This window comes from Gorilla gorilla, chromosome 17 (assembly GCF_029281585.2).
Source record: "Gorilla gorilla gorilla isolate KB3781 chromosome 17, NHGRI_mGorGor1-v2.1_pri, whole genome shotgun sequence".
NCBI classification, from domain to species: Eukaryota; Metazoa; Chordata; class Mammalia; order Primates; family Hominidae; genus Gorilla; species Gorilla gorilla.
The window spans coordinates 60,174,029-60,304,838 of record NC_073241.2 but is presented as its reverse complement, the minus strand read 5'-3'; the positions used below and the strand labels follow the sequence as shown (position 1 = coordinate 60,304,838).

The 130,810-nt window shown below is 36.7% G+C and overlaps 1 protein-coding gene and 1 non-coding gene across 3 annotated transcripts; one reads left to right on the top strand and one right to left on the bottom strand.

Moving 5' to 3' along the window:
- Positions 1–13,149: 13,149 nt before the first annotated feature.
- Positions 13,150–65,722, top strand: DSC3 (desmocollin 3). Of its 2 annotated transcripts, XM_031003704.3 has the most exons (17): positions 13,150–13,765; positions 24,082–24,166; positions 25,186–25,385; positions 26,731–26,850; positions 29,832–29,987; positions 31,254–31,398; positions 33,248–33,414; positions 36,971–37,105; positions 37,512–37,697; positions 47,253–47,509; positions 47,620–47,762; positions 48,648–48,872; positions 51,406–51,630; positions 54,033–54,154; positions 59,050–59,307; positions 61,595–61,637; positions 61,719–61,825. In XM_031003704.3, the coding sequence occupies exons 1-16, from the start codon at positions 13,697–13,699 to the stop codon at positions 61,619–61,621; spliced, it is 2,520 nt and encodes an 839-aa protein (XP_030859564.1). In that variant the 5' UTR covers positions 13,150–13,696; the 3' UTR covers positions 61,622–61,637; positions 61,719–61,825. The 2 variants fall into 2 exon arrangements, with proteins under 2 accessions (XP_030859564.1, XP_030859563.1); XM_031003703.3 differs by lacking the exon at positions 61,595–61,637 and having other exon boundaries at positions 13,151–13,765; positions 61,719–65,722.
- A 6,215-nt stretch (positions 65,723–71,937) lies between these two features.
- LOC115931544 (U6 spliceosomal RNA) lies at positions 71,938–72,047 on the bottom strand. The gene has a single exon (XR_004068011.1). It is a non-coding gene; the product is annotated as a U6 spliceosomal RNA (small nuclear RNA).
- Between the last annotated feature and the right edge of the window lie 58,763 nt (positions 72,048–130,810).

The window sequence follows — 130,810 nt, the reverse complement described above, 5'->3', positions numbered from 1 at the left end:
ATTCTCTCGGGTATGGTGATTATATAATTTAACTTCCAAGGTAGAACACTTTTTAGAATGAAACAAGGTGCTATTAAGAAACAGATACCTTGGAATGACATTAATAAGCCATGACCGTGCAGGACAAACTGAGATTTATGATCTAATCTGTCATCCATTTCTGTGCCCTCATATGCTTCCTTCTGCCTTCTGAAATTCATAGTCCGAATCCAAAAAAGTCACCCTAGACCCTTAATCTCTTTTCTGACCATTTTCTTCACCTTGCTACTCTTATTCTTGAGTGAAAAAAAAAACCCTCAGGCCACCCACTTTCCCCAGAGACCTATCAAGTGGTGGCCAATTTTTCCTTCCCACATTCCTGGGACAGGTAGATGTCTTCCTCCCTCATCATTGTCACTGGCAATGAGGACCATTGCTCCTCCCTCCTCTCCAAAAAAGAAGTCTCACATTCTTTGGTGTGAGTGCCACTAGACCACAACACCCATCATACTTTCTTGCAGACACCTATTGGTGTCTAGAAATTAATAGACATTTAGATACTCCTCCTCATTCATTAAATATTTCAGCACCTAGTGCACTATTTTTTATGTAATTCACCAATCCGCTCTGTTTTCTTCAAAACGTAACCATCCAAATCCTCTGATAGCTCAACTCCAAGACCTTTTTGCACCATCTCCCTTCATTTATCTATTCTCATGCCTGTATTTTTGGATTTCCAATAGCCTCTAACTGTACCACATCCAAAACTGAAATTTCAAGCATCATAATCTCTAAAAACTTCCTGTTAGCTTTCTAGTTCTCTTACTCTAGCACTCCTATTCCAAATATTTAGCAAAACTGGAAAGCTCTATCACTTCATAGGCTCATTGATCTCATTTTCTTCCTTTCTCAGCTTAAATTTACTTATTCATTGTTTTCATCTATTGTCCCATAGCTCTCAATTCCCTCCGCTTTCTCCCCTCCTTTGTAATCACTTGGCAAGACCCCATTACTTGATAAACACCATTTTCTACCTACTTTGTGATTTTTACTTGAGCCCTGGAACATGGGGCACTGGAACTCTCATTCTTGACCCACAATTGTACCCTGTTACCCAAGTTCAGGGATTTTGCAAACAGTGAGACACAACCCAGTGGAGGGACATAAGATTAATTTCAGAGGTGACAACATGCATTATCAATGAATTAGAAGACAAGAACAGAAATTGTCAGAGTATATTAGACGTAGGAATGGTAAGTATTGTTCACAAAACATTTGGTCCAGATTGTATATATGAATTGCAGAAGAGTTCACAATATTAGAAATATTAGAAATATTTCTTATAGTGGATTAGAGTCAACAATTCAAAACACTGACCTAGTCAATTTTCTATTTTACACCTACCCTTTTCTCAAATCTCTAACCTGCCTTCCTCACTTTACTCCTGATTTCACATACAAAATAGGAGAAGAAAACTCCCTTAACTTTCCACCACCAACAATACTAGACTAGCAACATCTGTACCATATACACTGACTTATATCCTTATTGGATAAACTTGCTTCCTATTTAAGGCAGCCACTCTATTACTACATTGGTTCCTATGAACTTTTGCTTCCTCTGTCTCCTACATCTTTAATTATTCACTTTTGCTTAGTTCATTCTTATTAATAAACAGAAATGTCTAATAAAAATAATAGGTATCATGTACATTAGTAGTTATTATGTGCCATATCCTGTTGTAAAATTTTACATTTGTTACTTATTTTTATTCTTACCCAAATCAGGAATTACTTTTCTTATTATTTTATGGACTGAGGCACAGAGGGTTAGATAACTAGCTCAGAGTGACAGTACAATGTGACAGAATCAATATTTGAACTAGGCAGTCTGGCTCCTGAGTCTGAATTCTTAATCACTATGCAGTTTGCTTCTTTCATGTGAATAAAACTTCTTTACTAAGTTGCACTTCAGCTCTTTTTTTATTTTCTCCAGTTCCCTTTATGACACTGTAGCAAATCTCTTTTGTGTGGCACACCACAACCCCTCTTCACCGGGTGGTGGCATAGCTGAGGCTGATGGCTCCTTTTATGCTGCCAGTGCCCACCTGCAGCACCTGTGACGTGTCTCTTGGTCTGTGTGTGGGTACGGCTCCAGAGGTCAGAAGACTTATTGTTCCTCAGGGCCCACTCTCAAACAAAGGGGAACAGGAGTCAATGAATATGTGTCCTAGTTTCCAGTTTGTTGAGCAGACCCCCCCAGTGGTTTCCTGCTTTCTAGTATCCATGCTTTTGTGTAATTTTCTTTCTCTGGAACGTTGGTAGGACTTATGAGTCGCTTTTCGTCAATAGAACATGGCAAAGTAAGAGGATATCATTCCTGTGACTACGTTATATAAGACTCTATTTTAGAAGACTGGAGAAGAAGTTTTCCTTGCTAGCTTGGAAGTAACAGCCATGTTAAGAAAGTCCAAGTGGTAAAATCCTCTAGAAACTCCAGGTGGCCTGCAGGGCTAAACAGTGGCCTCCAGCCAATAGCCAGCAGAAAGCAGGCCTTTGGTTATACAGCAAGAGGAAATCTGCCAAGAACATGACTGGGCTTGAAAGTGAGTCCTTTCCCAGTTGAGCCTCCTGATGAAAACACAGCCCAGCCAATGCCTGGTGAGATTCTCAAGCAGAAGACCCAGCTCTGTCATCCCTAGACTTCTGATATACAAAAACTGTGGACAATAAATATGTGCTGTTTTAAACATATAAGATTTGGGCAGCTTAGGGTTACTTAGTAATAAATTTTTTTTTCAGAATACAACTCTGAGGTGCATTCTACATCATATCTTAGAGGATATTACCCACAGGATTATACCCATGGCATAAATCAGCTCAGTAACACACTTCTTATTGATTTTTATATTTTCCCATTCTCTGCCTCTGCCTCTGGGTTTATATCCCAATAGACTAGCATCACTCACACCTGTGTTTTAGGTTCTGCTCACAGGAGAACCAAGATGTGACAGGCGTGAGGGAACAAAGATCTGAGAAACATCTGCCTCTGTCTTGTTTTCTTCATTCTTTTACCTAGTCTATCTTTGGCTCTCCACAATCATATTTTTCTCATCACCACTCCAGTAAAACTTAATTTCTTGTTATCACCAATGACTTTATACATGTCAAATTGAACAGTGTTTAGCTCTAATCTCACTTGACTCCTCAAAAGACTGTGCCAGAGTTAATTACTCCCTCTTGTTGACCAACTGTCCTCTGGCTTGTGGGACACCATGTTCATAGGATGCTCCTCCTCAATCAGTGGCTGCTCTTCTTAGTCTGGGGAAGCTGGTTCCTCTTGTCCTCCGGACTCTAGGAGTTGGAGTACCAAAGACCTCTGTCTGTATTCATTCCCTAGCTTTTCTCTTCCACTCCCAAAGTTTTAAATAATACATCCCAACTGGGATCTATAATAAGCATCTCAAATTTCATGTGTTCAAATAAAACCCCTTGATTCTTAGCCCAAATTATTTTCACTCACAATATTCCCCATTTATTCATTCTATTCACACAATTAGTCCAAGACCCTTGAAAGGCACCCTTTAGTTTTAGTCTTTTCTTTTTCTCACAATCCATCTCCAATCTATAATCCAGTCCTGTGAGGTCTAACTTCACGTTATATTACAAATCCAAGTTTTACTTCATCTGCCATTTGTTGCCCTCTATAACCTGTGTTCTTGCAACAACCATAAGTGATTTTAAAAATGTATAAATCAGATCATGCCACCCTCTAAATCCTTCAGTGGCTTTTAAGAACAGATGAGATTAAAACAAAACCTAACCTCTTTAGGCCATTGAGTTGTTTTTTATCTTTTTTTTTTCTACTTCTTGTTCTAGTACCCCTCATTACTTCATTCTGCTCCAGCACTTGTGGGCTTCTCTAAGTTCTCTGAACATACCCAGCTATTTGGACAGGGCTTTTACACTTGCAGTTCTTTCAGGCTAGAATGCTTTTACTCCAGATCATCAATCTCTTCTATCATTCAAGTCTCCAACCGAAGTTGGTATCTCAGCAAATCTTTCCCAGGAAACCTCTCTAAAATACCCATTTCTCAGGCTATTTAAACTAGCTCGGTTGTCAGGGCTGTTTGGTCTTCCTAAAAGAGGTGTGTCAGAAAATTGTTGTTTCAGGCATTATGCAGTCATCATTGTTAATTACATGTGGCCCGATAACATTATTAATGTTCCAGTTGAGAGTGTGAGCTAGAAAGACAAAAAAGTAATCAAAGTGTGAGCTAAAAAAAGAAATTAGGGCAAATCAAAACAAAAACAAAATCCATAACCTCTAAGTAGAGATGAACAGAACTATTTCAAAGAGAAGTAGGGTTTGATTTCAAGACTGGCATAAACCCTTGACTAATAAGGTATTGTATCGCCCCATTTAGTATGAAGACAGTCGAAACACCTTCTTTGTTCCACGTTTACTAAAGCCTTAGATAATTATTTTGGCTATCCAAGTACGAAAAGAATACCAAAATAATGTGGGGACTTTTTTTTCCAGCTAATGACTGTGGACATCAAAGTAAATTGTGAGAGTTTTGTCTATTGCAAGCAGAGGAAAATCTTAATGGCAAGTATAGTCTATGTGGAAGCCAGATAAAACATCAAGATCCAGGGGTTAGAATAAATACTCTTTTCCTTCACATGGGAAAAAGAACCATTAGATGCTTTCTAGCCATAAATATTTCACTAAAGATAGAAAAGATCTGGACATGAATGGGTATGTGGGATAAATACTTTCTTGACGTAGGTTTCTACTGAAACTTGTTTGAATCAAAGGAGAGATGTTGCGAGTGAGAATAATGGAGTACAGATAACAACAGTCCAGGCAATACAAGGGGTAGAACTACAGTACATTTTGTTATGCCTACCATGAAAGGACCTCATTAAGTATGCAAAAGTAGATCTAAGCCTTTCTTGTTAAAACACAGATTAGACAGATTATATAAGTGCTGCAAAGAAGGCTAAGAAATGGTGAATGGAGACCTTGCTTCTAAATCAAAATAAAACAATTCTTTAAAAAGGGTTATTTAAGAAACTTCTTCTTACAAAAAACCCAGAGACCAGAATTCTTCGAAAATTGGTCTCATCATTTCATGGGTCTTATATCTCTGTCATCATATTTGAGTCAGTAAAGAACATTCAGGTTCCCAGTGGTGCACATGCTAATGGTTATGGAAACACATTTTGAGAATAATTTATCTAGAACAAGAATTGCCTCCCTGACCTGCACATTAGAGTATCCAGGGAAGCTTTTAAATAACATAAAACATACAATATAGAGCTCCCATCCCCAAAGATTCTGATGTAATTGGTTTGAGGTGGATTCTGAGGTGGGGCCTGGTGGTTGGTGTTTGTTAAAAGCTCCCCAAGAGACACCAACATGCAGCCAGAGTTCAAAACGATTCCTCTTGATGATAACGCTCCTAAATGTGTAACGTCACTTGTGGACGTAACAGGCCTTAGTCAATTCTGGCCCAGGTGCAGCTGAAACTTCCCACAACTTTGAGTCATTTGCAGAGCTGGGCCTTTGTCTTTCATGACAATAAATTTTATCTTGGCAACCACAACAAAAGTTTAAAGGGTCCTTTGGTTTAAAAGTTTAGATAGTAATGCTCTAGAGAAGACAATTTTGCCTTCTTCTTTCTACCTATAAATTCAGCCTGTGAAACAAGGACTTTCACAGTTCTTATGAAAAGGAGGAATAGAAAGGAAAATTCAAGTTGTGTTTTTAACAAATAAAACATAACTCCATTCAAAGTGCACAAAATTTAATTTTTTTTGTTTGTTTGTTTGAGATGGAGTTTCACTCTTGTTGCCCAGGCTGGAGTGCAGTGGCGCATTCTCAGCTCACTGCAACCTCCGCCCCCTAGGTTCAAGTGATTCTCCTGCCTCAGCCTCCCAAGTAGCTGGGATTACAGGTGCCCACCACCATGCCTGCTAATTTTTTGTACTTTTAGTAGAGATGGGGTTTCACCATGTTGGCCAGGCTGAAATTTCTTTTAATAAACATTTAAATAATGTATATAGTATACATAATAAATAACTTTTCATTAACATTTAGTAAATATTATTGTTACAAAACAATAAAGAACAAACAAACAACCCAATTGTACTTACAAATGGCAAATAAGCATAGGAAAAATTACTCAACATCGATAGCCATCAGAGAAAATTCCAAACACAATGAAACATAATGTCACCAGGGAAATGCAAATTTAAACCACAATGAGATACCCACAATGGCTAAAACTATAAGACTGACAAAAATGTGTTGGCAAGTTTGTAGAACAACTGAAATTCACATATATTACTAAGCAAGAAGTAAGAAATTGGTCTGGTAGTTTTTAATAAAGTTGAGGACAGCATCTATCCTATGACCAGGTAATTCTACAAGTAGATACAAATACAAAAGAAATGAAAACTGATATCTCGCTAATATATTCAAACACTTTGTATTAATTTAAAATATGTTGAATGAAAGAAACCAGACACAGAAGCATTGATACCATGTGGCATTCAGCCTTGAAGATGGTGTCCAACGATCTCTGCCTCCTGGATGTCACTTCCCTGTGTAATACTCTTTCCTTAACTGTGGACTGTTCCTGGTGATTTACTTCTACCAATAGAATTCAGCAGAGGTGAAAGGGTGTCACTTCTGATACTGAGTTAAAAAAGACTGTGACTTCCATTTTTGGAACTCTATTTTTCTCACATGTTTTGAGGGAAGCCAGGTACCCGTGTTGTTTGATCCCCTAGAGAGGCCCTTGTGACAAGCAACTGATGTCTCTGGTCAACAATCATCAAGAACTGGACGTCTGCCAACTGCTACATGAGTGAACTTAGAAACAGATCCTCCCTCATCCAGCCTTGAGATGAGTGCAGCCCCAGCTAACCATCTTGATTGCAGCCTGTATGATAGCCTTTGAGCCAGATATGGTTTGCTAAGCCATGCCTGGATTCCACAGAAACTGTGAGATAAGTCCCTCCTCTAAGCCACTGAATTTTGGAGTAATGCACAAGTGATGTCTAGTAGATAAAAACTGAGTCAGCAATAGATAACTAATGCAACGTGTGATTCCATTTATGTGAAATTCTAGAGAAGTCAAAACTATTCTTTTGTGACAGAAAGCAGAACACTGGTTGCCCCAGGGTAGGGATGAGTATGAACTGGGGTGAAGGAAATATTTTAACCTGAATGATGGTAACATAGGCATATATGTTTGTCAAAACTCATTGAACTGTACATTTATGGCCTATGAATTTTACTATATATAAATTATTACTAAAGAAAGAAAGGTCAGGAATATGATTCTTTGGCCAACTGGCTGGGAATAAGTGTATGGATCACAATAATTGAATCAAATGGAAAAGGAAAAATAATTTTCAAAATTATCCAGTTTTACAAGATTAAGAGGCCAGAGACTTGAAAAACACGTGGACCTATCCCAAGGCGACTACATCAAACAAGTTAACAAATAATTCAAAACTTCAGTTAGTCTCTAAGCAGAAGGGGTTAGAGTCCCTATGTTGAGCTGCCTTGGAACCTTGTGATTCTTGGAACAAATCTTGCCATTTTTATAGTATTATGTTGCTGCTGAAATAATTTCATTTTTTTGCCTTGATAATAGCCCAATACAAATATTTATTGTGAATTAAAGATCATTTCCCTCATTTGTTCAAAATTTAAACAAAGAGCCCAAGGGAGGAGTAGGATAGAAGCCCTTAGAGAATCTTGGGAGAAAAAAAAAATCTGGCCTACTTCTGGCCAATGGCCATAATACAATACTTAATTCTATGAATTGATGAGTTTGGAAAACTGCCACTGGGAAAGCCTGGCAGAGCAAGGCTCAGACCACCTTATTGTAAGAATAATTTATATGTTGTAATAAAGAATGTGGTAGAAAATAAGATATTCTTTATCTTATGTCTTAAGAACATGTGTGTGCTAATCACTTTCCAATCTCTCTGAAGAGTAAAAGCCCAACTCTCAGTGTGGCAAGTGAGAAAGGAGACGTTAAGACTGGCCAAAATTGATGTCAATTATCTTGGGACTATCACAGAAAGGCAGCTCATGGTAACAGGGAAAAGATGTCTTGATCATATTCATGGTGCTTGTCTGTTTGCAACTTCTTTTTTTCCACCCATCCTAGGATATGAGGAGTGGGGTACAGGTCAAGGTCTCTAATTTCTTCTTAGATCTTTGGGACAGTGCAGCAATTTAGCACAAAATTCATTATTAGGGGGCCCAGATAATAATCTGATCACTACTTAATATTGTCTCGAGCAGGAAATAAAGCAGTTCTTCTGGCAGATGTCTTTTATCCAATATATGTATTCTGAAACTTTAAAAAATATTATTACTTCAGGGACACAGCAGGACAATTTTTGTCAGAGAGTCTCATTTGAAAAGTGAAGGATTATAGTAAGTTCATGGCTTTCCTTGGCCATTGTCTAAACAGAACTTGGAAACAGGGATAAATAACCAATTTTATTGAACTTGTCAAGAACGCTGCAATCTTACTAGGAGGGGGAACAAAACAACCTTTTCGATACATGCCTACACACCTGCTAGGATTATTACTAGCTACTCAGTTTTTAAATGTTCAGGCAAGACCTCTGTATTAGAGTTGTTTAGGGAAACAGAGATCTGGTATAACCCGTCATAGATGTGTGTAAGTCAAGACTAGTGCTTATCAGTTAGGGAGGGGTGTAGCTTATAACATTTGAAAGACAGATGCAGATATGAGCCTTGAAAGCAATGCAAGAAAAGAACTGGTTATTGTTGTGGGATTGCGCCTACTCAATGAACACTAAATAGCTAATTAGTAGAAAGCTACCCCTCATCTAGAGACAAAAGGCTTGGGAAACTGGGCAGGCTGAAAAGAAAAGACAAATCAAGATGAACAAATCTTGAGGTAAATAGCATTAATTAATATGTAATTATGAACTAATAAAATAATAAATGACTGTTGAGTTAAACAATTTGCTAGCCTATGGGGAGCTGGTGGCAAAAGCTGCCTCTCTGCTCCAGAGCTAGTTAATAGGCATCTAAGCTGGGGGATACACCACTTCTCCAGGCTGATGTTAAGGAATGGTCATCCTGAACTTCTGAGTAAAAAGAAGACTGATGGGGCAATGAATCAGGGAATGACTCTGGGATCAATGACACATGAGGTCTGGCAGTCAGCCCATTCACACCTGTAACCTTCACTCTTGAGCAATGCCTTTTGAACAGACAGATGCATAGAGTGGGTTCCTGGAGACATGTGAACATGCAGGAGAAACTGCAGTCTCATCCAGTGGAAAGAGATTTTTCACACTAGAGGAAATCAAAGTGAAGAATTATGTGATGATTCTGAGATGAGGTGGACGAAAAGTTCACCCTGTATCAGGGCTTTATTACATGGCTTTAGTTTAGTTGCTATAAGAAGTTATCACTCACACAATAGGGTTTTGTCTTTTGTGTGGAAATTACCATTCCTTCCAGCCAGTGGGAAGTTACTGGAAGATTGCTCCTCCCTCCTTAAAAGGACTGGTTGAAGAAGAGGATATTTGTAAAGGAGTCTGAAGATTTTAGTGGAGGAAGAGTAACCCCATTGTAAGAGATCTTGACTCATTAATTAACAAGGAGATACTGCAAGGGAACTTTTCTGAGCTTGGCACGCCCTATTTGGATTAAACTATTGTAATAGTGTTACTTAGACTGGATAATGCTGAATTTGAGAAACGTACAAATGTCCGACTTTTGAATGATTGTTGCCAAGGTTATAGTGAAAGGTCACATTTCTGTGGATGGGCGTGAGCTTTCTCCTGAGAGGAAGGGATAGTCCTACTGTCAGTCATTCTGGGGAGATATGAATCCTAGGATGAGAAGTGAGGACGTGAGGAGACCCACAGCAGAATAGGGGGGAGGGGAAATGTCCTTGGAGGCCAAGGGTCGTTTGGATCTAGAGTTGAGGTCCTCGTTGCTGTGTGGAGTAGCATTCTCATTGGATTGAAATTAGCACCAACTGCTAATTAGGTGCTTGCCATGGGTCAATAGGTGAGAAGGAGGCACATAGGGATTCTGGGATGGCTCTGGTAGTGGGCAGCAATGCGATATTTATAATTGACTTTTGACTTTTGACTTAAACCTTCTGTTATCCTCAAGGCCCCAGCAGTCTTTTGAAATGACCAAAATGTGGTGGCTGTTCTCAATAGCGCTCTGGGAAATCTGCAGAACCTCTAGTCACACTGCGGCTATTTATCCTAAATAATATTCCAAACATGCTTCTGAGTTCATGTCCCACGGTGGAACTCATTTTTGTGCCACAGGTGTAAACAAATCTTTTACTTGTTTTTAATTCAAGCTTTTTTTTTCATAAATTCCTCTGCTCTTTCTCATAAGTTTGTCTCAAACATTGTACAGTTGTCCTGGCGGTGTTTTGTAGGAGTGTTTGAGGAAAACTACAGTTGCCATGTCACCGTCCAGGTAAGCCACCGAGATGAGTAGGTGTGTTAGACTAGCACCTGTTGGTGCTGAGTTGTGCAAGGAAGCCTGGCTCGTGGGCCAGAGGTCAGGTCCCACCTCCTAAGACTAGTTAGCTCTTCCATAGTCAGAGATTTCTCATAGGTCCAGAGTAAGAGTACTCTTCTTCATTATCTTGTTTGCTTTCTGCTGAAAATGTTGAAATTCACCTGAATTTCTGAAGTTTTGTTCTTTAGTCTAAAGTCAATTCCCATTTTTGATCCTTTGTTATTGCTGCTCTTACCCCTCAAACTAAGAACATAACAAGGGAAAATAATAAATTATTTTCCCATTTTGGCTCATTATCCTTTTAGCAGTGACTTCCAACTGACTTTGCAGTTTGAGGGATAGGGTATTAAGATAAAGACAGTTCAGAAAACTCTTTATGCTTTATGATACCTCATGATGATTTAAAATTAATTTTATAATAGAAAGCATCCAGTTCTAACTATATCTAAACTGAAGCTCATATTTGAAAAAAAAATCAACAAACTATTTTAAATCATAATTTATATGGGAAAATATAAGCAAAAAATATAAGCAATTTAATTTATCCTCAAGTCATATTTATGTTGTAATCTGTAAAGATTCTTCTTTATATGACAAAAATGCATTGCTTTTTATTAGGACTTAGATTAATATACTCATGGTGGACAAACAGGAAATTCCAAAATCATTACTAATACTACATTCAGTTATTAATGTTCGTATTGCACCTAGAATTTTGCAATACAAGTTAAAAATATCCATAATATGTTTTCTTCGAGTTTTTCTAAAGCAGATTCCTACAACTTTTATTTTGCGGAAGCTAAAGATGGAAGCTCACAGCAATTGTCATATTAGTCAGTAGGCTTAACGATGAATATCCTCTATTACACAGCACAGTCAAAACAATCAGAGGATAGCAATTTTAGAGTTTTAGTCTTTCAAAGGACAGTCCTAACCAGGCCAGACTCTCATAAATCTGAAGATAAAGTTGAAATCATAGAAAAACTAAGAATAGTTAGAATAAAGACAAACACTTCAAAGTCTTTCATTCCCTAGGTATTAAAGAAAGCCATATTACAGCACAAATGGGTTCATATGTGCAAACTCACCAAAAGTGACAATTTTGTAACAGTAGTTACTAACCCTTTTCACACATTGAATGGATGGTTCTCCATTTCTGTCAGGATGAAATTAAATTCCTCAGCATGGTTTGTCATGAACCATCTTTCTAACCGAATTCCCAGCCATTCCATGTAACCATTCTGAACCAACCCCTTTCTGCTTTCTTACCCTGGGGCACTCTCACAAGGCTCTCCAGAGCTTCTCATGTCCTGTTGATGTTGTGTTATCTTGAAGCATTCTCCTACCCTTTCCCTTTTCTTTGCTGGGCTTATCGCAACATTTTGCTTCTTCAAAGCTTTCTTCAGCTAAGTTAGATCCTCTCCTCTAAAATGACTTAACACCTCAACCCTTCACTCTAACAGTGAATTCAAAGTGGTGAGGGAGGGAGATTGGTGCTAGCCATCTCCTTTACTCATCTAAGTTCAAGAAAACCATTCTACTTGAGTTTCTGAGGGCTGGGGGGCTGGAAGTGACTTTGAGAAGCTTTCTCTGAGGTCATGCTGGAGGCACGTGGAGGATGGGAGGTGAAAACGCTGGAGTGGAGAGAAGTTTGGAGAACTTTCTCTGAGACTGGAAGAGCTCTTCCATACAGAGACCTCCACTGACGGGTGCCTGGGAGATTCACACTGGGAAGCTCAACTTAAGAGTGTCTGAGCCCTTAAAGCTGAGCCTCATGAATTTCAGGGAAGCCCCAGACTTCAGGGAATACATGGCTTAGACGACGAGGAGTCTATTAGACTTGAGCCAGAGTGAGATGAATGAAGGTCATAACACCCTTTCATGATTAATTGGCTGTCTGAAATTCCCGACCTTGGAACTTTTGAATGGACTTCGAGGAGTAGCATCTCATGTCTGAGAGGGATTTCCTCCTGAATCCAGTAGATGGGAACTCGGGGAACATAAAATTCAGTTTAGGGAGAAATAACAGAATGTCCCCCTGGTGTTACAAACGACATCTCTATTAAAAAGTGTAGCCTACTGGGCTAGGAACGATTGTCTTTCGTCCCTTTCTGACTTTGAATTATTTCCGACAGGAACTGGATTTTCTGCATTTCCTTTCTTCCATGCCCTCACACAAAGCTTGGCCGACTTTGGGCCCTGATAAATAGTCGTTGCATGATGTAGAATCTGTAAGCCTCGTTTTAGAAGGTTTTGTGTGGTAGATATTCCTTTGACCACCTGAAAAATTTCATTTTGGTACCAGTAAGTAGTAAACCAATAATTTACATCTAAGAACAAAGTCGTTTTTAGAAGGTTCATATGAGTCCCCCAAAGTGACAGTTAATAGAGCGCGGAGTGTAATCGCTCATATTTTGGGTGCGTAAAAATGGTTAGATTAGAATTTCTTAAATTTGGTTTTAATTTCTGACATGCCAAAAACTGTTTATCATGCCATTTGGGATAAATTCCTTCTGTCGTGTATTTTGTCATGTTAGTCAAATCTGGAGAGAATACAGTACATGTATTTTGCTTTAATCTGAAAACATTGGCAGAATTTGTTCAGACGTCGAAGGGGAGATCCGCTGATCCAATGACAAGGCTGTTCCTGGCATCCAGCAGAGCCCGTGTCCAGGCAGGGAATCCCTGCGGGCGGATTGGGGTTCTGCATTGAGATGCACCGCGCAGCGTCGGCGATGGGGCCGCCCTGGGACGATCTGGGCTGCCAGGGCCTCTCTGCGGGCCGGGCGGGGCGGCAGCGCCGCGGGGCAGACGAGGGGCGTGGGAGAACTGGCAGAGGGTGCGCCAGAGACCGCTTTCCCGAGCGCGAACGCACGGGTGGCTGCTGGGGAGCAGAGGGGCAGGCTCGGGCAGCTCCTCAGCCGCGCCGGCGATGATAAAACTTGAGAAATAACAAGGAGTGGCCTCTCCGCGTCCTCTGGGTCCAATCCGGTTTCAGAAGTGAAGTTGCTCCCGGGCAGGCAAGCCTGAGAGAGGCCAAATACACTTAAAAACAAGCAGCAGCGAGAAAAGCACCTCCCGCGCCCTGCACCTCTGCAGGTCTCGCTCTCGGCACCCTCCCGGCGCCCGCGTTCTCCTGGCCCTGCCCGGCATCCTGATGGCCGCCGCTGGGCCCCGGCGCTCCGTGCGCGGAGCCGTCTGCCTGCATCTGCTGCTAACCCTCGTGGTAAGCCAGATCTCGCCGGATAGGGCTGGGGTGGGGACGGGGGTGGATCCGCCCTGGACCCTGCACGGAGCTGGGGACGAAGCGGGCCGAAACGTGACAACCGCGGCTCAGATCAATGCTGCGGGTCTGGTAGCAGCCCCAAGTTCGGGCCTGCAGGAGTGAGGAGAGAAAACGTGTGCTTGCGGGTCGACTCTGGACTGAGCTTTTTGTTTTGAGACACGGTGTTCGATTGTTGGAATTCTGAGTCGCGCTCAGGCTTCGCTGCGCTCTGGCGGGCGCCGTCGCGGGTTGGGCAGGGGGTTGGGATTCACGCTTCTCCCCAGGTGGTGGAGCTGGTGGTGATGGTGGTTGGAGGGCGCCTTTGGGTGGAGAGGATCCCTGAGAGCTCAAAGCACAGACTTGAAATGGGATTTAGGGGCTGCCCCCTCCCCCGCTCCGGGTCCCAGTTGACCCGGATGGGTTCGTTAGTGAGTGGAGCCGGGGCTGTGTCCCTGGGTCCCTTGGTGGGGCTGCCCCTGAGAAGTGGGTTTCTCGGTATCTCCCCTAAAGGGTATTCAGAAGCTCACCCAAGCGGTCCACCCCCGCCAGCCACCCAGCCGGGGGCGGGATGTGCCGGGGGCGCGAAGGTGTGGGAAGACCGGGCCAGAATGGGGGTTGGGGTCGTGTTGTGTTTTGGGGATGCTGCCGAGGTGTGGAGGCGGGTAGAGGGTGACAGTGGTGGGGGATGATGGATGCGGTGGGGTTACGTCGTACTTACTCCGGTTCCGGGGAGGACTGCGCGGCCCGAGCACAGCCTGGGGTTTCGAGTCTACGGAAACCTGCCGCCCAGGACGAAATCCTCTAGCAGAGGAAGTTAGAGACGATGCTCTGAGAACACGGGAGACTTGAAGTGTTCGGAACTCTGGCGGCGCGGTTACACGCGAAGCTTCAGGCTTCAAGAGAGTTTCATTCCGCACGCCCAGAAAGGAGCCGCGGACCCGCGACTTCCCCGCATCCATGGATGCGCATGGGGTCCGATGGGAGCGAGGTCTATACCCGCGTCGGCAGTGAGCCGAATCTGGTCTCGCGGATTCTTACTGCTTCCTGGCCCTCCACCCTGGCAAGTGGGAGTGGGTCCGAGGGTTGTCCTCCCTTTAGGTCAGCGAGATATGAATATGGGATTGGTAGTTATGATCTGCGATATGTTTATGGAGAAGGAATTGGACAAATAAGCGCATCCATTTGCCCGGGAACTGTTCCAACAAAGTATCTGAGCTTATGAAATGACTACAAATGGAAACGGCTTACAGAATGTGTTCTTTTGTAATATATTTAAAAGCGTTTTCAGCTTTTCAGTTTACAAGCATGCATTTGGGGTTTTGTGTTTCCTTTACGAAGGGATTGAGGATGGGGAACGAAACTAGGGGTGCTGCTCTCAGAATTTCTCGCATTCGCTCGAGGCTCCCAGAGGCCATGGAAGACCAGGAGCTTTCCCGGCAAGGCATGGGTGGGGGTGTCGGGCTGTGGCAAGGAAGAAGGTGCGCGTAAATCTAAACGGAGGAAGCTTCAGCTTTGATCTAGGACATACTCGTTTAAGATTTTTTTTTTTTTTTAAATAATTCCGTTGAGTTTAGGTTAAGTGCTGTATCTGGAGACTTAAATACCGGAAAGTGCGCAGAAAATGACAATTTATTTCATCTGCAATTGTCAGTTTACAAACACTTGCAATTTCGGACCAGATGGGTAAATTAACACTTCTCTTGACCATCTCATGTATGTATTTCCTTCCTTTTGACTCATACGACTCTGAACTTTTCAATATAATATTAATGACACGGCATTTTAGAAACATTTTTCATTTTATAGAGACTTTAATGGATATCTTTAAACCATTACTTATCTTTAAAACATTGCTTGTTCTAAGGAGACAGCTTTTCAAAGCAAGTCTTTAACAAGAATCTGAGACTTGTTAAATTTTAGTCTTCCCAGTAAGCAGCCCAACAGGTTGAGGGAATTTTCCCATTCTGCATTTTTCCTGTATCTCCTTCCCACCCTGTGCCCCACCACACTCTGAAGTGTAAATACAGTTTCTAATAATCACACGCACAAAGAAAAAAATGACAGGGAGATACTAAAAAAAGAAGTATATCAGAGCATCTCACTCACTATTGTAAGTTTTTGATTGCCTCAGAAAGTGTTTTTTCCTCTTAATGTAACCAGAATTGTTAGGGATGGTGGAAACTAATTTACATGAGATCAGTTGTCTTCTGCCTGTTACAAATAATAAGATTCTTTTAAAAATATGTGTTAATACTGTTATCAAATCCACTTTAAGATTATGTTATCTAGTATACATTATAAATGGCACATACTTGGACACAGCTAATCCATCATTTTGTTAAAAGGGCTCCTCTTCTAAAGGAACTAAAATAGTTGAAACGTTTGCAATAACTCCCCTCAAATCTGTACTTTTCCTCTTTGGAGTATATGAACTCTGCCTGCAACCTATGTTGATAAATAGGCATCCAGATTTTTATATTTGATAGAGTTAATGTGAATAATGTGAGTCCTTACCAGAAAAACTTGTGATGTTTTTGCTCTTGGTAATATTTGATATATTCATCATTTTAAATTAAAAGGGAGTATAGTAATTTCTAAAGGCTTTTACATTTGTGACAAGAAGATTAAGGCAAATAAAGGAAGTAGATGAAAACTAGTTTTAAAACTGCAAGCTTAAAAAAGTCAAAATTATAGTGTACGTATATTTAGATTGATGCATTATCAGCTACCTTATTAAAAGGAGATTGTTGATGTTCCTGTTGAGATACAGCTAGATACGGAAGCACGTTCTGAATAAATAAATGTAAGCTCATGCACATTTTTTGATCCTGTTGTAATTCCCATGGCAGTCCTGTACCATATATGGTATCTGTGGTGACCTGTAGTTAATCATACTTTCCGCTGAAAGTATGATAGCTGGAATTCCCATCTTACAATGAGTTTGGGTAGAAACAAATTTATTAGACTCATTTAAGTACTGAGAATGTAGAGCAGTAAATCTTGCAATTTACCTTTGAAGTGGTAAGAATTTGAAAGGTAATATTTCCATTCTGCAGAAGACTTATGGCCACAGGAGAAATGAAGAGCTTAAAATTCTGTAATTATTGTGTTTAATCCAGAAGATCCTCTTCACATTTAAGACATTCCGTAAATTTCCATTCTTTTTCTTCTCTACTGAAGTAGGGTGTCATTTTAGAAAGCCTACTTTGTGTATTTACTATAAAATTAAACAACAGCATGAAAGTGAAACAACTGCAGATAACACCTTTAATTTTCATTCTCTCTTTGGCATTAAATTTTTCGATCAGGATTTAATGATTCGTCTGATAAGGTTTCTATAATGCAATTAATACAATTTGCTTAGTACTATAAAATGCAACAAAACTATTTTGCTTAGGCTGCAGTAGGTAATACTTTATATTATCATTTTTAAAGTTTGTTATATTTCAATTTAAAATATGGGCATTCTTGTATACAGAAGTTATTTTTATTATAAAATATCTTTAAAGGTAATTAGTTCATCATTAATATACTAGTGTCTTTACATTTTTTACTTTATTTTATTTTCAATAAGGCATCCAAACCTCACAAAAACATAGTATCAAATGACTTCATAGTTTCAAGAAACATACTGTAACTGAAGTCTATTGAATATTATGCCTTTCAAAAGTTGTATTAATGAATTAACTGTACATTCTTTCTAATAATATCCTATGCAGCAATGAAAATGAATGAACTACTGCTATATAGTTAGGAACTTTGAAAGTATTAGCAATGTTCCATTTCTTAACCTTGAACGTGAGTACCCTAATGTTCATTTTATTATTTATTAAAACACACACATGCTATATATAATCTTTGGTATTTATAATCTATTTTATGAAGAACATTTTTTAAAAAGGAAAGAAATAAGCAACAGAGGGTATCAACTAAACTAAACCTCTTGAGTATAGACAAACCCTACTCTAATTGAGCAAGTAAAAAATAGAAAAGGCATAGATAAAACAATATTAGGAATGAAAAGGAAGTATAGTTTTGGAGAGAACAGATGTTAAAAAGTAAAATAATATGAATAGATAATTCCAATTAATTTGAAAATACAGACAAAAGAGACAACTTCTTACAAAATACACATAACCAACATTGACTTGAGGAGTTATACAAAATCTAAATAGACCTGTAACCATTAAATAAATTGAATTAGAAGTTAGAGAGCTCCACACACACTTCTTTAGATCCACCAGGTCCAGGTTTGTGATAAGTTATTTCTTTCAAAATTATATGGAACAGTGTACTTTATGTAAATTGTTTCAAAGAACAGAAAAATACAGAAGTCTTCTTAACTCATTTTATGAGGATCATATGAAGTTGAAAAATAGTAGCCTGATCTCACTTACAGACAAATATGTGAAATGAGATAAACTGAAAACAAACCAATATATTTGTAAGATATAAATATATTATGTTCTTGTAAGGCTTATCAGGAAAGGAAACATGGGTTCACATTAGAACATCTATTATTGTATTTTAACATAGTATCAACAGAGAAAATGTATCAACAGAGAAAAACTGATTATTTCAAGAAAGTGGAAACATTTCATTTCAAAAGAATTCATAGAATTCATAGCACACTAAGAATGTAGAGAATGACCTTTTTTTTTTTTTTTTTTTTGAGATGGAGTTTTGCTCTGTTGCCCAGGCTGGAGTGCAGGCTGGAGGTTGGCTCACTGCAACCTCCGCCTCCCAGATTCAAGTGATTCTCCTGCCTCAGCTTCCTGAGTAGCTGGGATTACAGGCTTGTGCCACCACAGCCGGCTAATTTTTGTATTTTTAGTAGAGACGAGGTTTCAACATGTTGGTCCAGCATGTCTCGAACTCCTGACCTCATGATCCGCCTGCCTTGGCCTCCTAGAGTGCTGGGATTACAGGCATGAGCCACCTCGCCTGGCCAAGAATGAACTTTCTTAATGTAATGAAACATATGTAACAAAAATGAATGAATGAATGAATGTTACAAGGAAAAAAGAAAAAGACTCATAATTAATGGCAAAATTGTAAAAATATTCTCTTTAAGTTAGAAACAAATCCATAATGGTCAGTGCAGGTATTTCTATTCAGCATTCCAGAAGAGGTCCTAACAAGCATATCAGATAAAAATTAGCAATAATGAAAGACTTGTAGGATTAAAAGAAAAGAAACGTAGTTGTCATTTTGCCAGCGACAGGATTAACTACATAGAAAATCCAACACTATCTATTAACAGATACTAGAACTAATAAAAGCAAGCAAGTTTCATGGTTATAAGCTTAATATTTTTAAATGATTTCTATATATTATCAAGGGACAACTCAAAAATATGTTAAGAAGAATCCCATTCATGACAGCAACAAATCAATATATCTAAGATAAATGTAACAAAAAATGTGAAAGACCTTTTTAGCAAAAATTGCAAAGCTTTATTGAAAAGCAAACATAATTCGGCCGAGTGCGGTGGCTCACGCCTGTAATCCCAGCACTTTGGGAGGCTGAGGCAGACAGATCACAAGGTCAGGAGTTCAAGACCAGCCTGGCCAACATGGTGAAACCCCATCTCTACTAAAAATACAAAAATTAGCTGGGGGTGGTGGCAGGCGCCTGTAATCCCAGCTACTCAAGAGGCTGAGGCAGGAGAATTGCTTGAACCTAGGAGGCAGATGTTTCAGTGAGCCGAGATCGCACCACTGCACTCCAGCCTGGGCCACAGAGCAAGATTCCATCTCAAAAAAAAAAAAAAAAAAAAAAAAAAAAGAAAGCAAAAAGGAAATATAATTCATAAGTAAGTGAGAATGAATCATGTTCATGGACAGAAAGGCTCAAGAGCCCTAAATGTCAAATCCTCTTTAAATTAATATTTAAAGGAAATGGAATTTCATCAACATCCTAAAATAAATTTTTACAGAACTTGGGGAACTGATCATAAAATTGTTTTGAGAGTCAAAGTCTAAAAAGAGCAAAAATACTACTTTAAAAAAAAAGATTGAACAATGGGGAACTTTGAAGTTTTTGAGTATCTGGTATACATAAAATTTTAATAAAGATGTGTCAAATGAAAAAAACAAAATTGAAGCACTCTGTTTATCAGAAGATTTCATAATAACAGTTAAAAAGCAAACTAAGTAAACCTACAAGAAAAAAATTTAACAAGCACAAACAATAGATAAGTGATTAAAGGAGAAGAATAGACAATTTACAGAAGATAAATGGCAAATAAACACAAGAAAATACAGTCAATCTCACTACAAATAAATAAAATGCAAATTAAAACAGCCATTAGGTTGGCAACATGGAAAAAGTCATAAAATTATTTGTAAGGGAGGATATGGGAAATAGAGAGATTTAATATGCTGGGGGCATTAATAGAAATTGATATTAGTACTTTGTAGAGCAACTTGGCAATAGCTAATAAAATTGAAGGTGTTCATGTATGGCACAGTAATTTCCGCTTTAGGCACAGCTGTTCACATAGTGCCATTTGTAATAGAAGAAATGAAAAGCAATCTAAATAACCATCAATAGCAGAATGACTAAAAATAAACTGTGGTACATTTATGGAAAAATCTCAAACATACTGTTGGATGAAAAAAGCAAACTGCAAAAGGATGCATATAAACACACACTACCCAAAACCAGCTTATATTTTATGGGCACAAGCATATACTATATAATAAAAGTATAAAATCCTACTGAGGAAGTATAAATTCTAACTTCTGAAAATGCTATTCCCTGGAGAAGAGTTGGAAATATAATAGAGCATAAGACTTTAGCTACACGTGTAAATTTTAATTAAAAAATAGAACAAAAATTGCAAAATGTTCATTTTTTTAAAAGATCTAGATGGGCACTGAGCATTTATTATGTTTTAATTGATTTAAATATTTCACAGTTAACTGAGATATTTTGAAAAGAGATGTGAGTAAATATATATTGGGCATAGCTTTTTTTGGGGATTCAAAAATAACAACTACAGAGTTATGATATATTTCAACCAATGGGTGGTTTGTTGAAGGAAACCATTTTTCATCCCAAGGTGACAACTATATACTTAAGGAAAATATTAAATTAAGCATATGTATGATATGGTTTTTTTTAAAGGGCAAATGACTTATTACTTCATTGTCCCAGTTTGAAATCTGGTTATTATTTTCTGAAAATGATTTCTTGGCTTATTATATCTAAATTAAACAGCATTGTTACATGTTGGCCCTATTTGTCCATATTTTTATGATATTTTTGTTTATTCTGACTAATTCAAGTGAGGGTAAGGTGGATCTTTGAGAAGTACAATAATTTTAGATCACATATTAGAATAATTGTGATAATGTATATATTTGTATATACATATATTTACAGTTATGTTACTGTGAGTTAAAATATTTTAATTTTGTGCAGAAATCTGTTTCATATTTGATTATATCAGAAATAAAATACTTCTTTGTGATTATTATGCCACTTTATTGTGCTGAAATTACTTCTGTGAATTTATAAATTTGACAAGGCCTTTCATTGCCAATTTCTAGAAGTGATTGTGGATAGTCATTTTTTTGATCAATGACAGTGTACTTTTTTGTTTTAAACTGCATTATTGAGATATAATTTACATTCCATAAAATTCACCTTTGTTAAGTGCACAATTCAGTGAATTGTAGTAAATTTGAAGAATGTGCAATAATTACTACAATCTAATTTTAGAAGTTTTTCATCACCTTAAAAATAAGCCTCATACCCATTTACAACCACTTCCCATGGAAATTTACTTTGTTCCTGTATATTTACCTATTGTGGACATTTTATGTAAACGAAATCGTACAGTATATGTTGTTTTGTATCTAGTTTCTTTCACCGAGTATGTTTTGTAGGTTTATCCTTGTTGTAGCATGCATAGAACTTAATAAAGTACTTTTTAGAGCTGAATAACATTTCGTTGTATGGGTTGTTTTCACTTTTTGCCTCTTGTGAATAATGGTATGTACTGTGAATATTCATGACAAGTTTTTGTGTGGACTCAGGTTTTTATTTCTTTTAGGAAGAGTGGACTTGCTGGATCATATAGGTTTACGTTTAACTTTTTGAGAAACTGCCAAACTGTTTTCCAAAGTGTCTGTACCACTTTACATTTCCTCCAGCAAAATGTAGGGGTTTCAGTTTCTCGACATCCTCACCAATACTTGTTATTTTCTGTCTTATTTATTTTAGTTATCCTAGCAAATAGGTATTGCATTGTGGTTTAGATTACCATTTCCCTAAAACCTAATGATGTTGGGCATCTTTTCATCTACTTTTTGGCCATTTTAATATCTTTTTTTGGGATAATACCTATTCTGATCCTCTGCCCGTTTTTCTGTGTTATTTATCTTTTTATTATTGAGTTGCAGGAATTCCTTAAATATTTTCGATACAAGTCCTTTATTCGTTTGAATTTTCTTCAGGCCGGGCGCGATGGCTCACGCCTGTAATCCCAGCACTTTGGGAGGCCGAGGCGGGCGGATCACGAGGTCAGGAGATCGAGACGATCCTGGCGAACACGGTGAAACCCCGTCTCCACTACAAAATACAAAAAAATTAGCCAGTCGTGGTAGCGGGCTCCTGTAGTCCCAGCTAATCCGGAGGCTGAGGCAGGAGAATGGCGTGAACCTGGGAGGCGGAGCTTGCAGTGAGCCTAGATCATGCCACTGCACTCCAGCCTGGGCGACAGAGCGAGACTCTGTCTCAAAACAAAACAAAACAAAACAAAAAAAACTATTCTATGAGTCGTTGCATTTTTCACTTTTGTAAAGGAAGTGGCATTTTTGTGGAGAGCAGAAGTTTTTACTTTGAATAAGCATTATTTAAGAACTTTTCTTTATCACTGTGTTTTTGGTGTTGTACATAATAAATCATTTCCTAACCCAACATCATAAAGATTTGCTCTCAAGTTTACCTCTAAATAATTTATTTCTTACATTTATGTCTGTGGTTCATTTTGAGTTAATTTTTGTGTATGGTTTGAGGTAGGCGTTCAAATTCACTTTTTTTTCAGGAAGATATCAAATTATCCCAATACCATTTGTTGAAAAGACTATTTATTTCTCTTGAAATGTCTGGAAGCTAACCATAAATGTAAGGCCTTATTTCTGGGCTTTAAGTTCTATTCCATTCATCTATATATTTATTCTATTGCCAGCACCGCTCTGTTTTGATTATTGTAGCTTTGTAGTAAGTTTTGAAATTGGTAAATAGGTCTTTCAGTTTTTTTTCATTTTCAATTTTATTTGGGTAACTTGTATTTCTAGAAAGATTAATTTTCAATTTCTTCAAAAAAAGTTATCTGGGATTTTTATAGAGATTGTATTGAATCTGTAAATTAATTTGGGGAATAGCCATGAAGATGGGCTCTCTCTCTATTTATCTAGGTCTTTAAAAATTTCCTTCAGCAATGTTTTATGGTTTTCAGTGTATAATATTATACATATTTGATTACATGTATTCCTAAGTATTTTATTCTTCTTTATATGCTACAAATCAATTTTTTTGCTTAGTTTTCAAATTTTTCAATGCTAGTGTACAGAAATGCAGTCACATGTTCATCTTGTATCCTGTAGCCTTACTGAACTCATTTATTTAGACAGTTTTTTAGTGGATTCCTAGGATTTTCTGTCTACAAATTTATGTCATCTGTGTATAGAAACAATTTTACCTTTTCCTTTCCAATTTGGATGCCTTTGATTTTATTTTCTTGTGTAATTTTCCTGGCTAGAAGCTCCAGTATAATGTTAAATAGAAGCATGGTGAAACCCCATCCCTACTAAAAATATAAAAATTAGCTGATCATGGTGGCGGGCGCCTGTAATCCCAGCTACTTGGGAGGCTGAGGCAGGAGAATTGCTTGAAGCTGGGAGGTGGAGGGTGCAGTGAGCCAAGATCACGCCATTGCACTCCAGCCTGGGCCATAGAGTGAGACTCAGTCTCTCACACACACACACACACACAGAGAAGCAGTTAGAGCAGAGCAGACATCATTGTCTTGTTCCTGATGTTAGAAGAAATGATTCTGTTTTTCTCCTTTAAATATGAAGTTAGTTGTTGTTTTTCATAAATGAACTTTATCATATTGAGCAAATTCCTTTCTATTCCTAGTTTGCGGGGGGTTTATTATAAATGGGTGTTGGACTTTGTCAGTTGCTTGTTTTACATCTATTGATATGATTATGTTTTTTTAATCTTTATTTTCTACTGTATTAATGTGACCTTTTAAATTCTAGATCTTCAGTCATGCTGGTGAAGCCTGCAAAAAGGTGATACTTAATGTACCTTCTAAACTAGAGGCAGACAAAATAATTGGCAGAGGTGAGAAATTTTAAAAGTCTTTTTAAAGCAGAAATTTAGTTTACATAGGCTGGAAAGAGCATGATATAATACCTTTGCCTTTTGGAGTTAGCCTGAATCTACTAAAAAGGGATGTTCCTCCAGGGAGTAAACCAGAAGTTATCATTCTGTTAAAAATGTGAAGAGAGAAATATGTCATCAGCCCTGAAGATGTTTATTTATTTATTTATTTTTGCTAAATATTTCCACCTGGGACAGATTTGAATTAAAGTGAAAACATGACTCATGGACAGCAAATGAATCCTTTGAGAGGTCGTTTCTTAACTGAGTAGTAATTTATCCATTTGCCTTATGCTAAGACAAATAGTTGAAGAATGGCATGGATGACAGGTACATTTTGATATTTATATGCATTTTATTACCTGTTACTAGAGGCCAGAAATCCCAGGGAAGAAAGACTCCATGTAGAGTTTCAGTGTGGGGCCCTGGAAAGCTTGGAACACACAGAGTATTGTGGGTCTCCAGGGAAAACTGTGTACAGAAAAGTGCCAGTGGGAAGAAAATTTCGGAGACTGGATTTTTCTAACATGACTCTTTACCAAACTCATACACTCGATTGCTCTTTGGCTCATGGCTTCTCACTGAATATAGGTATATCTTAAACACTCAGATTGTATTGTTAGGGAAACTCTTCTATATGTTTATTCAGGTGTGTTGGGGGCATGTTGCTCAGTTTTGTCATGATTATAACATGCCCACATCTTTAATTGGAAGGTCATTTTCATAAGTCTATTAGAAGCATATAAAGGTTTAAAACACCGTATTTAATAGAAATATACACTCAATAATTATTTGTTAACTGAAAGAAAATGATCATTTTTTAAGTAATGTAAAAAACAGGTTAAGATATCTGGTAAATGCAAAGTGATTGGCTTATTTCATCCCACTTCATGGTTTTTAAGAATATTATATAAATTATTTTAACACATTTTTTCTTCTCATGTGTTTTTACCTTACAACTTGGAAATTTTTACTCGCAGTTAATTTGGAAGAGTGCTTCAGATCTGCAGACCTCATCCGGTCAAGTGATCCTGATTTCAGAGTTCTAAATGATGGGTCAGTGTACACAGCCAGGGCTGTTGTGCTGTCTGATAAGAAAAGATCATTTACCATATGGCTTTCTGACAAAAGGAAACAGACACAGAAAGAGGTTACTGTGCTGTTAGAACATCAGAAGAAGGTATTGAAAGTACATTAAATATTTTCAGTCATTTTTTTCATTAAAATACTCTCATTAAAAATTGCAAAGAGAAACAGGGATAAATAGGGTATTTTCCCCTTTTGTTTTCATTTTGTTTCCTTTCCTTTCACTTCATTTCCATTTTCTTACCCTTTTCCTTCCCCTCCATTTTCTTACCCTGTCCTTTTCATTCCTTCCCTTTTCCTTCTCCTTTCCTTCCCTTTCCTTTTCCCCTTCCTTTTCTTCCCTCCCTGTCACCTTCCCTCTCTCCCTTTTTCTATCCTTCTCTCTACCTCTCACTCTATTTTTGTCTCTCCCTCTCTCTCTTTCTTAACACTTGTTGAACTCTGGTTTTGGTTTTACTTTATGAAATCCGAATTATTTCTCCTCTGTGAGGGCTTCTTCCATCTCTACATTCTAACTATTGTCTTTTGTGCACTGGTGTCAGTTTGGTTATCCCTCTATTATAGAACTCAGAATTTTTTTACTGCAAAACCTTTGCAGTGAGGAATGCCATTATGAAAGTAGTCACAAAATGATGAAAGGTTTAGACTGGATTACACCTAATCTGTGTTAACTGTATCAATAATAAAGCTAATTTAAGTTACAGCTTAGCACTTTGCTAAATGTTTAATGCAATTATTAATTAATTCTTATGAAATAAAATGTCTCCCTTGCTGCATCATGAAATGAGATGGACATCACTAAAAAGTCTAATAGAACTTTTTCCCATGATAGAGACGGCACTATCTGCACTGTTCGATATGATAGCTCAATATTAATGGCTACTCTGCACTTGGCATGTGGCTAGTGCAACCAAAGGATAGAGCTTCTTATGTTATTTAGTGTTAGTTAATTTAAATTTAAATAATCACATGACTTATGGTGGCCAAGGGCTACCGTATCAGACTGTGTAAATAGAGCACTATGGCAGTGAAGGACATACATTTTCTTTCTCTGACCTAAGGGCATGAGCTTTTAACTAAAAGAACAAGTAAGTGCTATCTGGAGATTGTTGTAGACAGAATATGTTCTATGTCTCTATTTGGGACAAAGCAAGAAGAACTAAGAATATAGTGGTGATTTTCCTAACATGAAAGTATAGTCAGTGTTAGAATGGTATACAAAAAGAAATTCTCTGTTTCCTGAAACCTTTAAAATCTGGATATAGTCTTTCTTACCCTTCTAATGCAGAAAGACTTTATTAACTGGTTTAGCTCCAGCATGGAAATGCCTGACACTGAAACTCCAAAGAAAGATTAGGTTTATGAGCTGTCCACTATTTTACACAAAGTAGACTGTGATGCTTTTGTTTATTCATGTATTTGTTTTTCTCTAAATTCAGGTATCGAAGACAAGACACACTAGAGAAACTGTTCTCAGGCGTGCCAAGAGGAGATGGGCACCTATTCCTTGCTCTATGCAAGAGAATTCCTTGGGGCCTTTCCCATTGTTTCTTCAACAAGTAGGTTTACACCTTTTTTGGTTAGGGTTGCTTTAATTCTAAGAGTCTGTTTCATTGAGATTTAATACCTCTTTAAACATATAAAAATAAACAGATCTGATTAAAGATGTTCATGGGGTGTAACAAAAGTAAAACGAGAATGAAAATTACTAAAAACCTAATAATATGAGAAAGGCTCTAAAGCCATTGAATGATCTTTATTTGTTTATTCATTTATTTAGCAGGGAGTTACTGAGCACTTAACTATATCCTGAGGGAGGTACCGCTCTAGGTCCTAAAGATATAAGTAAATTTAGTCATGGCCCTTGCTGTCATGTGGGTTATTGGCCTCGTGAAGGAGACAGAAGTAGGATAATAATTACAATTTTCAGTGATGAGTGCTATGATTCTAGTATAGAGATGTTGGGTGATTTGGTAACAAATGACATGAACATTAAACCCTGAGGTAAAGTGGTAAAAAGCAAGAGGAGGCTTAGAGAAGGAGACATCTGAGTGGAGTCCTGAAGAATGGAAAATTTTTCTGCAGGTAAATAATTGTAGAAGAAGAGGAAAGTACAGAAGTGAGAGCTCCTTAGAGGAGCTCTGGGTGCCTTAGTCTTCCAAGGTGTGATGGAATGGAGCAGGGAGATGAGGCTGAAGAGGGAGGTAGGGGTCAAACCTCTATGGACTATGTGCCTCCTGTCCCAGTGTCTAAACTTCGGAGAGCTCCAGGGCTCAGTTAATGAATCTTACCTCTTGTTTCTTGATATTTACTCTCTCAGTGATCTCATCAGATCTCATAACTCTAAATACTATTTATATACTGAATTCTTAAAACTTTGTATTTCCAGCCCAAACTATCTAATTGATATTAACACTTGGAAGTTTAATAGGGTTTCAAACTAAACTTATGGAAATAAAATGCTTGTTATTTGTCCTAAAAACAGCCTTCCATCTCAATTAGCAGGGATTAGAGTTCAATCCTTCTGACTCTCTGGGCATTGGAGTGTGTTTCATAAGGTTTAAGCTGCAGAAAACATAGTTCTCTCTAAGTTCTTAACAGATAAGGATTTATTACCATTTATTAAAGAGTTTTCAGAATTGTCCGTAGGGCTAAAGAAACAAATTTTAGGTTGAACTTTCAGAAACAAATCCTCAAGCTAGCTATACCACAGTATCTACAACCAAGGTACATATTGCTTTCTCCATGATAGAGAAGACATTATTCTGAGAACCAAAGTGCCACTGGCACTTTGGAAAACACCATAGCTATGTTCCTCCTCATGAAACTTCAGAACAGTCTCTGAACTGCGCCAACCAGCATCAGAGAAAAGATTGATCTGTATCTTATTTTGTAACACAACGTTGGCGAATATCTAGTAGTACATATGCTATTGCAGAAAAGGAAGGAAAGAGGGAAGGAAGGAAGGAAGGAAGGAAACCAATGCATCTGAACTGAGCTGTCAGAAAAAATAGCAGAAGTAGCAAAAATGAGCCACCTGCCTACCTCAAAGAAAGAAAGAAAGAAAGGAACATAAACTGTGATGCCAGCAAAAATAACAGAAGCAGCAAAAATAAGACACCTGCCTACCTAACTTTTGGCATTCCAATCTTGTTCAAGCACGTCTGACCATCCATGTTTAAATCCAGAACTCTGGTTTCAAGAGATTCTGCAAAATTTGGAGGTTTTGGTTTATTTTCGTTTGAATATTTCTAGCATCTACATTATGAGAGGACACTGTAGAAGGAAAATGAAACAGATATTGAGCTTCAATTTAGCCTATATGTCTATTCTTCTCATAGTTAAACTTTTGATTTCTATATTATTATACATTATTGGAATAGGTGCATTTTATTGAGATCCCAATTAATAGTGGCTTAAGCAAGACAGAGGTTTATTCTTTTCTTGTAAAAGTGTGATCTGGTAAAAAGGTTCTAATTTGAAAAAACACCAAGGACCCAGGTTTCTTTATTTTTTAGCGTGGCTGTCTCTGCAGGTTCCAGATGGCTCACCTCTGTGTCCAACAGGGAGAAGACACTCTCTCACCTTCTAGAGCACAACTGGATTTTGCACATATCATTTTTGTTCACATTCTCTTGACCTGACCTTTGCATGTGGCTCTAACTAATTGCAAGGGTGACTGAGAAATCCTTTCTTCTGGACAACCTTGTGATCACTACAAATTCTAATAATAAGGAAGATGGGCAGAATAGATATTAAGAGATACTAGCACCCTCTGACATAGTGTCCTTGACTTCCATCTTTATACCACACATCCAACTCATCAGCAAATTCTGATGGCTGTACCTTTAAATTATGTCCAGAATCTAACCACTTCTCACCACCCCTATGGCTATCATGTTAGCCTAACTAACTACAGTCTCTTCTCTGGGTTTTTGCAGTAACTTCCTCAGTGGTCTCCCTGCTTTTTTTCCTTACCCATCCAACCACATCTAGTCATGCTTGACAAAACAGCAAGTATTACCTTTAAGGATATAAATCAGATGATGTTAGTCTTGTCTAAATTCTCCAGTGGTTTTCCATTTGACTCCAAGGAAAAGCCAGCATCCTCGAATTCTCCAATGTGATGTGGCCCCTATTACCTCATTACCTCTTCATCTCCTACTTCTTTTTTCCATGCTTTTTCTACTCCAATCACAGTGGCTTTCTTGCTACTCCTTGAACATGCTAGGTAAAACCCCAGCCTGTTCCCTTGCACTTCCTATTTTCTCTGCCGGAAAGATCCTTCCCTGTTTATCCTCACAGCTTATTCGTTTAATTTTTGTCAGTTTTCTTCCTAGGGTACATTCTAATTGGGATTCCCTTCTTCCTATGAGAATCCCTGTTTGTCTTACCCTTGCCAACAATGGTTATTATTGTTCTTTTCTACCTTTTCTATTGAAATTATCTCTTTAAAATAAAAAGATACATCAGCTGCATTTTAAAGATATTGTAACTGAATTTAGTTTTAATTTTTTGCATACTTTTTTTCTACTTTTAGGTTGAATCTGATGCAGCACAGAACTATACTGTCTTCTACTCAATAAGTGGACGTGGAGTTGATCAAGAACCTTTAAATTTGTTTTATATAGAAAGAGACACTGGAAATCTATTTTGCACTCAGCCTGTGGATCGTGAAGAATATGATGTTTTTGATGTAGGACTTTTATTGATATGCCTGACTTTAAATTATTAAACTATGTTTCTTCTGATGCTTACTCCAGCTACTCTTTCCTCTCTCCTTGCACTCTCTTCTTAGAGGGTATCTTAGAGTCAATGGGAAATAGAATATGCAACATTTTGGAATACTTGGTCAGCTCTTTGTCTCAACTGCTGTTAGGTAAGCCTGAAATGAAGCAAAGAGGTTCAATATTTGAACATAAATTTCAATGTATTTCGATGTACATGTCAGTAAATTTCCTAACAGTTGGTTTTGCTTATGAGATAATCTCTCTCTCTTTCTTACTGGTTGCTGGCACTTTTTCCTCACTTCAAGACATGTCTACAGTTGATTGGAAGAATCCTCTATCTATACTGCTCTTACTTCCATTTTTGTCTTCCTTCCACACAGATGATTATTTGATCACATCTGAGAACTACATAAGAAAGTGAAAGTGGGAGACCAAACTCAAATAAGGGCTAATAAGCCAGTATTCTGATATAGATGAGCTTATAGTCAATAGCAAATAACTCAGATAATTTTCAGTGTAATATGGTAAATGCTGTGAGGTCATGTGTCATTCCCATGATTCTGATGGAATGATTATCGGAAAGAGAGATTCTGTTCCTACAAAAAAGAAGGAAGAGATGCTGTGTAAAAAAACATAACTGATGTACCCCATGTGACATGCTTTGCATTTGCTTAGAAAATTTTCAGTTCAGTGTTGTAATCACATGTTCAGTAAAATATATTCTACTTGACATTACATTGCCTTTACTCAGCAATGGGGAAACTAGTACATGTATTTTGTCAGAAAAATTCTTACAAATATGTGGTCTATTAGGTAAAATAATAACAGGGTTTGATAGTGACAAATTGGGAATTGCTGCTTTATTTAGATAATGTAGTAGGAATTTTTCCTATTGCAGTGAGTTTAATTGTTCTCTCCGGCATAAATTTCCGATTATAGAGAGAATTTATATTCACATTTAATTCCTCAGTCTAGTGGACAGAGTCAGCCCCGACTTCACTGTACTCTGACCTAGGTTTTATTTGCGATAGCCATTTCCATCACATACTGGATGCTCTTTGCAGTAAAGTGTTTCTCCATTTGGTGCTTTGATAATTAAAAACACAGTGGATAAAAAAACTTCAAAGTAGTTTATTATTGAAAAGATTTGCAAGGCAGGTAGTAGATAAAGCATCTTATTCTGTCTTGCCGGGATCTGATATTAATGGAACTTTCTTTTTGCTATTTTGCAGTTGATTGCTTATGCGTCAACTGCAGATGGATATTCAGCAGATCTGCCCCTCCCACTACCCATCAGGGTAGAGGATGAAAATGACAACCACCCTGTTTTCACAGAAGCAATTTATAATTTTGAAGTTTTGGAAAGTAGTAGACCTGGTAAGTCTGCTTTTAAGAATCAAAAGAATCATTTTAAATATGTCCGTGTACATTTTAAAAGACATAGAGCTTTTTATACTCAAGGCCAGATCAGCCTGAGATAACGTTGAACTAGAATCTACTTGCCAGAAAACACTTAATCCCATCACTTTCAATCAATATGTGCCTTACCCAGATAGTACAGAAGTTTCTGTCATTGTCAATATGATACTAATTAACTGTAAAGGGAGCTAACAGTTATTCAAGCTTTGTGTAATATTCAGTTTATATATTTTATTTCATTTCCTCATGTGGGTTTTTCGTTATTCTCAATTCCAAGAGAGGACATGCAGGGTGGAATGAACAATAAAACTAAAATCGGTATAGTTTTTTTTTTTTGAGCTTTTATTTAGGAAGGTGTTAAATGACTTCCGCTGAGGGTCCAATTTTTTTTATGCTCCTATTTATATTATCTTCTTTTAAAACTACTACCTCACTACTTCCAATTTAGAATGAATACCGGAATAACTTCAGAGAAACTTACATCAAATGTTCTGTATTCTAAACACTTGCTCTTACATGTGGAAAACTGAAGTATTTTAGTTTACCTGGCCCTTAAAATGTGGCACTTATGATGGCTTCTGAGACTTGTAATATGGAGAATAACCACTCACAATAAAGTTAAAAGAAGGAGGATTCAGTCATAAAGGATGACTTTCCTAATTTGCTTTTTAAAGTTTCCAGTAGTTGCTTAGATCTTCACTGCAATGTTATGTCTGCTTTTTCCCTTTATGTTTTCCTTTGTTAACTTGATGTCATGGATGTTAACCTCTTTATTACTCACATGGTACAATTTTAAAAATTTAAAAAAATTATTGGTTTGGAGTTTAGGAAACCTAGTTTTGTTTCTTTTTAAATAAATTTTATTGTGTATAGTGAAGGTTTACAACATGATGTTATGGAATACACACAGATAATAAAATGGCCACTAAAGCATAGAAAACATCGTTTTTGATGTAGGGTGTGTTACTAACTCACTGTGGAAACTCATGGAAGTCCCTCTGAGTTTTCTTACTTGTAAAAGGAGTTCATTACATTACATGACCTACAATGTTTTTAGCCTCACAATTCTATGACATTACATTGACATTATGTTGCCTTTAATTAATTAGCAATGGGGTATGCTTTCCCTTTTTCAAAAAGGGGTAATTAGTTTCAGGCTTTCTTGAGGAGTCTGTTCTCTTTTATAGTAACAGAGAAAAAAAAAGGACAAACACTTCGATGCCCAGCTTAACCCAAGGTACTTTAAGCACATTTTATCAGTAGGTTCAGACCAGTTAAGGCTGTGACACTAAACCGGTTTATTAAAACAAATCAAATCAGGAAGTAGCAAAAAGATTATAGAAAGGAGAGGCTGGACTACTAAAGGTCAACTTGATCATCTGTATTATTACTGCATACCCCTAATCAGTCTTGATTTAGCTATTAATCAAAAGTCCAATTTTTAAAAAATCTGATTATTAAGGAGACATGGTTGATTCCTCCATCTAGGTTTGTTATTGAAATATGTGCACATATGTATTCCAATTATTTTTGATTGCCATTTAACTAATTTATTTAGTGATTTATGATCAAATGTGTTAAACTGTGAGCAAAAGTATACCTTAATTTTCAGCATCAAAGTGCTTTGTGTGAGAAATTTGAAGTTATCCTTTTCAGTCCTACCTAAAGACAAAATAATACTCTGGTAATAAATACATTTTAAATTAGGTTTCCACCATCATTGTTAACATTTTAAGAATGTCGATACTTTTGAAAGCATATTTAACAATTCTGTAAATTAAAGGCTGTTTTATTTTTTAATGTGTAGGTACTACAGTGGGGGTGGTTTGTGCCACAGACAGAGATGAACCGGACACAATGCATACGCGCCTGAAATACAGCATTTTGCAGCAGACGCCAAGATCGCCTGGGCTCTTTTCTGTGCATCCCAGCACAGGCGTAATCACCACAGTCTCTCATTATTTGGACAGAGAGGTAGCTCACACACTCCACAGAATTTCATTTCGCTGAGGATTAAGCTTCCCTCCCCCATTTATTATAACTTGCTATCCTGTGGATTAATAGTTTAATTTTATTTTAGGCATAAGACAAAAAGAATTCCTAACATTTTTTTCTGTTTTTTATATTATTTCTATTTCCTTATGTTAGAATAGCCATAAGGACTAGAAATGCAGATCAATTGGCATTTAGAAGGGATGAGAAAAGAAAAAATTTCATTATAAAGTTTTTTTTCTTATGTGTGGCTAGTTGGTTCCAGTTCAGCAAAGGTTTCAATTTTCATGTAGGACAATTAGTTTTGCTTGTTCTATGAGTGTAGATCATGCCCTGATTTCTACTTTAATTATTATAGATATATATACTTTTAGTGGGGAAAGGATTAGTTGAAATAAAATTGATGGATTATTAAAAATATGAAACACTTTTTTGGATGATAGTAATAGCATATTGTCATGTATCTAGCGCTTTATATTGAACTTCTTAATGCATAATTTTATTTGCCCTTTAGAATATTTTTGTTTGACTAGACACGTGTTATATCCGATCTGTAAAGGAGAAATGTGACAGAAACATTGATTGACTTGCTCAAGCCAAATTACTGCACTGAATCTTATCTTTAGTTTTTATTGTTCTATTTTGTCAGCAATCATGCATTATTGACTAAGGCAGATGAATCAATTTTATATGGACAAAATAGCTTTATTGGAATAGTTCCATGTTTCCCACTACAACTAGAATACCTTATATAGAAGAGTCAATAAGACTAGAAAATATATTATAAGGAAGAAGTCAATGGGATATGGTGCCAAAGAAACAGGGAGAGATGGTGGGAATCTATAAAAAGTACTGAGGACTAGTACAAACGTTTTAATTGTCATTGTTTTTATTTTTTATGGGGCCGGAGCATTTTATGTTATAGATAAAATACATAAGGATAATAGTAAGTGGGAAAGTTTTAAGGGGAAAGTCTGAATGTGCTTTTGTATCTGTGGAGTTTGTAGGGATGATGTAGTAATCAAGTGAGTAATTGAAACTTTGCAAGTTAACAGGTTTTAGTCATCAAATTTTTTAAAATGAGGTTTAGAAAAATTAAATTTAGGGGTCCACAACTTGTAAGATACAGTTTTAGGATCAAACCCAGGTCTGCTACTTTCCTGTTGAAGAAAAAAATCTACCAGATTTTGTGAGCAACAACCATGGAGCGTTGAGGGGAACAACATGAGAAGTAAAAATCATGGGAGATAAAAAAAACAAAACAAAACAGTGAATTTAGAGGAAGATAAAAAGAATATCAGGGATTCTTAAAGCATACAGGAAGAGCGTTTTAAGGTGGGAATATTGGTTTACTTTCTCTGTTTGTATTTTTTTCTTTTTTTGAGAGAGGGTCTCGCTCTGTTGCCCAGGCTGAAGTGCAATGGCACAGACATGGTGCACTGCAACCTGTACCTCCTGGGCTCAAACAATCCTCCCACCTCAGCCTCCTGTGTAGCTGGGATTACAGGACACACCACCATGCTTGGCTGATTTTTTTATTGTTTGTGGAGACAGGATTTTGCCATGCTGCCTAGGCTGGTCTCGACTCCTGCACTCAAGCAATAAGCCTGCCTCAGCCTCCCAAAGTGTTGGAATTTACAGGCATGAGCCATGGCGCCTGACCAGAATATTGACTTTCAGTATGGAAGGGAGATCAAGTAAAATAAAGACTGAGGGAAGAGATAGAGGGAAACAAAAATTGAATAAAAATAAAAGAATGAAAGCGTGACTAATGAACAGTAAAATAAAAGAGGAAGGTCACAAAGATGATTGTACCACAAATTAATGGCTTCAATTCACCATCACCACACCATGTGCAAAATTTCATTTTTCGCAAATCTAACAGCAACCTTAAGTCCCTGTCTATTGCTGATACTTGTTAAAACTCTCTCTTCCCTTAGATTTCTGGTCTTCCTCCTGCTTCTCTGATCTTTCCTTTTTAGTGGCCTTTGCATAGTCTTCTTATTCCCTCCATGCTAGAAATACTGTAAGTCCTTACATCCAAGGCTCTTCTCATCCTGCAGCCTCTCTTGAATTGAATAATCTGATTCCTGCCATAATTTCAACCACAATCTAGATACTGATGACTTCTGGATAGACATTTCTAGTCATGATCTCTTCTGTACATATGAGGCCATATATCCAGGTGCCTTTTGGACTTTACTCCTTAGATTTCCTTTAGGCACATAAGATTCAACATATGCAAAACAAAACTCAGTATTTCTACCCCTTTGCCAACCTCAGTAGTGTTTACTTCCTCCGAGAATTGTTCTCCTGCATTTCCTGTATTGTTTGATGATGCACCTGTCTTCCTAGCTCTCCAAGTGGGACACCTGAAAATCATTCTCTCTTAACTTGTGTATAGAATTTACTGTTAAGTCCTACTCCATTCTAACTCCCAAGTAAATTTCCTGCCATCCTTTCTCTTTGTCTTCATTGCTACTGTCTCAGATTTGGGACACTTGCCCTATTTATTTATTTGTTTGTTGTTTAGAGAAGAGATCTAGCTCTGTCGCTCAGGCTGCAGTGCTGTGGCATGATCATAACTCACTGTTACCTCAAACTCCCACTCAAGGGTCCATCCGCCTCAGCCTCTCAAGTAGCTTGGGAGTATGGACACATACCACCGTGCCCAACTAAATTTTTATTTTTTTGTAGAGATGAGGTCTTGCTATATTGCCCAGGTCTGTCTCAAACTCCTGGCCTTGAGCGATCCTTCTATGTTGGCCTCCCAAAGTGCTGGGATTACGGGCGTGAGCCACTGCACTGGCCTAAGCCACCTGTTTTAGATGATTGCTGCAGGGGAGTTTCAACTAACTGCTTTGATTTTTTGGCTTTCTCCAAATTATGCCAAAACTTCCTTAAGGATATATTTTTTTAAAACTCAAATGTTCTGGCTGGGTGTGGTGCCTCATGCCTGTAATCCTAGCACTTTGGGAGGCCGAGGCAGGTGAATCACGAGGTCGGGAGTTTGAGACCAGCCTGGCCAACATGGTGAAACCCCGTCTCTACAGAAATACAAAAAATTAGCCGGGCGTGGTGATGGGCACCTGTAATCCCAGCTACTAGGGAGGCTGAGGCAGGAGAATCATTTGAACTCAGGAGGCGGAGGTTGCAGTGAGCCAAGATCGTGCCACTGCACACCAGCCTGGGTGAAGGTACGAGACTCCATCTCAAAACAAAACAAAACAAAACAAAACAAAACTCATATATTCTTATTTTGTCCTGCCCCTATGACTTCCAAAAACCTTTTCGCTATTACCTGTTACTTAAAGCATAATTTCTGGGTACAGGTGTTTGTAATTTAATCTCTGCCTGCCTCTTCAGCTTTATCCTTGTCTACCAAATTCCTAGAGTCTGTGCAAATATGGAAATCAGGTAAAAGCACGGACACACACAGATGTGTGTGTATGTGAGTGAGTGAGTGTGCAATTTAGGTTTCATTTCTAAATCTACCAAAAATTTTTCAAGACTAGTTAAATATTTGCTTTGTTTTCAGGTTGTAGACAAGTACTCATTGATAATGAAAGTACAAGACATGGATGGCCAGTTTTTTGGATTGATAGGCACATCAACTTGTATCATAACAGTAACAGATTCAAATGATAATGCACCCACTTTCAGACAAAATGCTGTAAGTATATAACATCAAAATCTGCCTCTGTCTTATCTGCTATCATTTTTTATTTAAACTGAATTAATAAAATTAATACTTCATGAAGTATCATACTTTGACGTATATGTATTTTATGAATAAAATTAAAGTTTAAACAAACGATATGTAAATTTATTTTATTTATTCATATTAGTGTTTCTATCATCTCCCTTCTGTCAAAGGCCAGTAACATGAGTCTTCATTTGTAATGAAACTTTTCTTTTATTTAAAAGATAACCCTTAATGAAACAATAGTGTTTACGATTCATAGTTTTAAAATAATCTATATAAAATTATAATGGTAAGTATTGGAATGGAAGAAACTTTTTTTTAAAGTTGTCTATAAAATAAAATTTCAATTTTCAATGACTTCTTTCTGTTTCAGTATGAGGCATTTGTAGAGGAAAATGCATTCAATGTGGAAATCTTACGAATACCTATAGAAGATAAGGATTTAATTAACACTGCCAATTGGAGAGTCAATTTTACCATTTTAAAGGGAAATGAAAATGGACATTTCAAAATCAGCACAGACAAAGAAACTAATGAAGGTGTTCTTTGTGTTGTAAAGGTACAGTAATGTATAATTGACAACTTAGCAAATTAACAGGTTTTAGTTAACTAATAATTTAATCAACTAAATAGTTTCATACCATAGACTCTACAAGTTGGAAGAGAATTTAAAATCTATTTAAACCACTATTCCAATCTCATGCCTGTGTGTCTTCTGTAACTTTATTGCTGATTGCTAGTCACCTAGCTTCTGCTTGAACATTCTCATTTATAAGGATCTCCATAGCTCCATTGGTCACTTATCCCACATTTGAAATGCTTTGGTTCTCAGAAGTTCTTACTTCTACTGTGTCCAGGTTATTTTTTCTATAACTCATATGTTTGGTTCTGATTCTTCCTCTAATGCTATTCAGAACAGCTATAATTCTTTTGAAAAGGCTGCTATGTTCATTTGAGACTTACTTTCTGTAAGATAAATATTCTCAATTTCTTAATTCTTACATGATGTGACATACAAACCCATATTCTTCTCATTTTCTCTATAATATATGCCTGGTTGTATCTGATCCTTTTAAAGGTGATATTCACAATGAAATTTAGTATTATCTCAGACAGCAATGAATGAACTTATTTTTTGTTCAGTATGTTGTATATTTGGTTGTGCTGGTACATTCTAGGATCCAGGTTATGAGGGTAGGAAGGGATCTGTTTGAAAAGGATCATTGGTTTTATACTTCTAGCCCAGAACAAAACAAAAATTAATATTGTCCTGTGGACAAGAATAGAGGTCATTTATTGAGTGAAAGAGGCTTATCTGCCAAAAATAGTAAAGTGGCATCTTTGGTACACAAACACCTCTATTTGCAGTTATTTCCTCCGTAAAAATTTCCAAGGCTCATATACTAAGACTTGGCAAGTTCTGTCCAGATGTGAAGAGTCAAATATAGACTCTTGACATCAAGTCTCCCTATTTTATTTTTCTATAATATGATCTGCTCAAATTGAATACTAAAAACCAAGTACTTAAAAAAAAACCACTATGCTTTATAGTTGAGAGTAATAGGAAAGGAAATAAGAAAATACCACTGATTGCTTTTGTTTTTTATTAGTCCAAATCAATCTAGTCTTTATTTGGACTCTCCAGAAAGCAGAATGCAAGACAAAGACCTGAACATGGGAACATATTTAGGAAGTGGGTCCCAAGATGCGAATGTTAAAATGGGGAAATAAGACAGGGAAGGAGGAAAAGCCAATCCAGTCTGCATTATTGAGCTAGTCATCTTTGGTGTTCATCCACACAAGAAACCATGTAGAACTTGCCTCATAATTATCCCCTCAAAAATGGATACTTGGGGTATTTACCCCTCACATCCCTTCTCAGTACCCAGGCCCCACTGAATGAAGGTTTCACCCAGGGATCCTTAAATTCACCACACTTCTGGATTGGGCTGTGCCTGCTGTTTGCTGAGGGAGCCCTCTGGTTTTAGAGGGAACCCTGAATCTGAAGAGCCAAATCTTTGAGTCTTGAGATGTGAATCTATCAGCACACATGGGAACTGGCTGAGGGGCTGTGGTGTATAATTGTTCTGAAAAGGGCTACCGTATATCTCATACACTTTCCAAGGCTGAACACTTAGGTAGTACAGGCATATGTTTCGAATTGGTGTGATTGCAACAGATGTTCTGTTAAATGTTCTCCTGGATACCCTTCTCCCCTCTTCCTCCTGATGCAGTCAAATCCCAAAATTGGGGCTCAGCCCAGAGGGTTCCTGGCTTCACCTGGAAAAGAATTCAAGAGCAAGACAGTAGAGTAAAGTGAAAGCAAAGCAAGCTTATTAGAGCAACAGACAAAGGAAAATGGTGGCTTCACAGACAGAGCAGGGCTACTCCCTAGGCAGAGTAGCAATTGTGGATTGCTGGCTAGCTGTATTTATAACTACTCATTAATTATATGCTAAATAAGGGGTGGGTTATTCATGCATTTTCTGGAAAACTGGCAGGAGTTCCTGGAACTGAGGGTTTCTCCCCTTTTAGATCATATCAGGTAACTTCTGGGCATTACCGTGGCATTTGTAAACCATCATGGCGCTGGTGGGAATGTCTTTTAGCATGCTAATGCATTATAATTAGCATATAGTGAGCATTGAGGTCAACTAGAGATCTCTGTCCTCATCTTCTTGGTTTAACTGATTGTGGCTGGTTTCTTGACTGCATACTGTTTCGATGAGATTCTGTTTTAATCAGCAGGGTCATGACTGATGCTCAGAAAACAAGTCCTGCTGATCTCCGACCTCACCCCCACCAAGCCTTGGTTTCTCCTGCAAATAAGTCAAAGGAATAGTTTAAGATTTGGGAAGGGCAGATGATATAACTACAGTAGCTTCTGTCAGAGAGCCAAGCTCAGACCTTTTGGTGTGGTGTCTATCTGCTCCTTGGTCAGAAGGCAGCTTCTCCAGTCTCTCTCAAGGCCATTATTCAAGATCCATGTGGAGAAACTCTATCATTATTGTTATTATTTAATATCAGAGGTTTTGTCTTGTTTAGAGGATATAAAATTTAAATACCACTAGGAATTACATTTCTATTTGTAAGTTTTTTGACCAATACAAAATGATCTCTAGCAAACTTTTTCAAAAGAATATACTCTACTTTTTAAAAAGGCCTAATCAATGAGTATATGTACTCAATGTTCTTTTGTATGTTTTTTTGTCCAAGGAGTTCTGACCATAGAGGTATAAAGAAAAACATTTCCGAAGGTGATTGGAAGTTATAACCTATATCATAGAATATTTCTCATTTCACGTGACTGATACGCATTTGTTTCATTTCTGAGTAGCACTCCAGGATTCTCCAGAATGGGGAGCAGTTAGATAATAATATTTTACTGCTTTGTTTTTGGTTCAGATTAACCTAATTTCACATCTGGAGAGTATCAAAAATTTCCCCAATACATTTATATACATTTATTTCCATTATTTTAAAACATTAGATAGTTGCCCTTATATTTGATATTACATCCTAGTTTCTACATGAAGGAAATACTTTTAATATTTTTAGAATTTTAAAAGTAGTTACCATGAATCAAGTTCCTTTTATGTCACAGAAAATGCTAGGCACTTCACATAAGTTGTACATAGTTTTCATATCCCCTATATGACAAGGTGTTATTATCCCTATTTTACATTGATTTTTTAAAAAGGCAAACCCCGAAAACACAACCACCACCTAAGGCTGATGAAGGTAAATAACTTCCTCAAAGTCAAGCATATATTAACGATCCACCCTGGAATACAAACCTGGTCTATCTTGTTCCCAAATTAATTATCTTTCCATTACTGCATGCCATGCCTCATTAAGCCCACAAGGAAGTTTGTATTCAATACGTCACAGAATATATTATATCTGCAGCCCCTTGTCATGAAATCTAATTATATTCTCAAATTCATACTTCATATTAAACACAAATTTATGAAAATGGCTAACATTTATTATTTACTAAATGCCACTTTGCCAAGTGCTTAACCTGTAGCATCTCATTTAATTGCTTTAAATGTCAATAGATTCTTTATTACATTTATTTAACAATAAAGCCAGTAATTTTAAAATTTTCAGTAAGCAGTTCATTAGTTCAAAGTTCAAAAGAAACAAAAATTCAAAGTTCAAAAGGAACAAAAAGCATGGTGTAAAACGTCTCACTTTTACTTGGTCTGTCAGCCACTCAGCTCTGCTTGGAAGAATTAATACATGCCACCTGTTTCCTGTGTATTATTCAAAAGGTATTTTATATGTACACAAACATGTTTAAGTAATCTTATGTTTCTTTTTTAAAAACAAATACATTTTACTTCAATTAACATATCTCTTGAGTTCATTACATATACATTGGTAATATTTCATGGTATGGTATGGACATACCACATTTTTTTAACCAGTTCCATATCTATGGAAGTTTAGACCAGACCTATGGATATTCTGTATTCCTTATTCTGTGCTTTTCTTCATTCAACAACTTTTCCCTGAAGTCATTACATATCAGTATGTAAATAGTTTTGCCATTTTTTACAGCTATCTATTTTAGACATTGCAGTAAAATATCCATCATATGAATGTAAATTATTATTTAACTAGTTCATTATAAATGGAAATGTAGGCCATACCAATGGAAATTCTAATTTTTTTATTATTTCAAAATATACTGCAATGAATATACTACAATTTAAATGTAGGATAAATTTCTAGAAATGGAATTGCTTAGTGAAGGACATGGCTATTTTTTTCTGTGGTTGCTTTATTGCCTGATTGTCCTCCAGAAAGGTGGTGCATGTTGACATGCTCATCAGAAATGTACACACATGCCTGTTGTAAAATAATTGTCAATTATATTATCAAGTTTTGATACTTATCAGTTGAATAGCAAAAAAATGGTGTTTCAGTGTAGCTGAGCATTCCTTTTATATGAAGATGCCATTGAATATATTTTATATCTTCAAGCTCACTAGTCCTTTTAGCCACTTTCTATGTTTTGCTCTTCTTATCTATTAACTATTTATTTATAAGAGTTTTATGGAAGGAAATATTTTTGCAAATATTTTTACCAATTTTTATTGTTTTGTAAGTTTGCTTGTGTTGGTTTTGGACCTCCAGGATTTGTTTTGTTGGCAGGGCTTGCTTGTTCAAGGTCACAATTTATCAGAGGCTTCTGTGGTTGTGAGATTTGTGTCATTGTCATGGTATTGACATTATGAAAGCATTTTATCTGAAATCTTCTACATTATTATTGTTTAGTTATCTATCAATCCAGTTAAATTTTTGATCTGTATGAAATTTATCCTAGAACAATTGTGATATGAATCGAATTTTAGTTTTTCTATCTGTTCCAATACAATTCATGTTTTGACATATTTTCTTTGTCATAAAATAAGATACATGTATATTTGAGTTTGTTATTGCCATTCTCTTTTGTACCGTTAGTTTATTGTTTATTAATTAGCATCTATATGCTGCTGTATTATTGCTAGCTATTTAAGAATATCAAATGTATAATATGCGTTTTAGTATTTGCAGTGTTCCACGCCACTCTTACCCAGTGATCTTCCTTTGTGGATTTTTTTCTTATGAATATCTTCCTTGTTTTTTCTTCCATGTGAACTTTCAAATCAGCTCCTAAGTTTAAAAATATCTCTTTTGATGTTTTTACAATTATATTAATTTCATAGAAAGAGTAGGAGAGAATTAGCATTTTTCTCATAAGTCATAGCCAAGATTGTAATTTCATTTTTTTCAGCTGTTTTGTCTAATTTCTGTCTAGGATTTACATCCATATCCACAAAAAGGATTTACCATAGTTTTTCCTTTTGTATAATTGCTATTAAGTTTTTACTATCAATTTTATGCTTGCTTCATAAAAATAATTTATTTCCTTCTTTTTTCCATCTCTGAAACTGTGTCCCATAAAACTCCCCAAAAACATTGAATTAAAAGATTTATTTATCTTTCCAAAACAAGCCCATGTGGTTGTTATTCTAATTCTTCTCATTTCCAGATGAGTAGACTGAATCAAAGAGAAATAACATGCTGCAGTCCATACAGCTAGGATAGGTGATTTGTACCCCACAGTCAGGTGTTGAATGTCCAGACTATCTAGGAGAGATAACTCTGTTCATACAGCCAAGATACAAACCCAGATCTCTCTGGTGGGGAGCTCTTATTCATAATCCCTGAGCTGTTCTCTTTCTGGCTTGGTATCCTTGCTTCCCTTATGTCACCTCTTTTCCATACTTGAGTTACTTAGCTTGATACAGCTATTACTTCATTTGCACAAGAGGATCGTCTCTTCTTGGAATCTTAATTCATTTCTACTTTTGGGAGTTTACTTTTTAAATTATATTCTTCTTCTGACATTACTAGCTCCTTTGCTAATCGTACCTTCTCTTTTCCTTTGAGTCATTCATACTGCTTGCTAACATTTTGATTAATAAAATTTGCTTTTGCCATGTCGTGTTATCCTTTTCATATTTTATCCAAACCCTTAGAAAAGCTGAATTATCACAGGGCTCCTTTGATAGCCATGCTAGTCTTTGAAAGTATCTTATTCTTTTCCTTGGGAAAAAGTTGTGATTGTGTGGTTAAATCATGTCTTTAAGTAATTTTTTTTTTTTTTTTTGGAGATGGAGTACTTTTAAGTACTTTTTTTTTTTTTTTTTGGAATTTGCTGTCACAATTCTCCTGCCTCAGCCTCCCAAGCAGCTGGGACTACAGGCGCATGCCTCCATGCCCGGCTAATTTTTTGTATTTTAGTAGAGATGGGGTTTCACCGTGTTGCCCAGGCTGGTCTCGAACTCCTGAGCTCAGGCAATCCGCCCGCCTTGGCCTCCCAAAGTGCTAGGATTACAGACGTGAGCCACCGTGCCTGGCATCTTTAAGTACTTTTTAATCTCAGTGAGTCATCTTTTATTTGAAAATCAAACACTGTATAATCAGGGTGTTCAAAATCCATGTTTCTGTCATGTAGGCTGTGTACCTAATGATGACTAACCTTTTGAGTGCTGATTAAAGAATGACATCACTATGTTGTTAACGCTAAAGGAATCCTCCTCTTCCAATGCCCTGGTTCTTCCTTGCTAGTCAGAATTATATCCAGGAAAAGAGTGCACGTTATTCATTCCTTTATACCTCAAAAGAGTTAAGTAATCAGTAGGCCAAACCAAGAATTGCTCTGGTATACTTCTTTTAGCTGAATAAAGCTTGCAAACATTGTCTTACTAGTTAGCGTCTCCTTTTATTGCAATATATTGGCTGTTAAAAAAAACATACAGCATTTATTCCCTTCATTTGCCTCTGTGACAGCTTGAGAGATTACTCAGAATTTAGTGTAAAGCCTTATTTTATGCTGTAGTGTTAAATGTCATTCTTACAACAATTTCACAGAAGAGAAGAGTTAAAGAGACTAAATAACTTTCCCAATGCCACACAGCTAGGATGTAGTGTAGACAGAATTTGAACCTAGCTCTTTGACTCTAACTATACTCTGTCAAGCACTATGTTAAATTGTTTTCCACAGCGGTGTGATCTTGGAAAGTTGGCCTCTGTGTTATCTGTAAAATGGGAACAATACTTCTTTCTGCCTCCCTAATAGCTCTTCAAATATAATATTGAACGTAACAGCACTTGGTAAACTGTGGGATATTATTATTTTATTTTAAAAAGTTATGCTATGTCCTTGAGACTAGTGTTATAATGTTCCAAAATAGATAACTTTTCTGTAACCACAAAGCATGAGTGATACAGCCTTTTGCTGAGTTCTGGGTAAACTCATTCCATCTCAGTGGCTTCTGTCCATTTGAGCAGCAGCAGTGATGCATATGGGCTTGAGTGAGGATAGTATTATTCTTGGTCCTTCTCAACATGGAGAGTCCTCAGCTCCATTTCCACAACTATACATTTTCTAGGGAGTTGTTAACGTCTCAGTGCAGATGTGGGATATTTTTAAGCACTTTTTTTAAGTGGCAAAACAAAAACGTACCCTGAGGTGGAAGAGAATTTACATGCTTTCCTATTAATTAATGAGATTAACTAATCCCATTAATCTTTAGGATTTCATCTCACCAGATTTTTAATTTTGGAGAGTTTTAAGCTACTAAGACAATATCCATCTTAAGCCTCGAAAAATGGGACAAAGAAACTCCAAGGCTTCAGCGAGTGTTTCTGGATTGAATAGTTGCACCTCCTCCAGTGCAGCAGCTGTTCTCTAAATTTCCATCCGTTTCTCATTGCCAGCAGTTGCTCTTACTCTCTGTGTGATCACACCAGCACATGAAATGTGTGAAGCAGTATTCATCAGCATCAAATGAACAGATATTAATATTTTTTTCCTTGACTCTCCAGTTTCTGGGATATACATACAAAATAAAAAAAGGTTTTACGTACATTTTGTAGATTCTAAGATTCAGAAACTTTCTTGACTTTTTAGTGGACTCGTGATATTAGTTCTTACTCTTTTAAGAACTAAGTTCTTACTCTTTTAAGGTGTGGAGAAAGATTTAAAATAATTTTATTCACCAGTTTTGATTTTGTTCAATGTTTAGCCAGTGATTGTTTTGATAAGCAGAAAGAGAAATTGAAGAAAAAGTGCTTCAACTTTATAGTACAGTGTAACATAATGTTTTATGGGTTTTACTTGATTTGTTATCTAAAACTGAATTTTAGTCAAAGATTGATTTGGAAATTTTTTAGAGATCAGTGAGCCAATTAAGCAGCACACGATAGCAGAGGGATTATAGCCTAGGCTAAGGAAATGGACTCAGGTCAGACTACCTGGCTTCAAATTCAAGCTCAAATGATTATCTTTTGGTCTTAAAAAAAAATCAGTTTATCTCCTTTTCCCGTTTTCTGCTCTGTAAAATGAGGATGAGGCCAATAATACTTACTTCATAATGTCATGAGGATTTAGTGAGTTTATTTTCACTGTTAGAGTAGTGCCTTAGATTCAATGATAATTAAAATCAATCACATAGTATTTCCCTTACTCCTCTGTGTATCCACTGTAAACGTTTCATTGGATAAATTATAGACAATGCCAAAGTATAATTCTCAAGTTTTCAAAAATGTAATTTTCATAAAAATAGGTAGTGGGCATGGATGGATAAAGGTTTTAACTCATTCATGAAGGAACCAGCAAAAAGACAAGTTGATTCCTAAGAAGAAATGAGACTCTGGATGGATTTTGATAAAAGAAAAGCAGCAATTAGATGGCTCAGTTAGATGCCTTAGAGGGCAATTAAAACACACATTTGGGGCCGGGCATGGTGGTTCACCTGTAATCCCAGCATTTTGGGATGCCAAGGGAGGTGGATCACCTGAGTTCAGGAGTTCGAGACCAGCCTGACTAAGATGGCAGAACCCCATCTTTACTAAAGAAAAAAATACAAAAATTAGCTGAGTACGGTGGCACGTGCCTGTAGTCCCAGCTACATGGGAGGCTGAGGCAGGAGAATCGCTTGAACCAAAGAGGCAGAGGTTGCAGTGAGCCAAGATTGCGCCACTGCTCTCCAGCCTGGGTGACAGAATGAGGCAAGACTCTGTCTCAAAAATAAAATAAAATATTGGGGATATCTTTTCTATGAGACAGAAAATGAAATAATTGCACCTTTTGGTTTTGTGAAAGTCAACATCAAACTTTACAAGAGTTATAAAATGCCTGGGCCATAGTCAGTAGTAACTGATAGGCCAAATAAAGACACCTTCCCATACTCAGATGACCCTTAGCCTAGCCTGTTAGACAGTGCTCCAAGCAGGACCATAAGAATACTGCCATCTGTTTGCATTACTTTTTGAATCAGAGTAATTTTCCTTAGTAAGAGTGAAATATAAAAATATGTCAGGAGTTTCATTTGTCCAACTCTATGAAACTACCTGCAGAAGTTGTTGGACCGTTCTTGGTAGAGGCTTAGCACGGGATCCACTCTCTTTTTAGCAAGGGATAAAAGTCAGTATTAACAAAATGTGAACATAGAATTTATGCAGCACTGGTCAGAATGACAAATGTTCACTTGCCATTTGAAATGCCGAATGTATTTTACACTGACACTGATATACATGGACTTTATTTTTAAAGCCACTGAATTATGAAGAAAACCGTCAAGTGAACCTGGAAATTGGAGTAAACAATGAAGCGCCATTTGCTAGAGATATTCCCAGAGTGACAGCCTTGAACAGAGCCTTGGTTACAGTTCATGTGAGGGATCTGGATGAGGGGCCTGAATGCACTCCTGCAGCCCAATATGTGCGGATTAAAGAAAACTTAGCAGTGGGGTCAAAGATCAACGGCTATAAGGCATATGACCCCGAAAATAGAAATGGCAATGGTTTAAGGTAAAAATAAATCTATAACCACATACTAATAATGTATTTGTAATCATTGAGATAGTAACTTATTTGAAAACATTTTCTGATGCTAAAGACTATTTTTTTTTTATTGACAGGTACAAAAAATTGCATGATCCTAAAGGTTGGATCACCATTGATGAAATTTCAGGGTCAATCATAACTTCCAAAATCCTGGATAGGGAGGTCGAAACTCCCAAAAATGAGTTGTATAATATTACAGTCCTGGCAATAGACAAAGGTAAAAAAAAAAGTTTTAATCTGGTATTCTATAAAGGAATTAGAGAATAAAATGTAATTATTCTTATGCAAATTTATTTTGGTGGTAAGTATATGGAATTCTTTGAAATTACTTTAAAGACTCTTTCTGTCTCTCTTAATTATCTAACAAGGCGAAACTGTTTGGTGACAAGAAGCCGTGTTTTATTTATCTTTATATCCCCAATAGGGCAGGACCTTAAATTCTTATGTATTTCTATGCTAGAGGACAAAAATAAAACTGAAATCTAAAACTAGATAAAATGGTCTCATCAGACTCTTCCACATCCGTTTGTGTCACTTTAAATTGAGCTTTTATATAGTTCAGCTGAATATTAGGTCAAAATGATCCTTTTCTTGAATTCTGTTCCTTAAAGTAACCTAGAGTTTTTCAACCTTGTCTTCATATTAAAATAAAAATATTAATCTGTAGATACTTTGTTAGACTAACTGAATCAGAATATCTGGTTGTGGAGCCTAGGAATCTTATATTTTAAAAAAATCTTCCTAGTGGTTTGAATGTATACTGGGATTAGAAATCTTATCTGTAACCACTTTACTGCTTACTAACATGTGGCACCTGGAACCCCCAAAAATAGAGATTGAAATTCAGACATTTATTTTTATTTGGTAGTAATTCTGGTAAAAGATTTATTGACAGTTGTATCTGATATTATCAGTAGCAATAGTCATTTCAGATTAGCTGCAGATTCTATTTATCCGTCTATGTTCTTATTTATGTATCATTTCCTTTAATAATCAGTTTATTTAAAAACAGATCATACATAGAATATAATTGACTTTTTATTCTTTAAGAAACTATGAAAGAATTTTAAAATAACACTAAACCTTATTCCTCTCTCCTTAGATGATAGATCATGTACTGGAACACTTGCTGTGAACATTGAAGATGTAAATGATAATCCACCAGAAATACTTCAAGAATATGTAGTCATTTGCAAACCAAAAATGGGGTATACCGACATTTTAGCTGTTGATCCCGATGAACCTGTCCATGGAGCTCCATTTTATTTCAGTTTGCCCAATACTTCTCCAGAAATCAGTAGACTGTGGAGCCTCACCAAAGTTAATGGTATTTAATAAAAAATAATGATTTATAAACTCTGAAATAACAGAATAACTGGAGGATAGATTGACTTGCTTACTTACACAAAGCATGAAGTAAAACTGAGTCTCATTAATATATTTTAGAAGGATAAACTAACCTTTTACAAATATTATATGGGGGCTCTGTTATATATAAAATGAAGGAAGATGTAATTTTTATGAAGGCAACATTTACATTTACAACAAAGGAAAGCTTTGTTAAAATGTTGGGCAGCTTATCATTAAGACAAACTTTGTGTGTGTGTGTGCATGTTTTTAAAAATAATGCCAGTGGCTGGGCATGGTGACTCATGCCTGTAATCCCAGCACTGTGGGAGGCCTAGGTGGGTGGATCACTTGAGGTCAGGAGTTCAAGACCAGCCTGGCCAACATGGTGAAACCCCATCTCTGTTAAAAATACATAAATTAGCTGGGCATGGTGGCGGGCACCTGTAATCCAAGCTACTGGGGAGGCTGAGGCAGCAGAATCACTTAAACCAGTAGGTGGAAGTTGCAGTGAGCTGAGAGATGGTGCCACTGCACTGCAGCCTGGGGGACAGAGGGAGACTCCGTCTCAAAATAATAATAATAATAATAATAATAATAATACCAGCGAGGTGAGGAGAGAGCAGAAGACGTGTAGTTTAAATTGTATTGTAAGCTGACTCTGGAAGTGAGGAACTCAGGTGTATAGACCAAGCACTCTAGGGTATCCTGGAAGTGAACTTGGCGGGATATAGGAAGGGATAGGGGAAGGAGTATTGAGGGGCTGCTGCCTATTGTAGCAGTTTCTGGGGGCTGTCATGTTCTGTACTTCATCCATACTTCATTCTGTTGTTACTGCCATGTTCTTTCATGCAACTGGGCTTTTGTGTATATAGCCATATCTACATAGAATACCTCCTTTTCCATTTCTTAGCTTGATATTTATGAGCATGATATTTTTTTCATGATATTTATGAACATCTGCTATCTATTAAGCACTCCTCCAGATCCTGAGGATATATATAGAGATGAACAAGACAGACACAATCCCAGTTGAGATGCTCCACCTCTGAAGTTTGTCTTGAATTGGAAGGAGTGGCACCATGACCCTTCGCTACCTGCATTGCAGTGCCTTTCCTGTTGTATTAACATCTGATTACTTCTCCCTTCCAATACATGAGTTTCCTAGAACGTTTGCAATTCGTCTTTGTACTTCCAGCACCTAGCCTAATGCTTAGTAGATACTAACTGCTTCATAAATGTTTGCTTGTTCAATAATTGATTAATAATGTGCATAAAAGAAGAAACATACCAGGAGAATAAGTATATCCATGTCATTAGAGTTTAGAAGGTTTTAGCAAGAATGCCAAGAGGTTGGGTGGAAGGAAGGGTAGCATCTGGTGGTGAAGGGCTTTGTGTGCCAGGCTGAGGGGACTAACCTTGGTACAGTAGGCGACAGCAATTATGCATTGGGAATGTGCAAATAAGGCAATGCCATTCCCAGATTTACATCTTTTAAAGGTAACACTGATGACAGGAGGACGATATGAAGGGGGCAGAGTTGAGTGAAGGAAAATCAGAGGCCAAGGCACTACTGTGAATAACTGAGACATGACAATGGCTCCACTTGTTGTCTTGAGGGAGCGGAGAGGTTTCAAGGATCTTACCTTAGACACAGTGTGGTCTTGAAGGGTACTAAGTAAACCCAAGTGGTAATTCATATTCCTCTAGGGAGCCTTCAGGTATGAGGTGCAGCCAAAATCTTTGAAATTCTTACAGCTACAGCAGAGCATTTAATCAAGGCTTAGGAATTCCAGATGACTTCCAGGGTGTGTATTATGCTACTTTTTCATTTTACTTAGTCTATTATAAAAGCTCAGGGAGGTTGTAACTGCCATTGAAATTCTGTGGAGCTTTTGGTTAGTTGACAATATGGTCATTAAAATAATAGACCAAGACTATCAGAGTTGATAAAAGTGAATTGTTATATAGATATTTCTGTTTTGTGTAAGCCTTATAAGTAGCCTGAGTGACATTAATTAGCTTCTGGTACTAAGATTACTTCCAGATGCAAAGGTGTTAATCGTAAACAATCTATTGTGCTTTGAAAAATTACCTTATCCATATGAATGTTGCGCAAATACTAGAAGGTCAATGGATAAGAAAACGTAAACTTCAGAAACTATTTGTGTGTACCTGTAGATACATTGGTACTAAAGAAAAATGCTTGAAGTGTATGTTAACAGCCAACCTAACATTATTAGTTTGTATAGATAAACATTACTGGAATACTACTGGGCTACTCCAATGCCAAATTAGTTCTTTAGGGCTCCCTTCTAAGGAATTACAAGGGACAACACATATAAGATAATATTAGAGTTTGAAAGGGTTGAAGATAGTCCTCCATTTTTATTTATTTTCATCTGGCAGGCAGTTCCTTGAGAATGATGCCTTCAAAAACAAGCGTGATGAAACAAATGCTAAGGGAAAAATAAATGATCATTAAAAAATAAACTTCCTTTATTTTCTTTCAGATACAGCTGCCCGTCTTTCATATCAGAAAAATGCTGGATTTCAAGAATATACCATTCCTATTACTGTAAAAGACAGGGCCGGCCAAGCTGCAACAAAATTATTGAGAGTTAATCTGTGTGAATGTACTCATCCAACTCAGTGTCGTGCGACTTCAAGGAGTGCAGGAGTAATACTTGGAAAATGGGCAATCCTTGCAATATTACTGGGTATAGCACTGCTCTTTTGTAAGTATTTTCACTTTCTTGAAGTTAAAATATATAATAAAAAATCTAGGTGTGGGAAAAGATGTTTAAAAAATAATCTTGTCCAAGCATCCATCAGATGTGAGTCTCTTTCCGAGTTCCTTTTGTGTTATTACCTGAGTTGTGTTTGAATATTTTCTGTGAAGGGAACATGATCCTTCTTGAGATAAAAGACTTTATGCTTAGACATAATTGTTGAAAATTCCTTAGATTTCACAGAATCTGACAAACGAATAGTCTTTATTTCTTGGTTCCAGTGCTATTCCTTTTAGGGCTAAATAGAACAATCTAAAATTTCTGCCTTAGGAAACTCCACTAAAAGCCACTTTCATTCCATATCTTCTTATCGTCCAGCCACAGAGTTACGGGAGATGTTCTGTTCTCAGCAATGTCTCTTCTTGGGTATATCTTGCCAATTTTAAATTCTGTTAACCTCCTCCAGCCTAGATTAGCTTTGTTTTGTGATAAGAGTAGAAGTTAAGAGCAAAGAACTCAGGAATCAGACTGCCTGGGTTTGTACCCCTACTTCATCGCTTGTAAGCCATGTGACCTGGGGAAAATTACTTAACTGTGCTTCATTTCCTCATCTGTAAAAGGAATAACTGTAGTAGCCTACCATATGGTGTAGCACTGAGGATTAAATGAGGTAATGCATGTGAAGTGCTTAGAACAGTACACAGTAAATTTCTAATGTGTTCATTATTTTTCATCAAGTCAAAAAATAAACATATATCAAACACCTACTGTAGGCAGGAAACTGTTCTAGGTGCTTAGGAAAAATAGGGAAAGACAAACAAACGAACAAGCAAAAACAATCATTCTGCCTTGTGACAGTTAATGAATAAATTAAATGCTATGGAGGAAAAAAAAACAGAGGCAAATAATTAGGATCTGTAGTGCTGTGGAGTGTGTTGGTGAGGAGGGTATTGGTGCCAGTGATTGCAATTTTCAATAGAGAGTTAGGTCTGAGAAGATTATTTTTAATGATTTTTGGAAGAGGTGAAAGAGCCAGGTGGAACGCCTTGGGGAAGAACTTTCAGTCAGAGAGGGAAGTCAATGGAACGGCCCTAATTTGTGATTATGTCTGGAGAAACCAAGGAGAGGCAGGGAAACCAGTGTGGTGAGAGTGGACAAGGGGAAGAGGATTAGGAAATGGAGCCAGAGAGGTAGTGTGGGGCCATGTAGGGTAGGCAAGAGTTGGCACACTTTTTCTGTAAAGGATTAGATAGTATATATGTCAAGCTTTGCAGGCCATGTGTTTTCCATTGTATCCAATCAAATCTGTCCTTCAAACAGTAACACTGCTATAAAAATATGTGAATTATGGGCTTTACTGTGTTCCAATAGAACATTATATATGGACTGTAAAATTTGAATTTCATGTAATTTTCTTTTGTTTTCTTTCTTTTTTTTTTTTTTTTTTGAGGCAGAGTTTTGCTCTTGTTGCCCAGGCTGGAGGGCAATGGCAAGATCTTGGCTCACTGCAACCTCTGCCTCCCAGATTCAAGTGATTCTCCTGCCTCAACCTCCTGAGTAGCTGGGATTACAGGCATGTGCCACTGTGCCCAGCTAATTTTGTATTTTTAGTAGAGATGGGGTTTCTCCATGTTGGTCAGTCTGGTCTTGAACTCCTGATCTCAGGTGATCCACCCGCCTCAGCCTCCCAAAGTGCTGGGATTACAGGCGTGAGCCACCACACCCGGCTGTAATTTTCACATTATAAACTCTTATTCTTCTGAATTTTTTCAACCATTTTAAAATACAAAGTCTTAGCTCACAGGCCATACAAAAATATGTAGTGCTCTGGGTTTGGGGATTTTGCCAGTGCACTATAGGGTCTTTTAGACTGGAAGAATTGTTGTTGTTATTCTTAGTTTAATTATCATGTATTTTCAATCTCCCACAATTATGATTTAGAATAAGAATTCTTAATAGGCAAGATACAAAGTAGTTTCAATAAAGATAAATCTTTTCTAGGAAAGCAGTCTGTTTTTCTCATGTTTTTATGTACACAATTCTTTTTTGACATTTCATGTAGGAAAATTATTTTTAGAGGAATCAGTAAATTTTTTCAAAGTCTTTGTCTTAAATGTCAGTGATTTTTTTTCTTTATGTACTGCTTAACTCATAATTCTAAGTACTTTATTTTGATAGGCAGAATTCAATTAGTGAGATATAATGAAAAAATACAGATGATTGCTTCTGATTCTAAAACCTAAGCTATCTGGTGACATGTTAACTTAGAACAGCCAAGATAATTCATGGGAAACCATGCTTAGTGGATTTATTTTCCACTTTGATCCTTAGGTTGTAAGAAATAAATGATGATTATTTTATTCTACGTATGCTAAAGTAAGTTATTTTATTTTTATTTTTAAATTCAGCTGTATTGCTAACTTTAGTATGTGGAGTTTTTGGTGCAACTAAAGGGAAACGTTTTCCTGAAGATTTAGCACAGCAAAACTTAATTATATCAAACACAGAAGCACCTGGAGACGATAGAGTGGTAAGTAATTTTTAAATAAATATGTATTTGTATCTCCGATAATTTAATTCATCCTCATAAACTCATTTCAAAATTTAGGAGTTAATTTATATTTTTAATTGAATCAGATTTCGTAGGCATAAATATTGTCCGTCAATATTCATATGTTTATATAGTGGTAATTTATTAAACTTCTTAATCCAGATGTATTATTTTAGTTATCTTTTTTCCACTCTAGTGTCATAGTTTAAACTTGTTCTTTGATGTCGAGTATTTATTATAACAATAGTTTGTTTTGCCTGCACTCCACAATGTATATTTCCAGATATAATTTGTTTATGTAACTTGTTGACCATTTATAATGGGGAAAAAAGCTTGCTAAAAGTTCTCAAGATAGCTAGGAAAATATCAATGAGATATATCTAAAAGAAAGGGAGAGGGGTTTGGAAGATTACTGCCACTCTCTTTCCTTATATATTTCTTAGGACTTCTGAGGTGCTTTTATGCTTCTTGTTTTGTGTAAAGTATATATATATATATATATATATATATATACACACACACACACACAAAGTATATATATACACAAAGTATATATATACACACACATATACACAAAGTATATATATATATAAACACACACAAAGTATATATATATACACAAAGTATATATATATATACACAAAGTATATATATATACACAAAGTGTATATATATATACACAAAGTATATATATATATATACACAAAGTATATATATATATACACAAAGTATATATATATATACACAAAGTATATATATATACACAAAGTATATATATATATACACAAAGTATATATATATACACAAAGTATATATATATATACACAAAGTATATATATATATATACAAAGTATATATATATATATATATATATATATATATATACAAAGTATATATATATATATATATATATATATATATATATATACACAAAGTATATATATACATGAAAGTACTTACAAGGCATGTTCTTACCTCAAAAAGATGCCAACTTATTTATGAGAAATAGATCCTACTTTACGGAAAAGCAAAATAGGAACATGACAATAAACCAATATGATAAAGCACTGTCAGAGTTCAAAAATACCTATGATACCTAAATGTACTCATGTAGTTTGGATCAACCAGAAAGGCTGGTGACAAGAGGTACAGCTTACTTGGTAACTTAAAGAATAAGAAGGGTTTGAAAGTGAAGAGATGGTGAGAATAGCTAAAGAAGAGGAAAACAGCATAGCCTACAAGACAGGAGATGATAAAGTTTAGGGGCTATTTAGCAAATAATAAATACATTGATTTAGAATAGGAGAAATCATGTGTTGGAAAAGAGGCTTGAAACAAGTTCGGTGTTAGAGAAGAGAATATTAAGAAACAAGTGGGAGATAGGACTTTTAAATGCTGCACTAAGGATTTCGGATTTATTCTCATGGTAAGGGAGAGCCAGCCAAGGCTTTTCTACAGGAGAGAGGTATAATCAAGCAGCGTGAAGCTGAGTCAGTAGGGGGATCAGTGAGAATAGGAAGACATCAGGGTTGGGGAAGATGAAAGCTTAGTTTAAGCATGAGTTAATTCTACCAGGATGATGGTAATTGTTATATTAAGATAGGGATGAATAAGAAATATTTCAAAGGTATAAATGATAAGCTTGTTGACTGACTGAACTTAAGGAACAAAGTAAAAAGCAGAGTCAAAGTGGCAGAGGCTATAGCCAGGGACAACGACTACATATCCAGCCTTTTCTATGTCTCGGGGTGAAGATGCCTTTCTTATTCACTATTTCTCTCTTCAACTCCTCCACACCACCATGCAAAATCATAGCCCACCTATGCTTGACGTGCCTACATGTAGAAACCTGTGATGATCTCTCCAGCGAGAAAGCAGGTTTAATCCCTTGACAGTCCTTGACTCATAGTAAGTTCTTATTTTATTTTTAAGACCGGCATGGATGACTTTTACTTAATATCTGTTCTTTGCCATTTAATGCTAGAGCTGATGATATTCAGTGGCCATCTCACAATATGTACCTGTTCTGTGTTAGGAACACTTCTAAAAGGGGCTTGGAATTATTAATTTATATAAAAACATAAAATTTCGTCTTGAATCTATAAACTTGCTTTAATACAATGAGTAAAAGTGATCATTTTAGCTTTGGATCTGAATTTCACTTGAAGGCATGCACATGGGATTAGGAGTTGGGTGAATAATCAGGACTGGAAAAGTAAACCTAGAAGTTATTGACGTGGATAAAGAGTTGTTGATACCCTGTGAGAATGAACTTTGGGAAATGCAGATGGAGGAGGACAGAAAGGAGCAGAGAATAAAAGTATGAAAGCTAGCCCTGTAGGCTCAGCATTGCTTTTAGTTTATTTTAAATTCCTCTTTTATTCACTTAGAAATATGATCTTTGAACTTGTGTTTATTACAATGAAATTATACCATCAAGAAGATTTAATAATTAGGAGGGTTTTTTTTTCCCTTTTTTGTAATTGAATTTTATTGTAACGGCAACTTAAGTAAAAAAATGTAGGGTAGCACTGCCACCAAATGGCTACTTTTCAATTCTTTTTTTCTGGTATTTTTTTCTAAGGCAATGAGATAGTAAGTATGACTTTTGTAGATATATTTCAGGTTCAATAAATTATCTGTATTTGAAAAATCTTTCAATTTAGTTAAAGACTGCATTTTAAGTAGAAAAAAATTTAAATTGATAGGAAGGTGGCACAAAGGAACCTGAATGTAATGGAGGTTCTTGTCCTGAAAGTAATGTAACTGTTTGTAATGAAAACTGACATGTCGAGGTTACCGCTGTAACTAAACTTCTGTCCTATGGCTCAGAGGGTTGGAGTGAAGTTCCAGTATTAAGTTAATGTTTAATGAAGACTTTTTCATTTTAAAGCATTTCCTTGACTCTTTGTCATCCTCTAGTTCCCTCCACATCTCTCTTTTTCTTTCAAACTGAACTTTAGGAAAGAAAAAATTATATTTGATTTCTCTATAATACTCCTTCCTGCTTACCCAGCACTCCCTGGAAATTCTTTTGGCAAAGCTCTTCAATGGCTATTCTTTCACTCAAATCCAATGGGCACTTATACTTTAATTGAACCCATTCTTACCTTGCTGTGATTTTTCTGTTGTTTGTTGTTAACATCATTGGCTGCTCCCACTCCTTACCATATTCTCTCTTCATGGCTTCAGTTCCTGCCACTTTGGTTTTCTCTGTTATCTCAGTGGCTATTCAGATCTGGCCTGTCTCAGCTGTGTTTCTCTTACCCTCCCCTTAAAATGTGATTTTTCTTGTGGTTCTATCCTTAGCCCTTTTTTATTTTGGTTGACAATTTTCTCTGGATAGGTCCTCTATTCCCATGGCCTCAACTATCACCTATTTGGGAGTGTCTCCCAGAATTATATCTCCAGCTCAAATCTCTCATCTGAGTTCCAAAACCGCATATTCATATATTCATCTTGGACATCCCACATGTTTCTAAGGTTTACCATTTTCGAACTTTAGTTGCTCACTCTCCTCTTGCCCGTAAGCACATCTTTCCTCCCTGATTCAGTGAGTTGTACCATCTACCTATTTGCCTTCAAGGAACACAAAAGAATAATTTCTGACTCTGTCCTTGATTGCCTCATCCATCTAGATACTTGTAGACTCTCTGTGGAGTCCATCTACTTCTTTCAGTCATCACTGCTTCCTCCTTGGCTTAGGTCCTTATCATTTTTACCTGGAATATCAGATCAGATCAGATGCAGTGACCCCCATCTGATCTCCATGACCCTAAATTTGTCTTCTTATTTGTCTTCCACATTATTGCCTAGAATGATATTTTTGAAATGTATTTCTCTCTGTAATGAGTTAAAATTCTTCACAGTCCCTGTAATCTTCATAATAAAGTCTATTTTTTTTAGCATAGCATATAGATCTTTATATCTTACGGCCTTTTATAACCTTTCTAGCCTCCCCCCAACCCTAATCTTATGTGGTAGCTGTTCTCAACTGACTGAAGTTGGGGACCCCTGAAGGACATTGTTTGCCTTTTGCCTCCAGACCCTTCTACAGTGGTTGCCTTGTTTGTCCCACTTCTACTAGTCCCTAGTCTCTTAGCTCAGAGTTTTTCCAGTTACCTGTTCTATTCCACTTACCCTGTTTGGATTTGAATTTTAATGCTCTACTTCTGTGCTCTTGTAACATTTTGTGTTCACCCACATAGTAGAGTAATCACATTCTCAAAGTATTTGTTTTTCTCTCTCCCTGGAATAAGAGCTTCTTGGAGCCATCGAGAGACTATGTCTATCTTTATATCCCTAGGCTTTTGCATTTGCTGTGGTGAAATTTGTCCCTAAAAGCTGATACGTTGAAAACTTAATCCCCAATGCAACAGTGTTGAGAGGTGAGACCTTTAGTAGATGATTAGGTCATGAGGGCTCTGCTCTTATGAATGGATTACTGTCCTTATCATGGGAATGGGTTTATTATCATGAAAGCTTATTGTAAAAGCAAGTTCAGTCCCCTGTTGCTCCTCTCTCCCTCTCTCCCTCTCCCTCTCACTCTTGCTCTTTTGCACTTCCACCTTCTGCCATGGGATGGATCCTCGCCAAATGTGAACTCCTTGATCTTGGACTTCCCAGACTTCATAACTGTAAGAAATAAATCTCTGTTCTTTAAAAATTAACCAGTCTCAGGTATTCTGTTATAGCAGCACAAAATGAATGAAGACGGTATCTGGGCACATAATTAGAAACTGATAAATGTCTGTTGAATGAATGAATGAATTAATTAATAAAAGGTTGAACAAATATTCTCTCTCCTTTGCCTTCTCATGACAACTTAGAATCCATTTCCTCTCAACATGAATTATTTTATTTTATTATTTCAGTGCTCTGCCAATGGATTTATGACCCAAACTGCCAACAACTCTAGCCAAGGCTTTTGTGGCACTATGGGATCAGGAATGAAAAATGGAGGGCAGGAAACCATTGAAATGATGAAAGGCGGAAACCAGACCTTGGAATCCTGCCGGGGGGCTGGGCATCATCATACCCTGGACTCCTGCAGGGGAGGACACACGGAGGTGGACAACTGCAGATACACTTACTCGGAGTGGCACAGTTTTACTCAACCCCGTCTCGGTGAAGTGAGTTTCCTTAGGTGTTTTGAGTCTAAAATTTAAACCTCTGAATGGAGAAAAATAGACAATTCGAATTAACATATATTTTCTATATTTTTCTGTGGGCTCTCTCTTGCTTGCTCTGTTCATTTTCCCGTGCTCTTTGATTTTGTTACATTATTTAATTTAAAAGAGATTTTATTTCATTTTTCATATTTCATTTAATTTATAAAATCCCATAAATATAGGAGGTTTTTAATATTCTTCACTAATGTCTCATTTTTAGTTGTGTATTTACCTCATGAACCCTTTTGATATAGAAGATTGTGAAAGCAATTCTAGTTCCTCACAATTACAAACTTTTCAAATGAAATCTGTATTTCTCTGTGAAAACACCAACATTTGTATGCAGTTTTAGGATAAAGATTAAATAGCATGATTTATATATATTTTTATCTTATTGCAAATTGACAAAATTTAATTGTATATGTTTATGGGGCACAAAGTGATATTATGATTTATGTCTGCAATGTAGAATGATTAAATCACACAACATATGCATCACCTCAAATACTTATTTTTTGTGGTGAGAACATTTGAAATATACTTTCTTTGCAATTTTGAAATATAACATATACTATTATTAACTATAGTCACCATTGCAGGACATATTTTAAATATACAAAGCACCATGCAAATGTAAAGTGCTTTTATTTTAAGGAAAGCAAGAATATGAAAGAAAGAAGGAATTAAAATAAGGAATTCTCTGTTCATACCAAAATCGCCTATGAAGCAGAAGCTTTTTTCTTTCTTTTCTTTCCTTTCTTTTTTTTTTTTTTAAGACAGGGTCTTGCTCTGTCGCTGAGGCTGGAGTTCAGTGGTGCAATCTCCACTCACTGCAGCCTTGACCTCCTGGGCTCAGGTGATCCTTCTATGTCAGCCCCCTGAGTAGCTTGGACTACAGGTATACACCACCACACCTGGATAAATTTTGTATTTTTTGTGGAGAAGGTGTTTTGCCATGTTGTCCAGGTTGGTCTCCAATTCCCAGGCTCAAGTGATCCACCCACCTTGGCCTCCCAAAGTGCCGGGATTATATGCATGAGCCACTTGGCTTGGCAAAATCCTCTATGAAGCTTTTAAAACATAACTAATGGCTGTGTTCTACTCTAAAAGATTCTAATTTAATGAATTTGGGGTTTTTTGTTTGTTTTGTTTTTGTTTTACATTTCTGAGATTATTCAAATGTGCAGCTAGGTAGAAAGTCGTTGGATTAGACACTCTTCTGGACTAAATTTTTACCCCTTTTATCAGAGGATACCAGTGCCATTGCAGCACAAACAGTAGACCTTTCATCCTTGAATGGAATGCAAATGGGTGATACTCTGGTATAGGGCTGTAGGTTATGTATCCATAGCATTTTGGAGGGTCAAATTCAAGTGTTAATTCTTTTTCTACTTCTAGACAGTCAGTATTTATGTAATATCAGGTTGAGATGGAGTGAAGCTTAAGACGTAGTCTTAGGAGGGTTCATCAGTTGCACACCAGGTAATGGGAGGTAAGGCTAACAATGTCATGAAGAAAGAACGTAAGCCATGCCAATGAACTCCACATAGGCAAGGAGTGGGCACACAGGTGAGGAAAGGGAGGAGACATGGCAGTTGATGAGTTGGCAGACAGGCCAGTGGCAGAGAGGGTAGATGTGGCTGAATGCATGGCGTCTTCATTATAAAAGCCCAGTTTTTGCAATATGGGTCATGTTCATTCTTTTTAATTTCATTGAACTTTTCGATGCATGTATATATTTTGCCATGTTTGAGTATCTTGGAAACTTGCTTCTGAAGTTAATGTGGTAAATCCTACCTACTTTATAACTGCATATAATAGTGATTCAAGTTAACATGTATTGTACCTTTAATATGTGCTGGGCATAATATGTGTATTATGCGTCATTATTTTGTCATTAATTTCTAAAATAATCTTGTTAGGTGGTCACTGAGACTAAAGGATATTTGGTCACTTGCCCAAAGTCATATAGCTAGTTGGTAAAGCCAGAGCTTTGACTCACAACCAAGGCTGTTTGACATCCTATCTCAAACTCCTAACCAGTATGACTATTGTCTCTATTTTTTAGACTAGGCTGACCTCTGTGTATAAAATTTAGGGATAAGCATTTAATGACAACTTGAATGTACTTAAATATAAAACTTGTATACATAATTTTTTATTTATATGGATCACTAGAAATGTAAACTATACTGACTTTATGGTATGGTTGTGATATAGACCAATCATTTGCATTTTTTGTGTGTAGGAATCCATTAGAGGACACACTGGTTAAAAATTAAACATAAAAGGTAAATAAAAATAAATTTTATGTTCATATATTTAAGTTGTTTAAAACTATAATGCAATTCATTTTTTAAAAAATTTTACAGAAATTGCATCGATGTAATCAGAATGAAGACCGCATGCCATCCCAAGATTATGTCCTCACTTATAACTATGAGGGAAGAGGATCTCCAGCTGGTTCTGTGGGCTGCTGCAGTGAAAAACAGGAAGAAGATGGCCTTGACTTTTTAAATAATTTGGAACCCAAATTTATTACATTAGCAGAAGCATGCACAAAGAGATAATGTCACAGTGCTACAATTAGGTCTTTGTCAGACATTCTGGAGGTTTCCAAAAATAATATTGTAAAGCTCAATTTCAACATGTATGTATATGATGATTTTTTTTCTCAATTTTGAATTATGCTACTCACCAATTTATATTTTTAAAGCAAGTTGTTGCTTATCTTTTCCAAAAAGTGAAAAATGTTAAAACAGACAACTGGTAAATCTCAAACTCCAGCACTGGAATTAAGGTCTCTAAAGCATCTGCTCTTTTTTTTTTTTTTTATGGATATTTTAGTAATAAATATGTTGGATAAATATTAGTCCAACAATAGCTAAGTTATGCTAATATCACATTATTATGTATTCACTTTAAGTGATAGTTTAAAAAATAAACAAGAAATATTGAGTATCACTATGTGAAGAAAGTTTTGGAAAAGAAACAATGAAGACTGAATTAAATTAAAAATATTGCAGCTCATAAAGAATTGGGACTCACCCCTACTGCACTACCAAATTCATTTGACTTTGGAGGCAAAATTTGTTGAAGTGCCCTATGAAGTAGCAATTTTCTATAGGAATATAGTTGGAAATAAATGTGTGTGTGTATATTATTATTAATCAATGCAATATTTAAAATGAAATGAGAACAAAGAGGAAAATGGTAAAAACTTGAAATGAGGCTGGGGTATAGTTTGTCCTACAATAGAAAAAAGAGAGAGATTCCTAGGCCTGGGCTCTTAAATGCTGCATTATAACTGAGTCTATGAGGAAATAGTTCCTGTCCAATTTGTGTAATTTGTTTAAAATTGTAAATAAATTAAAATTTTCTGGTTTCTGTGGGAAGGAAATAGGGAATCCAATGGAACAGTAGCTTTGCTTTGCAGTCTGTTTCAAGATTTCTGCATCCACAAGTTAGTAGCAAACTGGGGAATACTCGCTGCAGCTAGGGTTCCCTGCTTTTTGGTAGCAAGGGTCCAGAGATGAGGTGTTTTTTTTTGGGGAGCTAATAACAAAAACATTTTAAAACTTACCTTTACTGAAGTTAAATCCTCTATTGCTGTTTCTATTCTCTCTTGTAGTCACCAACATCTTTTTAATTTAGATCCAAATAACCATGTCCTCCTAGAGTTTAGAGGCTAGAGGGAGCTGAGGGGAGGATCTTACTGAAAGCACCCTGGGGAGATTGATTGTCCTTAAACCTAAGCCCCACAAACTTGACACCTGATCAGGTCTGGGAGCTACAAAATTTCATTTTTCTCCTCACTGCCCTTCTTCTGAGTGGCATTGGCGTGAATCAAGGAAAGCCAGGCCTTGTGGGCCCCCTTCTTTTGGCTTTCTGCTAAAGCAACACCTCCAGCAGAGATTCCCTTAAGTGACTCCAAGTTTTCCACCATCCTTCATCATGAATTAATTTTTAATCAGTTTGCTTTCTCCAGAGAAATTTTAAAATAATAGAAGAAATAGAAATTTTGAGTGTATAAAAGAAAAAGATCAAGTTGTCATTTTAGAACAGAGGGAACTTTGGGAGAAAGCAGCCCAAGTAGGTTATTTGTACAGTCAGAGGGCAATAGAAAGATGCAGGCCTTCAAGGACAAGGAGAGGCCACAAGGAATATGGGTGGGAGTAAAGGCAACATCGTCTGCTTCATACTTTTTCCTAGGCTTGGCACTGCCTTTTCCTTTCTCAGGCCAATGGCAACTGCCATTTGAGTCTGGTGAGGGATCAGCCAACGTCTTCTCTATGGCTCACCTTATTTGGAGTGAGAAATCAAGGAGACAGAGCTGACTGCATGATGAGTCTGAAGGCATTTGCAGGATGAGCCTGAACTGGTTGTGCAGAACAAACAAGGCATTCATGGGAATTGTTGTATTCCTTCTGCAGCCCTCCCTCTGGGCACTAAGAAGGTCTATGAATTAAATGTGTATCTAAAATTCTGATTTATTCCTACATTTTCTGTTTTCTAATTTGACCCTAAAATCTATGTGTTTTAGACTTAGACTTTTTATTCCCTCCCCCCCGCTTTTTTTTTTTTTGAGACGGAGTCTCGCTCTGACGCACAAGCTGGAGTGCAGTGGCTCCGATCTCTGCTTACTGAAAGCTCCGCCTCCCGGGTTCACGTCATTCTCTTGCCTCCGCCTCCTGAGTAGCTGGGACTACAGGCACCCGCCACCACGCCCGGCTAATTTTTTGTATTTTTAGTAGAGACGGGGTTTCACTGTGTTAGCCAGGATGGTCTCGATCTCCTGACCTCGTGATCCGCCTGCCTCGGCCTCCCAAAGTGCTGGGATTACAGGCATGACCCACCGCTCCCGGCCTTGTTTTCCGTTTAAAGTCTTCTTCTTTTAATGTAATCATTTTGAACATGTGTGAAAGTTGATCATACGAATTGGATCAATCTTGAAATACTCAACCAAAAGACAGTCGAGAAGCCAGGGGGAGAAAGAACTCAGGGCACAAAATATTGGTCTGAGAATGGAATTCTCTGCAAGCCTGGTTGCTGAAATTTCCTGCTGTAACCAGAAGCCAGTTTTATCTAATGGCTACTGAAACACCCACTGTGTTTTGCGCACTCCCTCACTCACCGATCAAAACCTGCCACCTCCCCAAGACCTTACTAGTGCCGATAAACTTTCTCAAAGAGCAACCAGTATCACCTCTCTGTTTATAAAACCTCTAACCATCTCTTTGTTCTTTGAACATGCTGAAAACCACCTGGTCTGCATGTATGCCCTAATTTGTAATTCTTTTCTCTCAAATGAAAATTTAATTTTAGGGATTCATTTCTATATTTTCACATATGTAGTGTTATTATTTCCTTATATGTGTAAGGTGAAATTTATGGTATTTGAGTGTGCAAGAAAATATATTTTTAAAGCTTTCGTTTTTCCCCCAGTGAATGATTTAGAATTTTTAAGGTAAATGTACAGAATGTTTTTTCTTACTTTTATAAGGAAGCAGCTGTCTAAAATGCAGTGGGGTTTGTTTTGCAATGTTTTAAACAGAGCTTTAATATTGCTATTAAAAGAAGTTACTTTGCTTTTAAAGAAACTTGGCTGCTTAAAATAAGCAAAAATTGGATGCGTAAAGTAATATTTACAGATACGGGGAGATGTAATAAAACAATATTAACTTGGTTTCTTGTTTTTGCTGTATTTAGAGATTAAATCATTCTAAGATGATCACTTTGCAAAAGTATGCTTATGGCTGGCATGGAAATAGAAATACTCAATTGTGTCTTTGTTGTATTAATGGGGAATATTTTGGACAATGTTTCATTATCAAATTGTCGACATCATTAATATATATTGTAATGTTGGGAAGAGATCACTATTTTGAAGCACAGCTTTACAGATGAGTATCTATGATACATATGTATAATAAATTTTGATTGGGTATTAAAAGTATTAGAAGGTGGTTATAATTGCAGAGTATTCCATGAATAGTACACTGACACAGGGGTTTTACTTTGAGGACCAGTGTAGTCAAGGGAAAACATGAGTTAAAAAGAAAAACAGGCAATATTGCAGTCTTGATTCTGCCACTTACAGGATAGATAACGCCTGAACTTTAATGACAAGATGATCCAACCATAAAGGTGCTCTGTGCTTCACAGTGAATCTTTTCCCCATGCAGGAGTGTGCTCCCCTACAAACGTTAAGACTGATCATTTCAAAAATCTATTAGCTATATCAAAAGCCTTACATTTTAATATAGGTTGAACCTAAATTTCAATTCCAGTGACTTCTATTGTAACCATTATTTTTGTGTATGGCTTCAAGAATGTTCATTGGATTTTTGTTTGTAATAGAAAAATACCGGATACATTTCACGTGTCCTTCAGTATTGATTTGGTTGAATATTGGGTCATAATGGTTGAGAAGCATGGACACTAGAGCCAGAATGCTTGGATATGAATCCTGGATCTGTCACTTACTTCTGTGTGACCTTTGAAAGGCTACTTATTTCCTCTCTTAGCTTTCTCATTAAAATCAATGAACAATGCCAACCTCATGGGGTTGTTGAATGATTAAATTAGTTAATATACCTAAAGTACATAGAACACTGCCTACACATTGTAAAAGAATTGTAAGTGTGAGGTACTTGGTAAAATTATGTAGTTGGATATACTACTGAACGATATCTAATCTCTTTTTAGGGAAATAAAGTTTGGGCATATATATAATCCTGAAAAATGATTTCCAGACAATGGAATTGATAATTTATTCTTTCTGTATTGATTTTTTCACAATGAACATTGATAACACTTATTTTATTTTATTTTAAGTTCCAGGATACATGTGCAGGATGTGCAGGTTTGTTACATAGGGAAATGTGTCCCATGGTGGTTTGCTGCACCTATCAACCTGATAACATTTTTAATTTAAGAAAAAGGTTAATACCAGCTTAGACAGTTTATTTTGGTTCTTATATTATTTAGAATTAGGCTTGGTTTCATGGGCAGAAAAATTAAATAGTATTCAGAATATGTTTACGGGCTTCTGTATTCGACAGTTTATTTTGATTGCAAAGGTTTGAATCTCAGAACCTTCTTTTCCCTTTACTTAAAAAATGGTAAAATTCATAAAACATGGTTATGAGCGGTTAAAATTCATCATTTTCACCATTTTAAAGTGTATAATTCAGTGACTTTAATACATTTAAAATGTTGTGCAACTGTTACCACTATCTAGTTCTGGAACATTTTCATCACCCCAAGAGGAAACCTTTTAAGCAGTCATTCTCCTCTTCCCCTCCCTGCATTATCCCCTGGCAACCACTAATATCTTTTCTGTCTGTATGGATTTGCCTACTCTGGACATTCATATAAATGAAATCGTACATATGTGGCCTTGTGTGTCTGGCTTCTTTCACTGAAATGAGGACTTTTCATGCATCCCTTTACTTGGGAATGAAATCCTAGAATATCTGAAAGGACTTGTTCAGGCTTTACTCAGAAACAAATATGATTATCAGTCTTCTATCAAATTCAAAATGAGTATTTTTAAAAGGAACATCAAATGAGATAAAGCAAAAATAGATCTGATAATAAGTATAACAGTATGTACAAATACTTATCTGTGGAAGCATCATATCTTCTTGGCAAAAATTTACAGCTATAAAAATTGGCTAGCATAAATGGTCACAAAGAAAACTGACAATGCAAATACTATAAATGGTTTAATTTTATATAAGGGGCCAATTAATCAAATGATTCAATTTTTATTGTAAAATATAAGCAGAAAGTAATTCCTATTAAAATAATTTTAATGAAATAATTTTAAAAATTAGTTTAACTTTGCTTTGGAAAAATTAAAATTGTTTAATTTTATTTAAGCTGGAAAATACCTTCTGGATAAAAATTTATAAATCCAAGCATAATTCTACTACACTCAAAAGGGTAAAACCTTCTAAAAATTTGAAACGCTTTGAAAATCTGCTGTTGTTCAGATCTGAACTGTCTAAATGGATCCATGTTTCTGTCAAACTGCTCTATGCATTAGTCAGCATGCTGTCTAAAATAGAATCCATTCTGGAGGGTAATGTCTGCTGAAAATAACATGCTACATTCCTGTGCCAGAACACGTTCTGTGTAACACCACTGAACATCTTTAGGGAGTCCTTGCCTAGACTTTTTACATTCATGATTGAGAGTGGCTTGCACTAAAATACTAGCCTCTGCTCTAAAATAAATTCACCAAAAAAGTAGCAGCATCAAATCTACTTAAAAATGATCACGTTTGCCTCTATATAAGATGCTCTTTCTCCCAGACTGTGCTTTGTTGAGTTTCAAGAGACCCTCCCCAGGAGCTTCTGTGCCTGTCTGTTGGCTGCCCAACATTTTACCTTCCAGAGAACAGACAGACCACAGGATTTAGTATGGGCACCTGGGAAGATGGGGAAGAAATTAGTTTTTCTCCCCAAAAGCATGAGATTGTAATACACACAAAAATTCTGTAACACTTTTTCTTCTTTTCTGGCGTTTGATTTGTTCTTATTGCCCAGCTCCCATCCCATTTAAGCAACTTTGCCTCTCAATGCTTCTTAGCTGCTATGTAAGTAAACCATAAAATTAACATGGAAATTCCTGGTCTGAATCTCCCAGGTGACCATGACTGGAGTAAGAGCTGCCTCAGTGACCACTTGTGTAAGTTTATGACCAAACAGCAGATGGTCATACCCAGAACTCTTACTACCCCACAGGAGTAGGCAAAATTTACCCAGAACTCTTACTACCCCACAGGAGTAGGCAAAATTTACACTCAGCCTCAGAAACATTGGGGTGAAAAAATCCCAAAAGACTGAGATTTATCTCTACTACTTTGGTTCAGTTAGGACTCTAAATAGAAACTGACCAACAGAAAAATAAGAGAAGTTAATTTCTGGAACATAGGAGAAGTGAACTGAGATTCTTAGCCACTAGTCAAACAAAAAAAACAACTGGAAATTAATGAAAGAGAGGCAAGAAACATTTCCTTTTGAGATAAACTGGTTTGCACTTTTCGTTTTTTTTTTTTTGGAGGGGGTGGGTTACGTAAGTTCCACGTGAGTCCTCCAGGTGTTCTGCCTTTGCCTCTGGGCACCAGTGTGCATGGCTCCTTTTCAAGTATCTACGAGAAAGTGGGGGACACACCCTTCAGGGACTCAGACCTCTCCCATGCCCATGAACAAACAGGAATAGACACGTGGGGCTGGACAGCCTCATTGACAGTGCCAGGACTGTTACTAAAGACAACTTCAAAGAGAAAAGGATCTTCAGAAACAAATTTGAAGAAAGCTACAGCTGCTACTTAGCCGTTCAAGAATATTTCTCCGCCTCCCATGCACAATGCAACCATAGTGGGAGGAATATATACACTATGAACACTATAAACCAGTGTTTTTTATTGGCTCAAACTAATAGATGCAATATGATTCCACAAGGGGTCTGAGTATTTTGCTACTGAATTCTCACATAATTCATATTGATTTTATTGTTTTATTTTCCAAATACCTTAAGGTAAATGTGCATTGTGCAATACAAATGTGTAATTTATTTTATTAAAAGATAGATTTTAGTTTTAACCTTAACAGTTTCACTCCCTGTACATATGTAATCTGATTCTGCGTAAATTGCACTACCAGTTATAGAATTGTGCTGTGACATTAAAATTATGGCTCATAGACTTTTCAAGTTTCTATGACATAATGCGATGTGTTCCAAGCTAAAGAAGAATTTCACAGAAATTTCTAATACATTGAGATCTCTGTTTTTTTTCTTAATATGAATCATCACAGACACGTTAAAGCAGATATATATTATTATATAAGTTTATTTGGGGAAATATAAAAAAAGGTCTTAAGCATGTAAGGCATAGAAAGAGAAAACAAAGTACAGAAGAAAGAAGTGACATGAGTTTTCTCAGAATCATATTGGTTTAGTCACATTTTTGTTCTGTTGTTCTACCTTAGTGAAGTGGGATATCTCTGATCCACAAAGCGATGTCTCAGAGTAGTGTAACATGAATACCTTTCTCAGTCTAAACCTTGAAATGTACTCTTCAAAAGAAAGCCACTCACCTCAGCCTCTTGATCCAGAAAGATCACATATCATTTAGAAGGAATTCAATTTTATTTATGTATTAACTTAGACTACAAATCATATAATCAATCACAAATTCAGATGTAGAAAATATGCCTTTATTTTTTCATAACTTTTGTCTTTATCTTGACATCCTTCCCATTAAGGCAGGTGGCAAGAGTGAAACAAAAACACAATTTAATTAGGTTAAAATTAGGGTTCTCCTCATTCTTCCATCCATAGATTGTGTCTGAATTTCAAGGATTATATGCCCCTTCAATTAATTGGAAATCAAAGTGAAGGATTTCTGCTCTTAACATCTTCAGAAGAGGACTTCTCAAAAAATTTTTAAAAATACTATTTTATACTAGTACTTCAAAAAGTTGTAATTTTTGAATCTAACCAATCTTTCTCACCAGATTTTCTTGGTAATCCAATTAAACAAATTATGTCAGCTATCTATCATAATTTCCTATCTCCAATCTATACATCAACATGCATACCAAACTAACAACAGAATCAGATTATTGTCTTGATAGACGAGGACAAGGCAACAAAAGAACAATGATCCAAAGATAAGGACAACACATGCGCACACATGCGCACACATGCGCACACACACGTACACATACGCACACACACAGAGACATGCATACATGCACACCCATGCACACACAGACATACACACATACACAGACACACACACAGACACGCATGCGCACACAGATGTGCACGCACACGCACACACCCACACACATGCACACACAGACTCACACATGCACACACACACGCACACACACAGACATGCACAGGCACACATGCGCACACACACAGGCGCACACACACGCAGACACATGCACACACGCACATATGAAAGCGGGCACATACACACATGCAGACACATGCACACATGCAGACACATGCACACACACAGACAAAATATAAGCTTCAAGTTTGAATGCAAGTTATGTTCTAAACAGGTATAATAATTGTTTGGCTTACCATGAGAAAAATGTTTAACTTTCCAAGTGACCTGGGCAAGCTACTTAGTTTCTCTGTGTTTCAGTTCGTTCTCTAAAACAGGGCTCTTCATTCGATTGTTCAGTTATTCAGTCATTCAAACTTTCACAAATATTTCTTGGTGAACTACCACATGCCAAGCACACACCGTTCTAGAGGCTAAAGATGTAGCAGTGAATAAAATAGTCAAAATCTGTGTTCTCTTGTCAATTGCATCCCAGAAACAGAAGGGAGACAGGTAATAAACAAGTGTACAAATACATGTATAATACATCATGCAGCAATAAATAACATGAAGAAAAATAAAGCAGAGTGAGGGGCATAGAGAACGATGGCAGGTTTTTATTTTATTAAGAGTGGTCGAAGGATGCCCTTACGAAAAGGCAGTATTTGAGTAGAGACCTGAAGAAAGTGAAAGGAAGTGAGGGGGCAAGCCAGTGGGCATGCAGCAAAAATGGGCAGAGAACTTCTGGGGAAAGGAAACAGCTAACTCAAGGGCCCTCAGGTGCTATTTTGCTTGATATGTTCAATAAAGTGGATGCAGCTGAACTTGACTGAGAGCAAGGAAGAGTAACATGAAATGAAGAGAAGGCAACAGTGGGAAGCCAGAGTCTGTAGGGTCATTGACTGTGATAGCAGATGGGAGGCCAGGCATGGTGGCTCACATCTATAGTCCTAGTGCTTTGGAAGGCTGAGACGAGAGGATTGCTTGAGATCTGGAGCTCAAGACCAGTCTGGGCAACATAGTGAGACCTCATCTCTACAAAAAATTAAATAAATTAGCTAGTGTGGTGGCACATGCCTGTAGGCCCAGTTACTTGGGAGGCTGAGACAGGAGGATCACTTGAGCCCAGCAGTTGGAGGCTGAGTGAGCTATGATTGTGTCACTGCACTCCAGCCGGGGTGACAGAGTGAGACCTTGTCTCAAAACAAGCAAACAAACAAACAAGCAAAATTTAAAAAGTAATAATGATATGGGATCTCACTTTGAATAAGATCTATTGGATGGTTTTGAGCAGAGCAGAGACATGAGCTATAATAGTGTCTGCACCATAGGTTAAATGTTTGTGCACATGTTTTCTTCTTTTTTTCCTTCTCTTCCTTTTCATCTTCTTTCTTTGCCTTCTCTTCTTTTTTTAAAACATTCTTCTTTTTTTTTTTTTTGAGATGGAGTCTCATACTGTCGCCCAAACTGGAGTGAAGCAGTGTGATCTCGGCTCACTGCAACCTCCCTCTCCCAGGTTCACACAATTCTCCTGCCTCAGCATCCCAAGCAGGTGGGATTACAGGCGCACACCACCACGCCTGGCTAATTTTTGTGTTTGTATTTTTAGTAGAGACGGGATTTCATCGTATTGACCAGGCTGGTCTCAAACTCCTGACCTCAAGTGATCCACCCGCCTCAGCCTCCCAAAGTGCTGGGATTACAGACGTGAGCCACCATGCCTATCCCATTCTTCAATTTATATGAAATGTTTCACAAAGTTTGCGTGTTATCCCTGTGCAGGGTTCATGCTAATCTCTGTGTCATTGATGTACAATTTTAGTATATGTGTTGCAGAAGCCAACACTCTTTATTTTCTTCCCCCTGTCATCTGCCTCCCCCACCACCTCCTTCCTCCTTCTTTTGTGTTATTTTTTCTGCTCCTTTGTTCTAACCCACAGTTAGAACTGAGTTTGCATCCTGGCTTTGCCACTTGCCGGATGCCTTATTTGCACGTCATATTGGAGGCCCTGTGTGAGTGACTCTGGAATATCCAGGGAATATATAAAAAGACATGAACCAGCAAATGTTTTTGAGAACTTAAGCTGCCAGGATCAACATTTGGCATCTTATTCTTCTAACAATGGGACTCTAACTTGCCTTCTAACATATCTTCACAGCAATGAGCCTGATCTCATTTCAGATCTGATGTTTTCCCTCCAGCCAGCTTACATTACCTTTTAATGTTTTGTCTCCACCTCAAGTCAATGCACTCTTGTTACAATGCTTGGAAAACATTCCCTTCACACAGAGCCCACATATCCTTCCAAACCTTATGCCATCTTTGGTCCCTCAGTCTAGGTTTTCTTTTGATCTTTGCACCAACAGTTCTACAATTTACATGGTGGTAAGAAAGGCAAAATATATAAATATTTAGATTCCGAGGAGCCTGTCAAACAAATACATGGAACAATCTTCCTTATGATTAAGCAGATTAAAACAAAGTTTTCTAGGTGATTAAATCTGGAAATTTCTGTAACTTTTATAATAAAAATCATATCAATTGTGTTTACTGACATTCTCTATAAATAGAGGTAAGGTCACTTGTCAAATTGTTTTACTACGGAGTTAATTCTACCCCTGAGTTTATGTATGTGTCCAGGTAACATATTTTAGATAATTTTTGGAAGGTGTCAAACATGACTAATGTATGATATGGTAATTATTGATCCGTTTAATCTATTGTTAATTACTTCAGCTGTACCTTAATTCATAGTTAATACATTATTTTATTTTCTTTGCTTTTCCCTTCTTCATTTAAAACCAGATGCTTTATTTTAACACACCATAAAAGCTCAGTGCAATTCAGGTGTGGTGGGTAGATATTTGTACGTGTTTCTTCCTGCTGCTTTTACACGAATCAAATAAATGTACTCGGCTGGGCGTGGTGGCTCATGTCTGTTATCCCAGCACTTTGGGAGGCAGAAGTGGGTGGATCACTTGAGGTCAGGAGTTTGAGACCAGCTTGTACAGCATAGTGAAACCCTATCTCTACTAAAAATACAAAAAAATTAGCTGGGCTTGGGGGTGCATGCCTGTAGTCCCATCTACCTGGGAGGCTGAGGCAGGAGAATGGCTTGAACCTGGGAGGTGTAGGTTGCAGTTAGCCGAGATTGCGCCATTGCACTCCAGCCTGGGCGACAGCAAGAATCCGTCTCAAAAAAAATTAAATAAATAAATAAATAAATAAATAAATAAATAAATGGACTTGATATAATTTCTATGATAAAATTTATTTATTTTCCATACCTTGTCAACATTATGTGAATTATGGCCTATTTTTTTAAAAAATTCTGTTAAAAATTCTGTAAAAATGATTAGGTTAAGATTTCAGGATAGAGACTGATCTAAGTGGCTTTTTGAAAAATACATAATATTGTTAAAATGGCAATAAACCCTAGATTGATTTCAGATTCAACACAATTCCTATCAGAATCCTAACTGGTTTCTTTGCAGAATTTGGCAAACTGTTACTAAAATTGATAAGGAAACTCAAGGGACCTACAATAGCCAAACCGAACGAAAAAGAAAACAAAGTTGGAAGATCACACTTTCTGATCGCAAAACTTACTATAATGCTTTTTTCACTTGTGGATATTAAAGTAACGTTAGGTGGTGGTAAAATTAGCCTATTACCTCTTCTCTTTCTGTTTTTTTTTTTTTTTTACATCTCCTCACTACACAATTTTAGTAAATAGTATTGTCTTTCATAGTGTTTACCTCTGTACTTTTAAATATGCTGAGACTTCTGTTACTTGAATTGCCCTCTTTATATGATATATTAAATATTTTGAGTCTCAGCTATTATAGATAAGGGAATTGGAATGTATGTTTTATTTTCCTCCTATTTCCCTTTTTCACTTCAATTTTTTAAAACAGATTTGTAATTTTCCTTTAGCTCTTTGGGCACATTTAAGACAGTTGTTTTAAATTTTTTTGTCTGGTAAGTGTGAGGTCTAGGCTTCCTCCCAGCCAGTTTATGTCAATTTATTTTGTTCCTTTGAATGAGTCATGTTTTCCTGTTCCTTATATACCTTGTGATTATTTTGTTGTTGTTGCAAATTGGGCATTTTGTTATTATAATGCAGTAACTCTGAAAATCAGACTTTCCCCATTCTTCAAGACTTTCTATTTTTTTAATTGTTAAAAGCTTCAGTAATCCATCTGTTTTGAGACATTTTAAAACTATGCAGCAATTATTCTTGTTATATGTACTCATTGAAGCCTCTGTTCCTTTAGCTCATGTTCAGCAAATGCTTTGAAAGAGATTTCCTTAAATGCCAGGAGCTGAAACAGACAAATAAACAAAAACAACCCCTTGCCCCCTCCCCCCCCCCCCCACACACACAGACACACACACACAAAAGACTGAAAAGAAAGAACAACTACCTCTCCCAGTCTACACAAACATACTTCATGCAGGGGTAGCCATTCACCGGTTAGCTAGGCTTGCTTTGATCCTAGGTCTCACCTTGAGCTGAAAGCTTAAGATCTTCTCAGGACATTTCTGAGCATGAATGTTGGCTGGACATGCACTTGTGACTCTCTAAAATCCCCTGTGTATGTAAGCAGTTGCTATTCAATGTCCTAATTTCCCAGAGTCTTACCCCAGCTTCTCCTCTGGGCCTTAGATGGTCTATTGTGTGTGATCTCCTATCCCAAGCATGTGTGGGTTTGTAGTTCCTTATAGCTTTTATGAGGACCTCTTTCTTTGCCTGTATTCCAAATTATGCCAGACAGAGACTAGTGCATCAGTTCTTCAAATAACCTCCAACCAGGGTTAGAACAGATATGCCCAATAATTTGCAAATAAGGTATGTTCTGCTCCCTTCAATTTGAGGATGAGGGGAACTAGAAACTGAGTTGCTTTTTCCAATACCAAGATTGCCACTGGGCCAGGGACAGAGTGGAGAAAGTAAAAACACCACAAAATGTCTCCTACCGCTTGGGAGATGTCTTCTTCTTGATTGGGTGTTTGCTTGGTTGCTACAAACCTTTGTTTTCAGAGCTCATTCAAAGTTGGTTTAGATCATTTCAGGGTGTTTTGTTGTTGTTTTTTAACGTTTCTTTGGAGGAAAAGCATTTGGAGCTTTTTAGTCTGCCCTTCTGCTGATGTTGGATTCTACAGAATTCTTAACTTTCCAAATAATTCCATTTGTTTTCATGTTTATATGCATCTTCTGGTATTTTATGTGTAAAAAGAGGTACTGGGAATAAAATAATTAAAGAATGCATTGTTTATTGTCTAGAAGTGTAGCTTTATTCCCCAATGAGCCATGAGTAGAATGTTAAATCATAATGACTCAGGCTCAGTGATAACATTTGTCTGTAGAAATTATTTATAAAATACTTCCTGATTTTGGTAATATTTATATACAACAGCTTACATCACTGTGCTTGATTACCCTGTAGAGTTGGTAAATATACTTCAAATAGTTTATATATAATATCACATATTTATTTCAAGTCATAAAGTTATTTGCTTTCATTTACAAATATATATATCTGTTGACTTTTTAAAAAATATATTTAAAAATACCTAGTAGTGTTGACTTCATGTTTAAAAACATTTTTTATGTTTTTAACGAATTCTTGTATTTTTTCTTTTAGAAGAAATGACACTCTTTTTCTGAGAAACTATAATGTGTGGACATAGGAACTGTCTTTGTGAAGGTAATTTTCAAAATCATGTTGACTTAATCAACCCAATTAATGTTGTAATTATGAAATATCCTCACAAGTAGGCTTTAAGTTTGGTTTTGCTTCCAATTACATTTTCAGTTAACTAAGAAGTGCTTTATGGATAAAAATTTGTCCAAATAAGACCTTTGAGAATAAAGGGGTCATTTTGGAGAATGTCAACCAAGCATTTTCAAAGGATTATTTTAATAATGACACAAGGGTAAACAGAGAGAGGTGAGCTGATCTGTGGTGTTGACTGCCCGTAGGAGTGTGCTAGAATGTCAATGCCCAACCAAGTCAATAACCACTTAATATCATGATAAATCTTTCTGCATGTATCTTTTATAAAAAACAGGAACATAAAAAGGTATAACGAGATAATCATAATGTTCCTGTTTTTTAAAAGGTATAATGAGATAATCATTATGTTTCTGTTTTATAAAAAAGATATTATTATAATAAAAATGATATATGCTTATTATTAAAAATATAAACATTGAAAACAAGTATAAATAACATCCCCAGGTTCCACCAATCTGAACTATCCCAGTTGGGGATCCTTTCGTTCTTATGGTAGCAAAGTTTCATCCTCCACTCAGCCTAGTGCACTGAAAGATGAAAATCTGTGTGTGATCTTCCTACCTAAGCTGAGGTCTCAAGGTGAACCTTGAAAACTTCTGCTCCCAGCAGTTTCCTAGTCTCGGTGGTTTTATCTTTGTAATTTTCCTCACAGCAGCTGTCAGCTTATCTCAGAATTGAAGGCTGTTGGTAGGAATATTCGGGATTTAAAAAATAATTTCTATTCTTTTCTCAGTACTCTCTCTTTGAGGTGGGATGGAGGTCAGAAGCTGTGCTACATATAAAATCACAAGACTTTTGTTTATTTATTTTGGTGTTTGTTTCTTTTCGAAGTTTGGGGGGTGCATATGACTAAGCTTCATTTCTTGTTTGATTGCAACTGGTAAATTTATTTTAACTGGTTTTATTCTACATTATGATGAATTCAGCTTGAGATAAAAACACTTTAGATTTATCTAGATGCATACATATTAGGCTGTTATACTCCAGCTTTGTGTATCAACATCAAAAATCTGGGTGGTAAAAGTAAAAGCTAATCTCTTACCTCTTACCTTAACCATATACATTTTATTGATATCATGTCAAGAATCCATATGTTTTCAATACTAGACATTAAGAATTATCTGTCTTCATTTCATGAAAACAATGGTAGTGTTAAAAAATATTACCCCAGTCAATTTTTAAAATATATCAAGGATGAGTTATATACTTATTTAGCACCTACTTAGTCTTTTTATTTCTTTTTCTTCTTACTTACTATCTCCTTAATTTATATACAGATGTTCTAGCTGGAGAAAATAATGACAAAAGCCTTTTTTTATTGTCTTTTTTTAAATTATTATACTTTAAGTCCTAGGGTACATGTGCACAACGCGCAGGTTTGTTACATATGTATACATGTGCCATTTTGGTGTGCTGCACCCATTAACTCGTCATTTACATTAGGTATATCTCCTAATGCTATCCCTCCCCCCTCCCCCAACCCCATGACAGGCCCCAGCGTGTGATGTTCCCCTTCCTGTGTTCAAGTGTTCTCATTGTTCGATTCCCACCTATGAGTGAGAACATGTGGTGTTTGGTTTTTTTGTCCTTGCGATAGTTTGCTGAGAATGATGGTTTCCCGCTTCATCCACGTTCCTACAAACGACATGAATTCGTCCTTTTTTATGGTTGCATAGTATTCCATGGTGTATATGTGCCACATTTTCTTAATCCAGTCTATCATTGATAGACATTTGGGTTGGTTCCAAGAATAATGACAAAAATCTTAATGTTACAACAACATTTCTATATAATAAATATTTTCTTCCAAAATTAATTGCAAATTTAGACAGGATTTGTTTCCATTAGAGAATACCAAAGAAAGTATTTTAAAAACATTAATATAAATAATTGTAAATATTTTAAAACTGTACTTAAGAGTTTTTAGTGTAAGGCAGGAGTTTTCTTTTCTATGAAAGTATGGATTTTTAATTTCTGTGTGAGAATAGTGAAGAGGAAAAGGATGTCTAGACATTCTTTCCATATTAATGAGTAGTGAATCATAATATGATTTGGATTTTTTTTTTGATGCAAGGATGTGGCCAAGATCTTCAGAAAAAAAAAGCACCATACCTGAAGGCAAGGGAAATGGTAGATAAAGATCCTAAAAAAATGACTCTGTAAACCAAAACTGTAGTCAAAAGCTCATTAAATAACCTAATACAGATAGAAATCAAAATAAACTAGGCAAAATTCCTACCTAGAAAGAAAAAAGTCTATGTCAGAATTTGGAGAAAGTAAAGAAAAACCAGAGCTCTAGAAGCAAAAGCATTCAAGCGAACAGCATTCAACTAAGGATTTAGATTATTTTAGATCATGGTGGAATTTACTGGAGAAAAGGAAGGTTTTACTGAGACACCACGGAAAAAATTTTTATCAAGACAGGCAAAAAGACAAAAATATGAGAAAATGAAAGGTAAATACCAACTATAATTTAAAATAGGGTGATTATCTGGAAACTTGAAACAATAATTGTTGTGCTCATGTGTTGATGTGGTTGTCTACTTGAACCAGCAAACAAGGTGAGGAGGAACAGTTGCAGCTATCATAAAATCAAAGTATGGAAAAAGTATGGAATCCAGTGGCAAGACCTTATTCAGTGTGAATAAGAAAAGGAAGCAAATTAATCTAGTTGACAAATCAGATGAGGATGCCGCATCCTATTTGTGATACTGATTGCAAATTTTTCTTCAATTTGTGTCTCAGCTGCTGAAGGACAAGATATGTATTTCTATATTGGACCAGTTACCTCTTCTCTAGGTCATATTGATTTTCTCTTCTTCTTGTAAGTTTGCTGAAGGCAAAAGTAACAATTTCAACCACCTGTAATTTAAACAAAATGTGACATTAAAAAAAACTCTTAACCTAAAGTTAGCAGGAATGGATCTCTGTGTGTCATCACAGTCCCATTTTATCCTCCTCCGTCTTGCTATTTGCTATATGGAAATTAATGATCCAGCATCTTCTCTAGGAATGCAACTAGAAAAAGGAGGTGAGAAACTGGTACAGTAACAGTGAAGGGACACGTGCCTACACAGTTCTTCTTCTGATCATGCCAAGAGTTACTTTGAGTCAAATTTGAAGGCCTGAAAAACTATTACTCAAATTGACCCAGCACTGAAAACATCAATTCCCTGTTCCTTCTCATGTACCTTCCTGCAGTTTATAAGCCAGAAGCGTAATAGTTAAATTTCTCAGCCTCATTCGCATTTAGGATTTTGGCCACAATTTTGATTCCATCCATCAGGTGCTTTTGTACATACCCTAGAAGGCAGAAGTGAGGCAGAGGCCTGGTTTGTGTTTCTCATATGCTTTGATTCTGGAAAGAACTATTTTGGCGGTGCCTTATTTTTCTGCAATTGCTTCCTGCTAATTGATGTTTCTTGGTTGTGGCTTTGTCCTGATGGGGGTAGTTTTGTAAGTGTAGTAGTGGTGGTTTACTCCTGGAGCCAGTTGATGTAGAACTAGCTCCCATGGTGACATTGTTCTGCAGTGTGGCTCAATGTTACTTCCTACATATTCAACATAGAATTGTTTCCTCAGGCTTCTCAACAAGTCTGTAAACAATTAATACTCTTAATTAATATTTTTGCTAAAACTACTTGAGGTGTAGTCTGTTCTCATTGAACCCTGACCCATACTGTCTCCTATTCATTGGTGAGTCCAAATATCTAATACTGGTCCAAACAGTGCAGTTAAATATTGATGGTATTAAATATTGGCTAAAATATTCACAGCACTGAAAAGCTGGCTGCTGAAATGTGTGCATTAGCAGGTATTACTAGTATGCATGGCTGGCAGCGAGATAATAAGTGTCCATTGCTAAACCACTTCCCAGCTATTGCTTTGGATTGAGACATAGGACCATTTCTCAGGTTTCAAAGACATGGTTGAATTGTCATTCCAGTTCAAATGGTACATTGCAAGCTCTCCTGTGTGTATGAATGTATGCAGTAGGCAGTTAAAACAGGCATTTAGGATGATTACAAGTCTCATCAAGAAACCTATTCCTTTTGCGACAGGAAGACCTCTAAGATGGTCCTCAGTGATCCCAATATCCTAGTATTCATACTCTTATGTAATCTCTCTTGGAACGCAGGCTGGAGATTGGGACTCTGTTCTAACCAACAGAGCATGACAAAGTTAAGGAGGTGTGACTTCTGTAATTTGGTTACAAAATATTGCAATTTCCATGTTGTTTGTTGACTCTACTGCTTTTTCAGCTTCTACTATTTGATGAAGCAAGTTTTCATGTTGAGGATGCCCATACAGCAAAAATCTGAGGGCCTCCTCCAGCCAACAAGTTAGAGAGGAACTGAGGCCCTACCCCAAGAACCCATGAAGAACTGAGTCCTACCCACAACCATGCTCGCTTGGGAGCAGGTCCTTACCTGGTTGAGCCTTGCAATGATTAGAGGCCACTGGCACCATTATTACAGCCTGTGAGAGACCCTGAAATAGAACAGATTTCTAACTGAAAGGAACTGAGAGATAATAAATATGTCTTCTTTTAAGCCACTAAGTTTTGCCATAATTTGTTACTCAGTAATAGATACTTGTTGCTTAGTTTTATTTAGCTGTACTAAATTGGTAGTTTGTTCATTGAAAAAGCACCTGATGTCTCTGCTGGCAAGCAGGGAGTGTAGTAGCTTCCAACTCTCTTAGTTTAGAACTGCAGAGATTAAAAATATTTGGAACAAAATGGAGAGACTTCTGTCATTTTAGCGAAGCATTTGAAAATTGGAAGCTCTATTGGTTAAGGATTGGTTAAGAATATTCACTTTGAAAAAGACCGTTCTCTTTCTCTCTCATTTCCACTGGTCTCTCAGGCCAACTATCTCAAAATTGTCAATGGTATGTTAGCATTATTTTTATCATTATTTTCTGAAACATCTTTTCTGCTTTCACACGATAACTATGCTTACATTTCCCCAGCTGCTTTTTGAACTTCCTTCCAAGTGAACAAGCTATGAAAACTCTACTTTTCTACCCCGCCCCCCACTTTCTGTCTCCCCCTCTCTCTGACTCTTGCACTCTGTCCCCATTTCTCCCATTTCTGGCTGCAAGGAAAGACGATATCTTAGTCTTTGAAGGGAGAGTCACTTTAAGCCAGGATAAAAGCATCCGTAGTAGGCCAGCATCATTTTGAGCAGGACCATTGTCAGACTCAAGAGCTGAACTCAGGCATTTGGGGTTTATGAGGAGAGACTTCCAGGTACCAGCTGTGCATAGTGTCAGCATAGGGAGGTCATGTAATTATATCCAGAGTCCCCAACTCTCTGCTATCTAGTTCCCATTGAAGAGGAAATGTCACACTGCTTGCCCCAAAAGTACCTGCACTCCAGTTCCAACATGTGAGTGGGAGGTAAAAACGTCTTAAGTTTTCGTGGCAGTTTTTGGTTATCTTATGAAGATTTCTGCTCCATAATGGTCGCAACATCTGAATCTCTTAGAAGATTCCTGGACTCCTGGTGAAGTAGATATGTGATTGAAAATGGACTCTCATCTGTACTTTTGGGGTTGAACTGGGTAGTTTAACATCCTTAGCCTAGGGAAAAGGGAAAGTAGATACCACTGGTAGATAACTAAGCCCGAATTCCATGATGAAATATAACATAGTTAACACAACTCACTGGAAAGAAATACATATCCCAAAGTGTTCTCATTGAAATAGTCCCAAAGGCCTGCTAAGGAATGATGATATCAGTGTTTCACTAACCTAGCCTTATGAAGTCAAGCTCCTTTCTGCACTGAGGCCTTTGCGTACGGTTTTTCTTCTACTTGAAATTCTTCCCATTCTCTTTAACAGTCTTTTATTCAAGCTAATTTATATTAATTGTTGAAGAATCATCTTAACTTTATTGTCTTCCAAACCTTTAATACTGGGTTTTATTTTCCTGTAAGCAGTTACTCAAACTGTGTAACTGGAGAAAATTCACCACCATTTCCTTCAATACCATCACCATCACTACCCATCGCTCACTTCCAGGTGTGTTGCTTGGTTAGAAGAATAAGTGGAAGAATAAAAGACTTACTCTGACTCCCTTTTATGTAAGAAAAAAAAAATAAAAAATTCCTTGTTCATAAACCTAACCTCATATGCAAAGGGAAGACCTCCCAGTAATTTTAATTTCAGAATGTCTGCTGTGTCTTTATGTAGCTAAGAGAGTCGTCAAAGGGTGTATGGCTCTGTAATGTACCCAATTTATTATTTGTTTTATATATATCAGGAAGCCTTGGAACATAGGCTTATAAAAAAGAAAAGGTGGCCAGGCATGGTGGCTCACACCTGTAATCCCAACACTTTGGGAGGCTGAGGCGGGAGAATCCCTTGAGGCCAAGGGTTTGAGACTAGCCTGGCAACATAGCAGGTCCCTGTTTCTACAAAAAAAAAAATCATAAATAAAAAACCAGTTGGGCATGGTTGTGAGCACCTCAGCTACTTGGGAGGCTGAGGTGGGAGGATCGTTTGACCCCAGAAGGTAGAAGCTGCAGTGAGCTGTGATCGTGCCACTGCATTCCAGCCTGGGCAACAGAGCAAGACTCTGTCTAAAAAAATAAAGAAAAAGAGGCCAGGCTCAGTGGCTCATGCCTGTAATCCCAGCACTTTGGGAGGCTGAGGTGGGCAGATCACGAGGTCAGGAGTTCGAGACCACCCTGGCCAACATGGTGAAACCCCATCTCTACTTAAAATACAAAACATTAGCTGGATGTGGTGGTAGGCACCTGTAATCTCAGCTACTCAGGACGCTGAGGCAGAAGATCGTTTGAACCCGGGAGGTGGAGGTTGCAGTGAGCCGAGATCGCGCCATTGCACTCCAGCCTGGGCGACACGGCAAGACTTCGTCTCAAAAAGAAAAAAAAGAAAAAGGAAAAGTAACAAACGGAAACCACCACTATTCTTTGGGAGACAAAGGATGCTGCCTCTATGAGCAATGGAAGGGGTTGTTTTAGGAAAATATGTATTTTTCTTATTGTCAATTTAAGCTTTATGCCCTTGAAAATAATGTGTGTGTGTGTGTGTGTGTGTGTGTGTGTGTGTGTGTGTGTGTGTGTGTGGTTTATGTATGTGTGATGCACCTGCTTGTTGGGTTCAATAGTTACCAGCTGGATGAATAACTAAGAAGAAGGAAGCATCTTTGAATACCTCCCAGGGGGACAGTCTCGACTGCTATGGGAAGATTTGAAAAGTCAGGAGTTTTCTTAGAGAAACATGGATCCAAGGACAGGGAGGAACTGCTAGGAATTGAGGTGCATCCAGAGGTGTCTGCTCTGAAGAATGTAACTCTTGGCAACGTTTTTTTATTACTATGGTAATGATCATGGTTAACATGCAGTTTTCTCCTCTAGGTTGTAACTCCTTTTTCTTTATCCCCCAAACACTTAGTACTACCTTACGTGCCCTTGTGGTCTTTTGGTTTGGAATCTTGAGACACAAAGGAGGAAGGCAGTAAAGTGCGTTCTCCCACATTTACTGAGTTCTTCGTGGGGCAGCAACACCATATTGGGTGGTGGTGGGTGATATATGCAGTGACCAGCAGGGAATATACTTGGAGAAGCAGCTGCTGGTGCAGAAGTGGGTAGACATGTGAAAGCTTATCTTCCCTAGTATGTTAAAGGTGGGTGGTATCTGAATGAATAGAGATGATTCTCATACTCCAGTGAAGTATTTCTGCATATAATTATGTGTTTACCATTTATTTTTTCCCATAGATGCCCCATGAAGCAGAAGTTAAATGAAACTTGTTTATCATTTATTTCTACTTACTAGCATACAGGACACCAAATAGCTTTAAAAAAAAGTATTTTTTAAATTAATGAAACAGTAACTATATTTAGGGCTTAAAGTAGGAATATTTTATCACTTTTGGAACTGACCACCAGCTTAGTTCTAGTTAGTCGCAATTAGCTGATATTACAACTATTATTTCTTGTAAAAGGCAGTATGACTATCATCAAATTGAAATGATTAGAACATTTATAAATTAAATTGCATGTAAACAGCCAAGTGGGAATGTATATGGGTAGGCAGTTCAAAGGCAGTCTAACATTAGACCTCTTAGAAATAGTGGTTAATTATTATTTACCCTTAAGATGTATGCAGTAAATTTTGAAAAGATGGATAAAGGAAATGAAAATCAAATAGATTTCCTAAAGAAAGTGGTCCTAACAAATTGAACTGTTATTTAATGGAATTATAATAAATTAGTTTGAGTTCAGAGATTACTCTAAAATTATCTTTCTGGATGTAATCACTGCAGTGTGGCACTTTTGAGGCAAATGTCCGCTCCGTTTTCAGATCCAAAATGTGATTTAAGAAATGGCCACTAGATGGCAATATATATTGATAAATTCAATCATTTTCATGGTTAGGTCAAAGTTATGTGGTGTACAATCTTCACAGAAATTGTTTAAAAATAAATGGAATGACTCATATCAGTTAAAATATATGAGAAACTTTAAAAATAGAGTTAAAAATTCTTTCAGGAATTTTGGATTTTTTGGGGGGTTTTTTGGTTAACAAATATTCTGAGTGGACAACAAAGTAGATTGAAAGTTCAGTATTTGTGATGTCAACATGTCTGTTGTGAGATATCATGGATCCTGAAAAATAATAGTAACATTTTGGTTTATATCATCTAAATTAGCATATATTAATAGCAGGGTTTAAAAGGCTGATACTAATGTCTATATCCCTTCTCTTCAAAAGGAAGAGTGTGTAGAACGTCCCAAATGGAACTCTTTATAAAACATTTCCATACGGAACATTTTTTAGGTCAAGTACTGTTCTAAGTGAGGATTTTTAAGCATGACAGATAATAGCATTTGAAGTATTTGTAGCCACATGAAGAAAGAGGAAATACACATAAAGTTAAAAAAAGTATATGGAATATGGATATTTCAAATCCAAAGTAATTTTTGAGAAGATTGTAATTTTTAAACTTTGAAAAGTACCTAAAATTAATTGGATAGTTCATCCAGCTTTGAAATAAATTATATCTTGTTCTGCAGTGAGTAATGGGGAAATAAAAAATCCTATATTAATGAGCCGAAATAACTTGATATAATCAGAATGGATTTTTGCACATTTTAATTTTATCATTATAAATGAAGGAAATGGGAGCAGAGACGAGAAACTGGGTATTCCTAAAAAAAGAAGCTGTAAGTCTGTCATGGATAGATCTTTTACGTCTTCTCTAAAGCTATAATATTTCTCACTACAAATCGTGTTCAGATTGATAAAACTGTGAGGCTACAGGATACTACAGCATGAAAGACAGATTCTGTCATGCCCGTTTTACTGGATTAAAATTGAGAAATTTCTTGGTGAGGTGTCATTGCAACCACACACACGGTGAGAACTAAATATCACACACACTTTCCCCATGAATGAATTTGCCACCATTTCCATGTGTTAGGCAGGAAAGGATTGAAGTCTGATTAATAACCGCTGGTGGATGTTTTTGAATTAAGCAATCAATTTTGATTTATCGTCCTATGCTGCCATCCTGTGGTTACCTGAGAAATGAATAAAGTGGAGAAATCCAATGTTTAAAAAAATGTTTTGAGCCATCTGCTTCTGCGGCATAATAGAAAAAAGAGACTCAAACAGATATGTGCCTTCTGTCTCTAGAAAGAATGACATTCACGGGCATTCTTTCATTTATTTTTCTCTATCTCTCACCCCTCAGAGATAGGCTGAGTTTGAAATAGTTGCTGCATAATGTATGAAGGAGAAAAATCCTGAGAGGACTTAACAGTTCTGAGAAATAATTGTCTCTTATTCTTACATATTTCCATGGCGGGAGGGAGGAAGGACATTTATTTTCACCTTAATTTTCATTTGATCAGGAGAACTCATTCCTTTCTGAACAGTTTGTCTAAACTAAGCTTTGAAAAATATCCATCATATCCACATAGTAATGAAAAAGCGAATGCTGATCAGCGCAGGGCTGGGCTGATTTATTTTGGAATGCCACTACTGCAGGTTTTATCTTTTTTTATCTTAATGAAACATGCTGCTATTATGCAAGTGTTCTTGCTATTACCTGCAGAATAATCTACCCTGTAATGGAATGAAAGTCTCTTTTAGGCAATGCAATGTAGAAATACTTTCACTTATTCACAGCAGATAATGAATTAGCTTCTAAAAGAAGGATAGCTTCTCATCACCTATTTATAATTTAAAACAAATGACTCGCTCTTTCACAGTTGCATTTAATGAAAAAGTAATTTTAAAACACTATGTTAACAATTAACTTAAATAGTATTAATATTGGTCATTGTATTAGTTGTGAAACCAATTAAAGTCATTAGTATATACCAGGAAGTTTTCTGTTGATAGTTCTATTTTACATAGCTATGATGAGGTTTAGCATGTAGCTCAAACTCATAAAGGAAATAAGTTGAAAGAAAGGATTCTGAACTATTGATTCAGTTTTATGTTTAATTACTCATTCATACAGCCCTGGATATTACATTTCAGAAAATGTTAATTATTATAATTTTCATATTAAATACTTATTCCTGGCAGTTTTATGTTAAAGTATTAACAAACCATGGCTTTGCCTGATTGAAAGGAAAGCTGTGATACACACCTGCTGCAGTTTATTTCCCCTCATTTATGCCTTCTAGTTACCTACTAAATGAGGACATTATTTGTTAAATACTACTGTGTTGAAAATCTAGCTGGGAAGAATATTGCCACTAAATAAGCCTTCTATCTTTGGAATACAGGTTGAATTTAGTAAACATCATATTAAAATGCAGTCACCTTATCAATTATAAGAACATAGTTACCATCATGACTTCAGGTTATATTTAATTTCCCTCTAGGAGGAAAAAGTTATATACATAACAAATGAAAGAGGTAAACAACCACTTGCTAAGTAAATAACATAAAGCAATTCTCCATCAAAGCCTCAGTAATTACTTTGTGGAACAGGCTGCCCTTAATAAAATAATTAATTAATTTTTCCAAATGAATTATGCAAGCCAATATTTTTTCTTCATTAATGTTTTGTTGAAGTAATTAAGTTTTATTAATGAATAACAAAGAAGGAATTGGGTCTTTATTCTAACTGATAGATATTAATGTGCTTAACTTGAACTAAATGTGTTTCCAGTATGTAATCAAATTTGAATCAATCAAGTCAATTTACCAGTCAAATGTCCTTTTGGAGCTCCAGCTGCTTCCTGTGAAGGCTCTTCACAGAGAACATGCAGAAAGTGACCCAGAAGACTCTGTGGTTCTGCCAAGTATCACATCAATTCTTAATTACAATCCGCTTGATTTTCTAAAGGACGCTACTGGTGCCTCACACAGAACTCTATTATCTGATTCTAATTATGATGAATTTGGATAAAAGCTTAAAATTCATCAGTGTAAAATAAATGACTATTAGCTGAGATGTCGGTTTCCTCTCCAAAGAAGTAACAGGACAGAAAAAGTCATGCTGGTCTTAGTTCTACAAGAGTATGAATGCAGGCAGGTATTACCATTCAATTTCCATGAGATGTATGGCCTACAATTCTTAAAAGGGTATCTGAAGCCGGGTGCAGTGGCTGATGCTTGTAATTCCAGCATTTTGGGAGGCCAAAGCAGGCAGATCACCGATGTCAGGAGTTTGAGACTAGCCTGGCCAACATGGTGAAACCCCGTCTCTACCAAAAATAAAAAACATAGCCAGGCATGGTGGTGCGCACTTGTAGTTCCAGCTACTCTGCTTGGGAGGCTGAGGCAGGAGAATTGCTTGAACCTGGGAGGCAGAGGTTGCAGTGAGCCGAGATCGTGCCACTGCACTCCAGCCTGGGCAACAGAGTGAGACTCTGTATCAAAAAAAAAAAAAAAAAAAAAAAAAAGGGTATCTGAAAAAGAGTGACAAAACTCATTTTGTTTACATATCATTGCTGTCTACTTGGAAACAAAATGTATTGGTTACTGAATACTTTACACATGACATCATGATACAGTCTTACTCCTGAGACAAAGCCTGAGCTCACCCTTATATAATCTGTGGAGTATCTGAATAGGAACACATTCTCCAGATACCTGTATTTGTTAGTGGGTATGTGTTGCTTAAGTACCGGTATTTACTGATAACTGAAGTTGTTTTACTTGGTAGTTTTCAAAGCAAATCAATAGATTTAATGCAATTCCTATCCAAATTCCAGTTCTCACATATGCATGCATCTGTGTTAGTGTGTGTGTGTGTGTGTGTGTGTGTGTGTGTGTAGACATAGACAAACTTATATTAATACTAAGATTTTTACGGAAAGGCACAGGCACTAAAACAGCTAAAAATACCTTGTAGCTTTTCTGTCTTGTGATTTACCTAGTGGACAGACTTCATTGCTACTACTCCTATGAAGGTTACGTTTTGCCATCACTGGGGTCTCGGTCTCTTTCCATCTTACTCTCCTTAGAGCAGGCCAGCATTCTTTGAATCAACAGAAGCTCCACTCTACAGAGGTGACTGTAACACCGGTGATATTTCTCACTTGTCTCCATTTTTTAGAAAGAAACTTCCACATTTCTCATCAATACAACTTTCTATTTTCCAGCTTGGTAGTCCTGAAATGAAGCATCAAAAGTTTTTAATTATGGGGCACCACACAAAAGATGATGATAGCATATCAAAATCAACATTTTACTTCTGAAAGAGCAATGAGTGCTTTGAGGTTCATTTAGGAAAGCTTGAGCAGTTCCAGTTTGGTTGTGTTTATATTATGACATTTATAATGACAAGCCATCTGGATGAAAAGTAGAAGTTCTGTGAATTAACCAGATGTGTCCAAATATCTGAATTTGCAGCATCAAAAGACTGACAGTTTTCATCTGAAGCTAATTAGCTCTTGCCTGACTGTTAGATTGGAGGATTATTACACCGTCAATGGTGTGCATCTCTCAGGTGACATTTAGCTATCATCCCTTGATTGTAAAGAGTTGGTAGAGAGCCACTAAGAGTGGGGCCTTGGGAGTTAGACAGCACCTGGCTTGAATCCTACTTCTCTCACCTGTTAGCTGGGCACCTTTGAGCAGACTATGAAACTTCACTCTTCAAATTATGAAAAATCTACAGTACAAAGATTTTAATCATGAATACCTTCTAGAGTGGATATGAGAGTTAATGCAATATAGGCATCATCTGGCATAAAGTATTAAATATGAGGTATAATTATTACATGCATTGGCTTTTTATGTGTATAGATTTAGGGGTATGAGTGTAGCTGTGTTACATGGATATATTTCACAGTGGTGATATGGGGTTTTTAGTGTATCCATCACCCAAATAGTGTACATTGCACCAAAGAGTGAATGCATGCCTTTTTATCCACCTATATGAATGTTTTAATGGCAAGGACTAATTTAATATCTTCCGCAGTGCCTAATATGCAGAAAGTACTCAGTAAATATTTGTTATATTTGATAAATAAGTGTAACAAAATGCTATGTTACATCAGTTACTCCTTTCAACATAGATTAGGTTTTTAAGTCCTCCAAGTTCCACCTCTGAGAGCCTCCATAAACTGATTAGTAGTGTCTTCTTTAGATAAGAAAGTCACAGCAGACACACCTCTTAGAAGAGTAGTTGAGAAAACTCAAAACTTTTTACTCTCAAAATTAAAAACGTTGTAAAAATAGTTCATTTTACTTTCTATTACTGTGGATAAAAGTCTTTCCACTAACGATGAGAACAGTGGGGTTTAGAAATTTGCTGAAAGTTGCCCTGATGACAAATAGAAGTGGGATGTGAACTAGGTGTTGTCTATCTCCCGAAGGCTCCACTTTAACTCCTGGCCTCTATTAATACCTCACAATCAAGAAGTGATGGCTAAATCTCATCCGAGCGACACATGATTAATGGCATAATAATTCTTCAATCTTACAGTCAGGCAGGAAACTAATTATCTTAAGATAAAAATTTAGTCAGTCTTTTGATGAAAACTTGGATATTTATATATTATCACATTATATGGCAAAGGCACATCTTCAAATTATAGAACACATCATTTTAATCAAGTTTAAGAAAAATATGTATGAATTTTACTTTATTCCTTCATATATGCATTCCATATATACTTATGGTCTCTGAAGCTCTGGAGATGCAGAAGGGAATTACATGCTTCTTGCTTCCAATTTGTAGACTGATAGAGTTAGGAATAACAACAAATAATTAGAATATAACTATAATGTGGTATTGTAGATATGCACTAAATGTAAAAGTGGCAAAGAGATGGAGTGATGAGGTCTACCACAGGGAGGTAAGGGTAAGGTCTGGACAGGCATAACAGAGAAGGTGATGCTTAAATTGAGTATGCAAAGAGTAGATCTTCAGCATCAGGACCAAGAAGGCCACTGCAGAGAAAGGGAGCATCAAAAGCAAAGACGATGGCACGAAACCCCATGGTCCATTTGATGAACTGCAAATAACTCGGTTGGTTGCGACATAGAAGAGTACAAGGGGAGCACAGGCTATGGCGAGAAATGGCCTTGGATAAATAAGCAGGGGGCAGATGTTGAACTGCGCAGACTCAGTGCTGGAGCCAACGGTAGCCAGTGAAAGTTCTTACATACAGATTTTAAGAAAGATCACTCTATTGGAAATAAGGAGGGCTGGAAAGACCGAAGACAGAGGAACTAGTTTAAGGACTATTATAATCATGTAGTTAAAGGGCGATTTTGGCTTAGATAAATGGTTCTTGGTTCTGGCTACATAGTGAAACATCTTGGGGATCTTTTTAAACTTACAGATTCCTGGGCTCCACTCTGGATGAATTAAATCAGAATCTGGAGGTCCAGAACCTGGCATTGGTATTTACAAAAAAACCCCAAGGGATTGTAATATGCAGCAAGTTTTGAGAACCCACAGCTCAGCTTATGATAGTTACATCAGAGATAAAGAGTGGGAGTTGAATTTGAGGCATTTTTAAGGTGTGAATTTCAGAGCAGTGTATATACATTACTGTATGTAAGAATACCCAGAAGATCTTGAAAGCTACAGATTCCGAGTCAATAGGTCTGAAGTGAGGCCTGAGATTCTGCATTTCTAACAAGCTCCCAGGTGATGTCAAAGCTTCTTGTCCTTAGACCATACCTTGTGGAGGAGGATTATGCATTTTGCATAGGGGAGAGAGGGAGAAAAAACATCGAGAATGATTTATTAATTCTGACATTGGTGACTAAGGGAATCTGCTCATAAGAATTTAGAGAAAGATCATGAACTGAGTTTTGAACATATTGAGTGTAAATGTGCCCATGAAAAATCTGAGAGAACATGCAAGTTCTATAGCTTGGAGGAGGTGTCTGTACAGGAGACAAAGATGTGTGCATCATCAGCCTTCTGAGAACAGTTGAACCACAGGAGTTGATAAAAATGCCTGGGTATAGTGTGGAGTGTGAGGTGGGCTAAAGACAGATCCTGAGAAAAGTAAGAAGAGAACACTAAGGTGAAAAAATAAGATTTTTCCAGGATATAGGAGGATAACCAGTAGGATAATATGTCATAGAAGCCAAGGGAAGAGAGAGGAATTCAATAAGAGAGCAATCAACTCTGACAAAGTCTGCTTGAGGGTCCCCATAAGATTACTGAAAGAGGCCCATGCAATATCGCAATAAAGAGGTCACAGATGAACCTAGTGAGAGTGGCTCTGGAGTCCTTGTTCTGGAAAGCCGACCACTGTGAGTGGACAAGTGGATGAGTACCTGGAGGCAAAGAAGTATTAAAAATAGGACCATATTTCTTAGCCATGATGCCTGGGCTGTGGAGGGAAGAGGAAGAGACAGATGGTAGAGGTAGTCTCAGGGGGCTAGGGAAGGTTTCTTTTTGTTTTCTTGTTTTTTTTTTTTTCCTTTTACTAGCTAGATTTGGCATTAATTTTGATCATCTCTCTTTCTAAGAGTAGGTTTATTATATCTTTTTAACATATGAAAAAAATACATTTTTATTTGATTTTGGCCTGACTCATTATCTTAGTTTACACTCTGCTCCTAGTTTAAGTCATTAAATACATCCTTAACATCTTCCTGTTACTAATTCTGTCCTTAGTTTTGAGTATAAATTGTTCACAAATGGCCTTTAAATTCTTTCAACATTGACAGTCTACCCTGTTCCCTGGTTCCCAGCTTCCCTGACTATTTTTGTTTCCTCTTCTCATGCAAGTCCACCTCAGAACATCTGTTCTCAGTACTTTCTTTGTCTCTACTGAACCTGAGCTGGTAGTAATTTCCTTACTCAGGGCTGCTCTTTTTACCCAGAGTTCTATAATCTAACACATTACAACAGATTTTTGTCCTTGATTGTATATCAGAATCACTTTAAAAATACAGATGACTGGGCTTCACCCAAAGTCATTTAAATCAGAGCCCCTGAAGTGGGCCTTGGGCCCCAGCATGTATTTCTTGTGTGTGGTTGTTGTGGTGCAGAAAGTGCTACCCCAAAATAGGGCTCTTTGGCATTTGAGGAACCAGCAGAAGCAGGAAGGCCACTCTCACTCTTCCTCCTCCATTATCCCCTGAAGCAGGTCATAAGACCTAGGAAACCTCTCTCATCTATTCCGCTGCTTCTCCTCTGAACACCCTCATTTGAAAGGTGTCCTGCCCTAAAACCGGAGGAAAGGCATGTCACTCAGAAACACCAAGAAGGATCTGGACAAACAAACCTTGTCAACTTCCCTTCAATTTCTTACCATTCAAACTTCTGCATGACTGTCCATAACAATACGTGGTTTTCCCTGGGTCTTTCTGTCTTCATTTTTGAAGGCTGCCATGACATGAACAACTGCCTTTTGTCATGAGGAGTCAGCAATGCACCTTATGATGGGTAAGAAATAAATCTGTTCTCCTCTACACAATCAGGTTGGAGAAGCACTGCTTTATAGGCAGTGGAACGTTGTTTCTTCTGCACAATTCGAAGAAAACCAAAATACCTATTTTAACAAGTTAACAGATTTCTTCATCTATATCTAGATGAACATATTGATCTTAGGAATGTTATTTTTATAATATCACAAAAACTTATTGAAGGAAGACAGAATTATTATAAGCAGAAAGTGTATGGCTAGGATAATTCCTGGAAGGAAGTGTGAATTAAGACAGGAAGGGGAAATGAGGGAAACGTCTGGAAACAATGTCTGAAGATTGAAGAGACTAAACAGAAGCTTGGAAAGATACTAGTATCAAACCAGAAGGACCTGGAAGAGTGACAATGAAACTGTAGCTAGGATAGGGGTCCAGGGGAGACAGACGATTTTGTAGAATTCCATATTTATAATAGGGAGAAGCAAGTTAGCTTAGAGTTTCAGGTGGCTGTTAGGAAACAACTCTCTCCTCCAAACATGAAGTTATATCTGAATCACAGACTGATATAATTTTGCTTTCATCAAGAACTCAAGAAATATTCAGGCTGGAGCTAAACCATGTTAGGAAGGAGAAAGCAAGGTTTTTCAAATCCTTATCACCTGGCTCTTTTCTAATAATTTGCCAACACATATCTCATTTGTACCCTGAATGTCTACTTCATTGACAAAGATACATCTTCCACTCCTTATGGTTAGTTGCTCCTAATGAAAGAGTAACGGGAAATGTTGAAATATTAAGCTTAATTCCAGCATGAAACTAAATAGAACTTCCTGTATTTCTTTGGATAACTATGGCATCTATAGACTAGGAAGAATGATTGTTTTGAAGATTTGGAATACCCAATTTTTTTATTTTGTAGACAACCTTTTAGGATACTTGGATATGAATGACAACTTCTCACTTCAAGGTATAATGATTCATATTAATTTTATGATTGAGATATAGATGGTTTAAGCAAATTATGTTTAAACTTCTATTTCTGGCTGTGCTTGTGACCATTGATTAATTTGAAGAGTTTGTTTCTGCTATGGGCATAGATGACCCACCAGTCAGCTGCTAAATGATCACTGCAATTTATACACAGACACCCAGAATTGTATTTAGTAAGTACAAATGACCAATTGAAACCACCAAATTTAAACGGTCTTTCATGACTGAACAATTGCTTAGTTCTCAGTGATATAAAAGCTGAAAAAGTATAATCAACTGGAAAAAAGTTAATTCAGGGCAGAACTAATGGAGTGTAGTTTTGCTCACATTGCAATCAATTTTAGTAGTTTTCAGTCTTTATTGAAATTAAAAATTAGAAAGTGTTTAAAATATCTTTTGTTTCCTTAATAGCAATATTACAATGTATCAAGGATAGATGCTAGTAGCTCTTACAATTACACCACATTTATCACAGTAATTATGAACATGCTATTGTGTTTACTGTTGCATTAATTTGATTATAAATGCCCAAAATGGTTTTATGAAATACTTCTTTGTTGGTAAGGAAACATTTCATATAAGTATATTGAAACATCATAATTTGTCACAACATTAATATATAATCATTATAAAAATGAAACGTTAATACTAAGAAAATGAACAACAATTAAATCTAAGGTATTAGAATTTATTAGATGGATAATTATAATTTACATGGACATAAAATAATTTAGCTTAGAAATTACTAGAAAAGATTTTACTTCTCAGGCATTTTTTTTTTACTCTAGAAAAAAATGCTTTTTTGTTTGTGAAGGAAATAATATATTATATCAGTGGTCCCCAACAGTTTTGGCAACAGGGACCAGATTTGTGGAAGACAATTTTGCCACAGACCAGTGAAAGAGGATGGTTTCAGGGTGATTCAAGCAAATTGCATTTATTATGCACTTTATTTCCATTATTATTACATGGCAACATATAATGAAATAATTATACAACTCATCATAGTGTAGAATTAGTGGGAGCCCTGAACTTGTTTCCTGCAATGAGACAGTCCCATCTATGAGTGATGGGAGACAGTGACAGATCATCAGGCATTAGGTTCTTATAAGGAACATGCAAACATGTGAGAGAAAAATCTCTCACATACGTGGTTCACAATAGGGCTTGTGCTCCTATGAGAATCTAATGCTGCTGCTGATCTGACAGGAGGCAGAGCTCAGGTGGTAATGCAAGCAATGAGGAGTGGCTGCAAATACAGATGAAGCTTTGCTTGCTCGCCTGCGGCTTACCTCCTGCTGTGCGACCAGGTTCCTAACAGGCCACGGACCCCTTGATGTCTGTGGCCTGGGGTTTGGGGACCCCTGTATTAAATGACCTATGTTTCTCCTGATATGATATTCCCATTGACAGTAACTAATCGATCCTGTAGAACTGCCCTGACCAACACTGGTGCCACATGTGGCTTTGAGTACTCAACATCCGGCCAGTCCAAATCAAGAAATGCTGGTCCAGGTTGTTTCGAAGACAGTATGGCAAAAGGGATGTAAAATATCTTATTCCTATTGTTATGTTGATTTCATATTGAAATAATAATATGTTGATATATTGATGTAAATAAAGATGAGAACAAGCCTGCAGAGGTGGGCAGCAGTCAGAATAGGACCCTGAGAGTCAAGGGGAGGATTTTCAAGTTTTTTATATTTTGAGACAGGGTCTTATTCTTTTGTCCAGGTTGGAGTACAGTGGCGCGATCACAGCTCACTGCAGCCTAGACTTCACAGACTCAAGTGATCCTCCTGCCTCAGCCTCCAAGTAGCTGGGACTACAGGTACACACAACCACACCCAGCTATTTTCTTTGATTTTTGGTGGAGATGAGGCCTCACTATATTGCCCAGGCTGGTCTCAAACTCCTGAGCCAAAGTGATTCTCCCACCTTGGCCTCCCAAAATGCTGGATTATAGGCATGAGGCACCATGGCGAGTTAATTTTTTCTTAACTAAGAAGACCTTGACAGGTTTTGAGAAGATAGTAACAGGATTAGTTTCTAAAGAAGGCATCTGATTTCTGTGAGAAGAATAGAAAGGGACAGGGGTGAGATCAATGTAGAAAAACTGAGGCTGTTGTGTTAGTCCAGGGCTGAGTGCCAGGGGTGGAGATGAATAGAACTTACAGCTTTATTTTGAAGGTGAAATAAAAGGAACTAATGACAGAAGCAATGTGATGGTGAATTTTATGTGTCAACTTGACTGGTCCATGGAGTGCCCAGATATTTGGTCACACATGATTCTGGGTGTGTCTGTGAGGGTGTTTTTGGATAAGATTTGTATTTGAATTGGAAGACTGAGTAACACAGATTGCCCTTCTTAATGTTGGGTAGTCTTCATCCAATCAGCTGAAGGCTTGAATAGAACCAAAAGGCTGACCTTTCCCAGGTAGGAGAGAATTCTTCCTGCTGGACAGCCTTCAAACTGGGATATCAGCTTTTTCCTGCCTTTAGACTTAACATCAATTCTTCTTGGGCCTTGGGCCTTCTAACCTGTGGACTGAAACTAACCCATTGACTTTCTGGATCTCCAGCTTGCCAACTCACCCTGCAGAACTTGGGACTTTCTGGCCCCCATAATCATGTGAGCCAATTCCTTAGATATAATACCTTTTTTACACACACAAACACATATAAATGTCCTATTGCTTCTGTTTCTCTGGAGAATCCTTATATAAACACTAATCTGAAATATACTTTTAAAAAGATAGACCAAGGAAAACAGTTTGTTCAGCATGCAGTGTCCAAGTTTGCTCTCTCTATTGACCTAGCTTATTATGACTCTCTTAAAGCTCAGTGTCTCTAAATATACAGCATTGCAAAATATCAGAAATTCATTAGTTGGGTTTTAGAATATCAAAAACATCCATCAGAAGAGCCTCTACTGTAAATATCTTTTAAAAGCACAAGGTCATCACAAGAACTCACTGACCCTACTTAATTACTATCATAGAGAGAACTGTATTTTACGCAGGTGAAGGTGATTTTTCATGTTATGCTATTAATCTTTATGAGCCCAGTGAGCATCAAAATTCAACAAGAGAGTAAAACTAATTATCCAAATATGTGGGGGGAAAGAATCTGTGCTTTCAGTGACTTTTATATATTCTGCCCATTAGGAGTCTTTGAATCCGGGCTGCATCTCACCCAATGGCATGCTTAGAAAAACGAACACAACTCAGACATTTTTACTTTGAGAGCCTCAGTCACTATTTAACATTCCATCTTCATATGCTGTCTACATTGTTAAATTGCCTGAAACTGCAGAGCAGTCAAGCAGTACTCAAATTAAGCCACAAAGTAATCGGATTTCAATCACTAAATATTCACAGCTCAATTAAGTTATTTACTGAGATGTTTGTCTTAGCTGTTGAAATCTTCACATATTTATAGCCACTTCAAACTAACCTTTTAAAAATATCCTGATGTGAAAATAAAAAGCCACATTTGTTTTCTAAGGTAGGTTAAAGTTATGGCTCCAGGTATTTAAAAATAAATAAAAAGTCAATTACTTTCAAGTTTTCCAAGAGTATGATTTGGTATCTGTAATAGAAAGCTGACTACAAATTGCCTGATTATGCTTTTGTTTCCAAAAGAGAATATTTTAAAAAATTGTGGTCCAAGTTACAATCTAATCTTCTGTTCTTCCTTCCATTTTGTGAAGTTATAGATGGATCGTATTTCCCAGATTCAGCACTTCTATATTCTGCTTCATATTCAAACATAAAATTCTGAGTGTGGCTCCGGATAACTTTGTTCAATTCAACTGTCGAAGTTTCATTTTCCTGGCAGCAATGAGGGGATGATAATATCTACCTAAGACAGGGTTTTCCAATGTTCCTTTACTAATATTATAGTAAAAACACTTTTGAATTTTGGTAAAGATATGTGCTAATATGTGGTAACAGTGGCTAGTATTTGTCACAAGAATTAGACACCTTCTAAAGTGCATTGCAAATATCACCTTTGATCATTATAAAAACTTTGTTTTTCATATCCATTCTACAAATAAGAAACATTTAGTCTTCAGGATGTTAATTATCTAGCCTAGTATTACACAAGAGTCAGAGCAGCATATTCTAACAGGTCTGTCTGCACTCAGAGCCTAAGCTCTTCAGTATTGCACTTTATTGATTGTCTTATACCAAGTAATATGACCCACTGCATTAGTTTCTTATAGCTGCTATAACAAATTCCCACAGATTTAGTAGATTAAAACAACACAAATTTATTATCTTAGAATCTGCAGGTCAGAAATCTAAAATAGGTCCTATGAGGTTGAAATCAGAGGCTGAGTTCCTTCTGGAGGATACAGGGGAGCATCCATTCCTTGCTCTTTCTATCTTCTAGAGGCTGCCAAATTCCTCTGCTTCTGGGTTCTTCTCCTTCTCTGATCTGACCCTGTTGCCTGTTTCTTAGAAGGACCCTTGAGATTACATTATATCCACCCACATAATCCAGTAAAATCTCCTTATCTCAAGACCCTTAATTTAATCGCACCTGCAAAGACCATTTTGCCATATAAAGTAACATATCCACAGGTTCTGTGGATTGGCATCTGTGGGGGGCCACTATTTTGCCTACCACACTCACACTGAAATAAAAAAATGCATTTTAGTTTTCGAAGAATGGCTGCTAACTGCATGTGTATCAGTACAGTATACTATTTGGAGTGATACAATTCAACTGGTATTTTTAATGAATGAAAACCTAAGCAAATATGATCACTACACCCTGTGGTTCTGTGGTTTGCATATTTTGTCCAGCAGGAATTTAGAGCTTTATCACGCAAGGCTCCTGCTAGGAGACAAATGCCTTCATCCAAGCACCATCTGTGTGGGGCAACTTTCTATCAGCTTACATTCACCAGACTGGGAGAACTTGTTTTATAATCATATGTTAGAGTTATATCACACATCTAAAATTCACTGTACAAAACACCCCAAGTGTAAGGACCATGTACTTTATTATGAAATTATAGTCATTCTGGAAAAAAAAGTCATTTAAGGTAAGAGGACAAGAGAGAATTGGATTTTTATCTATTTTTTATGCCTCTTAGAATTAGAAGATATTTAGTATGTTGGGAAGACATTTAGAATATTAGAAGATACAGAATTGAAAACATATTAACTTAAGGATTTTTTTGTTTATGTTACCTAAAAATAAATATAACATACCCAATCTAGTATTATCTTTTAAAAACAATACATATTAATTTTTCCATGAATGGCTCAAAGGGAAAAGATTATCACTATCATCATTATTCCTTCAAGGTTAAGACTTAACTTCATAGAGTAAATTTCTGTCCTTCATCCCATCTTCAAAATATCAATACAAGTAACAACCTTTTTGTTACATTTGAAGGGGATAATTTTAATTTTCTGTACCTTTCTTCCTTCTTTTCTCCTCTTCCTCCCATCCTCCCTTGCCCCTTCCTCTTTTTCTCTCTTTCTCTCTCTTTCTTGCTCCCTTTCTCTCTTTCTCCTTTCTTTCCTTCCTTCCTTCCTTCTTTTTCTTTCTCTTTCACACTACCTCTTCTTGTGACATGCTTAAGAGTATGTTACAGTGTAAATGCATATGGTCGGAATCTCTTTATGTCCTCCTGCCTAAGATTAACGACATTAAATTTTTCCCCAAATTTAAATATGGAAGGATATTTTTTTCTCCCACCCCGTCCTGTAGCTGGGGCATGGTATGTGCCAATTCTAATTCTGGCCCCAGGCACTTTCCAGGTTAGAAACATTAAGGGAGGAGAAGGCTTTTTGCCCCTGAATATCATTCGGAACAGAGAGACAGACATTTTAGCACAATGCACAGAAGAAATTCCTCCACTACAAGCATCTAAAGCCCTCTTCAGCATCAGAGAAGGTAAAAAGAGGCTGGGAGAAGAGGAGGAACCTTGAAGCGTGGGCAGGAAGCAGAGAGAGAAAGAGTGTGAGCTTCAGAGACCAGTGGGGAGGGTGTTACAGAGAAACTAGGACACTTGAGGGATGACAACCAGGCCTGCTCACCAGTTGAAGGCCAGGTGGGGGAGCTGCAAAATTTCTGTGTCTAAGGAGGATGTTGTACATGTGTAACCCTTGGCATGAGCCTGGGGTTAAGAGCTTTTCTGAATCCTTTTCTGGACCTACTTCTGTGCTACTAAGAAGCAAAATTGAGGTTTGTTGTTGTTATTGTTGTTTCTTTATAGGAAATAGATATGCTGTTCTGATTTTCCGATGTGAAGTGTGTAATGAAGTTACATAAGCATTAAACTTATTATATTTCAAAGCAAAAATGCTTTGCCAGTAAAGGGATTGAAACATGATTTCACCTGTTGGTGAAAACAAAAACACTATTGTCATATTTTCTTCTTTGAGGCTGACAACACTGGTTACATCCGATAACACAAGAAATGTGGAAGCTGATAAATGGATGCTGGTTTTCTGCATCCTAAACTGCTTTCTCAGTTGCTGAATCATCTTGTTATGCTATTAGCTTTATTTTCTATGAGATCAGATATTTAAAAATTTTACTTTTTTTTCAGAAGAAATGAAGGTTCCTAATGGGAGCTTAGAACATTTTAGAACTTAGAACAAATGTGTGTGTTTGTTTTTTTAAACTTTCAATAGAGTGGTAACCTAATCTGTTATAATTATTTTCCTCTCTCAAATTCTATGCTTCCCCATAATGAGGCCTAACCTGCCACTGGAACAGTGGCTTCACAGCATCTACTAGCTTTTGCCCCAGCATTAGATTGAGAACAGGGACTGAAATTTTAGCATTTCATACACAAGAGAAACTAAACAAGTATCTCTTGAATGAATAATTAAACAACAGCTATCTTTTGGTCTCAGATGCTCAAGTTAATAAATAGACCCTATTCTGGGTTGAATTGTATCTCCCTCCCCAAAATATGTTGAAGTCCTATGGCCTCAGTATCTTACAACGTGACTTTATTTTTAATTACACTGTGGGTATATTTAGTTAAGATGAGGCCTGTAATCCATTGTGACTGGTGTCCTTCTAAGAAGATGGCCACATAAAGGCAGAGAAACACAGGGAAAATAGCATGTGACGGTCTCTGAGGACGATGTTAAAGTGCCGCATCTACAAGACAAGAAATGCCAAAGACTGCCAGCAACTACCAGGGTCTAGGAAGAGGCAAGGAGGACTCTTTCTCTACAAGTTTCAGAGGGAGTGCAGTGCTGCCAATACCTTGATTTCAAGCTTGTAGCTGCCAAAACTGTAAAACAATACATTTCTGTTGTTTTAAGCCATGTGGTTTGTGATACTTTGTGATGGTATTCCTGGGAAACCAGTAAGACCCTCTACATGAAATATTTCTTAATTATAAGTCTGAAGAAGTCTTAAAGAATCTTTCTTTTTACTATGATAAACTAGTGATTGTTGTGAACCTATCTAAACCAGCTTAGTGGTTTACATTATTTATATTTCTTGCTGCAGATAGAAGTAGCCTTTGATGAATGGAGGCGAGTGATGGCTGTAGACTTCCTACACAATCTCACTGCCCGATTGTATATTCAAACGCATATGTTGAAGTTCTCTCTCCCAATACCTTAGAATGTGACTTTATTTTTAATTACACTGTGGATATAATTAAGATGATGTCATACCGGAATAATATGGCCCCTAATCTAATGTGACTCATGTCCTTCTAAGAAGATGACCAGATAAAGACAGACCCAATTCTGCATACACAATTCTGAATATGTAAAAACATATACTAGAGAACAGGCAAAAAAAATAATCATGTATGTTGTTCTTGTAAGCTCTCTGAGGTCTTAGCTCTCACCACTTTTAACAACTCTTATAAGAGGCTGTTACAAACAAATTCTAGAGTATTATCTCCCAACGTTTAAAAAAATCATGTGACACCCTTGGCAACTGATACAACTGTGGCGAAAGAATGAGGTTACCCCAAGACCAGAGAGGCCTGGCTCACGTGCTTTGGCCATTTTGGGTTGTATTCAAGAGCCCTGCGGTTCAGGCTCCTCTGTATATTTCTGAGCGGAAGCCTGAAGGGAGCCCTAAGCTATAAGCATCACTCCCAAGGAGATGGACTACTTGGCTTATTAGATTCTTAGAGCATGCTCATGCCAGGGCCAAGGGGCTACACAGTATTTCTAGTCAATCCACATAACTGGGACACTACTTATTTTATCAATGGAGTCCCTATGTCAATTCATACGCTATTATGTTCATGATAAATACATATAATGTAAGCTTTTGAGGAAGCTGCATCTGGAATGAGGATTCCTGGTAAGAGTATTTAAAATGATAAGCAACCATCTTGGAGTGTGTAATCCTGATTAAAGTAGTACACACTTTAATTGCCCAAAGGGTGAATTATCATACCTGCTACCACACTATGTATGCTCAAATATTTTAAAATAAGTTTTAAAAGTATATTAGAGTGAATAGATTCATTTATTCAATAAACATTTATTGAACATTTACTGTATGCTAGTTCCATGTTAGAGTACCATGTTCAAGTCTGGGAATATGAAGACATGTAAAATATGCTTCCTGTCCTCAGGTTGTTCAAAATCTATTGCTGAGATATCTGGATGTTCAACAGTCAATTACTTGTGTTCCTGCGTGCCTTTGGGAGTTGGGTGGGCACTACAGACCTGGATATAGAGCATGAAATAATTCAGCTATGAACTCATTATAATATTCCTATGCAAATGCATTTCCAACATCATATATTGGCAATCTTTCTCAAATCTCCCAAATTTCTTTGTAATAAATAATCTAACTCTATTTTTTTTTGTTTGATCTAATAGTTTTTAAGGTTTTATGCCTCCATTGTCCTTTCTACACCAGGGGAAGAAAAGCCCAGATTCTCCCTCTTTTGGTAGTAGTAGGAAGTCTAAACGACACATGTCCTTATCTTCATGTGGGACCCCGCACCCTGGCCCTGCCTCCTAACTATGATAAAAACCCAAGCCAGTCTACTTCCCTTACTCTCTCAAGACATTTCAGACTAGTGAGGGAGGCCTACTCTGCTCTCTCCCTGAAAGCCTCATTATATGAATAATAAGTGTGTTTTTTTGTTTGTTTGTTTGTTTTGAGACGGAGTCTTTGCTCTGTCGCCCAGGCTGGAGTGCAGAGGCGCGATCTCCACTCACTGCAAGCTCCGCCTCCCGGGTTCACGCCATTCTCCTGCCTCAGTCTCCCGAGTAGCTGGGACTACAGGCGCCCGCCACGCGCCCAGCTAATGTTTTGTATTTTTAGTAGAGACGGGGTTTCACTATGTTAGCTAGGATGGTCTCGATTTCCTGACCTCGTGATCGCCCGCCTCGGCCTCCCAAAGTGGTGGGATTACAGACGTGAGCCACCGCGCCCGGCCGAATAATAAATGTTTTTGCACCCTCTTGGTGTATGTGACATCATTCTTAACATTCAAACTAAATTTGGGGTACAGGTTTATCCTGCTTCTTCAACGTGTCCAAATCACCCCTGCAGTTAAGACAGGCTTCAGCTCCTAAGATCAAGGTCCTCCAGATATGTTCCATCCAATTCACACAATGATATGCGCAATGACTGCCACAATATCAAATGGCTTCTGTCACTACCTAATTGCCTGATGATTTTTATTCTTTATCCTACACTACAATTTCCTACAGAAAATTTGCATTTTAATATTCATCATGACTGTCTTTCTCTGATACTTTGTGACAGGTCTAACACTATTATTTGTACAACTTTTGTCAGCAATTATGGATCAAAACATTTCCCAAAGTATAAAATTAATGGCCACAACACACAGGGAAGAACGCAGTCACCTCAGGCAGAACCATAGAAGATTTGTTGATTGAAAACATTTGTAACATTGACAGAATGGAAGGGTACAGTTAGCTATACTCAGCTTTCTTGAGATATTAGCCAAAGAAATCCAATGGATTTATACACACGCAGACACACACACACACACACGGTATTATAATGTATTAAATCTATTTTTAGAGAAAAGATTTCCGAGTGTGATAATTTACTATGTTGGTTCAGTTTGAATGATGCTGTGCCAGAGGTAAACACAGGATTGGAAGTAGCATCTTGAAGGTTGGTGGGGGTGTTGAATACCTTCCAGGAGGACATTCTAGAAGGACAAGTAAAAAAGCATGGAGGTGAGAGAAGAAATACAGGGGCCAGAATTTTAAAGTAGCATATATAGTAGGCCAAATTCTGTGATGATCAAGGGACCCACACACTTGTAAGAGCCTCCTGTTGAGCGTAGGTAGAACCTGTAACATGCTTATAATAAATGCAATGGGAGGTTAGTCCTGTAATTATGTTATATGGCAAAATGAAGGATTACAAATGTAATTAAGCTCCTTTATAAATAGACTTTGTTTATCAAAAGTGATTATCCTGGGTCGATGCAGACTAATCAGTTGAGCCCTTCACAAGAAGGTCTTGAGATCACAGAAAGGAGAAGCAATAGCAGTCGCTTTCCTGTTGGCCCTGAAGAAATGATCCGCCATGTGTGGAAAGGGAACCTGGAAGAGAACTGCCAGTGTCTTCTAGGTACTAAAGGCTTCTGTCCCACAGGAAAAAGGAACAGATTTCTGTCAACAACCAGTGAGTTTGGGAGAGGAACATGAGCTTTAAATGAGATCACCACTCCAGCTGACATCTTGAGCAGAAAATTTAGCTAAGGTGTGCCTGATCCATGGAAACTGTGAGATAATAAATGTGTGTATTTTTTTTAGCAGCTAAGTTTGTGGCAATTTGTTATACAGCATAAAAATTAATAAACATATTTTCATGAACATATTGGCATTTTAGAAAGATCCTCTGTTAGTGAAGTTAAAAATTATTCATAGGGATATATTAGTTTTCTGTTTCCCTAACAAATTACCACAAATTCATTTGCTTAAAAATATACACATTTAATTATTTTATACTAAAAATATGGTATATATATTTTCATATACATTATATATGAAAGTATTTTATCTATTTATGTTTATTATTTAATTCTATAGGTCAGAATATGGACACAGGACTCACTGGGCTAAAATCAAGGTGTCAATAGACTGTGTTTCTTTCTGGAAGCTCTATGGAAAAATCTGCTTCCTTGACTTTTCCAGCTCCTAGATACAGCTGTAGTCCTTGGCTTCTGGTCCCTTCCTCCATCTTCAATGACAGCAAAATTTCATTTCCCTGACCCTTCTTATGTTCTCACACCTCTTCGTGATTGCATTCAGGAAATGTTCCTGCTTAAACTCAGGGCTCATGGGATTTGATTGAGCCTATCCAGAAAATCCAGGATAATCTCCTCATTCTAAAGTCCTTAACCTTAATCACACTGGCAAAGTCTTTTTGTCATGTAAGGTAACATATCCACAAGTTTCAAGAAATAGGTCATGGGCATCTTTGGAGGGCCATTATTCTGCCTACCATGACACACAGTTGGAGGTAAGGACTCTAATTGGGAAGTTAATATAGGAATCTTGGCAAGAAATAATAAATTCCAAACTAAGGAAAGTATAACGGCAAAAAATGAGAATAACTTGAAGAAATGCTAGCAAGTAGAATGCTAGAATAGACTCTTATGAGGAGAGTGCAGGGAGAGGAGAAACATAGAAAATCTCAATATTTAGTAACTAGGTAAGAGGCATCATGATTTATTGAAACAGGACACTCCTGATGAGGAGATGCTATAGGTATGGTATGAAAATGAGATCGTGCTTGATATGCTGAATTTAAGTTCTTGTGGGTTGTGGAGTTATAAATGTGCAGCAGATATCCCTTTAAAGATAATAACCCTAGAAATCTGCTAAATGAGAAGAGGAAGATGGGGCACAGGAGATAATTAGTGTATCCTGGAAGATAGAAACATGGAGGTGACCAGCAAAAATGAGTCAAAATTATGGAATGAGGTTATACAGTAAAGGTTGGAAAGAAATGTCAGATGAGGACAGAACTCTGGGAGCAACTCAATTCGTGACTGATAAAGAAAAAATAAACCAGCTAAGAGGACTGATCTATAAGAGATAAAAGTATAAGTGGAGAAACTGCAGAAAGCACAGGCAATGTAGCTGAAAGAGCAAACATTTTCTAAGGAGTAGTCAGGGTGTCAGTGTTGTAAAGGGATCAGGTCAGATCAAAGCTGACAAATCACCATCACACTTGACATTAAGGAAGATTTACATGTTTCAGTGGAGGTATCAACAGTGGCTGCTGCAAGAGAGGTATATTCGGAGAAGGGGTTTTTCTTTGCCTATACAAATTTGTGTCTCCTCCTTTTAAAAAGTTTCAGATAACTTTGGTAATCATAATGAAAATTAGATTTATAGCCCTTGTTTTGCATACAGATATATACTTTTAATTTTCACATTAGAATTAAACATAAATGATGGGAAAGTTGACCAAAGGATAAATACATAGTGCTACTCAAAAGGGAAAAATGTTGATCCAATATTCAGCATCCTTATTAGCATGGTCAAAATGGGAGTTTTAAGTGCAGAAACTTAAATTTTGCATAAGTAGAAATTTCAATTATTTTCTTACACAAAGCGGTCCCTACTTTGAAGAAATACATTTTAATTACATTTGGTTTAACTTGAATGTAAACATAGTCCTGGTATTAGAACCCTGCCGAATCGAACACCTACTATCTCCAAAGGCTAATAATTTGAAGCGGCTGTAGCTTGAAACAGCTTCTTTCTGCAGCTGCTCTTTCTGAGATGACCGTTTTTGAAGCTGTTATGTTTAAAATTCTAGCTTTTCTGAAATTTTGTCTTAAGAATTAAAGAAAAGCTACCATCACCACCAACAAGGAGAAAAATTAGTTTTAAAGGTAGAAAAATTACTTGGTCTCCTGCTAAATGCTAACGGAGCATAGCCTCTGGCCTGAAGAAGATAATTTAGGTTCAAATACCTCCCCAAAGAGGCTGTTACATCTGAAAACACATTCCAGTCTCATATAAGAAAAGCACATCTTGGTTGTTAACACGAAGTCAGCTCTGCAGTTTCTGCATCAACCCCACTACTGTCAGGTTAAGAGCTCTTGATTCCCTCCTAACCCTGGGTTAAGTCACAAAATTCATTCAATTAACAGTGAATAATGAGGCGTCAGGAGCCAGTTACAATCTTTCAGATTCCAAATCTCTCATCTAATAGGAAGTGACTGGAATTAACTTATCCAGCTACAAAAATAATATTTAAAAAGTGCTTGTTTTCAAGTTGTGAGAATTTTAACTTCATGCCTCTGATAAGTTTTTTATTTAGTTTTTTTTTCTTTTTCTTTTTTTTTTTGAGACACAGTCTTACTCTGTCACTTAGGCTGGAGTGCAGTTGTGCGATCATGGCTCACAGCAACCTCCACCTCCTGAGTTCAAGCGATTCTCCTGCCTTAGCCTCCCAAGTAGCTGGCATTACAGGCAAGTGCCCAGCTAATTTTTGTTTTTTTGGAGAGATGGGGTTTCACCATGTTGGCCAGGCTAGTCTCGAACTCCTCAGCTCAGGTGATCCACTCACCTCAGCCTCCCAAAGTGCTGGGATTACAGGCATGAGCCACCGTGCCCAGCCCTATTATTTTTTTATTTTGCCTTAATTGGTTATCATTTTCATATATGCTATTTATATGGAATTTGCTATGTGTCAGCCATTGTTGTAAATGCTTTGCATATATTCATTGATTTAGTAGTTATCTAAAATGATATTGTACTTACATAAAAATATATTTTCTTTTGCAGATAAGTAAATTTCCACATACAGGCTAAGTTGCAACAGTTTAATTATTATCCTTTTAGTTATTGTATATTTTTATCTCCACCTGCATTTGTTATCTATTGCTGCATAACAAATTACTACGAAATTAGTATTTGATAGCACAACAGGTGACTATAGTCAATAATAATTTAATTGTGCATTTAAAAATGACTAAAAGAGCATAATTGAATTGTTTGTAACACAAAGGATAAATGCTTGAGGGGTTGGATCTCCATTTTACACGATGTGATTATTACACATTGCATGCCTGTCACAAAACATTTCATGTACTCCATAAATATATCAACCTACTATTTACCTATAATAATTAAAATGAAAAATTAAATTAAATTAATCAAATTAAATTATTATAGATTATATATTAATTAAAGAATTGAACTAACATTTACATTAATTTAAAAAATTAAATTAAAAATTAAAGAAGCCCTAAAGAAATAACATAAGGCAACAAACATTGTTATCGCATACAATTTTTGAGCATTAAGATTCTGAGAGTGAGTGGGTTACCTTGTGGTTTAGCTCAGGGTCTTTCATGAGGTTGCAGTCAAATGTCAACTGGGACTACAGTTGGCTGGGGCTGGCAGTCTGCCTCCAACACTGCTCAATCATGGCCTCAGTTTCTTGCTAAATGGACCTCTCCATAGTGGTGCTCAGGACATGGCAGCTGGCTTTCCCCACATCCCGTGATGAGAGAGAATCACAGTGACTTTTATACTTCATCTCGGGTGTGACACATCATTATTTCTTCATCACTTCTGCCTTATTCTATTGGTCACACAGGCCCACCCTGGTAAAATGTGTAAAAGCATACAACTGGAAGTAAATTCCAGAATATGTGACTCTTGGAGGGCCATCTTGGCAGTTGGCTAACACACCTGAGCATAATTGATAGAAACTTTGCCTACAAGCTACAAGGTAACACTGAATACTGTATTTTATAGACTGTAGCTATTTCAGTCTCATCCATAACTTTATTCATTATTAATGTTTTATCAATGATTAAATGTTAAAATATATATTCATCATACATGAAAATAAATTGTCTATATATTTTACTGCCATATATTTATATTATTAATAAATTTATTTCATTTTTTCTGAGCTTTATTGAGGTACAACTGACAAACTGAAATTGTAAATAATTTAAGATATTCAACATGATGTTTTGATATATATCTACGTTGTGAAATAATTACCACAATCAAGCTAATTCACATAATCATCTTCTCCTACAGTTGTGTGTTTGTGCACGTGCATGTGTGTGTATGTGCATGTGTATGTGAGAGAGAGAGAGAGAGATGAGAACACTTAAGATCAAGGGCATGTAGAAACAATAGAAATACGGTTCTTTGGAACACACACAAACATACATCCATACACATACACATACACTCATTTTCTTCTGTTTGTTTCTGGCTATATTATTTCAGTCAGCAAATGAGAACAGTAAAAGATGCTATAGTGAGTCAAGACTGCCCTAATTCTAGAGCACTGCTTATACAATTGGGAAATCTGGATGATTAAGTATAATCTTGAATTTTAATTAGAGAGCTTTGGATACTTGAAATTCAAATCTATGTTTCTCTCCTCACTGGTTTGTCTTTGCATCAATAATAAAATGGACTATGTTTAAATTGCTGATTTCCTACATTATGCTGTTGAAGTCTGTGGAGGAATGAGAAAACCTCTATAGCTAAAGGTAGTGAATGAAGGTAAGGCTATTGGGAGTCAATATTGTACAGTTTTATTTAATTATGTTCACTAATATAACATTGTAGCTCTAAGGTTTTTTTTTATATTCTCAATAAAGAGAAATAATTTTGACACCCATGTGACTAATAGCCATTTCTCTTTGTATTGTTACTCTTAGTTGGATTTGAATGATCCTAAATGATTCTTACCTTTGGCCAGGGATTGTGTGGTCTTTTGTATAAAGGCCACTATTTTGCAGATTAATCTGCTTCTAAAAGTGATTAGTAAAACTTTATTATTTTAAAATGCACCAATATTTTATCAATCAGAATGGACTATACTGCTATGGTATTGAATTACCAAATTCTTTAGTCTCTTCAATGTAAACTGCTGATTCCCTCTCTCTTCATTAGGCACATAATGCCATGTAGACCTCTAAATGCAAGCTGGAATGAAAGACATCATTAGAAGTCAGATGTGGAGTCAGTCACCAGCTCCTGTCCAATATTTCCTTGCTGGCTTGGAAATAAAGGAAGACTAGTTGAATGAAAACAAGCGAAGCTATTCACTTGGTACTTACTATAGCAAGGGAATCAGCCGCAATCACCGGCGGTTGGCAGAGACTCAAAGGCAATTAGGGAAATAAGCTTTATAGTGGAAAAAGGGAAGGCTTGAGGCAAGTTCTGATTGGAGAGAAAGGAGGAATAGAGTAGCTGGCAGGCCATGACTAGTCCTGTCTGCTCTGGGATGTCTGTTGCAGGAATTGTAGCTCAGAGTTCTGTTGTCACATATATTCTGTCCACTATCCCTTTGTGGATTCAGTCTCTCATCGGAATCTTAGAGTCGGGGCACCAAGGTCTTGTTTATTCATTAGATACTTAGGCACAAGTCTAGGGCTTAAGAGATGTTAGAGGACTATCATAACATCTTGGACTAGAAAAGAAATGTTTGATGTAAAACTTAAGGACAAAACTCTAAAGAACCAAATAACGTTTAGTTAAGTGTTCACAAAAGGTAACTTGTCATCTTCATATATTGAAAACAATCTGTGGTATAATTTTTTCTCAATTCTTCGAAATTGCAGATAAATAATCGCCAATTATAATGAAATGAAGGGCTCATAGGCAGATAATTTTAAAAGCAAATTTATAATACTCCTTGTAAAAACTTTTGAAGCAATTTTAATGTGGTTGATAGGGGCATTTGGTAGGTTTGATATAGTGTGGGGTAGGACCTCTCACAGCCAGAGTGCAGAATGTGTGTTGTGGAATCTGTCAGCACCAGCTCTTGGCCTCAGTAAGATCCTGCAGTGGAAGTTCAGTTTATAATATGGACAATGGTTAAGGTTCACTTTTGCATTGTCCAGAATGATTCAGTACACTCTAGTTAAACTAAAAATTCTGCAACCGTCAGGCATCGTTATAATTTAGATTGTGGAGGAGGAGCCTTCTGGGATGCTTTGGATGCATCAGAGTGGCAAAGACATATTGTGCAGTTAATTAACCTCACAGAAAGATGAAAGAAAACTACCCAGCAGCACAAACTTGACTTATGTTTATTTTTGTATTTGTGCTTTTGTCCTCATTTGGTTTTCTTCTCCCCAGCCCACTGCCATATGCTGCTGGGACTCAGCTGTAATTATCATGCCCACAGATGAAACACAAAGTGAAACAAAGCAAACAGAACCTTCACCACCACAATTCAGAGCTCTGTTTTAAGGAAAGTGCCCTGCATTTATTTTAGCATAAAACAAAACTTCTTTCACGTGGAAAAATGATATTGAGACTTTTTCATGCAAATCTATAGGTGCAGCTACAATGAATCCATTACTCATTTGTCTGAGGCTGTATTAAAATTCTTGGTGATAAATTGAAAAAAAAATTGTATCCACCAAAGCGCACATTAAAAATACTTGGGATGCTTTACAATACATCCAGTTCCCAGCTCCACCAGAACCGAATAAATCAGAAATTCTGAGGGTAGGACTCCTCATGCCCTGGTAATTTTTCACCCCTGATCTTCACACCCACAACCTCTGCACACATATGTAGGTTACTCTGATGTGCAGTCAATATTGAAAACACTCAATTATACTGTCTTAATATTTTAGGTAATAGTACAGCTATGTGTTTTCTCTATGGATGTTCTCATTTGGGGTAGTTCTGTTGATGATGAATTAATTAGTATTCATTCTCTTGTGGACTAGTTAGTGATGATAAACTATCTCATTAATCTTCGGATCCTAATTCAGGGCTGCAGAATTTAAGCACTTTAAAGTGAAATTTTATGGACTTAATATTTTAAAAAATTATAATGGCTCGAGAGACTCCTAGAAGTTGGATTTAATTGTTTAACCAAAGAGGTCAGTTTGCCCAAACAGTAACTCCATTCATTTTTTTTTCAGTGAAGTGTTTGATTTGGAATTTTTACAGGTCTACACACTGTTTTAAAACAAGCTGATAGAAGTTACTTAGCAGAGGTCTAATTTGAAAACCAATAGTAAAGAATTCCATGTTTTTCTAAGTCTTGATGACAAAGAATACATACTCAGTGCTCCATTTTTTACTCACTTATTTCAAATTCAAAGAAACTTCACCGAAGTTTATTGTCTGATACACTTGAAATAATTGAATTAAACATTGGTTAAATACAGTCAATGAATGTTATGAAGAAAGAAAAACCACACCTTAAAGAAAATTTTAAAGCAAACTTTAATCTAATTATGAAATAGACAATATGGCTACTATTTCCTCACAATTCTTCAAGTATTCGGTTGGATTTTATTTTGTTTTTAGACCAGAAAAGGTGAATCTGATTTTAATGTGTCTAAAATCTCCCCTAATGTGAACAGTTTCACTAGTTTTAAAAATTGGCTTATTTCACTGTCTACCATGGCATTGTTGGTGGCAGATAAATAGAAGATGAAACCTTGAGATATGGGTATAAACCTTTTTAAAAACTTGTAGAATTATGTCTTCTTTTAAATAATTAAGTTTACATTATTTCTTGTGGAATTCTACCTCCTGTCTCTGAGTTGACACTTTAAAGCAATGAAAGAATGTGCTAATTTGTAAACTTTCAATTATCCTACACTTACTCTGAAGCAGGCACCTTCTCTGAAAGTGAGGTATGTCTATACATTGTGGCCAAAATGGTGTGCTTGCTAAAGCTAAAAGGTACTAGATGCTTTTCAGGATAGAAAAGAAATTTATAAGCTAGAAATCTTTTCCACTTGGAAATTACATACTTTTTTTTTTTTTTGCCTGAGGGACTTTTGCAATATCAAGGTATATTTGATCAAAACTTCTACTATGAGAGCCTTTGTTCTAAGCTAGAGTACTTTTAAAAAATGTCCAAAGAGTCTGGATCTCAAAGTCAAAAATAAAGTTGCCAAACTATTTCAGGTTATATATCAGCTTGGTCTGTGAACTAAAAATAAAATAATGATAGGTATCATGACTTCTCCAAAAGAATAAAGATAAAAACTGACAGCAGAGTGAAAACTTGGTGAACATTAATGTCATAGGAGGAACATAAAGAATCGGCTAATATGAAACATAGAAGGCAAGTGTTTTGCAATGTTAATAAAAGAAACTGTGATGCAAATAGTGTATGCTGAATAGTGGGGCTATATACTAGAACTCCAGGACTTTCACAGACAGGGCTGGCTGTATAATTTGCATGTTTCATCACAAAATAAAAACATTGAGCCTTTTGTTAAAACACTGTTAAGAAATTGAGGAGATTTTGGAGTGACAGCAAGATGGCAGAATAAAACTCTCCAGTGCTCATTCCCTAACAGAACCATCAATTTGAATAACCATCTACGTATGAAAAAACTTTCACAAAAGCTAAGGAAGCCAGGTGAGAGATCATAGCACTTAGGTGGAGCATAAAAATAAGACAAAATGCATTGAGTGAGCAGGAAGGATAGTTTCATATTAACTATGTCACTGCTTCCCCAAGCCTGGGCAGAATAGCATAGAGAGAGATACTCAAAGCAGGGGAAAAGGCATGTGAAGTTAACATTTGACTTCACTGTGTATTCCAGCAACAGGCTCACCCCAAATGAACCTTGGTGTCAAGCCAGTTCCCATAGCCCCACGGTCCAGGCCAGCCACCACAGACTCAGACTCCAGGCCCACCACAACAGTAGGCTAGCCCCTGCAGCCCTAAACTCCAGAAGGCCCAAGCTCCAGGCCCACTCTAGTGAATCCAGGGTCCAGGCCTGTTCCGGTAGACTCTGGTGCTTGTCTGGCTACTGTGGATCCAGGCTCCAGACCAGCCCCTGTAAACCCAGAAGCTGGGCTTGCTTCTGTAGAGTAAAGCTCCTGGACCACTCCAGGATCTGGCTGGCCCCTGCAGACCTAGGCTTCAGGCCTATTCCTATGGACCCAGAAGCCAGGCTCTTTCTAGTCCCATATCAGCTCCTGTAAATCAAGGCTTCATGCTGGCTTCTGCAGATACAGGTTCTAGAACCCTCTTTGTGGACCCAGATTCAATGCCTATCTCTGGGGACCCAGTCACTAGGCCCACCCAAGTGGAACCTGGCACCAGGCCAGCATATGGACCCAGATACCAGGCCAGACTACCTAAGGATGGTAGTAGGAAGCCCACCAGTAGACACCACCAAATGGCTTGCTAGAATCTGTGAACAGGTTGAATGGTAAAGGGCTTTCCCTGCCAAAGCCGGTCTGTAAAGACTGGAAAAGATATTTACTTTTTCAAATGTGAAGACACCAGTAAAAGTCAACTAAGATAATGAATAACCAGGGAAACATGACACCATCAATAATTGACTCTGAAGAAATGGAGATCTATGAACTATCAGACAAATATCTCGAAATAAAGAAACATAAAAAATCTCAGTGAGCTACAAAAAACATAGATAGGCAACTAACGGAAGTCTGAAAAACAACACAGAAACAACATAAAAGTTAAACAAAGAGATAGAAACTATAAAAAACAGTCATTTGTGAGGTGAAGAACTCAATGACTGAATTGAAAAATTCTATGGAGAGCTTAAATGGCAGACTTGATCAAGGAGAAGAATCAGCAAGCTTGATGACAGGTCATTTGAAATTATCACGTCAAAGAATCAGAAAAAGAATTAAAGAAGTGAAGAAGTCTATGGGACTTAGTAGACAAAGTAAAATGATATGTGCATTATGGAATTCCCAGAAGGAGTAGAGAAAGAGAAAGAAGATGAAAAGTAATTTAAAGAAATAATGACAGAAAACTTCCCAAATCTGGAGAGGAAAATGAGTACTCAGATTCATGAAGCACAAATAATCCAAAATAGATTAAATATAAGGAGATCTTTACCAAGACATATTATAATGAAATTATCAAAAGTCAAAGACAAAGAGAAAACTTTGAAAACAGCAAGAGAAAAGCAACTTGTCACATACAAGGGGAACTCCATAAGACTAACAAAGGATTTCCCAGCAGAAATCTTGCAGGCCCAGAAAGCATGGGATGATATATTTGAGTGCTGAATGAAAAAACAAAACAAAACAAAACAAAACTGTCAACCAAGAATACTATACCCATCAGGGGTATTCTTCAGAAATGAAGAAGAGAAAAAGACTTTTCTAGACAAACAATAGCTATGGGAATTCATCTCCACTAGACCTGCCTTGCAAGAAATCCTAGGTAGTTCTTCAAGTTGAAATGAAAAGACTAAAAACATTAAATACGTGTAAGTATCAAACTCACTGAAAAGCTAAGAATATAGATAAGTTCAGAATACTCTAATATTGTAATAGTCACGTGTAAGTCACCTTTAACTCTAGTATAAAAGTTAAAAAGCAAAAAGTATTAAAATAACTATAGCCAGGCATGGTGGCATGCATCTGTAGTCCCAGCCACTAGGGAAACTGAGACAGGAGGATTGTTTGACCCCAGGAGTTCAAAGCTCCAATGAGCTATGGTTGTGCCACTGGACTTCTTCCTGGGTGACAGAGTGAGATCCCATCTCCAAAAACAAACAAATAAAAAACAAACACGCACACCAACAAAAACTATACTAAAATTAATGGATACGAAATATATAATATATGTTAATAGCAAATGGTGACATAAAATAACATATACTGTCAGAGAAGGAGAAGTTAAAGAAGAGAGTTTTTGTATGCAATTGAAGGTAAGTTGTTATCAGCTTAACATAGAGTGTTACAACTAAAAAGTGTTTTATGGAAACCTCATGGGAAACACACAAAAAATCCTGTAGTAGATACACCAAATATAAAGATACAGAAATCAAAACATACCAGTATACAAAAAAAAAAACCCATAAAATCACAAAAGAAGACAGTAAGAGAAGAAGAAATATACAAAGGGACTACAAAACAGTCAGAAAATAATGAACACAATGGCAGTAGTAAAGTTCTTACCTATCAATAATTACTTTAAACATAAATGTAAATGGATTAAATTACCTAATGAAAAGATATAGAGTGACTGAATTGATTAAAAAAAGATACAACTATATGTTGCCAGAAGAGACTCACTTTAGTTTTAAGGATATGTATAGGCTGAAAGTAAAGGAATGGAAAAAGATATTTCCTGCAAATGATAACCAAAAGAAAGTGGGGATAGCCTCATTTACATCAGACTAAATATACTTTAAGTCAAAAACTGATACAGGAAACAAGTAAAGTCATTATATAAAGAGAAAGGGGCCAATTTATCAAGAAGATATAAAAATCATAAACATGCTGCCAACATTGGAGCACCTAGATATATAAAACAAATATTAATGCAACTGAAAGGAGAAACAGACAGCAATATGACAGTAGGGATCATTAATACCCCACTTTCAGTAATGAATAGATTATTTAGATGGAAAATAAGTAAGGAAATGGAAGACTTGAACAACACTATAGACCAAATAGACCCAGTAGATATAGATGAAGCATTTTATCCAACAAGCACAGAATATACATTCTTTTTAATTGTACACAGAGTGTTCTCCAGGATATATCACCTGTTAGGCCACAGAGCAAGTTTTAACAATTTAAGAAGATTGAAATCTTATCAAGTATCGCTCATAATGACAATGCTATGAAACTAGAAATAAATAACAGGAGAAAAATAGAAAATTCACAAATATGTGAAAATTAAAGAATGCACTCCTAAAGAACAAACGAATCAAAGTAGAAATAAAAAAGAAATTTTAAAAAAATCTGGAGACAAATGGAAACAAAAACACAACATATCAAAACTTAGGGAATGCAGTAAAATCAGTTCTAAGAAGGAATTTTGTAGCAATAAATGACTACGTTAAGAAAAAAGAAAGAATTGAAATAACCTATTATTTGACCCCAAGGAACTAGAAAAGGAACATTCAAATTCCAATATTAACAGAAGGAAAATAATAATAAACAGCAGAGAAAAATCAAAGGAAAGAGACTAGAAAAACAGTAGAAAAGATTAACAAAACTAAGACTTGTTTTTTTTTTTGAGATGGAGTCTTGCTCTGTCTCCCAGGCTGGAGTGCAGTGGTGCGATCTCAGCTCAATTTCAAGTTCTGCCTCCTGGGTTCACGCCATTCTCCTGCCTCAGCCTCCTGAGTAGATGGGACTCAGGCGCCCGCCACAACACCCTGCTAATGTTTTGTATTTTTAGTAGAGATGGGGTTTCACCATGTTAGTCCGGATGGTCTTGATCTCTTGACCTCGTGATCCGCCTGCCTTGGTCTCCCAAATTGCTGGGATTACAGGTGTGAGCCACCGCGCCTGGCCAAGAGTTGTTTTTTTAAAAGATAAGCAAATTTACAAATCATTAGTAAGTCTAACTATGAAAAACAGAAAAGATTCAAATAGATAAAATTATAAAAAAGGAGATTTTTACAACTGATACTCCCCAAATACAAAGGATCTTAGACTTGTGAAACAATTATATAACAACACATTGCTTAACCAGAAAAAAATAAATTTCTAGAAACATATTATCTACCAAAATTGAATTATGAAAAATAGAAAATATGAACAGGCCAATAACAAGTAAGAAGATTGAGTCAGTAATTAAAAACCCAACAACAACAACAAAAAAGCTCAAGACCAGATGGCTTTGCTGGTTAATTTCATGAAACATTTAAAAAAGAATTAATGCCGTCTTTTTCTGAAACTCTTATAAAAAATTGAAGAGTGAGGAACACTTCTAAACTCATTTTACAACACCAGAATTATCTTGATGTCAAAGCTAGACAGGGACACTAAAAAGAAAAGAAAATTACAGGTCAATATCTCTGATGAACATAGAGACAAAAATCCTGCATGAAATACTAGCAAATTGAATTCGACAGCAAATTAAAAGTATCATATGCCATTTTCAAATGAGATATATTGCTGGGGTGTAAGGTTGGTCTGATATATACAAATCAATAAATGTAAGACTTCATGATACCAGAACAAAGGATCGATACTGTATGACCATCTTAACAGATGCAAAAAAAAGTGATAAAATTTAATATCATTTCATGATGAAAACTCTCAACAAATTAAATGCAAAAAGAATATACCTCAACATAGTAATGGCCATATATGACAAGACTACAGCTAACATCGTAACAGTAAAATGTTGAAACTTTTTCTCTAACGTCAGGACCAAGACCAAAATGACCACTTTACCCACTTCTACTCAAGATAGTACTGGAAATTCTAGCCAGAAGAAGTCAGTAAGAAAAAGAAATAAAGCCATCTAACTTGTTAAAGAAAGAAGTAACATTTTCTGTTCTCAGGCAATATAATACTATACATAGGAAACCCTGAAGCCTCAACAGCAACAAAACAAGCACAACACCAACTGCTAGAACGAATAAACAAACTTGGGAAAGTTGCAGGATAAAATATTAACATACAATAATCAAGTTGAGTTTTTTAAATATCAGAAAAAGAAGTGAGAAAAAATTACATTTACAATAGCATCAAAAAGAATAAACTATGTAGACACAAACTTAATCAAGAACGTAAAAGATATGTATGCTCAAAACTACAAAACATTGAAAAAAGAAGTTGAGAAAGTCAAAATAAATGGAAGAATTAATAATGCTAAAATGTATATATTATCTGAAGCAATCTACAAGTTCAGCATAATTCTTATCAAAATTCTAAAGACTTATTTTTATAGAAATAGAAAAAACAATCTCAAATTTTATATGAAACTACAAAAGACCTTGCAAGGCCAGAGCTATCTTGAGCAAAATGAATGAAGCTGGAGGTATCATACTACCTGACCTCAAATTATAATGCAAACCTACAGCAATCAAAACAGCATGGTACTGGCATAAAAATAGATGTATACACCAATGGAACAGAATAAAGAGCCCAGAAATAAGTCCACACACTTATGGTCAGTTGGTCTTTAACAAAGAACACACAATGGGCAAAAGACAATCTCTTTAATAAGCTATGTTGGAAAAACTGGATATCTGTATGCAGAAGAGGGAAATTGGATCCTTATCTCACACAACATACATAAATTAACTCAAAAAGGGTTACATACTTAAATGTAACACCTGAAGCCATGAAACCAGGAAACATAGAGGAAAAGCTTTTTGACACATTGGTCTGGGCAATGATTTCTTGGATATGACCCCAAAAGTACAGGCAACAAAAGCAAAAACAGGTAAACAGAATTGCATCAAACTAAAAACTTCTGCATAGCAAAGGAAATAACAGATGAAGAGATAACTGAAGGAATGAGAAAGAATATTTGCAAACCATACATTTGATAAGCAGTAACATCCAACATATATAAGGAACTCAAACAACTCATAAACAAGAAAACAAAAAAACTCTATTAAAAAATTGTCTAAGTATCAGAAAAGTCATTTCTCAAAAGAAGAAATACAAATGGCCAGCAGGTATATGAAAAAAATTCAACATCATTAATCATTTTGGTACTCCAAATCAAAATCACAATAATATATCACGTTGCACCTGTTAAAATGGCAATTATCAAAACAATAGGAGATAATTAGTTTTGGAGAGGATATAGAGAAAAGAACCGCTGTATAGTTTTGGTGGGGATATAAATTGGTACAGCTTATGAAAAACAGTATGGAGTTTCCTCATAGAATTAAAAATAAAACTACCATATGATCCAGCAATTCTACTTCTGAGTATATATCTAAAGGAAATGAAATCAGTATGTCACTGAGATATTTGCACTCCCATATTTGTTGCAACTTTATTCACGATAGTCAAGATACAGAATCAACCAACATGTCTATCACCAGATCAACAGACAAAGAAAATGTGACATATATCGCACAATGGACAATTATTCAGTGCTAAACAAAAGGAAATCCTGTCATTTGCCATAATATGAATGAACATGGAGGACTTTATGATAAATAAAATAAGTTAGACAAAGAAAAATAATGCATGATCTCACTTACATATGGAATCTAGAAAAATCAAACCCATAGAAGTGGGGAGTAGAATGGTGTTTAGGGCTGGGGGTAGGGAAATAGAGATGTATTAGTCAAAAGTTTCCAAGTTTTTTTAAAGAGGAATAATTTCTATATATCTAATGTACATCATGGTGACTATAATTAATATTACTGTATTATGCACTTGAAATTTACTAGAAGGGTAAGTCTTAAGTGTTCTCACCACACACAGAGACACACAGACACACACACACAAATAGTAGCTATGGGAGGTGATTGATTATGGTAATCATTTCACAATATATAGATATATCAAATAATCACATTGTACACATAAATATATACAATCAAATTGTATTGTCAATTATACTTCAATAAATCTGAGAAAAAAAGTGGAAAAAAGGAACTCAGGATCAGAGGTCTGGGTAGCAGTAAGAACCTTCTGTCCTGAGGAGATGAGAGTCAGTTACAGAGCAGGGGCTATGCCTTGCTACCCTAGGCCAATCCTGAATGAGGGGTGGAGGGTGAAGAAATGACAGAAATGTGCCCTAGTTTTAGGTCAGTGCCACAGAAAAGAGCCATAGTCCTCCTTGAGCCATAAGGTATAAGTTATGTTGTGGTAATACATCTCATTGATTTATTTCATAGGAAGTCCAAAGTTGCTGGTACAGACAATACGTTCACTTTAGTAAAATAAGTATTTTGTACACTTGAAAAAAAGAATTTTAAGATGACAGCTGAGCATTTAAGTGGGTTCAAGGCTCATCTAAGTATGGGGCGCTCCATGATGGCATGGGCCACAGGCAGATAAAGCTAGTCTTGCTCACTCAAGATGTAACTGTAAGACTATGCATAAGTAGTTTTGTTTGAACTGGAGAGTTTTAGTTGTGAAATAATATAAGCTATTGGGAAACAGGTATCAAATTTTACCGGCCTCTGAATCTTTTTTTTTCTTTTTTTTAGAATGAGCTATTTACAGTTTTCCTCTTAGGTTGTAGATAATTTTTGAGTTTGGTGAGATAGGGTAGTGACAAAGTATTGCTTAGGAAAAAAAGAAACTGTTATTAGTGGTATTATGGGATAAACTGCAATAAATGAAAGACTGAAGGCAAATAATGAAAGCAGAAGGATATAGCAAAAAGGTAATAAAGATCTGAACAAGTGTCCTATATGTGAACACAAAAGTTATAGTATGTGGTGAAATGGGGACCCTCATATATTGTTGTGGTGAATGCCTAGTGGCATAACTGCACACCTACAAATGTTAAGCACTGAGTTACCACATGACCAAACAATTCCACTCCAAGGTATGTGTCCAACAGAAATGAAAATATACATTCATACAAAATCTTGTACATGAATGTGTATAAACACACTATTTATAATAGTCAGAAAGTTGACCCAGTCCAAATGTATGTCAACTGTTGAATGACAACAAAATGCGGTATCTCCATAGAATGGAATATTATTCAGCATAAAATGAATGAAGTACAAGGTGAGCATCTCTAGTCCAAAAATTCAAAACCTAAAATGCTCCAAGATCCAAAACCTTTTGCGAGCTGACATGGCATCACAAGTGGAAAGTTTCACACCTGACCTAACATGATGGGTCTTCGTCAAAATGCAGATGCACAACACACAGTTTATTTAGTGTTCCCAGTGGAAAAAAGATCCTTTCAGCCCCTCTTGACTGTGAGAATATCCTTTCTGCACATGCCCAAATTGTCCCACAGAAGCACCCTCATAAAATGTAAGAAAATATCATGTGTGCAGTTCGGACATGCCAACAGCATATTTCTCACAATAACCCATGTGGAGCCAAGACCTATGTGCCTTATCTACAGTGTTTTGTTTTGCTCATACTTTGTTCTGTGGCATAAGGGTATTGTTGAAAATATCAGCAAGGTCCGGAGATACCTCTGTGGGTAACAGTAATAAGAAAAAGAGAATGCCTTTGTTTATGGATAGCACAGGAAGTCCAGTTGTTGGAGAAGCTAGACAGTGGTATAAGTGTGAAACATCTTACAGAAGAGTATAGTGTTGGAATGACCACCATATATAACCCGAAGAAACAGAAGGATAAATTGTTGAAATTCTATGCTGAAAGTTAATAGAAGTTGATTCTTTAAAAAATTGCATAAAGTTAAAAATGAAGATTTCAATTGTGTATTGCCAAGAGTGAATTTGTCAGTATCACAGTGAACACATTCCACTTAATGATACAAGCAAAGGTCTATTACAATAAATGAAACAAGCAAAGGTCTATTACAATAAATGAAACAAGCAAAGGTCTATTACAATAAACTGGAAACTGAATGTTCAATAGACTCGTGATAGAAACTTATAAAAATGGCATTCAATTTTTAAAGGTTTGTGGTAATAAAGCATCTGTTGATCATGGAGCAGTGGAGAAATTTATTGATGAGTTAGCCAAGGTTATCGCTAATAAAAATCTGATGCCAAAATAAATCCATAATGCTGATGAAGCATTGTTGTTTTGGCATTATTGCCACAGAAAGACATTGAATACAGTTGATGAGACAGTTCCTACAGGAATTAAGGATGCCAAGAACAATATAACTGTGCTGGGATGTGCTAATGCAGCAGGCATACATAAGTTTAAATTTACTGTTATAGGCAAAAGCTTAGGTCCGCTGTTTTCTTATTCATTCATTATTATGTTAACAAAACTCATAAATCACCAGAAACATCTTTTCTGATTGGTTCTACAAACATTTTGTGTTAGCAGCTTGTGGTCACTGCAGGGAAGCTGGACTAGATGATGACTGCTAGATTTTATTATTCCTTGATAACTGCTCTGCTCACCCTCCAGCTGAAATTCTCATCAAAAAGAACGCTTATGCTGTGTACTTTCTCCCAAATGTGGCTTTACTAATTCAGTCATGTGGATCAGGGTATTCGCGGATCAATGAAGAGTAAATATGAGAATGCTATCTTGAAAAGCACGCCAGCAGCATTGAACTGAGGTGTGGATGTGAGAGGTTTCCAAAAGAAATTTGGCATAAAGAATGCTGTATAAGCTGTTGCCAGGGCTTAGAATGCAGTGACTAAAGACAGTTATGCATGCCTGGCAAAACCTTTGGCCTGTATGCTCAGTGATGACAAATAAGGTGGTGACTTTGAAGAATTCTGGAGGTCAAGTGGAAAAAAATGATGTCTGATTTCCTTACATATGCAAAAATATATACTTTCAGAGTCCATCAGTAAGCTGAAGTGGATAATTGAAAAACTTTTTTTTTTTTTTTTTTTTTTAAGACAGACTCTCACTTTGTCACCCGGGGCTGGAGTGCAGTGGCATGATCTTGGCTCCTGGCAACCTCCACCTCCTGAGTTCAAGTGATTTTCCCTCCTCAGCCTCTCAAGTAGCTGGGACTACAGGCATGCACCACCACACCTAGATAATTTTTCTAGTTTTTCTATTTTTTGTAGTGATGGGTTTCTCCATGATACTCAGGCTGGTCTCAAACACCTGGGCTCAAGTCCACCTTGGCCTCCCTAAATACTGGGGCTGCAGTCATGGGCCACCGCACCTGGAGGAAAAACTTTTAGCATTGTTAATGAAGCTCTAGTTGTCACTCATAGATGGTGAAATAGCCAAAATGGTTTTGGATTACAGTGATAGTGATAATTGTGACAATGAAGATGATGTTGTTAACATTGCAGAAAAAGGGTCTATAGACGACATGGTGAAAATATGTGATGGCCTTATGGAAAGACTAGAGCAGTGTGTATTCATAACAGGACCAGAAATCATGTAAGTTTCTGCAATCAAAGAGAAACTTCTAAGACAACAACGATTGTTAATGAGGCAAACTACTTTGGATGAAGCATTTTAAGAAGCCATTGATCAGAATGCCTCCTCATCCCTAGAGGGTCCACTTCCTGGTCCCAAAACTGTTTCTGACGTTTCTTCTCACCTAAAAACAAAATGCAGTGTACGGTACCCTTGCAATGAAAATATGGCATTGTAGGTGGAAACTGAAAGTCTGCCATTGTTTATTGTTGTTATTGTTTAACAGCTGATGCAGGTATTCTGATGATGCTACTCTGCTGCTTATTTACCCTGAACATGTTTTTTTTTTCCTGTGTAGATGACATGTCATTTTTTTTTTTTTTTGAGGAATCTCTCTCTTGTTGCCCAGGCTGGAGTGCAATGGCATGATCTCGGCTCACTGCAACCTCCACCTCCCAGGTTCAAGTGATTCTCCTGCCTCAGCCTCCCGAGTAGCTGGGATTACAGGCTCCCGCCACCACGCTTGGCTAATTTTGTATTTTTAAAAGAGATGAACTTTCTCCATGTTGGTCAGGCTGGTCTCGAACTGCTGACCTCAGGAGATCCACCCGCGTCGGCCTCCCAGAGTGCTGGGATTACAGGCATGAGCCACAGTGCCCGGCCCATATTTTTTATTGTTAAGTACTTATGTTTAGATAAGGGTGAGAAAATAATTTGCTTCTAGGTACCATATAAAATCAGAGTCAGGAATGATGGTGATGCCAAAAATACCACACCGATTGTCCACATGGGTGGTTGAGACAGTGATACTTTTGCTTTCTGATGGATCAACATACACACACTGTTTCATGCACAAAATTATTTAAAATATTGTGTAAAGTTACCTTTAGGCCATGATATGAGGTGTATATGAAACATAAATAAATTTTGCATTTAGACTTGGATCATATCCCCAAAATATCTCACCAGGTATATGCAAATATTCCCAAATCTGAAAAAAAAATCTGAAATCTAAAACACTTCTAGTCCCAAGCATTTCAAATAAGGAATACTGAACCAGTACAGATACCAGCTGCGATGTAGATGATCCTTGAAAACATTGTCCTAAGCAACAGAAGCCAGAAAAAACAAGGCAACATATTGTGTGATTTATATGACATATTCAGAAGAGGGAAATCTATAGACACAAAAAGTAAATTAGTGTTTGCAAGGGATGAGGGCATCAGGGAACAGAGAGTAATAGCTAATAGGTTTTGGGCTTGTTTGGGAGGTTATCTAATTGTGAATTTGATGGTAGTACTGGTTGTACAACTCTGAGAATATAGTACTAAAAACGACTGAGGTGTATGTTTTAAAAGGGTGACTTGGATGATATGTGAACTATGTCTCAAAATTGTTGTTTAAATTGATACATGAATTAAAAAAGATCAATATGTATACTTTAAACATGTGTAATTCCTTGTATGTCCCTTATACTTAAATAAAGCTGCTTTAAAAATATTGAGGAAGATAATGCCAATATAAAAATTGCAAAGTGGAAAAAATAAAAATGAAATCTTGAAATACAAAATATTTTCAACTATTTATAAATAAAAACATTTGAATATGGATATTGAGAGTATGCAAAGTGTTACAAAGCAGAGGTTAATATTTAGAAGATTTTTTTTACTTACTTGATGATTGAGTGGGTTATAGTAAGTAATAAGTAATAAACCTGACATAGGTTGCTGTGTGACCAGAAGTCAATATTGGCATACAAATGGGAGATTCTTTTCAAAATTAAGATCATTGAGCTTTCTTTCTAAATAAGCTTTCTTATTTATCGCTGAATCTCCAGTATCTACCACAGTAGTCAGCAAACTGTGTCTATGTGTCAATTCCAGTCTGCAATAGGGTTCAGTATCCTGAGATAACAATGGTTGACAAAAATCAAAAGATGATCAAGAATTCATGATACAGGAAAATGATATGAAATTTAAATTTCTGCATTCATAGGTGGGTTTATTTAACATGGCCATGTCAACATTGTTGTTTTTACACTAAAATGGCAGAATTGAATAGTTGCAACAGAGACATATGGCCTACAATGTCTAAAACATTTGCTATCTGGATTTTATAAGAAACATTTGATGTTCTCTGGTCTTGACGAAAGCCAGTACATGTTAGGTATTCAAAGATTGTTTTGTGGAATGAAGTAATGAAGGGAAAAGCTATGGACTAGAAATGGAATTTGTTTATGATATAGTTAGTTTGAGGTTCCAGAGGACCATCTCCAGACAAATGTCTATCAGGCACTGGGAGAGGGAACGTGGAAGCATGAGGGAGGGAGGTGGGATAGAGGCATTGACTTTCATTCTCACAAAATGAAAAGTATGACATCACTAAGAGAAATAAAGAGTAGAAGAATGGTCTTAGAATGTGGAGAATGCTGTTTTATAAGGTGACAAGAGAAAGAGAAGTAGGATAAGAGGTAAAAAGGGATACATTAAGTAAGAGGAGAATGCTTGAAAAAAACACTCCTGTGAAAGCCCAAACAAGGAAGGATGTGGTTTTAAGGGGATCAGTTTTGCTTAGTGTCAGTGCTGCAATTGTGAAGATATTAGTGAACTAGGAGAATAAAACTGTTTCACAGAAGAGGAGGAACCTATAATAATGCTAAAATGAAAAATTAGTCGAATAATTTAATTAAACATTACATTGGCTAAAGCATTGAGTGTTAAAAACCTTTTTCAAATAGTTATTATATAGGGAAATCTGAAAAGGAAATCGTGCTGTGTTCAATTTGTAGAAATGTGTTGGTTCATCCAAGCACAAAGGCATTCAGGTTAGTGATGCATCATTAAAAATAAACTATCAAATTAATTTCCTAATAGCTCAGGCCAAGGCATTCAACCAAAAACACTTGACCAAATGCTTTTTTGGAGCTCAAAATGTCAGGATAAATGTATACTTCTTATGTTTTCCTGAAAGAAGAAAGACAAATGCTTTAATTCAAAGAACAGAGATTTTTTCCTATTAAATCTTTGCTATTATTTTATCATTTACAATAAATGGTTTAATAAAAATGAAATATTATTTTTTCTATCATGCTGTGGTTTTCTTCTGATGTTCAGTAAGCATTGTGTTGCATACAAGTCATTTAACTTTCCCCAAGGTCTATTGGCATTAGCTAGAGATCTTGATTGATAACTGTTTATATGTGACACTAAACCTTCTTGTGTTTTGCTTATTTCTAGCAAATGAAAGCAAGTCCCTCTAGACCTTGAGGCAAAATTTAAATCGGTCTTTTACCTCATGCTGCACTGTCTTGCCTCTCACTGATCTAATATTACTACAGCAAATGCTTTCTCTGTCACAGTCAAAGTGATCAGGCAAGTTTAATTGCTTCAAAGTGATGTAATTGAATTTATACTTTTATTGGCCAATTTCCAGTTCTAGCCGTGTCTGTCTAAACCTGATAGTTGAAGCACTTGTGAGATTCATACATAAGTCACTTTTGTCCAAGTGCTTACATGTGATCCTTAAGTTTTGTTTTTTAAAGTATACGATGCTATTATGTTTTGTTATAGCGCCACCAAATAAAAGATGTAAGAATTGGCATTCTTTAAAGACTCTTTCACTTACCTTTAATTATATTCTATTTTACTTTTTTTCTTTAAATTTTTTTCAATATTAGAGACATTCCATTAAATCATTGAATTACTTTTTGTTGTTGTTGTTTTGTTTATAAAAACAGGTGGCTTATTAGGGTCAGTGGAACATAATTCAAAGGCTGAATTATTAATATGCTACATCATTTTTATATAGCCATTTAGTTCAATAATAATTTGTCTACAAGATGAATATTTCAGAAATAAGTTTCAATAAAAGTCAATGTGTGTTCAGTGTAATAAATGTAGGAAAGAAAATAGCATTTACCAAAAAGAATACTTATAAAACACAGAATAAAGAATTGACAATAGTTTACTACTAACATATGATAACTTATTTTTAATATTAAAAGTGTTGAATTTTATTTTTATTTTTTCAGTTGCTCCCTCTTTTGGCTTACATGGATTTCCTACTATTACTTTGGTGTGATATTGTTGTTTGCTTTCTATAAGAGAATGCACTTGACTTCCTGGATCTAAATGGAGACTAGACAGGGTTCAACTTCTAAAAGTTGAAAAGGCAGAGATCTGCAAACAGCATGCAAAAAAGGGCTCAACTTTTCTTTGCCGTTTTCCCAGATCTGAACACATATTTCTAGGCATATATTTGGTAGATGTTTTCTTCTTTTAATAACTACTGGGGGAAAAGAAAGTGTAAAGTGGCTAAAATATGGCCTTGAGAATTTTGAAATCCTGTGGAGTGGGGGTGATAGATACCTGAAAAGTCTTTTTTTAAAGCTACAGCAGTTTTCTGTCTTAGAAAAAGAGCTCTGAAGACACTTTTCATGCTGACAGTTTTTGTAATGGAGAGAACAAAGCAATGGACTGTTTCCTTAAGCAAATATATTTTAAAAAATCTATCAGCAGCGTGCATTAAAGAGTGAACTCAGCAGGCCTAAGTTGTCCAAACCCTACACATTCCAAAAGCCTTCAGGATTGGGCATTGGCTGGGTCTTAAAAGACAACCTCAGAGCTCTTGGAATAGTCAGCCTAATAAAAGTGTCTTTGTAAACTGTGTGGCACCTTGGACCACATAGTTTATGCTAACAGTGTGATATGGCGAATGTGTGTTTTTGTTTGCTTAGGGCCCTGGTGAGTGCCGTTACAGTTTGACCTCTGGGGGCATTAGAAACTGAGAGTAGCAAGGTCAGTTATGTGGGTGCTCCATGCGGAGATGGTTGAGCCTCAATAAAAACCTTGGACACCAAGCCTTAGTGAGCCTCTCTAGTTGACAACACTTTTAATGTTGTGTCATACGTCATGCTGGGAGAATTAAGCTCTGTCTGTACAGTTCCACTGAGAAAGGACAAATGGAAATTTGTGCCTGGTTTCTCCTTTACTTCATGCTACAAACCTTTTTTTCTTTGCTAATTTTAAATTGTATTATCTCTTTGTAATAAACTGTAACCTTCAACATAATAACTTTTCTGAGTTCTGTGAATCTGAGTGTATCATCAAATCTGAGGGTGATCTTGGGGACCCCCATCACAAGCAGAAATGGAGATGTGTAGGAAGCTGTATCTGTAAGTTAAATTACCCTGAATAACAATGTAAAACATTTTTGCGATGTAAGCAGAATTGCATCTCTATATTATGTTTCCTCTGTGAAAACTATCTTAAAAATAGATTTTAATTAGAGTGTGATTGCAAATTGTTGCTTGTTTTTGGAGATACATAATTTTGGTTAAGAGGCAGCTTGGAAGAGCCTGACAGTGAGACCTACTAACTGGAGGAAGGAATTAGTCATGTTCTTTATGTTATTTATCTTATTTTGAGGGTGGAACCACCAACTGTTTTGCTTTGTGAAACTCAAGGTAGTGGTATTAATGAGGACACATCCAAAGTTAATTGAAGTTGAATAACCCAAACATTGAGGAATATAAAAGCAGAAAAAGTTACACTTTCTTTTGATAATTCAAAACTGTTAATTGTGATAAAATTACCCGTTGGCTACTTTACCTTTTGTACTGTAATTGGGCGATTTCATTGATATATTATTATTCTGCAAGGACCGTAGGCTAAAGTCACAGACAGAAGGGGAAACATCTGCTAAAGTAAGTGCATATTTTTAACTTCAGTCATGGTGGAAAGAGAGGTCCCATGAGAGTAAATAAGCCTTAGGGACACAGTTCTTCTTTTAGGGCTGGACTCTGGAGAGTCTGGATGTGCTGGAGCCATCCTGGGTGCTAGGGAAATACAGCGTTCCTCTCTTACAGGAAAACAAGTTGGGAACAAGGCGGGGAAAGAACACTTTCTAAGTTAGAAAGACAGCTGTCTAAGCAGTCCTTGAAGATGATCAATATCTTTTAGCTCCAGCTACAATGTTTCTATGACACAGTTGTAAAAAATTCTGAGGATTTTTATTGTTGTTGCTGAGATCCTCAAGTGCTTTGTAAAATATATAAAATATTATAGCTTGTTTTTTTCTGTGATGTGAGAAGTTAAAGAACTGCATTGGGTATTTCCTTTTTGCCCCTCCAGATCTACTCTGCCATTATTCCTCTCTGTTGTCTGCTCCAGGAAGCAGACCCGTGAACGGCAGCAATTCTTGCTTGTTGACTTCCATTTGGATACAGCCATGGTGGGCATCATGAGAATATAAAAAATTGAGAATAAATTAATACGAAGATTTGTATAACTCTGGCTGCTTCTGTGCTTGGGTGCAACAGGCTGTCTGCATCTCCCTGCAGAAGGCCAGAGTTCCTTTCAGATGACCCTCCCTGCAGAGCTAAATTTCTGTAGCTGTTCCCTTCCCTTGTTCCTTCAGGCTTAGGATTGTGACAGCTTCCACTGTTGTTAGTCCTGGAATGCACTATTCCTTGTTGGTTTCTTTTGATCCTGACCATGGGTTTGTAAATAATCAGTTATCCTCTTTGAGCATGCTGTGTTCTGCCAGGACCCTGAATGGCTCAGTAATGACCTGGTGTAACCTTATATAGGCTCTGAAAACAACATAAATACAATGGAAGAATATTTGCACTATTATTTCTTCCCAGAATGCTTCTCCTACATCTTTTCACAATCCCAGTATTAGCCTAGTAGTCCTTCCAGACTCAGCCTGAGCATCTCTTCCTCCAGTAATTCTGCTCTTACACTTTTCTGAACCTTCTATCTCATTTTCTAACTCTCTTTACCCACTACCCACTTTGACTTTGATGTTTCTTCTATAGATATGTTATTATACCTGTATTGTAATTATATGCTTATTTTATTTGAGTATTTTTAATAATTGTAATAAGCTCTTGGAATACTTCGCATCCCTTAATTGCTTGAACTTTGGAGAGTTTTATATTGCTTTTATCAATTGTTTCTTTTGTTAGTAAGGTAGACCATTATCTCACAGATATTTGTAAATATACTTCAGAAATAAAATGAAGAGGGATCAGACTAGAGTGATAATTATGTGAATGGAAAGATCAATACAAAATATATTGCAAACGAAAATATTAAAAATGTGGTAACTTAAAGGAAATATCCAGTAACCTAATGAAATAGAAAGCAAAGATATGGGTAAAATGATGGTATCATTTTCTTTTCAATCAAATTCAATACTAGCATGATGTCATGCATAATAACAGAGAAAATCTCCTGTCCAAATTATAGAGTGTGCTTTTAATTCTTAGTTTAATGAGAAATATACTAGTCAATAGCATATGAACTATAGCTAATGTATTAATAGATTAAGTTA

Bases quoted from the DNA above. Each gene is read 5' to 3' on its own strand.
- DSC3 (XM_031003703.3), top strand. From the start codon at position 13,697: ATGGCCGCCGCTGGGCCCCGGCGCTCCGTGCGCGGAGCCGTCTGCCTG. The intron at 25,386-26,730 runs GTATTGAAAGTA...CTCTAAATTCAG, and splicing joins TGTTAGAACATCAGAAGAAG to GTATCGAAGACAAGACACAC. The intron at 59,308-61,718 runs GTGAGTTTCCTT...AAAATTTTACAG, and splicing joins CTCAACCCCGTCTCGGTGAA to AAATTGCATCGATGTAATCA.